We start from the raw sequence: 139,922 nt of genomic DNA, 5'->3' as shown, positions 1-139,922 counted from the left end.
TCGATTCCGTCGCGCTGGCACGTCTGAAATTGTCCGCACGAGTCTGAGGCGTTGATCCTGTTTTGTTCTTGAGGTTCTTCAGCTCGAGGTAGTGTCGCAAGATGACTTCTGCGCCGTTGATGACCTCCTCCAGACCCACTTGTGAGCCTTTAGTTTTCTGCGCAGTGGGGTCCTTGGGCTCCGAAGCCTTTTGAAGGACCTTCTGCAGAGCGATCTTCGCACCACTGTTGAGGATTTTTAGGAGGGGCTTCTTCATTTCCTGGAACTCCTGCTTGTAGTTCCGACGCTCTTGTGTGCGTAGCTCAATGTCGGGCAGACGTCCAGCGTTCGAGTTCAATTGCGGAAACGGCAGAGGGAGCGGAGCCTGAACTCGAACGGGCGCCGCAGACTGGCCCACGTACACGGGCCGCTGAACGTTACTCATGACCGGCCGAGCGACCATGGGTCGACCCACTACGGGTCTCATGCCGAAAGGTCGAATCGGACGGAATGGTCGAAACGGTCGTCGGACGTAAAGTGGTCGAATCGGTCGTACAGGCATTTGTTGGGCGTTTGTTGCAAAATTTGGAGCGACAGCTACGACTGGCCGTCGAATGATGATTGGTCGGCGGAATCCGAACGGTCGGATGAACTTGGCATCTTTGGGTTTTTCCTGAGCGCAAAGAGATAGAAACGATCGATTATTCGGATGTCGAAGTGGGGCTTCCGGGGTGGGTTCTCGATCTCGAGCACCACTTAGTGCCGGAGTAGGGCACTCTCGAAATGAACCTTGGGATTCTCGAAGAACCCGCGGAATCGCGTTTGGATTGGGACCGAATCGATCCAAATACTGATGGGAGAACTCACCACATTATCTGAGCGGCGTTGAAAAGAGGTGGGGACTTGTGAAAATCCTGGCCGTGAGTAGTCTTCGATCTGGGAAATGTGAAACGGATTGGAGGTTCAGATCTCAAGCTCGAAATAATAATTATGGTTCAGATTGAAGAGTAGCGTCTTCAGAACTCCAGACCGAAAGCAGAAGAGACGGGGTATCAGAATTTGAATTCCGGCTCAAGAACCAAGTTAAGATGTCGAATAAAAAACAGAGAATTACCTGTTGTTGTGCTGAAGAAAGCGTCGATAGAGAAAACAGCGCGAGGAGGTGGTTGAGGAGCATTTTGGAAACTAAAAGAGAATCGCTGTGGAATTAGCCAGGGAAGGAGACGAACCGGGATCCGTGAAGCTATAGGTCGTGCGCAATCTCCCGGCTCGACTCTCTCTACAATTTCTTCGATAGCTCGTTCGAGTTCTCGAATTCCGATCAGTCGAAATATTGTAAATTGAGATTCCACAATGTTAGACCATTCCGCTACGCCGACGGTCGGGCGACAGCTGTTTCGACGAGCTGATCGACTTCAGTACTATCGTAATCTTCTCAAGTTAGGTGATATTTCTAGGTGAGGGAAACGGCTGCCAGCGAGGAATGAAGGCAGTCTACTCAGAATAGCATTTTCAGGAAAGAATTATGGGAATTCTGGATTGAACTTCCGCGAATCGAAATTGAAGGTGCCGTTCTGTGACTGGGACAGGGGTAATCCAAACCGTGATGGTCCTCTCAACCACGAGTCGAGCTCCGGGGCCCTAGAAATCGCGCCACGAATTCGTGGAGCACAGAGCGAGAATTTCTCGGATCCCAATTTTAACTCGAGTAGAAGTGCTCCAGCCCAGTCGCGCAACGGATAGGGAGAATCGATGCAACCGCGGAGATTGATTATCCCCACGGGAGCTTCTCGCCGCAGATGGAATTGTTTTTCACCTCCCCCCCCCCAAATCTATCATAGATCCCAGCAAGGATTTCCGAAGCCGGAGGATGACCATCCGAATCGATTGAGCCCGCCGCGATTAACGTAATCGACAAGCTGCGGCGATTCACTCTGTCACCGGCATCCATGGTGGTCTGTCCGAGCAAAGCAGCGGAAGGGCAGCTCTAGTGTGAACAGAGATGCGAAGAGGGTCCCTTCGGATGCGAAGAGAGTCTCCATGGTTGCGAAGGGAGTCTACTCTCATGCGAGCGAATGATCTACAGAGTAACGAAGAGAGTCAGTGCCCAGAAACGAAGAGAAGTCCCCGGGATGCAAAGAGAGTCCAGAGGGGATGCGAAGAGAGTCAAAAAAGATGCGAAGAGAGTTGATGGCCTCCGCGGTAAACCCTTCGTCTCCATCAAGAAGCAGCTCACTGACCGCCTTTCGCCTAAAGCTGCTCTTGCTTTTGCTTCGCAGGGTAGTGCCACTCGGCCAGAGCTACATCGAGCTAGTCGATTCTGGATCGGTCTGATATGTTTAATTAAAATTCAACATAGGCATGTCTGGGATGCTCACCCTGCCGCGGAGGGGTCAACGAGGAGGCTATTTCTCGACTCGCTTGTTCAAACCCGGCGGCAGCGTGGGGAATCAAAGGCCTAGTAATTCTCTACTCAGGGAAACCCGAATGACACCATACAATTATTCGGCGGGCGAAAAGGCAATCGGTGGGCTCGGAATGATGATACTGATCACTGTAGGTAGGTGTTCGTGATCGACCTGATTTTCTACGCTAGTTCCACGGTGTTCCATCGATGCGGCGGATAGAGGACGAAAGCGTGGAACAACTTTCCCCGCCATAAGAATGTGAATGGAAGGACGAATGTCTGTTTGATTGTCTGCCCCGCTTTCGTCTGAGTCGGCTATTCAGGATCCGAGTCGCTCAACTCGCTCCCTTTCGCAGCCTTGCTCTTTTTCTCGCTCGATTGACGGGTCGTTCCACGAAGATTTTAAAGAAATCGTCGACCCGCAAAAGTAAACTTCAGAAGAGCGAAGTCAGTGGCATCCCGAACTGGCGAACCGTATCGTCATTTATCATCACCGTTTGCATAAGTATTGACCAACTTGGCAGCTTTGTCCCCTGTTTAGGTATTCCCCGCGAGAGGGGAAGCAGCCCCGCGGACTTCTCTGCGAATTCTCCGCATCGAAATTCCCATGGCTCGAGAAACGATCCGACGCGAGAAGAAGACATTCTTCCAATGGAAAAGAAACTCTGGATGCCACCGGGAAGTCCGTTCACCGCGTATAAACGCAGAATCTCACCGGAGCATTGCGGTTCCGTGTTTGTCTTTGCCGTCGATATTCCCAGATTCGCGGTTAATCTTTGACGCTTGGTCAACTCTCGCACGGACACGCACAGCTATGCAGAAGAACGGCCGGACGACAGAGCCGGCTATCGGCAAGCTGGCGACAAGCAGGCACACAATGCGAAGGAAAGGGCTCCAGAAACGAAGTGGCGACATCGAAAGACACCGACGAGGAAATTCGGCTCGAATTCTACGCTTTACACAACAAGTGTCCAAAGGCAGTCTGGATCACTCGCTGTAGACCGAATTCCCCGTCAGAGCGAAGTCCGTAGGAGTCGGCGAAATGAGCGCCGAATCATTACCTTGGAGAGCTTCTGATCCGCCGGCGAGCATCACTCGAGTACTCCGAGTCAATGGAAAGCCGACAAGCAGTGAATTCTTTTTGCAACAGAACGCAGTTACAGCGGGAGATTTTCGGTTGGCTGCGGCAGTGGCAGTTATTGAGCAGAGGTCGAGAGAAAATAAGAATCAAATTACCTCATCCCAGCAGCTGAGCGTGAAATTTCGGACTGTAGCATCTGCACCCAGTGGAACATCTTGAGCCGGTCCGCCGTCGAAAATAATACCAATTTATTGAATTCGGTCAACTACGTGGTCTCGGCTGCTACTCACTCCGATTGCGACGTGCTTTCCCCTCCACTGCTCCTCATTTACCTCTGCTTGGTGTCACGAAGAAACTCTAAGCCAGCTCGATTGAGCTCAATCCGCTACTTCTTGAGCGTTTTTCTCGAACAGCCGCCATATGACAGCATCGCTCCAGAGCAGTCCATTCCGCTCGAAACTCGATGAATTGACCATTTCTCGTGATCGTACGGGGCCCAAATACACGAGCAGCCTCCGTTACAGAGAAAGAATTCTCCTCGAGATGTCTTGTTCTGCTGTGGAATATTTCTGAGCCGCAAGGCCTATCTACAACATGCTAATGCTGCCAGCATGGTCTAGACGTCCATTTCAGACAGAAAATTCAGCAGAACGAAATTCAACCCTCATCTCTAATCTACTTAGATCGGAGACGAGCACGCGAAGCGGAAAAACAGTTTCGCCACTCCAATTCCTCCGGCGCTCCACAGGGACTTATCCGAACGAACGAAGTAACAAAGCGAACTTATCGGACGCAGACCATCAGAAAGCAAATCCACGGCTCAAACTCGACAAGCATCGCAATGTGCTCGCTTCGAACTCAACCGCGGTCGCTTTAGATCGTGGACGCCGGAAACTACGGGCCAGAACTCGAAACTTCGGTCGCTCTGCCGAAAGAGACACGAAAGCGGATCGGAGGTACGCAGCGGAGGGAAGACCGCTGTCTGAAGCGGCATCCAATGTGGACTTTTGAGTGCGGCAGATATTTGTCGAAGTTCGGTCCCGTGTCTTCTGGGGCAGGGGACGACGATATCTCCGTCAAGCGATAGAAAACGATCATGTCAACATGGACGCCGACAGAAGCGAGACGGGAGTGAAAGCGATACGGCAAGACGAAGACTACGCGGGCGTAATGCTTCCAGGGCGAACTCTTCCTTTCCATCCCAAGGAATGAATTTCCCTCGAACTTTCTCTTTCAGTCAGTTAGGTTTATCTGCTCCCGGAATCTCGCTGCTCGCTCCCGCCGAAGCGTGCGGACGGTCCCTTCGGGACGGCCTCATTAACCCCTAACGGCTGATCCGAATGATCCGATTCCATTCTCATGTGTGAAGAGCACACGGGACCATGGAGAAGGCTCCGTTGTCGTTAACCTGGCAGCACCTCTTCTGAGTGAGTTTTCTCGTTGATCTTCTGGTGCGCGCACAACGGAAGAAGTTGACATTATTTGCTGGCTGGCTTTGTGATTGACTGGATGATGGGGACGCCGACGCGGACGAAAAATGAGCAGAAACTGCGCCGGCGAGCGAACCTTCCCATGATGCGCCCAATCGAAAACCATATGGCGTTCGGTTTTGATCTTTTTTATTTTTCCTCTTTTTCTGACATGTTACGATCTAACTTCCAGAACGGATGACTTCTCCGTGAGTGAAAGTGGAAGGTGGTGCATCCATGGAAAAACTCGTAGAAAAATTGAAAGCAGATTCAAAAAGAAGAGAGAGCCCCTCTGAACAGGCCCGGAAAACCACGGCCAAATATCGGAAGCCATTATCGCTTGCTTTGAATCCGTAAGCTTTTTATTTCCTCTTGACGTCGCGCCGACGCCGTGGTCGTCATGGCGAGACTCATTGAGTCGATCGATACACATTCCAATTTATTCTCTGTTTGCTTTCCGGAGCCTTCGACGAAGGAAGACAGCTGAGCTTCACAAAGACGACGATAACGAAAGCCGAAACCGAACGACTGGAGAGAGCAGTGAATGGAGGGGAAAAAATGAAACGAATGCAGAAAATGATTGCCCGGAGAGAACACTGGGAACCAGTACCACGGATCCACGACCCGTGTGCTTTACCGTGACGCGCATATGCAAAGATGGCAGACCGTGAAATCTCATCGAACTTCAATAATTACTTGAGGCTCCGAGGTAGAAAAACAATTACTGCTCTTGTGCCACTGACTCGGGCACACGTTCAGCTCGCGGAAAATGGAAGCACTGCATGCTTTCGCTCCCGTGAAGTCTGCAGTCTTCGAATGAGCGCGAAACCTCAATCGCGACTCAGAGATTGTCGAATACTGTTCGTTCCGTTGCAAGCACTAATTAATTGCAGTGACCGCATCGATCAAGTCTTCCCGCGATTGGCATCGTGAAATCCGCCACAGCATCCTTCCTTCGTCGAGGTCGATAGCGCCGAGTACGCTCTTTCACTATTGCAGTCTCTGGGGACATCAGGGACAAGGGGGAGCTTCTTCTCTTGAGGAGAAACCGTCACACAAAAAGGGTGAAAGACTGCTGCGATGTTTTTACAGCTTTCTGATTGTGTCTCGTCGCACTTGATGTTCTGCTGATATTTCAATGTTGCTCCAAGGATTGTCTTGGAGCTGTTTGAGAACGTTCTTCAACACGTCGCTGCTCTTGCCTATGGCGACTCCGCGACTGAAAAGCCGCGCTACTATTTTTCTGGCGCAGTGTAACATTGTCGAAGCCTCCAGCAACGATCTGCTCTGCTTCACAGCCTAAAGCTTCTGAACTGTTGTGTATTTGAGAGGTAGGTGTTTGATTTTGACAGCGGAGAGCGGCCGAGTGAGAACCAGGCGAGCCAGGATTCATGAAAGAAAAAAACGGCATCGCGGAACAGCCAAAGTCCGACGGAACAGATTAAACAGCGACTTGAAAACTTGATGAAAATTTATAGCTGCCGCGTTGGACTGCTATGCACTGGCTGCTTTATTTATTATTATACATGTTTACCCAATGCCGATTTATGTCTGGGCTTCATTCCCGGCCATCTATTCCGGTGGGTGTCGGATCGATGCGACTCCTAATTGTAGATGCATGAAATGCGCGATTCGGGCATCGAACGTTCTGTTCCGAGACGCATCTTTACTTTGTGCGATGCCTTTTCATTTTCGCTTCTGTGTCATGCAAAGCGTGCTCCAGCCATTTATAATTTTGGGCACGAAACACTCGGCAGTGATTTGTGCGGTCCGCGTGAGATTTTCCGAAAAAAACACCGGGGAGAATGCAGCTACCTCAGAGTCAGAATCGAAAAAGCGAATCTTTCTGGGAAAAGCCCAGATACGTGGTGGCAGAGAAAATTATTTTGGGAAGGGAAAAATGAAACATGAAAAATGCGAAACAATTCTGAGAAGAGCCTCTCTGACCGATGTCCCACATCGTTTGTCTATGAATGCTCATGCACGATACAAATCGTTTTTCATTGACGGGAAGACTGCGGATGAACTCGAATGCTCACTTGCTTATAAACTCAGTTTGCATCGCTCTCATATATATCATCGAAGTTTTCCCTCGATCAATGCCAGCAGCTCCTGTCGGGGTGGACTCGCTGAAACCTTCCGACGGAAGGAATGCGCGGTGTCGGACAAATCGGACCGCGTTCCGGAACCGGCGGCCACTTGGTCCCGAAGTTTCCGCGGGGAATCAAGATTGAACTCGATCAGCAGTTATGATGAACTAGATTTGGCTCAGATGAATGTGTTCTGAGTGAGCATCGAGCTCTATGTTCGGTTCCGTGTTGCATCCTTTCATTGTATGGAGGCGTGTCGCTCTGAAATGCCCCTCCGCTTTAAATAACACGGCGAGCCATTGTGCGAACTGGCATTACGGTAGCGCGGTGGTAGCCGTCAGATTTTGTCAAAAAGATTTTAGTGACCCAGTCTTCGCGTAACGAAGACTCTCCAGCGCGCATGAATCTCATGCCGCCTGCCGTTGTCGAACAGACGGCGACTTTCCAGCGGTCCGTTTTCTGACCGGCTAGAGCTCATTTACTACTGTGCGACGGCAGCTTAACCCGAAGTTCGTTTTCGACTCGACTTGAGGGAGAGAACTTCCGAACGAGTCATCGACTGTTAGCCACGGTTCTCTTCTGTGATTCAGCTGAGGACTATGGGAAAAAACGACAATTCTACGCACACAAATAAACTCTCCCGCACACGATCTACAAAAAAAAACGCGGACAGAGCGTCAGAAGAAGAGACGCTCTGTCAGGGCAGCGAAATTCACGCAGAATCAAAACGTTACCCAAACTCAATCTCGCGTTTCATCTCAGTTTAGTGAGCGACAGGGACAATCGCTCTATCCGAACACTGCACCGCAAGTATGTAGTAGTGAAGACCATGGCTACTGGGTTTCCTCCGCTTCTTGAGCCCCGCCATGAGATGAGATGGCATTTTGTCCAGATTCAGAGAATTATCGATACAAGGAACACCGTTGAAAAGAATTTCCCGTAGAACGAACACTTTCTTCCCCTTTGCTTGTCTGACTTGCCATAGAGATAATGGTGGAAAACATTCGTTACAGCGAACTTTCATCTTGACGAACATACTCTTTCGGTGCCGCGAGGTTCGTTGTAACGAGATTCCAGAGTAGCATGAAAATGATAATTGACTCCGGCATCCAGAAACCAGAGCAGGCAGCTCCGGGCTGGAAGACAAATGGCTCCAGCTGTGGAACCTCAACAGCCGGGAGAATCGCGGGCTCGTGAGCTCCGACCCCCGAGAACACCTCTCAGGAAAGTATGACAATATCTTCCTGTCATGTCGATGGATTAGTCAAGGGGATTCCTAGAATGGGCCCGTGTTCGAGTGTTCCATGGCAGACGAGGAAGGAGAAGAACAGCCGCCCAACCAGTAAGTTGGTCTCCTATTCCGGTTGTGTATCTGCTTGCTCATCAACCACACCCACTCGCTCTGATGGTGTGTTGAGTTTGTGGTGGTCTATAACTTTCACCAGCAGCAGTTCCCATGACTAGGTGCCTGTTGCCGAGCTGACTGTCTGACTGCGTGCTGCGCTATCCGCCAGCCCGGTGATGATGAGCTCACGTCATGTTCAGATTTATTTGTAGCGAATTTTTGCCGCGCTCTCCGAATATCTGGATTCGGATGTTTGCTGTCAAGGATAACTTCAATGATCTTTCCATTGTTTCCCGAGACCATCCCGATTTCGGGACAGGGCAGATCAGACGGCATCGCTAGTCGGAAGCGTGGACCCCCCTTCCGTGGAGGGAATCGGAAAGTATTCGATCTATGAGCTCACTCCTGCATCGTCGAATAACGGGATCGTTGGATCTTCGGAGAACTTTGCGCAAGTCCTTCGCTTTCGAATACGCGAGCTATCGCATCCTCGAGTTATACAGGATCCGACTGCTCATCTAGTGACTCCCCAGAAAGTTCGTCGGTGATCGAGAGAGGAATCGAGCTGCTCCCATCTTCAACTTCTCATCTGCTTTTTCCCAAGCAGAGAAATGCCGCGGGCTGTTTCTTCTGGAAGCAGCGATGGAACTCCTGAAGCGTGTTTTAATTGATGGCGAAATCTGATCCAGATTCTGGATGCACTCAGTTCCGTTCTCTTAGCCTTTGATATGCTGTGATTCTGGTAGCTGAAATTCTCTTCCACAATTTTCAACGCATACACATAAGGACCGACCGAAGAATTAGACCGGTGGAATTTTTGGGTCTGAAGCTCCACAATATTCCTCCACCCCACCCGTCCTGAACGAAGCTGGAAGACCCCGCTCGCAATCGAGCTCAGATCCCTAGCCTCAGGGACCGTCGCGTCGAGACTGGTCCAGCTGTTCAGCATAAATCAGAACAGAAATCGAAAGTGCCGAGCTTAGGGCTCGTCTGAGGCGTCAAGAGCGAAGGTGAGCAGCGAAAGCTGAACCTATATGAAGCGCGAGAGAGGAAGACGGAAAGGAACAACACGGAATGATTATGAGGAGATCAGTTTTCACTCAAATGAAGAGGAAAAACAAAACAAAAACGAAACGAGAAGAGCTCCTTCGGAACAAGCACCGACCGACACGCGAGTTGGCAACGCTCCCTAAGTATGTCTTCTGCACCGGTCGGTCGGTCCACCTTTTCCATCATCCTGGTGCTCTTCTGGAATTTTTTGCTCGAAGCGGGGGCGGGTCCACGGACTTTACCTGGCTTTTGTCTCAGTCCGCCCGGAACGATTTATATCCGTCGACGAAATTCGAACTTTTCGTCTTCACGCTCCTCTTCTAGTCGAGCACCCGAAATTCCGGCACCACTCTGGGAGCCGTCGAGTTTCAGAGTTCGACTCCATCAATAACGTCGATCGATATCTTTTGATGATCAATATATTGAAGATCGAGTAGATTTATTGGAAAAAAACGAAGTATCGGTACTTTGGCAGACCGCTCGCCAACACGATACCAACTACCAACCATAGCGTGCGAGACGCAGTAAGATCCGAGAAGCGTCTCGTGAAAGGAGCATATTCGTTTGGATCGTTTACCTGAATTCTCCATCCGGTCTCCATAGTTTTTGAACAAAACGGAGAAACACCGGGCGGTGCGGCCGCGCGAGCTAGCAAGCGGACGATCGAGCAAAAAGCAAAAAATTGCATCTTCACACGACCAAATAATGCGGTCGGTCGCTCTAGACATCCGAATGCTTCGCTGAAGCTTGTCGAGGATACAGATAATTTCCGCATGCTAAACCGAACGCTACGTGTCTTGCCGCGACTGTTTAAGGCGTAATCATTTTCACCAAAGCTCTACTAAACATCGAGGTTTCGCGCTCTAGGTAAACGTCGTCCCGTTTACTATAACCACGATAATCCTCGAAACAGCTCCGAACGTTGTTCTTGCCGATGCTGTAGAGCCGGGGACCGAATGCCTGTCACCTAGAATTGTCACAGGGACGGATGATTCAGCTCGATAGTCGTCCGAATGTTTTTTCCCCGAAGGGGCATGATTGGGAGTTTCCCCTTGCTCGTCACAAGCCAGGAGGGAGAAGCTTGCTGCTGGATGCCAGCCCTGAATTTTGTAATTGGGCGGCATCCGCTTCCCGACTCGAACAAGCTCGAATAGCCGCGCTACGCTCCCAGGATGATGGCCTGGCATCTATGAGCTCAAAGTAAGGAGCCATGACGAGCCTGATGATGAAAGTGATGACGGAGATGATAGGGGAAACCAGCACTTCGTTTCAGAAAAAAACGAAATCTCCCTTCAACACGAACGCCTCCATCCAACGCTCATTGCCTCTGAATCGTCTTTCGTCGTGAACTACCCACCGCCATAGCGTCTTCGAGTATCTTTTTCCTGATTGCTTGATTTGGAATCATGAAATAGAAAGTACAGGGGGCGGGAGGAGCCGCCTCTGCCGTTTTGAGGGTTCCACTGTCTTCAATCAGGTTCTTCTTCTTCTTCAATCTCGCGATCTATAAATCCGTCTGACGCTGTCAGATCACTCAGTTCGCGTTATTGTTCCACCTTCCCAATCATCATATGAATGCCATCCGGGTACTTCGGAGCTTATCAAATTATTCCAGAAGAAAATGTGGAGCGATCACCATATCCGGAACGAGTCTATTCATTCTAGTAACTCCGGAGAGTAAGTCAGATGAATGCTTCGATAGATTCTCTACCTCTGGAGCTCTTTCCGTGCTTTGAATCCTAATCCATAGGATATTCGCGGATCCAATGAACAATCCGAACGATGACAATGTTTATATCGCGGTTCGCATAGGGAGCGACCGAGCCCGAAAAAATTCATCCAGCTATGAAGACCCTCATTTCCTGGTATTCGAGACACTCACATTGGATTCCTCAGAGTCCTTTCTTATGATGCCTGAGGCGAACCTGGTCCGATCTATCACAATAGCGCGCAGAAAATGCATGAGGGGAATAAAAATATATGTTGATTCTTCTCACTCAATTTTAGCCGCTGAGAGTTTTTAGCTTGATGGAAAGCCGGACTAATGGACACACGCTCGCGAGTCGGGAAGCTTCCGATTGATCGATTGGAAGGAAGCGGGGATAAAAACCCCAGAGAAAATGAGTACAAATATAGAAAATGAAGATTTGGGGGGTAGATTTCCTAGGAAGGAGTTCGGCGAACACCGGGCGGATTCATCTTCCTTGTGATCCGACAGAAGCGAGATCTGAGAATCGAGTTCCGAAAGCGAAACTTCGTGATGTATCGTCGGCAGCTGATGAGGAGTCGACTTTTGCTCCAGAACTTCGCATTTACGGCGATTTCCAACGTTTTTGAGTATCGCTTTATCTTTCCTGCTCGGTGTCGGCGGTTTCTCTCAGCACACTCGCAAAACCCTGAGGATATTCGCTATCGACTCCCGTGTTCGGTGTCTCGGATCTCCCTAGCGCAATAAACACCGAGGTGCAGTCCGGGATCGTCTCCGCCGCGGCCCATGCTTCGAAGACTTCATTCTCGGGGTTTCCGTTTTCAGCGTCGGGGTTTTCCCCCTGGCTGGGTCTGATTTCTGATCAAGGATGGAGAAGTTCGTTGGCTGATCATGCAGGAGTTCGAGCCCGATTAACTTCGCGCTTCGGGCTCGCGAGAATTGAGTATTGTGAGCTCGGAGCGCGCCTTGGTACGATCGGTGCGCTCGTCATCGAATTTCTCCAGCGAGCACTGATCATTTTGAGAATCGAGCGCGGGAACTCAGCCAGAGAATATTCCTCAGCAGACCATTACTTGGAAACATTCTTTTCAAACACCAGGGAAAAGTTTTTTCCTCTCTGATCTTCTTTGTCTTCCCACCCATGTGGCAATCCAGTGCTCACTCAGCTCGAGTGTTCTCATCGCCGCCGACGCGGGAGGAACGACTACGAGGCGGACCAGGAGTTATCATTTGTTTGCAGCAGCAGTCAGTCATTCATTTACTCAAACATTATTGTTGAGACAAGGAAAAAAACAGGCGAAAGTCTATCCGGACAGAAAGAAACGGATTTTCTCATCCAGATACCTATTCCCCAGTGATCGGCTCTCTGACGTTCGTGGGCGAGCAGCTCGCAGGTAGGGAGAGGAAAAGAGTTGCGACAGTTCTGGACGAAGAGCCACGTAGTCGAGGGGCGGTCACCGAGTAAGATCTCGGCTCGATCTGAATGGAGATAGCAATCGCAGCTGCTCGGACTTGTTTGCTTTACTCAGGGCGAGTTTTTGTTGTTGTCGAGGAATGTGGGATGTTTTGAAGACGTTCGGAGTCGTGACTCGTGACCATCAAAATGGAATAGGCTTTCCGAATGAACGCTTCCGACTCGAGCTTGATTTGAGTCATGGAGCTTTAGTATTGGAAAGCGATTTGCCCCTTTCACTTGGTTTTTCCGATCATTCGACAAGTTCTAAAGCGAGCCTTTCGACTCAGGATCGGAGTCGTCCAGTGCTTCCGACTTCTGCCTCTGGCACGAATTCTCTGACTGGAGACAGTCTGTGATTGCCCGATTGGTCAGTGTCGTTTGCAGAAATCGTTTAGTTCCCTGCACCCCTAGCCCGCGTTGCCAAGCCTGCTCTAGTGCGTCGCCGACTTTAGAAAGTCGGTACAAAGAAGAGCATGCTATCATGGAATTTTCCAAGAACTCGAACAAAAAAAGCAGAGGAAAGATCGACTTGAGGCCTCTGAAAACAAATTCATTCGAGGAATGAATCCACAGGAAAGCATTCATGTCACGACGACCACAGAAGCAAGAACAGCAGCAACGGCGACAACAACAAGTTATTCTCTTGAATCACGACACCGACGTGTCAACGTTGTCGGTGCACAAGCACGGCTCTCGTGGCTTTACAGGCCCTAATCCAAACTGATTCCTCTTCCCAGCTTCGGCGCCGCTTTCCTGAGTCAAAATCTGATTTGTGGCAGAGTTTCTTCTAAGCAAATCTCAGCCACCGGCACCTTCGAGAAACGGGAACACGCAGATCGAGGCATCGGTATTTTCTCACGGATTGGAAGCGAATTAGATCCAATTAGATAAATACTGCATTGGAGAGGCGCCTGAACCCTCCTCGTTCGCTCGTTTATGACCTGTTCAGAGAACCTAGCCTTACGAGCAGAGCCGAAAACTAGCCTCGAGGGCTCGGTCCATTCCCACCCATCGTCAGTCGTGAAGACCGAAGTACGCACGTAGGCTCGCCCCCGCGACCGTCTTCGGCTCTTCCTGTCTGACTTCCAAGATTCTCGGATACCAGGTGAACCTGGAGTCGTCCCATCGACACCCTAACCTCGATATTTCGATGCAGGAAACCAAATTCGTTCCCAGCCCCACCCGCCCCAGTGATTCGGTCGAACGCTGCGGGCGACTTGGATGGAATATAAATATTCGAACAAATCGGGAATAACCAAAGTTGCAATAAAGCTCCGAAATTGTCCTGACCATTGGTATTGAAATGGATGCTCCATCGCGGGCTCTTGTACATGCTACAGATATTCCGCGGAGACCTCGTTCAGTATCGTTTTATCAGCACGGGAAACGAATGAAGAGCGTTCCGCAAGTCACCGCTTGTGTTTGGCAAATGTCCGAATTCGAAAGTTGAAGTCAAATACGAGTCGCGGCCAGAGCCGAAGTTGGCCTAAGCGAAGTTGACTGAAGTGAGGAGGCTGTGGTGTCATTTTAACGCATCGTTGATCGTCACTTCTGTGGGCCGCCATTTGAAATCTCCCGCTTCGTCTTCTGTGCTGTGTCCGAACACGCTGCTGCTTCTCCTCTTGCCTGTTCACTTGGTCACCGTCGTCATCGTCGCTGCCGCTGTTCCTGTGTCGGCGGAGGCAAGGAAAACGCGGATCGAACAAAAACTAAGACCCCACAGCGAAAACAGCAAGCGTTCCTTTTTCTCCGTCTGACTTTCCCATGAGCGCTCACCTTACACTTCGGAACAGCGATTCGAGAACAGACTCATCCCAATGACTCCTTCATCTTATTGTCAGTGAGCCATGGAATGAGATCCGTCTCGTCTTTCGACGATCGTGAGATCTCTGAATACTCCACGGAGCACTACTCCGCATCAAATCATGAGGAAGCTTCTTCTAGTGGTGATTTGTTCCTCCGGATAACCATGGAGTCTACCCCAAAGCTCCAGCGAGCGATAATTTTCTCGAAAAAAGCCAAGACATGACCCTCCACTCCTAGCCAAAAGGAAGAGGGTCCAAAGCTCGACGAAAGAGGAAAGATTTCGACGAGAGCTCGAAATCGTTGCTATACTTCGAGCGCATTGGATTCGAAAAAACTTTGAGCATCGCACTCCATGGGCCTCTCGCTTATTTACAGCTTTTTTTAAACTTTCGCTGATCATATGCCGAGCGAAAGCGGCGGCCCTCGGATACATCGCATGAACGACGTGGAGTCGATGTGGCGTAAAATGTCCCAACGCTGGGAAAATTCCCTGAGCCGCGGGAAAGCGTGTAATACGTGTTTAGATGGAGTTCCACGACTTTTTTTGGGGCAAGTGCTGTCACCCCAAATACGGTCATCTCGAGGAAATCGCCCTTTCCACAGTCCGACTAGATACGTGGAGGGAGGGGCCGACGAATAGATGAACTCGAGCTTCGAGACTGCGGCAGAGACCAAGTGAAGCATCCTCGTGATGATTGAAGATCTCGGGATACTCCAGCGTTTGTGTCCGAGATCAGAATCACAACGAAACCGACGCCCTTCCATGAGCACTACGTTCGTATCAATGAGTTTGGCGAGCGCATGGGCACGGAAGCAAAATCATATTTTCGTCGCAGGATCTTCACGGATCATTGTCACCGCTCAGTCGGAGTTTCTGCCATCGATGCTCTTGAATGACGGGCTCGATGTACCGAAGTGCATACCTCTGAAATTTCTCGCTTGATCGACCCGTCGACGTTTGTCTCGTACGGGGCGGCGCCGGAAAAGACACTTTCCGGAATTTCTATCGGAACGTCCCCTGGAAGAGCAGTCTTGAGATGCCCAGCACAGTCACTTACAGCTGTCGTACCTTTTCCATTTTTACTCTTTTCATCCCGTTCTTTTCACTCCGTGGAAAAAAGCGACATGGAAAAGAGCAGCAAGGTTTCAAACCCGTTATTCGACTTTCATTTGTCCACACTGCCGACTAAGAGGCCGCACGCCGCCGGTCTTGCCCGCGATGGAAACTCATTCCGGATGGAAGTAGGTACAAAATCACCATTTTAGTTATTCTCCATCCAGGCGGCGTCCGTTTCCCCCGCGCACGCTTCGGTACATCAGCGGAAATTTCGGAGCGTGCATATCCAATAGACACAGCAGATTAGATGAATTCAACGGATGAGGATATCGATTTGCATTTCAAATTCGGAAGGCTGCGCCGCGTGAGGATGCGCCAGCAGGTCGACAGAGCTTTCCCCTTCCGAGCCGAAGTGGTCCGCGGGGATTCCATGACGTCGATGGTCCTAACGACAATACACTGAATTCCAACAGTATTTCCAGCCATGATTAAGCGGGCTTCACGTGACTCTCTCGACTCGGCGATTTCCGTCTCTTTCGGCGGCCACTAAATGTTCGGCTTCCGGTTCGACTCCCAACTTCCGACACGGATATTTCACTGAAAAGTTCGCGGAAATGATCAAAGTGACCCACGGGAAACGAAAAGTCTTTCAGAGAAACTCGTGACTCTGACCGATGGTCGCAAGACAGACAGGCGGGCTCGTCGAAAATAACGGGCGGATGAGGGCGGCGATCAAATAAACACTGCGAACGTGAGCATATCGCGCGAATATCTGACTCTCTACCCCTGACAAGCAGCTGCGCAATTTCCTCCAAGCAACGTGAGTGCAATGGTTTTAAAAGCAGTCATGCTCTTTCGATGAGTCCGTCCGATCGATGTGAGTCGGTTCTGTCTTCTCCATGACGCAGAGCGGATCTGCTTTCCGCTATCCAAGACAGGCAGAAGTCGTCCGTCACGACGAAGCCTTATCGTGGGATCTCATCTACGACCACTTTGAATTCGGTTAAGTTGATTGATTTGGGTTACAGAAGAGTCTCCTTCCGCTCGGTTCGATATCGGCCTAGATACGAGATGCATAGGTGGGAATATGCGGCGCCAGGAGGATTTTGAGCTTCGAATTCTCTATGTACCAGCCGGGGGAGAGATCAAGAATTCCTTCCGGAGCCTATCCTTCAAAAGTGACGGAGCCCAGGAGGCCTAGCCACGTGGCGGGCGAGCATCTTTCCAAGCAGAGTCGAGTGCGCGGAAACAAGGTCATTAACGCAAAGTGAAAAATAGCTCGCTCCCGCTAAGTGGTCGCATCAAATAACCTGAGAACCTGGTCTGCTTTTCCTGTGAATTTTCCGTTTGTTTTAGTCCACCGATTGTTTGACCATGCTTTCTCCCAGCCACGGAACTCAGTACACTCCCGTTCGCTTTTCCCTACAGTATCCAGGTCCGAATGAAACGAGGCGGCGGCAACGACAACGAAGACGATAGCGACCCATCTCAACGTGGGATGATTTCACACCAAATGCCTGAGCTCCCAGTTAAGAAGCCTGGGAGAACGATGATAAGGCCAGATAAATGCGGGAATGCTCCAGAAACTTGAACAGTGAAATAAATTCTGATTTTCTCTTACCAACCGTCGGTCGCCGCTCCGCAAAGCTGGGTGCGGGTCAGAATGAGCTTCGATCCCAACAAGTGAAGGGTTCGCAGCGGCAGACACCCGATGTCGGCTTAGTTCGCTGCTCAATTTACAGAAGCAGTCGAGTAATGAGCGTCAAGATTGCGGGTCACTTCGTGCGCGAACCGAGGTGATGATTAGGTCCTTGTGGATCGGAGTCCATTACGAGGCAATTCGAATTCTCCCTCCGCCTCTCGTTCGGTTTCGCGAGCGTTCGATGACCACAACAAACAACACGGGTCCAACCATCTGACGGAAATGTATTTTATGAATCGGGAAAGCACTCGAGGTTTTCGATTAACAAGAAAATTCACCCATCCAGGCCGATTGTGAGTTTTATCGCTCTGCCACCATTTATTACGATCACCGGGTCTTCGATTATCTCGACATGAAAACGCTTTTCTGAAGAGTGGTCAAGTACGGAAATACGTGAATGCATCCGCTGCGATAGATTCGCTCCCATCTGGAATTTCGCGGAGCTTCTTATTATCAGTTTCGTTCAGCCCGATTCGCGATCGCACTTGACGTAAAAGTGTTTAACGGATGGCTTTTGTCTGGACATCCTTTTTTTAGATGAGAAAAATATATCTCTTATCATCCCTCCGAGTGTTTGTCTTCGGTCCATATCTCAGTCGGACAGTGGCGTTCTCACCGGCAGAAGGCTGCGCCGTCCGCGGGATTTCATCTACGCTCAATCTCGACTCACCCCATTCCTCAAAGCACGCGAGAATCCTTGAAAAACTACGGAACGGATCGTGTGTTTCGCGGTGCCTCTTATCGAGGGGGAGGGATTTGAAACGAAAGTAAACGGGAGGAAATCCGAGTCGTCGATTCCGACGCAGACTTGCTTTGTCCCGCCGCGCTATCATGCTGATGTCATCACTTGGAAGACAAACCAGTGGTTCCGGATGGAAACGGCGCGCAATCCGAGAGATTGGAATGCTCGCTCCCTGCATAGCGGCGCGCCATGTGTGGTCCTGCCGAGCGGGAGATCCGGTAGCGGTGAGATCAGTCGTTGCCAGCAGCGAGCCCGAAATCGAATCTCGAGGAATGAAAATTAATGAAATCGCGCACGGGAACCTTGATATCTACCGGAAAAAAATCTCCTCCTCACGACGACGCTGACAATCGATACCTCATTTAGTTGGAGACGCGGCATCGATTAGAAACTCGCTGACACGGAATCGGATGCGGTTGAATTGATGAGCCGCGAAGTACTCGACAGTACTCTGGGCAGCATTCAGAAAAAAATTCTCGTCGGTGATCGGGGGGAATACTCCCCGGGAGAGAAGAGCTTAGCAATTGGAGCTGACAGGAACACGTCGACCGATCAAAGGGCAGAGACTTTTCCGGGTACGGATGCTCTGCACGACTTTCTATTCAAGTCGTGGGGCGTTCGCGATGGCCATACTTTCCTCAGGGGGAATGATGGAGCTCCGACTTGAACGGTGCGGCGTCGACGGAGATCGATGCCTTGATTGATAATCCGGGGAGTATTCGTCATCGGCGCGTATCTCGAATCGCCACGAATGACTCACCTCCCCTCGGTGGTGATCACGACGCGGCGTCGACTCTCGATTGTCGGGAACAGCATCGGATACCTCATTCGACTGGGCCGGGAACGGAGGGCTGCCCACGTCTTCCGGTCTCCGGGGAAAGTGAACGGCGACCCGGAGCGCATCATCGAGATTGAACGCTCAGAAAAATGTGTCACGTGCTTTTGCAAGTTCTCTGGAAAGCGGAACCCCGGTCGACCATTTGACGTTGTCGACGAGCCCCGTTGACGAGTAGCATCACCGCTAGCAGCACAACGATAAAGGCGATCGTGAGCCGCAGAGACGGTGCAATGAAATCGAGTCGGATCATGAACAGTTGACAAGCGCTTTTGTCATGGAGGAGTTCTTTGAAAAAAAAGCGTTTCTGGTATTCCTTCCCCATCCCCCCTTGGCACAACGAGAGGCTCTTATTGCCGATCGGGTGATTCAGTAGCGGACGCCGTATAGTAACCGACGGCCGGCGGCAGCAGCGGTGGCGGACACTCGAACAGTGGCATCAGTCACTTTGGAAACGACTGACTATGACAGTAGAAGAACAGCGTCAAGAACACACCGCGACACGATTCTTCGAAGTTCGCCTACATGATGGGTGCCGCCGTCTCAACTACTGAAGCCGCCGCTGCCATGACCGTTTTTCTGCGGAGTCCGAATCAGTCTTCTGGAAACGCAATTTGATAGAAAGAACGCGATTTGCATCACCTCGTTGAAAAACGCTCGTTCATTTGACACCGGATAATATCCACCACAACGATGAGCACGACATCACCTGTCAGGCGATTCTTGTCGGCTGTCAATTCGGTGCCATTTACAGCTTTCCGGATGCTTTGTGCTCCTGCTTCCCCATCTGGTTTTTATCTGGATGCGTTTTGTTTTCCGAAACTAAATGGATTGATGCGATGGAACAAATCATTCCCCGAACAAGTTTCACGCTTTTTTTTTCTAGATTTGTCGATTTCCGCTTATTCCACTCTGCTTCCGAGATCCGTCGCTTGACTCTTCCAGGGATCGGGATCCTCGAGCGCTTTCGTGGTCTCCCCCTGTTGTCTCTTTGGCTACATACGGAACCCTCACCTGGAAGGTTGATCTTAGAGATCGATGGACTCTCTTCTCGCTTTTTTTAAGGAACCAAGGATCCCCTCATGATATCGTCTGTCAAATTCTGAGGGCCCGAATCGATTCGAACTCTCCCGAGGAATCCACACTGTACACAGCGAACCGTACTTCGCATGAGACTAAAATTCATTCTGGTTAGCTCAATGTCGAGCAATTTCGCGCTCGCTGTTGTGCAGTGGGCGTTCCTTCTGTACTTAGCCAGTCCTGGAATTCGAGTCATATCTCATCTCGTCAGGAGGGACCTTCGACCGCGGGAAGTTCGAGGTAGCGGGGAATGGTATGCCGTAGCACATTCGAGCAGAGAATCGAGTGAGCCCACGAGTTAACTCCCCCCCCCTACCCTGCCTCGGAAGGAAGACACCTTGCAGCTGGCCAAAACTCTGACGAGCGGCCCCGCAACGCGCCATAATCCCTTGAGAAAGTATTCATGAGTTTTTGTTGGTCAGCTGAGAGATTTACTCAAATGGAATTCCTTCACTCTTCGAATCAGAGTGGCCAACCTTAATCTGAAGGGTCGGCTTAGAGCCGATGGCAAAACTAAGCAGGCGAGAAATGGGCTTTCTCGACCAAATGTTGCCATTTCTGTGCTTTTCTTCAGCCGCAAGAAAAATTTACCGAGAATGGAGGCCGCCGTTGAAAGGTTTGTCTGTCCGTCCGCTCTCGTCTTTCCATTTTCTGGATATGTGTTTCTTCCTTTCTAAAACGCGTTCGATGGACGAAGATTTTCGCGACAAAGGTGCCATTGTCTTCGGTAAACAGCCGAAGTTCCTGAAGATGATCATTTCACCGCCATATGCGCCTACGGCGGCGACTTCATCCATCGGATTTTTCTGCTCATCGTACCCCAGCTTCGCGAGGAGCACAACGGCCCCCACCAAGAAATAGGAAGAGAAAACGAGAATAGAAAGTTAGGTCCCGAAGAAAGTTTTCGGAAACCGAACGTTGGGTGACAGATCCTCCTGTCCCGAAACTCGATGTCGGTCATTCCTTCACAATTGAAGACGAGTCTTGTCCCAGCGGAGGTTCATGGACGATACAGGTAGTCGATGAATATGGAGCGTATCACCGAGAAGGAGCACGCAAATCGACCGGGGAGCGGCAATATTGGCAACGCGCGCAGTCTTCTGCTGGTGGCTCTCCGGCTCCGCTCACCCTGATTTCGGATCGAGGAACGGAGGAGTCCTGCTCCGGAGGTGATCGATCAATGGCTGGACTCACAATCGGTTTCGCGGCAGTTTCGGGCATCGGGAGAATGAGAAGCCACTTCAGACTGATGAGTGATCCATCTCCATGCGGTATCGAGTCGATCCCGAAACGCCATCAATTAATCGATACCTACCGTAGAGCAGCTCGGATCGTCCCGGATCGCGGAATTTGACCGTGCGGAAAGAATGATAAGGGATCACGGCTCGAGGGGCATCTCGCCATTCTTCTCGATCCTGACTTTGGAGAAGATCTCCCTCCATTCTCGAGGGTAAGTTTTGCTCTCGGGGAGGTTCAGCTTGTTGGAGGGAGAAAATATCTCGATTTCATATGATTCGGCCTCTCCGAAACCCAAAGAAGTGGGAATTCGGTCTGATGATATCGCATGACCTGGTATTCATACCCACACTACGACGAGAATGATTCCGAATCCCATTCGAACGATCAAGTTGATTCTAGCTCTTTGCTCTCTGCCCGGTGCAGCCCCCTAAAATTATACAGACATCTGTTTCAGTCCCGTTATGGCTCGAGTCACAGAAATTCATCCTTCGGAGAAATTCGCATCTGGGAGGAACGCATCACATCGACTCATCAGCAGCAACAGCTACTGTCCCAAGCGGAACATTCGAGCCCGGAATGAATGCTCAAGACATGCTAAGTGAAGGAAATCGAGACCATCAGGATTTCAATCCGACAAGATCTGCGCAATCTCCCGAATCGAGACCCGAAGGAAACCACATATGTATGATTTACGACGGCAGAGTGAGAAGCCCGGCTCGCCGGAGTGAAGCGAGTACTTTTGGACAAGTTTGTGCTCCAGTCTCCGAGGGGGAGTCGAGGACGGGACCTATTTTCCCCCCGAGAAAATCACGGGTCGAAACCTTTCGCCCCAAAAGTCGACTGATCACTCGATATGAATATCCAGATATCGATCGCGAGTATCCTCCGACCCCCGCGGTATTTTCAGGGGCCCTAAGTGAATCTTTCTATCCGATGTTCCATAGTTTGTCTGAAGTCTCCACGATCATCGCGGATCACGCCACCTTGCTCCAGAGAGATTTTCGTCCAGAAACTCACCTCTGGATGAAAGGCCAGTAAGAGAGATGAGCTGCCCTCAGCTGCGAGGATCCATGAGGATGAAGCGATGCTCCTTGGCGACTCTATCCGATAGACAATCACTGCGACGAAATTCACGGCGGAACTTCACTTAAGAATCCAGCTGAGCGAAACTACAGGAACGGATCTTCGGAGCCTGCCGGGCAGAGCTTCTCGGAACCTTATATAGCGGGAAAGAGGTTGTAGTCCGGAGCGGTCGGAAGGACACGAGATTTCTCTCTACGGAACGGCAGTATGCAAACTGCTTCGGAACCACTTGTTGTCTGACTCCTTCCTCGCTCACTCACTCACAGAAAGTGCGCGATGGGTTCATTGAGTGAGGATAGGCGCTTCTCAACTTGAACACCACCACCGTTGGAGGAAAATAGCCGGTGAGGGCGGTCTTCTTCCCCACGGACCGCTGCTGCTGCCACCAGCATCCGCAATGCTGTTGCCGCCGACGCTGCCGCCGCCGCCATCTGACGGCGGGCTCCTGCGATTCGGCCTCTGATGGGAATCTACTCGTAACGGCTCTATCGATCACAACGTTGATTGATCACGATTGATGCCGAGGCATCAAATCACGTGCGATTCCAGAAAAAGACGATATCTCGTACTTAGATTGAGCGTGAATCGTTTGGAACACTCGTGGCGCAGATGGGGAAACCGCGCAATACGCGAAAAAGAGATCGACGAAGTCGGGGAGATGAATGAGACTCTCTGGGCGGATGTTCTGCAAGCCGATTGAGTCCCTCGCCAAGGTCCTGAACTCGATTGAGTGATCACAAGCATGGATATGAGGAGCGTTCCGAATTGCTCAGGCGAGAACGATGGGATGAGCCATCGTCGACCAACTTCAGGAGTAGAGAGGTCTTCCTGTCTTGGCACGCGTTACTTCCTGGCAGAAATATTCACGGTCGCATCCATGAATTTCCCGCATGGATAATTCAGCAGGCGAACGCCTGCGCGATAGGCTCTCAGTTCTCAGGCCGTCCCGGTTCGAAGCCTAAAATAGCGCATGTCCGGGCGATCCTCTCGCTAATTCATGAATTTAAGCTATCATTCCGCTTTGATGGGTAGAGATCGCCATGGGATGACCTTGCGAAATTCAATCCTCCAAGCTATATTCCCGGAAGCTGATTTGCGGCCGCGAATGATTCTGGAAATCTCGCACCGAAGGAGGAGGCAGAATGGTTGGGGATGGTAGTGCTCCCTGTCCCGCTCGAATCGCGAGAGATTCCTCGGGATAATTGAGGACCGACTGCAATCAGCAGAGCCGCTCTCATGAAATTTCAATACTCAGGTACTGGTTACGCGGAATTCTGCGACCAGAGCGATTATTGCCAGAGAAACTCGATGAGCCGAACAAGAAGAATGCCATATCGCGAGATATGCTCAATTCTGATCGAAGAGCTCCAGACTCGCAAGCGGACGCGGGATTCGGGCCACGGGGGCGCGCCGCCGTGAAAGTACTACAATTTTCGTCAGCCCCTCCTAGGAGGTGTTGTGCACTGTATACTACATGAATGGTAGCCACCACGTATGGTGCAGCGCGGAAAAGTGCGATTTTCTCGGGCTCATAATTCGCCGGGCGTGGTGATGTCGCTTGAAAGCGCATGGTCATTTACCTGTATCGAATTTTCGATCCTGCTTTCGGTTTTTCCGTGCCGGAATCTCTAACATGTAGACTATGGAGTTTTTGGAAGCCTTGCTCGTTACTTTTGTTATCACATCATAATTTATACCCTCGCGGCATGTCCCCCGAAAGCACACGAAGTTCATTGAATGCTTTCACCCAATCTGCTGGCGAGCCGGTCGAGATATCTATGGGTTTTCATCGAGAATCGGGACGGGTATTAATCCTTCCGAAGACAAACTGACGCGGAAAATCGATCGATTCCAATAACTGGCGTCGCTCGGTCTGTGCATGGATTGAGTGAAATATCGAAATCATGTATTCGTACGCGCTAGATAGCTCGCATCCTGTGATTATCTGAGGAACATTGGAGGAGATTACAGTTTCTCGCAAACAGCGGCTACAGCAGGGACGAAATTGTCTTCATCGTTTTGATTAATCGGGGAGGAAAGGGACTGACCCCACCGAAAAACGCACGGCGCCGGCCCTACTTTACCGGACGACCGCATCTAGAATTGAATTCTTTCTTTCCCTGGAACCATATATCTGCGGAATGCAGTATCGGGTAATTATTGTTTCTGGTCGTACTGCCAGCGAACGAACATCCAGGAGGAGGGAAAGACACCGGCAGGGAAGACGAGGAGAGCATTGAATCGAGAAAGTTTCACGATGTCGGCGGAGCAGGTTGCCACTGCAAACGGTCTACGATCCGCGGCCGGTATCGTGAATCAATCAAGAGTGAGAACAGTTGTGGGCTAACGGCGAGCCCGCGCATCTCTAGAGAACGATCGGAAAAAGAAACAATAGACTATTAAAACAAAGACGCTTCTAATGATCAGGTGTCAGTCAGAGCAGGGAAGCGCGCAAGAGGTCGAGAAGACACAACATGTAGGTGAGAGAGCGAACGAGTCCGGGAATCCACGCCAGGGTCGTCTATCGCACATCGCGGTGAAAGCATGAGCCTAATGCCGGTATAGACCTGGATCGACGAGTGATTCCACAGCGATATATCTCCGGTACAATAACGGGAGCATGTATTCTCTCACAGAACTTCCCTCAGATAATCGGCAATGTATAGTGCTACCTAGGAATTCCCAGGAGATAAGTGTCCGTCTTTGAGATAATATAATCTGTCAAAGCATCTGTGAACGTATGTCGATCCTGTGAGGGGAGACCTGTAAACCCGCTCCTGCAAGCCGCCGAGAGGATTGTGTGGCTCGATCGAGAAAAAAGTACAATTCACATGGCTAATGCCGGAAATTCGGGGACGAAACACTACGAGCTCTTCTGAGTGTCGATGGAACGGAAATCCACTCGGGGAATTCAATCGATTTGAATTCGTGTCGAACGTAAACAGAACCGAAGAGCGTGAAGCAAATTATCATAGCTATTTCCTTCATCATCAGCGCCAACTGTGTCTCTTTATTCAGCTTTCGCCGGCTCGGTCGCCCTGATGGCTGGCTGGCTGGCTGGGTTGGTGGTGCCTGGTAACATTATGAGCGTCGTTTGCGGCGACACAGAGACGGGAGTGCAGAAGCGCTCGCTCGACAGATGCCTCGAGCGATCTAACCATGGATCTGTCTATCTGTCGGTCGGTCGGTCCGCTGAGCTTTCGATGCAACTAGAAAAACGCCGGTTGCTCCGCAAAAGAGAATGGATTCGGGCTGCACGCTCCACGCTCGTGAACAAACGGCAACCCAATAATTATACAGCGGCGGAGGTTCGCTAAAGAAGCATAGAAAGGAAGGAACAACATCCGACAAGCGAATCCGCTTTCACTGCAGACGACCGATACGGCACGTGTGGCACGACTGCTGAGAAACGTCACTGTTTCTATGTTCATTACATTCATTACGCTTCGGATTCGACAACAGGATGACAAGGAAGCATTGATGGGAGCCGTGGGTTTCCGTTGATGGCTCATGATGTCATAATTCTGGTTAGAGATATTGAATGATGGAAGATATCGATGATGATAACTTGCACACGGACGATGCCGAGAACCGGAAGGCTGGTCCCCGGCCACGTGTGTCATGGCATTGTTCCACTCTGTGCTCTCCCGATACCGGGTCTGGGAGTCCCTGATGGGTGCCGCTGTGAAGGATCGCGAGCGCCCACGGCTCCTATGCCTTTTTTGTCCTGCGGAACCCCAGTGGGTCGGAACTTCCGTATTTCTCCATATTTCTCTCCCTTCGACAGCTGAAGCATGTACTACACTGGATGCGATAGGACCAAGGAATCCGAGAGAGTTTGATGAGAAGAATAGAATTTCAAGGGACGAAAGGGGCTCGCCCAAATCTAGAGTTCCGCAGAACTTTCATAAAGAACCACTAGCTAGTGGCACGCATTTTTCTTGTGAGTAAGATGCATATTGGTCCCCATACGGATGCCACGCGCCTCGTAGGAAGGAATGATGCGTGACTTTGGGTGGTACCTCATCTCGCTCGACCAGCTCCACGATTCGTAAACTCGGAGTGGAGGCTCATGCAGAAACCTCCAATATCCTCGGGGATGGCTTCCCGATGAAATGAGTTCGTCTGAATCGGAGCCTCCGGCCCGACATCTGTCAGTTGGATCATGTGCCAGGAATCCTCGGACTCGATGTCCCCATTAAAATTCGAGAGACTCTTTGAGTCTCTGGAGCCGCTCAGCGCGGACCTCTGTAGCGGCTCTAACCAACCAAGTCATGGAGATGGGTATCGAATCCGCTGATATCGGGCATTAGTGGGATTGCGTGGAGAGCGAGGCGCGCCAACATGGAATTTTCATAGGGCACATGATCGCTGCATGGTCTTTAGCAAATATAGGAGGGCTCGGTCAGTCACCTATTTGGTTTCATACGTGACAGCCAAGCTTCAATGTATTGAATGGCATACCACAAATACTGTGGTCACAAGCCTGATTATCAGGAGTGATGGAAGGAAGAAAATCAACAAATAGATTCACTGACGAGAGAGGATAGTCTATATCGACATTCAATCCATGGCCCCCTCCGAAATTTATCCGTCATAACACTCAAGGATAGGCTTCAGGGAGGCGCGTCATCATTCAGATCCCAAATCAACGTCGGTCCCCCCCTCTAAGAACGACTCCTGGATCCGCTCCCGATCGAATCGTCATGAGCTGTAGATTTGCGAGTTCGATCTTGGTTCCGCTGTGACGCAATGTTCTTGGGGGAACGTCCGAAAACATCTCCTTCTACTTCTCATCGGGTCGTGACTGATGCGGAATTTCGGCGGTTGCTTCTCAGATACCTGATGCATGCAATAGCTCGAAAACAAAGCACAGTAAAGGCTCGGTCAACGAGCTCAATCCGTTTCGAAGAGCCTTTCGCAAAGCGGGAAGTTCATCATACGAATCCATCCCTTGACAATCGCTCCACGATCATCCCACGGTCTTGTCCAGAGTCAGGACTCTAGAGGCAACCGGCGCAGTGCGCATTCTCGGAATCATCTCGAACTCGAACGACACCGTCGGGTACCTTCTTTCACGGACGGTATTTTTCTCCGCGAACATAGCTCGAGATTTACGAAGATCTCGAGAATGAGACCGGATATTTTTCCGTAGGATACATTTAGTTCGAAAGATTCTCGCCGGCATTCGGCAGGACTTCTCCCGATCCGAGCCGAAGAAGCCGGCATGGGGGAATCCTTGTTCTCGAAAATTGGATACTCTCCGATTCTCGGGTAAATAGGGGGCATGTCCCGGCAGCGAAATTCATTCTCCTAATGTTCAAGAGAAGAGACTCCGCGGCCTCGTCTCCGAGATTCTCGCAATCTTGGAGTCTATTGCGAAATTCGATTCCCGAGGAGAATGCCCTCCCTTAAGAAAGTTCCCCGCGTGATTTTCGAAAAGCGCGCCCGAAGAAAGTTCGACAAGATTATTATGGGATTTCAATCAGGATAACGGTCGATTTCTGACATGGCGGTGTAACGGAAATCTTTGGAGTTTGGAGTGTGAGCAACGGCCGAGTGTATCTTTGAACGTTACCGGATCATAGGTAAATTAGAGGCACATCGCGAATCCTGTTCCGATAGCGACGTACCGTTCTGTCCGGACTTCTCCGATTCGCGAACGCCTCCACTGAAAAGTGGAGGACTTGACTTCATGTTTATCGACCGAAATGTTTCCCGTCGATTATTTTGCTTGCTACGGGACTCACCGGAGCGGTCTCCCTTCCAGCATTCCACCACGCCCCGGAATGAAACGTGACATGAGCTTGGAGGAGATGTCCGCGCGAGGTCCTCTGTCGGAATCACCCTCGCAGTGAGCGCTTCTTATTCGAGGATCGGCGTGCAATTTTCGTTTCCCTCCGTGCTCGTCGGATGACCCCTCATGTCGAGCTCGCATCGGCTTGTGTTCGGAGTCCGATAGTCGCGGAAGATAGGAATAAGAGCGATCCATTCGGAAGAGTGAACAACTGAGCCTAGCCTTATTCCTCCGGATACGATCACCGCTTAATCCAGGGAGAAGACATCATTCCAGGAACCACGATGAACGAGTTACCAACCGAGGTTTGTGCGATTCCTCCAATCAGGATCTTGGGAATTCATTGAAACTCATATCCGTCTGGGTGACATATAGGGCATGAGTCCCCTGATGACCGGCATCTGGGCGAGGGAGGTGTTCACGGTGCGGTGGTCTCGCGCCGTTGGCCTCAGCAACTAGTATTCTGACGGGAGTCATATTACTCAGGAGGCATCTCTTCAGACGCGAGAAACGAGTAGCATCAAGCTGTAATGATAAGCATACTAAACATACATATACGCTCCCGCTCAAAACGAGAGAGCCTCTTTTTGGCGGGCTGCCGCATCAGGAACGGCTCTGTAATTATGACCACAATTGTCTGCATGTACGCTTGGCCGATCCCTAAGCCGCTGCCCACTGCTGATCCTCCTGTGCTGGATATATTCGGAAAGGAACCTCGATGTGGGCACGGACGCCGGACCACCCCTTTCAGTAGTCCCCTTGAAATCCTTTGCCGACCTTGCCTTCATTGTGCCTGGAGCTCACTTTCAATTCTTCAACTGCTCGACCGCATCTTCCGGAAATTGCATTACCATGACCGTCTCGAGAGCGCTCTGGTGTGTCGTCGATGGGCTGGAATTTTGAGCGCGCCGAGGTTCCTAAGTGATGTACATTTCTTCATGCAAGATACCACCGTTGGAGAGGCTGCGCCCGCTCTGATGCGTACTCGACGCAAGTACAGGAATCTACAAATTCTTTCGGGTAAGTCTGAGGATTCACACATGTGTTTCACATCTGAGAGGTCTCGACAGACTTCCCGAGTACGTTGGCGATCCATTTTCGTCTCAGTCGACCTGCACACTTTGAAACCGGAGCTCTGGAATAAAGTCTGCCCACACCTCCGTGACCTGAGACTAAGCGGATGCGATTGGACTCCCGAACTCCTCTACTCCATCCTTCGGCACTGCACAGAGTTAGAATCTCTCGAACTCTAAAGTAAGCTCGTCAATCTAGCTTCCGGCGGACGAGAGCTCAGGCCACGATCATATTCTACGACAGCGGCGGGGGAGCATCCATGACGCCAAATGTATACGCGATTGCTCGATCTGCTTTACGTGGAAGCATTAAACCGGAGACTCCTCTTCCGGTTATGCATAAGGGGTCGCATCTTGCGGTACCTCCGAGGAGCGTCGCTCTTGGAGAGCTCCGGGAAGCCCTGATAAATGTGCGACACCTCGACATCTTGGATATGCAGGAGCTGCCGTTTATGGAGGAAACGTACGACCGATTATTCGACTTGATGGCCAATTTGGAATCAGTGACTCTCCATTGTTACACGTGTATCGGAATCACGTCCAGGGACGTCATCGAAAGCTTACTGGAATCGGGGCTCAAGATCGCGGAAATCGAGTTGAAGTTCGACGGGTGCGACGATTGAATCATTTCGAGACTCGTGAGAAAGTATTACACAAGTCTCACAAATATGCGATTGTTCTCTTGTCGCAGCCTTACGGGTAGATCCTACGCCGCGAAAAGCAAATGCACCGAGCTGAGACATCTACGTCTCGATCTGGCCAGGAACCTGAGGGACGGCCATGTGATGAAGATAATTCGTGGCGCATCCAATCTAGAGTATCTGAAGATAGAGGGCGCCGAACAACTGACGAACAACGCTTACTCCCGATTCACAAGCTAAGGAACCTTCAATACCTCAGTTGGCCGCATCCATCTCGGATTTCCAAAGAAACGCTCAATTTACTACCTCGGATCTCAAATCTTCAGAACTTGGACTTGTTGAAGTTGTGCGTCCGCTTGACGATAGGGAGCATCAGAACACTTCAGTATCAGTGTCCCCGACTTTTGTCTAAAGATTGGAGATCGCCGATTGCGCTCGAAAGCCTACAGAGTTCTCGCCGATCGGGGTAAATCGTTTTTATTCCGTTGAAGTTCTTCTGACGTCATCCACCCGGTGGTCGAAGTGACCGGAGTACTTCAGCTCGCACTTATTGAGGAACGAGCGAATTTTGTCGAATTCTCATCAACGAGTCCGATATTTTAGACCTTCCGCTATTCGCCGGGAAAGCTTTCCATTTGTGCGCGTCTCATGAATTTATGAATACGTTTGAAATACTCGTTTTTCCTCGGGTAGATCCTACGGTAATCTCACTCGACTCACCGCAAGAGTCGGTTAATCGGCTGCAGTTTAGGGAAAGTGCTTGTTAAATAGACACTATCATCCGAGATGCTCGCGTCTGCCGTTTCTCTGAGGACAGCTTAGTACCTCGATTCGGCCTTCTGGAAATTTTCATCAGGGCTGGCTCGAGGCCGCATCCGCTTGCGTAGGGAAATCTCGTAATCTCGAAATTCAATAATTGTGGAGAGCCTACGCTATCGATCGGGCGTTCCCGTTTCACCTTAGAACTCTATTTCTGGCTCCTGTTACGTGAAACGTCACGGAAATATGCTCCCATCTGTGATGGGCATGAAGCTCGGCAGCGATTACTCCAGAGCCGTATCTGACTCATAGACGGACGATGATTATGTCCCAATTCGAGGGTCAGGGGATCAGCTCGAAAGGCTCTCGACGTGTTCAACGGTCGATATCTCCGGGATAGCGTTTCAGTCGCATGGAACAAGGACCGCAGGCTAGGTTTCCGAGGCATTGGGAGCCGTGAGGATCCGATGCGACCTGAGTAAGCGTGATGAGGATTGTCAAGAATTTCGTACAATAACGAGCGAACGGGAAGATATCTGCGTTCCGATTCTTAAGAGATGTCGACTGCACGTCGCTACAGCCGGCGTCTCTCTCCCTCAATAAACATGCATTCAGTTCCTAGCAATCGTGTAGGGTGCATCGTCGTCGAACCGACCGTGTTTTCCATCGCCTGTTTCGTAGGACCGAAGGTTCGGAGCCCGTCCCATAGCTACCCCAACGACCTGAAGATATATACGGAGAATCACCGAACCGGTATCCCCACAAGGATCATCTAACAGCATAGGTACCATTGAGAGGGATTAGTCTCGATCGATCTTACTCGCCCCGGAAGATCCAAAGACCTCCGTCGGGGGCAGCTGGTCTCCGGAAATGTGCCCGACGATCAGAGTTTCGTGATTTTGCAGCGCGAATCGTTGGAGACGGGACACGAGCGGGTCTGTAGGTTCGGTTTCTGGAAGCTGGCTTCATCAGTATGGGGAATCTCGTTGAAACCGAACTCTGAACGAGAGAAGCTCACGGGGGTTCTGAGTGTTGCAGGACAGTGACATAAAGCAGAGAGCTCTCCTCCATGAATTGAGCATCTATCGATTCCATCGAGGGAATGTGAGATGGACTCTCCACGCCGGAGAAGGTTTTGTCGCGATGAGATCTCCCGACGAATGGTCATCGTGACCCTGCCCGTTCTTCGCATGAGCTGAGCAGCATGTCCTCGCTGATTTCCAACATTCTCCGTGGAAGTCGTAAACTGGAAACGATAAATTCAGTGTGCGCGAAGATGAGCTAGAATGCTCGAAATCTGGTCGGCGCGGTTTTCGAGTATATGAGAATAATCGGAGACTTTTTCGTATTCATTGATAATGATATATGGAGAGGGTGGTCCGTAGGAGATTTTGGACCATCATCAGAGTCTCAAACAGGCGACGGGCGCCGGACGAGTTTCGGAGTTTCGAGAGTGCGAGAGATTTCTGGAGTCACTTCGATCAAACACCGCCCCGAAACACCGATCGCCGCGATAATTTCTTCGAAACGATGAACCTCGAGCGAGTGCGAGTCAGGGGTACTGCGTACGCCATGATTTCCGAAGCCTTGCCCGCAATGTAGTGTAATCAGTGAGTTTCTGCTTTTTACGGCATACAGCCGCATGAAGGATATCAGATGAAGAGAGCAAACCTCTAACCGAAGTCAATCTCGGAAGCGAAGGATTTGGACTCTGAGCTCGGAGCTTCATTGATGCTCGTTAGGGAGGGCTCTCTCCGGAATCCACGCACTATAAATGGCGGGGGACTGCGATGCTTTGTGCACAGTAGTGAATTTCACAGCACTTCATAGCATCCTTGCGACCCACGGATCGAGCCAGAGTTTTGCTTCGACTTGTGAGATGGCTCCACTTGCACCTGAAGTCGCTGTGCTGGAGCTGCGGGAGAGCTTGGCTCAAATCGAAGATAAGATCGTCTGCAGCACGGATGACCGATTTTTGTTGAGTTTCCTCCGCTACAGGAAGTTTGACGTCAAAGCAGCGTTCGCCTCTGTGCTGAAGTACTACGGACTTCGTAAAGAGTTCCCTGAGAAGATTTGGCCCCGTGGAAGAGGTATCCAGTGGATGGAAGCTTACGCAGCCCTAAATAACTGTTCCGTGCTTCCGAGGAAGAACCCGCGGGACAACACCTGGATCTTCGCGTGGCGGAAGGGTCTCTGGAAGCCCGAGGAGGGCGTGTACGATCTGGCGGATTATTTCGCGTGGAGCCTCTATATGACGGAGTATTTCCTCTACATGAAGGAAGACGTCGAAGACTCCGACGGTTGGACATGCATCATGGATTTAGCGGGGTTTGAAGCGCGCCATCTACCGTATTGCGACTTGCGTGCCGTCCGGACGTATGCGCGTATTCTAACAGGAGCTCTCCCAGTCAGGGTCAAAGCCATCCACTTCGTGAATGTGCCGACTGTGTTCCAGTTCGTGTTGAAATTGGTGAAGTACCTCCTGACCAATAAGCTGAGGAGTCGCTTCTTCGTGGACGAATCCTTCTCGAACCTCCATCAGAGAGTCGATCCAGATGTCCTGCCGGTGGAGTATGGTGGATGCGATGGGAACTTCAGCTCGAGATGGCTCTACGAGGAAATGCTCCACCACGATAAAGAAATCGAGGAACGTAGTTATTACGGCTTCAAATAGCTCATCGTTCCTGAAGAGCTGATCAGATGTGCAGATCGGATAATGGAATAAACACGTAAATAATTACAACGCGATGAATTCAGCCGCAGTCTCTGGGTCAGCATCCCCACCGGAGCCCTGACTGCATTGGTCGGTCGCCTACGAACTCAAGCGACCTCGTCTCGCGGGCGCAGAGTCCGCTAGTAATAGATTTTTGTTTCTCCGATGTCCTCTCTGTCCTCGCTCGCCTTGATCTTCTGAGGGAGGCTGAATCACTCTCATGCTGGACTCACTACCGTTCTAGATATAGGATGCAGGTCTGGCTTTCTTCAAGAACACAACCTCAAGGAGCAGAAGGCTGATCGTCGATGCACCAAACGCCGTCGTTCCAGGGAAAACCCTGTCATCGTAGGTCAAAGGAGCTTCGAGGAAGCGAAACTTATTTGAACTGAGACAAGCCTCGGTCGCCTTTGGAATCTTCCTCCTGAAGGACCTTCTTCGCCGATGTGGTCGACTCGAATTTCCGATTAACTGTCCCCATCGAAGATGTTATGCAGCCTCGGAATCTGAACGAGTCAGCGCGGGAGCGATCGACTTATCGATTCCCTGGAAGGAACGACAGGCGAAATGCCGTCCTCCTGGTAATCAGATGTAGTAATAGATAACCCTATTTCGATCATCTCCGACTCTCTCGGACAGGGTCAGGAGGAAACCAACCCGTAGACTTCATGCCTGAACTCACTTTTTGAGCATATGCATGAGACCTCGGGAGACCTCTTCCACCCCACGCGGTCGTCAAAAATGAGAGACGTGCGCTTGCCCTTCCTAGACCCGAGAGGAAGGGGCCTTGTCTCGAGAGCAGCGATCAGCCGCGCTGTCATAGCATAAACGATCGATTCCTGCCAAGCTTCCTCCGCCACAATAGATTCGACGTCGATGCCGCCAGGGCCGTCGTACTAAAGTTTTCCACCCTACGGAGAGCGTTCCCCGAGAAAATCTGGCCGTGTGGGGAGGGGATAATATTGATTAAAGCCTATATGGCTCTGGAAACCGGTACCATTCTCCCGAGGAGAAAGGCCTCTGACAATGCCTAGGGTCTTTGTTTGGCGGGGGGGGGGGGGTTCGAATCAGGAGCAAGGCCAGTACGTTCGGGCGGATTACTCGACATCCCGGTCCCGATGGCTGGACAAAAACATGTCAGGCTTTGGAGTTCGCCATCTCTACGAGGATGTTCTTAAGTACCATGCAAAGATCGTACAGCGCATCTCTAAAGGCGACATCAAATATCGAATATGATAGATCATACAGGAATAGCGAATGACTGGGCGTGATTAGGGGGACGATAGAACCAAGCGAGCTTATGTTAATGATTTTCCCTCGATCCGTCAGCTCATCCGGGATTGGATGGCTCATACGGGCGACTGTAGCGGTAATGCCTCGGCATCGTGGAAGAACGGCTGGCCTCTTGTGCGGGGATCAACCTTTGCAGCTTACGTACAGTAAGACCTCGCTTATCGCGGTCAATCGGTTCCGGAGGCTTCCGCGATAAGAGGGAACCCGCGAAGAAGGATTCGGTAATCCTGGGGTGTGGTATTCCGACTTGGAGCTTCCACGCTCTCAGCTAATAGAGGACAATTATTGTCCAAAGAGTTATCCTTCACTTCATGAATAACCAGTCTCTGTGGTGAGCTAATATGTCACAATGCACAATTCTTGAGACTGTGCGCTTCATAGACTACATATAAATTAGGGCTCCTTCTATCAGTCCAACTCGATGATTCCCGCCAACTGAAGACGTCTGCATGCACCGAGTTATGAGATGCCGTCTCTACTTCCAGAGCTCGCATCAATCTCTCGGGAACCTCTCCGTGCATCCTAACGACTACGCCAGGCATTGCTCGCAGTATGCGCGGCGATTCTTCGTTTTCCATAATTTTATGCTCGGGGGCAGAAAAAACGCGATGTAGCGATGAATGAGGTCGCGATGAGCGAGGTCTTACTGTATATCAAAATAACTGCGAGCGTCATTAATTCCAGACCATCCTCCTCCAATCACGGGCTCTCGAGAAAACCAGCAGTTCTTGAGTTAGTTTCTGAATTGTAGGGAAAACGAGAATGAAGCGATCGGGTCAAACCAGGCTACTCCCACAACAAAATCCTAAATATTTTCCCTTGATGGCTTCCACGGTGGATCGGAATCTCAGAATCTGTCTAGATTCCATGGGGCTCAGCAGAGCCCACGGAGGCTTCGACCCGGAGTTCGCTTCTTTCATTCCAAGATCGACAGAGTGTCGCCACCTGGCATCCCATCGAAGTATCGAATCTAAAAGTACGAGGAATTTATTCTTCCAACCGACTAGACCTCCCGCCGTGAATATTGGGAATTCCACCTGCTCCCCTTCAATGAGTATGCGTTCGGAAGACATCGAAGTCGGAGTGTAAATCAAAATGACCTGCGATCGTTCACACCACCATTCGGTGAACTCGATCTGTTTGGAAGGGGAATTTAAAGATGTGCGCTCTTTCGGGCTTGTTTTGCTCTTTGTCGATTCTCTTCTCTTGTATTCTCGGAGACCACTCTTCGCAAGGACATGAGATAAGCATCAATAGTCCTGTGTGCTGGCTCGGTTACACAGCCAAGGCATTCTTCTCCGAGTTCATCATCAGAGAAAAGTCGTCTGCGATTGGAATATCTTAGATTCGTCGTGCTCATCAATCCGGGAGACTATGTGATACACATAAGGGCAACTTCACCTTCTGCCGACTGACGCTGGAGTTCTTGAGTCTCCGGGGGATCCGTCATCGAAAACCTCGTCGGCAGATCCTGGAAACAATGGTTTCGAGTCATCTCATTGCGCGTATCTAGAAGTTTCTCTGGGGGAACTAGGGAATTTCAGCGGTGTAGAGAGTGTAGTACCAGGGCATCGGAAGAAAGAATCCCCTTCCGATGAATCTCCGCCGGAGTCCGGGATCTGTTCCAGCGCGTCAATCCCTGCCGTGTTTTCTCCTGGCAACGGAGCCAAACTCTCACAACGAGTGGAATCTGTAAAACCGCGGAACTAGAATATGCCCCCATTTCACTATCCGTGCCTTTCTCCTGGTTGTCTCGAAATCGCCAGCCGTATGACTCGGTTAAACATCGGACTCGGTTCAGTTGAGCCTCATTCCTCATTTGTGCGGTCAACTCGGAACGAGTACTATCCTGGAGCACCTTAGCCGAGGTTCGCCATCGTACACGCTGTCTGCACGGTTGCGGCGGATGCCTAATGAGAAATTATGGCAGCTCGCTCACTTTCGCTAGCTCGCCCGCGTCCTCTCCTCTTTGCTGCTCGCATCCCCGCGTCGACTCTTTTTCGTCTCCCTCTCAATGCCGAATTTTCAGTCCTCAAACGCTCGATCGCTTGCTCCAATCTACGGTATTCGATAGGGATTATGAAATCGGAGCGATTTTCCAATTCTATGAGTCCGAAGTGCTTGAGGCAGAATGTCGGCAGTCGGTCCCGGTTCGGCCTTTCGACAGGGGAATGGGTTCTGACCGGAGGTTTTATAATAAGAGGATCTCTCAGCTGCGAGTAGGGCTTACCCTTGTAGCGCTTGCCTCCAGCTACATCTCCAAGACGCCAGTTCTGATGCACATTCCTTGTGATCCTCGAGCTCTCCTATCCGCGACAGCCGAGCTCGGAACTTCGCCGAGATTTCAGCAAGAACTAAATCTTGCTTCACCTGGTCGAGAAAATGCCCGTGAATTTTGAGCCTCGGTCAGGGTAGACGCTTCCGACCTAGGAGTAAGCTTCATTAGGGACTGGCACCGAACATGCCTTGAGTTCATTTTGCCGTCGCTCGAAATCTTGCATGCACGCTTCTATCTGACACTCCAAGGTCCGCTTGTACTCTTCCAGCCGACTTTTGTCATCGACATGCTTTTTCTGTGAATACGATCAAATCTGTACTATGGACCGAAAATCACAGTGTGGCAGGATTCTTCTCTCAAGTGGGCGTCTCTACCAGTAGATTTTCATCCACAAATTCTGACACAGTAAAAAGCTCGTTTCATCCGAGAATCTTCCAAAACCCACCTTCATGACCTCTTCTTGGACCAAGCGTTCACGGTCGAGATCGGATATCTCCCTCTGGTATTTCTCAATGGCTTCCTCCAACAGGGATTTCTCCCTCAAAAACGTTTCGCGCTCCTCAACAGTCGAGAGCTCCGCGTTCTCCGCTCGTAAAAGGTGCAAGGTGCCGTCGAAAAGCTCCGCTAGAGACGAAGATCCTTCATGGACCGTAGGCAGAAACGGATTTTCCCCCAAAGCTTACCCATGGTAGCGACCTACTGTCTACAATCCCTCCAATCTCTACTCCATCTCACGATGGGAATCCGATTTTGTTCATTTAGCTCTTTCACTTCACCCCTGTGGTCCACTCCACTCTACTCTACTCATTCATTCGCATGATTCATCCATAAATTCTGGCGGGGGACGGACTGTTGAATCTGAACTGAATCGATTCCCCATCTGAGGGGTATGGCATGCTATCCCATGCCGGGGGGCATTCCTCAGGTGCTTCAATCAGAGTTGATGCGACCTTGCACCTGACATAGGAGTCTCTCTACCTCACTCAGATAGCAGTCTTTCTCCCTCAGAATAGTCCCTTGCGCCTCTTATAGAGCCAGCGCTGCGGGATCTCAAATTCGTCTACGGGGTGGGGATAAATCCCGTGGGCTTGAGCACACGGCAGAAAACGGACGTTTCGTCACCGCCAAATCGCAGATATCGGAGAGTCCAGTCGTTGCTGCGGCCCGAATGATTTCGTTATCCTCAAATGAGTAGAGCAGCAGTCGTTCATACTCCAATACTCTAATCTCATCTCTAATTGGACGACACGCTCCCACTCCCAACAAGTTCTCACTCCCGGGGTGATCACCGTTTTCTATGATGAGTTCAGAAGCGACCTCGTGATCCTTGAACTGCTCATACAGCTTCGAAAACACCCCTTCCTTGTTTCTTCGAATTTCCTGGATTCGGTCGGTCGAGTCAACGAAATCCCTGATCGCAGTCTCGAAGCTCTCCTGATTAGAATCACCTTCGCATGCCAAGCGTCGTAGATCTGCATAAAATTTCGAATTTTCAGTCTGCGCCTTCATGCTGGCATACAGGAGACGGAGCGATATTACGAGCTCACTCAAGACGAGTCGTCTGGAAACGGTCGCGGAAATGCGGCACGTAGATCTGTGTTGAAAGGCAATGTGATTCCTGAGCTTGGATAGAAGGGTATACTGGGTAGAGGCTCGCGCTCGGCGACTTCTAACTTCTAACCTTCGATGAGAGGTGACAAATCACGCTTATAATCGCCGTTTCCGTCCATGACGAGGGACTTCCTTCGAAACAGTTCCGGTTGACTACATGCATTGGTCCGCATTTTTCATGAGAAACAGAAAGTCCGGCAGCGAACAAGTCTGCTTTCACGGACGAAATGCGATCACATGGTTGGACAAGAGCATGTGACGTTGGCTTCAACACGCTGGTGTGCACCCCGCTCCGAAATAGAGATCGCGAGGTGCAGGCCCTGTTCCCAACTCATGATCTTGGCCTCCACACAGAATATGAAGAGTAGGAACTCGAACTCAATGATAAGTATATAGTATGAGCTAGTAACTCTGACGAACATAGTCGAGGGGGTACGAATGGGGATCCGACAAGTATGCTCGAGGAATTGTCCGGTGATCCTATCCGATCCGTTTTCCATTCTATCACATACCGGAGCTGAAGGAACGCCAGCGCAGATCTCAATGGATAGTGAATTGAGAACGGTCCTGGGGATGCCGAGAAGCAATTTCGCGGAAACTCCCGCAGTCTGGTGGAGTCCAGACTTAGACTTTCGGACAGGGCCGATCCGTCCTCGGTACTTGTGTCATCTCTCTCACTGGGCTATATGAGACATGAGACATGGCGAGAATTGTTTGTCAGTCGAGCCTTAGAAATCGACGTCTCCGACGGCGGAATTACCAGAGTCAGGGATCGTCGTGAGCATGATTTCGATCCCGAAAAGTCTTCAATCAGGATGCAGACAATGAAAATGTTTTTGTATTCGATACGGTACTTTCCCGGCTTGATGATAACGCTCCATAAGGATGCTCCATTTGAAGCACTACCCAATAACTCGCTCGACCCGGTCCAATGAAGCGTCTTATGCGTTGCTCCCGAAAAAATCAGATTCAATCTTAAGTGAGGTGAATGGTGAATACCTGAGATCGGCTTTCGTTCTTCGCAGCCGCTCGGCGAATTATCACGTGGTCCTGGAATGGCTATCGGGAGGGAACAATCTTCTCCCGGGGAGCTTCTCGTAGCTTTCGTTCTCGCGTCGGCCTGGCCCTAGATGCGCAGACCCCTTCAGCGAGGCAACGCAACACAACAATTTTTCGGTTCCCATGTTCCGCTGGTTCCCCACCAATCTGGGAAAATGCTTGCTTCGATGCTGTAATGAAGGCAAGGCCGACCGATTTCCGTGACCCAATCCTCGGACCGCAACCGCGAAACTCACATGCGGTGAAGTTGGAGAGGGGCAGGGAGCACACACATTCAAAGCATGATTGGGTCTTCTCCGACGAAGCGGAATTTTCAGAATGCAGACATGGAAAATACAATCTACGGGAAGCTAGGCCAGTGCGCAGTGATTTCCGGCCAGCCGCGGCTCTGTCGGCCCCCTCCCACGTCTCGAATCACAAGAGCCCAGGAACCGTATTCCGAGGACGAATCGCTGGATGAAGTTATGCTGTACGCAAGGCCGCGCCGTCTTCTCATCTAGAGGCATATCTATTCAGCCGTTTAGGATACTGCAGCCTAAATGGCTCATTTCTTACGGATCCGAAATCCTCCGATGCGAATGTCCTCCTGCGCTTCCGAATCCGGGAAGCTTAAGTCACTGATTGGACGAAGGATAAGATATCTGGGAATATTTAATTTTCTAACGATCCATTTCCCTCCTTGCCTATGAGTCTGTATCAATGCTCAGGGACCAGCAGCCAGGCGGATTGATGGATTGAGCGAACAGAGGATAAATTTTCTCGCGCGGCCATGGTCCTGCCAGAAAACGGGTGCGCTTCACGCTCAGGGGAGGGTATCCGGCGAGGCAAGGCCTAGGGACCGAACACCAGGAGCATGGGATCAAAAAACCGACCCGAAGAACGAAACTGATCAAATTTCTGGTGGATTATTACTCCTGTTAAGAAAGTCGCAGATTCCCCCATATCGACTGCGGAGGAGTCAATGCGAGCTTCAATATTCGTAGGCTATTGAGTTCAGAGGGATCGGAGGCGCATTGCATTTCGACTCCGATTCTTTATCTCAGTTCCCGTGGATGTCTGCTCGAAGTCTCCCGGAGCTTCCTCGGAAGCCACACGCTTCACTCTGAGGATGACATCAACACCGGGAGGTTCTTCCTCGTTCAGGGTAGGGAGCCGGACGGCAAACGATGAAAGAGATCCATGATGACAAGGAGGAATACAATAGTAGGAGCGCGTTTCTCCCATTATCATTATCACCAGCGACATCGCCAGGGCATCAACTCCATCACTGGAACCAATCATCTCCACCGCCATCATCGCATATAGTCATAATCATTGCCTGCACAACGACGAATGATGATGGTGATCCATGACAAGCCGGCCGCGAGTTTTCATTGGGCGTCCAAACCCCTCAACCACACGGGCGGCCAATCACCGGCCTCGACGACCAAGGGAGAGAACTGGTCTTTCAGACTCCTCTTTTCGCTCGCTCGGCGGCTTCGTCGTCGTCGCTCAACCGCCTGCATCCGTCCGTCCGTCTGGCCGCCTGTGACAGCGGCAGCAGAGCCACCCCAAAACGATCTCACGGCGCGAATGGTCGCCTGTTCGTTGATTCGCATACACGGAGATACCACAGAACCCGGGCCGGGTTCACCGCAACTTTCGCTACGCCAGCTCGTCTTTCGACGGTCGACGAGCCTCACGAGCAGCACTGACTCGGACTGACCATGAAATGAGCAGGGCATAGAGCTCCGAGAAGACACAACCGCGGTCGCGACCCATTGAGTTTGTTTCTTTCGCGCCTTATCGTTGAATTCGAGTGAATCCCGCGACTTGGCTCCCATCTATCGGGAATCGGGACGCGTTTCGAAGTCACTCCCAGTCGAGGGAAGACTTTGCCGAGTCGTCAATTCCCGTCCCGGTCTCCCCGGACTCGAAGGAAACTATTTCACCGAATGGCTTTATCTTTAATTATTTTTTCAAATATATTTGTCATTTGTCGGCCCATTCGTGCTCTTGGACTCCTCTCGAAACGGAGCCTAGTCCAGGGGAAATCGAAGGGAAACTTTCTTGGTTTCGCCATGGATATCTGAAAATGATTCGTCCCTCATCCGGGTACTGGGGAACCTGGAAAACTCACGATACTTAGAGAGATTCTCGAGCCGAATCATTCATCGTTTGTCAGGGCAGAGATTCAGAAGTCGCAGGCCGCTGAGTGATTTCTGGGAACGACGCTCATTCGGAAGCCATCGGTCACTCAATCAGTCAACGAGCTGATCAGTCCTTCTGCCGGGACAGCTCCCGAGATCGAATCGTCATGTACCCGTCAGGCTAGACGCTTGAGGACAGATATTTCCGCGCAGCGCTCTCCAGAGCGAGACTCGCGTCTTGAGATGCGTGAGAATACGAGCGCTCTCCTCTCCTTGGATGAGCACTGAAGACGCTCCTATTGACTGCTCATTCATATCATCTCTCATTGGATTTGCAGACTTTTGGCGTCTCGCTGCTCAATCAAGACTTTACGGCGTCTGAGCGGTTATCTCATCGAGTAATTATTGGGAAAAAGGTTGTAAAGTTTTATTAGTATCTGCATGCGAAGACCAAGCGCTATTTTGATGAGCCAGAAGAAGATGCCCTATTCACTGCGGCTGCTTATGAGAGAGGTTAAGATTCGTCTAGTCCAAGGATATTGGTCTCCGACTCAAACTGTCCTGGAGTGGGAGTTGTTCCTTATTCACCAGCATTCTCTCTCAATGTTTATCAGCTGATGCTTTCGAAGGCTCTCCGATGATTTTCGCCGCTTCGAACGGCCTCTCCACCCAAGGAGCTTTGTGGTCCAATGAAATCTAGATCAGATCCTACATACGATTGAGCTCCCTCTGAGGATCACCTGAACCCGAATTCGGAAATTCGAAACTCCTTTTAGTTAGGGAATGGGATCGAACGAGGAAAAGATGGAATAAAGCTTGAATTCGAGGGAAACGGGAGAAGAGGGAATGGGAATTCATTGCCAAGAATCTACAGCGAATAAAGCATCAGCGGCTCCGCAAGCGCAATAATAGGCCGACTCGGATTTCGGAATTGCGTAGAGTCCTAAAAAAGAACGAGGAATCAACGAATGTAAACACATTCTTCGAAACGTCGTTTTCCGCTATGAAGTAAAAGTCTTTGATCTTCGACGACGCTGAATACAAGCGTAAATAAACAAGATAAACGGATCGCCGGAGCGCGTGAAAACGGAATCGTCGAAGTCATGGGAAATCTATTAGAAATTTACGATCCGAAGCGAACAAGGAAAGGGTTTGTCATGGTAGCGGCATCGGTCCCGATGGCTCACATAAATTCGAACCAAATCTCCCCTTCCGGCATCGAGGGTGCGAAAATAAACTTTTTCAATTCTTCGAGATGAATAAGATTCATCTCGGAATCCTAGAAACAGTCTGGTGCTTGCAAGAGCGATATTCGCTCAAAACTCGGCAGGCCAGGTGCTGGAACATACTCCGGACGTATTCGGAACCAAGCGGCAGAAGAAGTGGAAGCATGAGCGGTCGCTACACGCACTGAGCAGAAAACAGCTCCATCCGTCTACAGTGGTCGAGAAGGAATGGGGAGAGCACAATCGATTGTTCATGCATAACAAGCTGGAACGCTGATAGTTCCGAGACCATCGGCTGGGGGGGATAAATCCTCATATGAGGTCATTTTGATTTTCCAAAGGCGGAACGGGCTCCGATCCATGATTGCATGTGCCTTTGCACCGGAAAAAAGAACCAGAATACTGTGGCGAAGACGCACACGCTCACTTCTCGTATTCGAGCACGAAGTACAACTTGTATGGGCAGCAACAGCGAAGACGGACGTTCCCGCGGCTGCCGTCGACTGAAGTCGCGACGTCAGTGCCGGTACTCGCGTCTCCAATGCCAACAACGACTTCGACGACAACCGACAACCACGTCAGGGAACAGCAATAAACTAGTTTGAATTTTTCACAGATTGTAAAGAGACACATTGAGGCACGTTTGTCACGCAAATGGAAATCGCACGATTCAGAGCTCCCTCCCGACACGTCAGTTCCGCCGCAGGTTGCCGCCGCAACTGATGATGATCGTTTAGCAGCACGGCGCTTGCAAATCGGGTACGGCGGCGATAGCGGCTTCGAAAACGACTCACTGATTCGTCGACTCACTGTCTGGACGACGCGAAGAGTCCCTTGCAAGCCTACGGGCCTACCGAGTGCCTTTGTCACCCACCCCGTCGGAACGCGCTGTTCCAGGAAGGGGATAATATGTCTTTGCCATGCATCCTGCAAATGTGCGGCAGACCGGTTGGCTGGCTGGCTGGTTGGCTGGCCTGGTTGACTGGGTATCTGTTCGTGTGAGTGTGTATGACTGTGTTTGTGTGGGAATGTGAGTGTGTAAAAGTGTGTGCCTGTATATGTATGTGTGAGTGTGTGTGTGTGAGGCCGTGTGCGCGCCGCTGTCCCTGTGAGCGTCGGCCAGGCTGCTTGCTGCTCACATAATGAGGAGCGCAGAACCAAAATGGCGGCGGCTTCGTTTGGATCGAGGAGCTTTGGTTAGCCGTCCGCTTCGATGTGCCCGCTTCGGGCTTCCAGTCAGTCTCAAATTTCACCAGCGGCTGCAGCAGAAACACTTTTCTTCTGAAAGCTAAGTCAAGGAGATGGGTGAGTTCGTCCGTCCGTCCGTCGCAGCCCCTGCGGGCCGTGTGCACAGGCGACGCAGTCACTGTTTGACAATGCGATCGGTGACTTCGAGGGAAATTCTCAAACGGCACCAATGGCGGTCCATGGACGTGGTTCCGGACGAAAAGTCCGAGAAACGCTTGTTCCGTATTTTGTCGTGAGGCGATGACATCCCCGCTCAATGTCATCGTCCCGCGGGTCACTCGTCGTGTTCTGATGAAACGAATCGGTGGCAGGCGGTTCGGCTTTTCCCAGTCTCGGAGTTCCCCTCTCAGTCGACCGGAGTCGGTCTCCCTCGGCGCGGTTTTTGGAGTATCGTAAATCAGTCAAGTTACACGCGCCTTTATGCAACCCATGGATATTGTCGGAAGCGCTCGTCAATGATGATAATGAGAATGTCTAAGCCGTTCATATTGTTGTGGCGCTCGATGATTAGATCATCTCGAATCACTCGAGCTCGTCACTAATCTCTTTCTTCGTCCGTCCTATCTGTCGATCTTCTTTTCGCTCGGCGTTTGTGGGATGACAACCCCGAGCGGTCGACGGAACGCTTGGTTTCTTCGTCGTTCCGAAATCCTCCGCGGATTGGGCTCGTTGCGCCGCGGTATGAAGTGTGCGGAATGCGACAACAAACGCTAAATGAACTTATCCAAATGGCATGTCAAAGCGGAAAGATCGATCTTACGTCTCTTGGGACCGTGAGCCCGTTGAGGTCGATCGAGTCTAGAGTAAGCTTTCGGTGAGTGAATCACTGAGCCCAAGTCGCTCGTCCCAATTAAAGCCTACCAGGAACCCACCTCTGTGCTTTTCGCAGCCGGCTCGCCGTGAAATCGTTGTGTTCGTTCGAAGCTGTCAGAATATCGGGGCTGGCTTCCCTCTTTTGGAGCTCGCTCGTTTGCTTGTTTGGTTGCTTGCTGGGTTCCTTGAGGATCCGACCAGCCGCTTTCTCGTGCTGCCGTCTCTCTTCCGTCATATCCGAGTCGAATACATCAAAATTGAACGTGAGGCTTGGAGATGAGAATGGAGCATGGAAAACGCGATTCCGAGGGTCCTAATTTTCCCAATCGAAACCAGGAACCACTTGGAATCGACGGTGAACACCGAAAAAAACTCCACGCAGAAGCCGAAAACGAGCGGTCTCTTCATGAGACAGCCAGCAGAACAGGCCCTGCTGGAGCACAGCTCTCGAAAGCGAAGGGAGTCGATGAATCTTGACTCAACATCGACCGCTCAAAAAAATTGTTTGAACAGTTTTGAAGCTGCCCAACGCCGGAGAATTGGGTCGCCGGAATATGTGAATTGACGACTCTCTCTTCTTTCTTTCCATGTTGAACGTGAACGAGCTGGCGTTCGTAATGCAATCGATGCGAGCTCCGCCGCCAAGTCCACAGAAACCTGAACGATACCCTGACTGACCTACCCTGTTGATCCGAATTTGTGTGCTTCTAGACTCAGTCATCGCAAATACGGTTCACGGGGGATCTCTGGCAGGGTCCAATCTTCGGACGCTCGACCTGAGCTTGAAGGCACGCATCATCATCAACTCGACGGCGAGGGCACGCATTCGATTATGCATTCGGCTCATCGCTTATCCCGCTCTCGGCAAATTTCTCGCTCGAGAATGCGCCATGCACTATCCTCGTGATCTCTGCTCGGAGCGGAACGGTACGCCTCAAAGCGAAATTATATTTTTCGCCTCCAGATCGAGCTCATCTCGGGTATATTATTGTTATGTTTGGGCGATAATTCGGGCATGATATTGTACTTTCGAGTCGGGACTCGGAACCCACTCAGGTAACGACCATTAAACGCATATGGCGACAAAAGCGATATAGGTTGGCCGAGAATCGATCGATCGATATCTTTCAGCTCCCTCGAATGAAACCCCGGACACTTACCTGAATCATTTCCAAAGTATCGAAAATCTGAAAGTTCGAGCGTAACTTTCAGCTTGTGGACTCGCCTGAAGGAAGTCGGACCCGAGCTTGGATAGGCGACTTTGAATGAGCGGCTCCTCCCCCGATCACTCAAAAGCTGTCAACGATTATGCGCCTGCCGAAGCAAGCAAGCGACCAATGAACGAACACGCACAAACGCAGTCATGATCGACATGGGCATGTTTACCGACGGTCATCGCGATCGACCATCGCGCGTGAGCTTATTACTCGCGCGAGAGTCGTCGGTCTCTACGAAACAGAAACCGCAGGTACGAGCATCCACAACGATGAGGTGTTTGAATGAAACTCAAATTACCTGACTTCGACGATACGCACGGAAGATCCGACCGTACTTTACGACACTGACTTTATGAGCCGTCGAAAAGTGGACGCGCACGAAAAGTCCGAGCTGTTTCGGTGTTATTTTTTCTTCCTCGACGCGCAGCTCGTAAACTGACATTGGGCTACTGTATCGGATATGGACCAACCTGCATACAATATCCTCAGGGTTGGCTTGCTTGTGATATTGGGAGGATCTCATCTCAAAAAGTACGGTGTCTCGCATAAAATTCCCGAAGAAACCCTGAAACTCCTAACAAAAAAATAGTTCCGATGCCTATCGAGCGGAAACATTTTCGGGACTGCGCCCTGACGGCTATACATCACGGCAACCTCTGCGAACATTCTCGGAGCCTTACCAGTTATGGACGCTGAGCTCCTCCAATCGAAACGAACCAAACGGTTGTTGGCCTCTGTCGATTGCTTCCCCCGCCGCAATGAAAGATCGCAGTCGAGTGAGCCCTAGTCCGATTCGTCGATCGATAGATCGATTCCTCTATTGATCGCCACGTCAGCGACTCCGGCAATGGACGTCGCGTCGGTCGGGGAGGACTGAGTAAGTCCATTCGCTGAAATGATTCCCCTCGAGGAAATCTCTGCTCGAACCACAAAAGCTTCCCCCACAGCTTTGAAGTGTGATATGCGCGAATAAACGCGTTGAAGTTCGCCTTAATTCACGCCACCCGAGAAAACTCCGACTTATCATCGGATCTCTTTTATGATTCCTTACCCTAGACCCCAATTTGACTCATTGATCGCAGCTCGCATCGCGCGTCGATTTCCATATGTCGATTGAATCGAGCGCGATCGGTAGAATGGGAGGCGCTTAGAGAATTCTCGTCATGTATGATTGAAGCCTGACACAGGAATCCGCCCGTCAATCAAGGCTCGGAGCTCTCTAACTGGCTGCTCAGCGGTCGAGTGTTCGCCCTTCGAGAAAGCGGTTCGCAAAACGACTGAAGAGCTCTTCAAGCAGCGGCTGATCCACGTCATCGCCAATGACGACTCAGAGGCGAGGATAATTGTGGATATTGATAGATAACCGCAAGGTGTTCTCGACGTCGAGCGCTCGGCGGACCACTAAGATCGCCTTTTTTCGTTCCATTTCTTCTTATGCTGAATTCCTCGGAAGTCCTGGCGATCTCCGCAGAAACTCCCGTCGAAAGAAAGCCCAGAACATGACAGAATTTCGAGACGCCTCTGGACTCTGGACGCCCGGATATACAGTTCTGCTCCTCGAGCTTCTATCGGGGATATTCCCCAAGGAGCACAGTCCCCGAATTCTCTGAGCCCTGCTGAGCAGGGAGCGCATCAAGAAGCCTCAACCCCAAGTCGATGTGGAATCCCTGAAATTATTCGAATGATCGCTCAGTTCTCCAAGCGGAATCAGGGATGTCGTCGATATGGATGCTCACCCAGGAGAGAATAAGAAATCCAGACGTTTTCGGTAGATGAACGCTTGACTGAGCCCTAGGTGAGCGCTCGAGGATGAATATTACTTATCCTATCGATCGCTGCATCCTCTGCTCAAACTAGATCTGAAAATGAGAGTTCTCAAGGGAGAATGTCCCTGATTCCACACCATTCGGCAAGAACGAGCCGATTTTCCGATTAACCTCCGTGAAAGAGCATGGTGCGTTCCGCGTCTCGTTGAGGAAACGACGCAGGCGATTTGATTTCCTCCTTCGATACATAGTTGATCGACGGCGGGGAACACTTGGGTTCGAGTGCGAAAAGGTTTTAGTCGTCTATTAAGAGCGCCGATAGCCCGGCATTGTGAGGTCAACATGAAAGGCCGCGTGTTTACGACAGGCCGCTTGCCCCTTCCTCCAAACTAGTTCTGGAATGGTTTGAGTACAGCATCGCGAACTCGGAGCGGCATGCAATGCCTGTGGAACAGTTTGAATCTCCCTGTGATAGGACGGCGAAGACATAATTGTCCATCGAATCATGGCCTGCCGACACTTATTTTTCAAAACATGTGATCATCTACTTCTTGTGACAGTTGTCGCTCCTCTTGTGTCCATGTACTGGTGCGGGATGTTCTTCCTCGTCGACGAATACGTCTTCCCTACGGACTACGTCTTCAGTATTTGGTTCACGTGCGTTGTAGGTGAGACTGACCCCGGGTCCATTTCGGTAGGCTATCTGTGCCCGCTTGGGTGCGTTGTATGTGATTCTCGGACGAATCCGGAACGCGGATGGAGTCTGACCGAGCTCCACAACCATATAGCTAGTGAACGATAGGTCTCGGAATAAAATGATCTCGTCTGAGCCTTGATACACTTAAACTTCGGTTTAGTTTCTCCTTATCGAGCCTCAGTAACGAGGAATGAATCAGACTGAAGAAGTTTTCGTCTGGATATTCTTTCTCATCTCTCCGGTACCGACTAGGATTCGGCGCGGTTTTGATCTGTCACATAGAGCACGAAAAGTTGACCGAACTCGCTCACACGAACGATGTCGTCTACAACCCGCTGGCTCGGCTTTACTCGATCTTGCTCATAATCATCATCGTCTTCCAATGGAGAGGTCAGTTAATAAGAGAATATACACAGACTTGGCCTATAGAAACAGTTTGTAAATCATAAATTCATTCATATCGGAGAGCTGATCATAAACTTTATGAGGCACATAAACCGTAGAGGAGTGTTGCGAAGGCAATCCCAAGATGAAGGACTCACCTGACCGATCTACCTAATCCCACAACCCGTTTATCTTCATTGGAATACATTCCCGGATCTTCCCCGTCATTCTGCGGTATCGCCTTCAGATCGAACCTCTCATTCGAAACGAGTAATTTCCAGGTTTCTGGTACATCTTGGAATACTATCTGCCGTCTGGAGTCCTTTCCGCAGCTATCAGCATTGCGGTCGGTTAGTTTCAATGACTATCTCTGATCATGCCGATGGGACTCGCTCACAGTGATAATTAGTAACTCGCGTCGGTTTCTCGCATTCGTCGATGCAAAAGCGATTTCGCTGCCCCGCGAGACGGTGTTGCGTCGGAGAAAACTACAGGTTCCCTCACTACAGGTTTCCTACTGCTTTCCGCGAGCGGGTGCTGTAAAAGCATCACTGGAGTGGTGCCCTTCGTCCTGACGGCGGACGACAAAACGAATTATTTCGTGGCCTTATCGAAATTTTCTCATGTGGTCAGGTCCTATCGAAGTATAAGTTTACATCCTGTGCCACTCGCGTATTTGACACAGGAGTTTGATCGCTCTTGACTGATTGTGAGCAATCATTTTCAGTCGCAGCGGAACAAGGCCTTCAGACTGATAGATCATCTTTACTCAGTATTTTTCATTCACCCCGCTGTTATCCTATTGTGGCGAGGTTTGTGGCATATACAGGATCATGGAATCCTTGTCGATGACCATGTCATGTCGGGAATCGTCTCAGTGAGTTGCGGATCGGCGGCAGTTCTGAGTTTCTACATCGCTCAGTTCCCGATCAATCGTTGCGTCAAGTGAGTTTCACACGGTTTGGCCCTGCTTGCGTGCTTCCTTGAGGTTCAACGGAACTACGAAGATGGACAGGTTTCGACAGGAGTTCGAGCCTCCACGAGGACCCTGAACCCTTGAGTACGCCAGGATATCGGAGGCCTCGAGTGCACCTTTCCTTTCAGGACTCTCAGCAAAATCCCGCGGTTCCTGGTCGAGCAAACGTGGAAGCTCCTGGTGGTCTCAGCTGCCGTTTTCTATTGGCGGGGAACATGGGTTTTCTTCGAGATGATCTTCCAGAAGCATGTCTTCACCATGTGGTTTGTTACAATCGTCTCGGCCTTCATGCTCTGTGTGCTCAACGTGTGGAGCATCGCGACACTACGAGGTGAGGATCGTTGACCCGATTCTGGAGCTGGGCGGAAGGTCGCTTCTTGATAACTCCGACGCGGACCGGGAGGCCCGGCTTCCCCTCTAGATGGGAAATTCGATATCGTCCCTCATCCTCAGACTCCGCTTACAGGAGTTTGGGTCGACGATCCGCTGGACTCGAGCGAAGACTCTATCCTCTTTGACATACACTACTTTCAAGACATTGCGAGCGTTGTCAAAGACACGAAAATTATACCTGTCTACAACGAAAAATACGTCGAAAACATCGAAGCTCATAAGGCTAAGTCAGAACGAAAACCGATCCTTGACAATGGTAATGTCACGCCAATAGAGAGATCCGATCTGACTATAATATCCATTGCCGAATGGGAGAAAATGCACGAGAGCGACTTGTAGATAGCGAAAAAAGAGTCCCGATGTGAAATGTACATTGAAATAAACGTCAGCTGAATGTTCAGCTCCAATCGGAGTGGGAAGGAACTGCATCCAGGGCACGGCGAGAATTCCGAAGAATTATTGTCCATGAGAAGAAACCTCATTGGAGTCGGTACTGTGCTCCTAGACGGGGAGCCCGATGATAGTTCTTAATCGATCCGTCCGCAAGTTATTCGTCGTAGGAAGAATCTTCGTACTAGACCTATCAGTTGGGTAAAATATGACTCGAAACGAAGAACAGCCAGGAGTCCAGCAGAGACCAGGGACTGATCGAGAACGTAGACATTGCGAGCTTTGCTTTCCGGGCCGGGAACGAGCGTTTTCCTAGGCATTACCCATTCCGACTTGACTCCGTTCAGAAAGTGGGAAATCAGCCGAGCCAGAAAGATTCCTCCGCGGGCGTGTGGGGAAATTATCGGGCAAAATATTCGCTGTGCTTGAAGAGATCCACCAGTGGCGCCACGATGAGATTCGCTCCTCGGTGAGGAGCGAGTCGCATCACACGGCGAGTGTCGGCAGCGAGTATGAGAGAGGGATCTCTCTCTCCCAGTGTTGTGTTTGTGTACATTTTCTTCCTCCGTGTCGAACGAAAACAGAGTGGTCCACCAGCCGCCATCTTAAGAACACTACCTTGAGGCCGATATCCAATTTCCCGGCTTGCCGGACACTGGAACTATTACGGGATATCTCCCTGTTTTCTCAACTCTCGGAGCGAGCTTCTCTCACGATTCAAGGTTTGTTAGAATTGAGTATAAGTGAAGACCCCAGACGTGGAAGCGGTCAGGTGAATCCGTAATACCATGCGACACCGCAAATCAGATGACCCGGGATAAGCGGATCCGAGAATATTCACGTGTCTTCGCTTGTCCACAGATGGGCGAACGGACAGCTTCGAGCTCGTTGCCGCTACCTCCACAATTCGTGAACCTGTATACAGATGAAAACATTCTCCAAGGGAAGGCACCTTCCCCGCCGAGACCGATTACGGACGCTTATAAAATGTTCGGCGCTCCCTTCCATCCCGACGATCCGATCATCCGGCCCCTGGAATCCCAGGGGATCAAGCGGCTCCATCCCCAGAGCTATGACCCTAAGCGAGAGCTCAAGAAGCTCAATCATTCAATTTTGGTCAATTTTCTCGATATGCTCGACATTCTCGTCCGATGTCCTGACACGATCAAACTGACAGAGAAGAAAGACGATCTCAACTTGCTATTTGTGCACATGCATCACCTGATAAATGAGTTCCGACCCCACCAGGCTCGCGAAACTTTACGGTTTGTACATTCTTCGAGTGATATATCGAATTCTCCTCGGAAATCCGCCGTCAGAGCCAAACGTATCCCGTACGATCTTTGTTGATCCGGCAACAATCAATATTCCTTTTTGCAGGGTGATGTTAGATGTGCAGAAAAAGCAGCGTCTGGAGACGGCAGAGCGATTCCAGAAACAGTTGGAGAGAGTCAGCGAGGTCCTCAAGGCTACGACGGCCTCGTTGCCGGACGAAAATCAACTCGATATCGACGAACTGCTCCAAAGGACTTCGCGCTTGATCAAGACCGTCCGGGAGGCGAAAGATAAGCTATCGAAGAAAGACGACCAAAGCGCATCGGCGTGTACGCTGGGTGACCGAGTTATCTGCGAATATGTCGACTCGAATTCCACATGATCACTCGTTTCTTGAGGCCGGTTTTGTGGAATGCGCTCACAATTGTAAATACTTTGTTTATTAAATACGAACGCACGTTGCCTGTTCTACCGGAGAGCTCATTCTGATTACCCGTTCGTTGTGGCTTCGATCCCCCGTCGATTTCAAGCCACAATGCGAAGAAGGTATCATCGATCTTTATCCTGATATCCGGAATTACCCCGCATTTCCGCCAATATATCGGCGAAAGATGACGGGAGTGCTTAGACTCTAGAGGCTTCACAGAACATTTATTCTCATACGCCATGCTCACGACCGAGTTCCAAATTGAATTCCTCACGCAATTACACAACAGAAACTCGGAAGCGAAGACTTGGAAGCACTTTTGGCGCTCTTCGCGTTTTTCCCCGCGGATTTCTTCCCCTCAGCGCTTTTCTTAGCCTCTTTCGGAAGAGCCTTTTTGTCAGCCTGAGAGTCTTTCGGGGGCTTCCTCAGCTCGTCTTTCTTCGGCTCATCCTTCTTGTCCTCATCAGCGACTTCCGAAGACGCTTCGGGCTCCTCCTTGGTGCCATCCTCGGCAGCGGGTTCGTCATCGTCGAGTCTTCCTAACGCCGGCATGCTGCTTCGAGAGAATCGGGCGCTTCGTTTTCGACACGGGAGCGCGGAGCACAATGGCGATTTTGAATGACAGGATAGCAGACCAGCCTTTTCAGAGGAGACCCTTTATGATTTATAACATTTCCCCAATCTTTTTTCATTGAAAAATCCGCCGGCATCTTATTGTATGGTCCTCACGGTTCAGTCACGCAGAATATTCACAAATGAAGCAACTCCACAAGCTCATTTGTAATCCCTTAAAATTATATCCCCCGCTCGGGCCCCGATCGCGATAGCTGGCGCGTTCGTGTGTCCGGTGTTCAATGTTGGCATGATCGAGCAGTCAGCAATCCTCAGGTTCTTAACATTCTTCACCCTGGAGAGAGGGGATGCTCCGAAGATTAGTTCAAGATAGAGGGAAAATCGATATGGAAGATAAACATCGTGCAAGAATCTTGTCCGAGCTCAGAATTAAGATATTATTCATCTGCTCCATAATTCATCGACAATGAAGCTGGAAGGAGGTGGGGGGGGGGGCGTAATGTCTTACCTCAGGTCGGGGTCTACGACGGTGTCTTGGCGACTTGCGGAGCCCATCCGACACGTTCCCACCGGGTGTCCCATAGACACCGTGTTAATCGCGACAGCACACTTCCAGTACTCCAATGAGTTGAATTCCTTATCTGCGCAATCTTCGAGCACTGGCTGCTTCGGTGTCACTCCGATGGACCGGAACGCCTCCGAAAGGAGGAGGTCGTATGAAAACTTCGCTCCTGCTCAAGTGAAGGGTCCTGTGAGTTCGATACCCACAACGTATAAGGGATGAGCTCCCACCAATCGAGGCATCCGAGCCGGAAAGTCTCACCCTGTGCCAGAATTTCTAGATCGTCCTCGTGATCGAAATAGTTCAGTCTGAGACGGGGAGGACTGAGAGCGTCCCTACTCCGCAGCTCGACGGATCCTCTCGATTTCGGATGCATCAAAATAGCGAGAGAGCTGAAAGTTGCGTTGAATCGCGTCGTTTGCTGGAATTCACGGATTTTCAGAACTCTTCGTCCGAAGAAGTATCTCCCGCCAGTCTTAAGACCAGCACACGGCCTTGCTTTCTTTCGGAAGCATAAGTACCTGTGAGTCACACGGTGTATCGTCGCTGACACCTTGCAACATAATTTCAATGTCCGGAGTCGTATCACTTTTGTTCATTTTGAAAAATCCCACTCCGAGATGTGTTCCGAACGGAGAGGTGAAGGGGCCCTGACCGAATTTGTACCATTCTCTGAGAGAACGTAGATCGTTAAGGCTTGGGATCTCGTAACTCGACGTCGAGTTGATAATGGCTTCAATACCTCCCACAGCTACGTGATTTTGGAGATTCCGTCCAACTGGAAGGTCGGCGAGAACTTTGATCTAGAAGAATACTACTGAAATTATCATCGCTCCCGGGAAGGAAATATTTGGCCATTGATCCCAGCCTTCGGAACTCGGGGGCGATTTGATCTACAAAGCCCAACATCTAATTTTACCTCCATTTGTTCGAGGTGCTCCTTCGGTCCGATGCCGCTGACCATGAGGAGGTGAGGGGTTTCAATAGCACCGGCCGACAGGATGATCTCCTTCCGCGCGCAAACCCTCCTCGATCGATTGTCGTGAAGAAGCTCCAAACCTTTCGCTACGGTTTCATTCCTGGAAAACTCTGCCTCTGTCCGAGCAGCTCCCTGCACTCTTCTAATCGGTTCCTCCCCCCCCCTCCCGAATGATAATGACTAGGGCCCGGATTTCTATGCGTAAAAATATGCGTGAAAACATGCGAAACATGCCCATAAGTATGCGCGTAAATATGCGCATGAATATGCGGATATATGCGCAATCCATGCGAATATATGCGATATCCATGCGGATATATGCGAATACATGCGAATATATGCGAATATATGCGAATATATGCGAATATATGCGAATATATGCGAATATATGCGAATATATGCGAATATATGCGAATATATGCGAATATATGCGGATATATGCAGTATGCGTTTGTATGAAAATGCATAGAAATCCGGGCCCTAATAATGACAATACCTAATGAATCATAATTTGAATAGGACGACCGCGTACGTTTCTCCGCGGACAAAGAGGACTCGAGTTGCGATCGCTTGCGTGAGTATGTGAAGATTCTTTCGTCGACCCCAGTGCTTCTCGATGAATGCAGTGTACGACGAGGATCGGCGTCCGTTTTCGTCTATGGTCGCCTGCATACGGTACACGCCTGCAGAATGTTCAATACATTTTCTTGGCTTCTCTCTCGAGGAATATCCAACATGGTTCGTCCTGATAGCTGGATTGAGCAGGTTATCTGCATCTAGGATCTCGAATCTTGATACTTATTCCTCCGCACCTTCGGTTGAGCCATTGCCTGTGTCCCGAACCTCGTAACCCTGCTGTTGAGCAGCACTGAAGAAAGCTTTCAGGATGTTTGTGTCATAGGATGATGAGACTTTCAGGTCCCCTTTCCTGCCGTGGTCTTTACCTGCGGAAATAACGGGAGCAACTCGAGGCCATCTCCAGGCAAGGGATGCGTTCGGAGCTGAATATCGCTCGTCCTTACCAGATATACTGTAGTCCAAATTGTTTTCATCTCGTATGAAGGAGTCGAACATTGACCGACCATTCCAACCAGTTGCACCAAATTCGCTCTCCCATCGATCGTAGTCTGTGAGATCCCCTCGTTCGTAGTTCATCAGATTGATGGTGCTCCCGCCACCGAGAACTCTTCCGCCGATGAACGATTGAGGCTGTGGATTACGAGTGTTGAAATAAGCCCCCCATACGGCCGGTTTGAATAGCCACTCGGATTGTGAGCGAAATGATTTTCGTCGAAGGGCTCTCCATTATCCTAGAATCCGAGTCTCACCTGGCCCGCCTTGTTTTTAAAAGCATTTTCCATTGGTTCCACCCGGTATCTCCAAACAACGTCTGTCTCGAAAGACAGTCTCGTCATCAAAGGTATAGCCGTGAAATCCGGAGGGCTCTTCCCGGCTTCCAACAGCAAGACTTCCAGATCAGCGTGCGACGAAAGCTTTTCCGCCAACCGGCATCCTGCCGATCCCGCTCCGACTTTGGGAAGAAAAAATAAATGATCTTCAAAAATTGTGCGCGATCCGCTCTTGGCTCCAGTGACGGCCGCGAGGAAATCCAATTCTAGCGAACACTCGAATTTCCTGAGGACTTCCTGTATGACTACAGAAATCGCTTGAATGCTGCATACGAGAGGAGCCTTGTCTAACGACGTGACTATTCGAAGGTTTCCTGTCGCGACCGGTGAAGGACGCAACTTCATGTTAGCCGCGCCAGTCAGCTAAGTTCTGCGAACTTCCGCTGACTCCCTTCCAAGACGTGTTCGCAGCTTTGAATTCAATGCATTCGTGACGGGAGACAGGGGGAGTTAGTGAATCGAATTCCGATCAAACTCACCTATGATGAAATCGTAGCAACCCTGTAACTGGTCTGCCTTCATTGTCCACGGATGTGCGCCTGACGACTTAAGCAAAAAGGTCGCACAAAATAGCGCTCTCATAACCGGTAGCAGCATCGTTTCGGCAACGGGAACTGCTCCTTGAGTCACTTGGTCGAGAAACGCGATTACGAAGGAGACACGTACCGCAAGAGGTTCTCGGCTCTGAAGCACAAGGACTTGTACTCGGCCCTGCCTAGACTCGCTTTTATCTGGCGTACAACAGACAAACACTCGACAGACCGAATGATTCCGGAGAACGTTGCCAGAGCGGCGAATCACTGCCGTCCAGATGTATTCTGAGTTTTTTTCTGGAAGAACATTTTCTCGCCGATCGCGCCTTTACGCTCGCCACAAACTTCAAAAGCACTCCATATCGGGTTCGCTGACCGCAGTAAAAGTTGAGCGATATTTTACATTGATCGAATACGAGTGACTCCCTTGAAATCGATCTCATGGGCAGGGTCGCAATTCTTCATTCCGGTTCCATGGAGGCGGTCCCCAAGAAAACGCTCCCTCGCGAAAATGAGAGCTGAGCACTTTGATTAGCCAGCGCTCCTCATCGATCATATTTATTTTCAATTCATGAATATCTCTCGCGTCTTCCACGGGCGTCCCCGGGGAACTCAGCGCAGGACGACTAAACCTCAAATCAGACTCGGAGGTTTCCACGATAGCATGGATCCCTGCGCGCGTACTTCTTCCGTTCTCGGGGACGGGGGAGGGCTACTCACCCACCGATTTCGGAAGAGGAAAACAGGTCGAGACTCAAGACGGTATCTATGTTCATCATGAGCATCGTCGAATTCCCTCGGTTTCCGATGGCCAAGTGATGAAACTTCGAGACTTGTGAAGCAGAACCTCTACCCATCAGCGGCAAGCAGGTCATGGTGCTCCGATGTGAGGAGTGACAGGAGGAATTGATAGTTGGAGCGGTCCACATATCTGGGCAGATCCAAGTGAACGCCTTGACATCGTGCCGTATTGGAAGTCGACGGTTCAAAAGTTGCAGCCATCTATAATATTGTATAATCTCTCCCGGAAGCTGAGGATCGTCTGCAGACTTCGATCGTCATTAGGAACTGCCCACCGTACTTCCGCGGAGCTTAAGTCGGAACGAAGACTGGAAAAAACTGAGCCTCTGGGATGGGGCGATAGGGTGTAGCTAGGGATGCGAAGTCGCAGTCGGAATCGCATTGTACCGCTGTGAGAAAGTCGAAGCTCGCGGGAAACCCCGAGACTCCCTCGAAATATCCGGTAGATCGCGGAAGAGTTTCCTCCGATTCCGCGGCTCGCTAATGAAACTGGGCCCGATAACGAAGGTGCTTCGCGATTGGAAGCCTGGCGGCGCATCCTGATCCGGACGTGCCCCCGAACTTGTGGTTGAGCTCAAGCAATGTTGGGGTGTCAGAGAGCTCTCTTCGGCTCGGAAAACTTCGCGGGATCGCCTTCAATTTTCAGGAAACGCCTCTGATTGTCGGAAGTTGCGGTACAATCTCAGACTTGCGCCCCTGAGGTTTCCTGAAGTGGGTCTGGAGGAGACGAGGGGAAACGGCTCGGGAAAATCAGAGCCGTTGTTTCGAGCGCAAGTTCATGCGGCGAATCGGAACCGTAGGCCTCTTCGACCTGAGCTCGGAAATAAAATTTGATGCCCTCAAGTAGTAAATCCGATATATGTAGCAGCGGCGAAGGGCTTAAGAAGACATGAAGACCCTCGGGTTCAAAATAACCTGGCGTGGTACGAGTCGTATGAGCCCTCACTGAATGCTTGGTAGCTTGTACTCGTGGACTCAGTTCGAATGACGGACGGCTCAAGAAAGACTTTCCATCCTCTGATCCAAATCTAGCTCGACCTCATGGTTCATGGTCTTTGATCCATACGATCCTACGAAACTGTATCACAGGACCAGATCCCTTCCATCTCAAGGGCGATTCCCAGCAGATCGGTCCAGTCTCCCTCTCTTCTCCCGCGAACAACTTTGGGTTTGAATACTCAGCCGCTCCCGCGATTCGGAGGAGCCGAATTTCAATTCAGCTCGATACCTCCAAGGAGCGAGGGATTCACGGTCTCGAGGTAACATTTATTATTATGCATATATGGATTGGCGGAGACTTCGCCGGAGCTCATCCCCATTCATGCCATGCGCTTCTTCTAAATTTACACGACGGACGTTAATCACCGGAGTCACCACGCGGACAGGGGTATTTTCGGGGCGTCTGTCCAATACTTCGGTGGTGGGGTTTGGCCTCGCAGGATCATCTTCACTTGAGACGGTCGACCGTCTGGGTAGAACCACGGGGCGTCGACGACGGGTCTTGCGTTCCAATCTTTATCACTCCATTGATCACGATTCCACTCCATATTCCAATTTTTGCTCTGTCGTCGATCTTCCGGATAGCCCTGTCTCCTATTATCTCCCTGGTAATCTAGAGGGAGAGGAGCAGCTTGCAAAACCCTCGGATCCCGTGTATCCTGCAGATACAAGAAGCCATAGCCACCCTCTTTCTTCTCGCCCTCGCGGTCGTCCTTCTTCTTCGGCGCGTACGGATCGTTCCCATGCGACGGATACTGTGTCTCGTTGAATTGTCGAGCCATTTGCTCGGCGTACTTTTTGGCAGCCATCTTCCTCCGCTCGGCTTCCATGTACTTGAGAGTGTACTCTCTCAAATCACTGCGATAGCCCGACCAGTAACATCTTTGGTAGACGCAGTGTAGACCGGCGCAACATCGATGATGGTTTGGTTGACACTGCGATTCAAAATACTGACGATACTACCGGAACACAGCTCCTTCGACGGGGATGGATTATATCCGTTCGGCATGTAACCGGAGTCCTCTTTATGGTCTGGGAGTTCTCCCGCATACGAACCTTTTCCATGTAGCCACGGCAGCCGCCGCCGTCACGATTTGCTTCATCGTGATAGCCAAGAACGAATTCTTTCGAGAGACAAAACGCTATAACTACTAGTATGCAGTTCACTGAGGTCATGTCGAACCGCGATCGATGTCGACCGACACAGGAATGACACAACAGTAAATGCGAATGCTTGTTCGATGGATTTTGAGCGACGGGCATGCTGAGCCTCAGCGTTTCGCTTGATCGCAAATAAACTATCTACGGAAAAGCGCCAGAAACACCGACATCATCCTGTTACGACTATCCCGCGAGCGAGCGCCAGGGTTCCGTGATATTGAGTTTGAGTCTTCCTAATGACAATATCGAGAGTCGAGCGACCGCGTCGGAATCATTCGTGCCTCAGTGACCCCTTAACTGTCGATTCCATCAGCTCGAAGTCGAAATGTCATGAGGCACGAGTGCCTATAGAAATTCCCAGACAAAGAAGTCGGAGTCACGAAAACTGGAGCAGCATTTATTTTTACAGATGAACTGGAGAATTCAACAAGACGAATAATGAATCACAGAGAGTCGTCCGTATCGAAGGAATGGGTCGGGCTGGATTCACGAGCGAATTCCCGGCTCGTCATCTCAAACAAACTGAATGTTTGCGCATTTGAGACGAACTTTCTCGGAGTTTCTTGTCATTTCGTGGATTTTCAAGCATAGCTGTAGAAGAAAGAGAACGACAAGCGGAGGAAGACCCCAGTAGATTTGCGCAACTAGCGGCGGAACATGCCGGATACGGAGCGTGATGGCCGCGGAGACACCGAACGCGATCGCTGCGAGCACGAAACAAACCCTTTGTGCTGAACGCGCAGCGCTCAGTCGATCGAAGCTGAAGAGCAGAAGATATTCAAGTGTTTTCACCAATAAGAAACAGATGATCGTGAGCGCGAATACCGTCAAGATGATATCACCGTGCTGCTGAATATTCGATCTCGGTCCGCTGATGCAAGCGTAGATTAGCACAGACACAGCCAAGTCAATCGTCAGGAGAACGAGCCATACGGAGTTTCTTGAGGTGAAATACTCGATGAAGGTGGAAGCTTCCGGTACGGTTCTTGTGGTCGATACCCGTTTCGCAGGGATCGATGTTCTGATAGGTGCGCAAGGCAGAGTCGCGGGAGTCGTCGATAGCTTTGCGGGAAGCATTTGACTGAGAGATCACCCTAAACGAGGAAGGCACCGAGATCCACCGAGAAATGCGACGGCCGGCGTTAGCGATTCGGTTTTCGTAGCAACCCCCTCTCGCTGGGTTTATCATTGAGAACCCGCGTCTCTCCAACCTCGAACCGTAGAGAGAATCCGTAGCGGGTCATTGGGACCTACTGGAACACTATGAGACACATTTCGTTGTCTGTATCTCTTTGGAGCGGGCTGTGAGCCGCGGAGACCGACGGTTCCGCAGCCTGTTCTACGAAGCGCAGCTGGCGATTGGGTATATTGAGATCTATCGGCTCCATTGGTAATCTTCCGCCGTATCGCGGCCCCCTATTGATTCGTCTGTCCGCTCGCTGAGTCGGAGTCAACGGGTTCCACCGCTGACTCCGTTCCTGGAAGAACCGCGTTTCACCCGTGCTCCAAGAGACGGGGGAGTACCGAGCTGGTGGCTGGTGGGTCCCTCACGAAGTGTATCAATGGGCCGGAAAGCATTCTAGTCCCTAATTGAATGCGGGGAGCTCACTCAGCTTCGCGCTCCCTGAAATCGAGACTGCAGCCGAGCACTGATATTGGGGGCCCCTGTGATTCTCCGAGACACTCAACAATTCTCGAACTCCGGATCCGGGAGCGTCCCACCCTGGTCGTTCGCGACCGTGGCTCTCTAAAAGCTTGTGCGCAGCGTGGGATGGGTTCCGTGAAGCTCCGGACGCGAGAAGGAGTCAGATGCCGTAGGGGGATTTCTCGACGGCCAAGATCAGCCTCGTCGTCTGCCTTCCGAAGATCCGACTCGTAGTCCGCCTTCCGAAAATCCGACACGGCTCGAGTCGACTCTTCGCTCGAGTTGCAACACGGCAGCTTGTCTCGAGTAATGATAACCTGTGTTCATGTCCTTTGGTGGGATTCGCCTGATGGGAATCTTGCATTTCGAATATCCTTCATACGGAAAAATTCCGGAAGACGTGATAATATTCCCCATAAACTCCAGCTCGGATGAAAATAGAGACGAATTTTACTACTCGACTTTGAGCCCATCGGAGCGACCAATTAGGAATTCCCGAATTGGATTCACAACACTCTATTCGGAACCCGCATGCGTCCCTCGTGATCTCCTCGAGATTTCCGACGAGACCGACTCCACACAAGGCTTCTCTGATTTGACAGACGATGATGCGCGAGAGCTCACGGAGCTGGATCTAGCTTTGGCTTTGTAATCGATCCTGCGTAGATATTCATTGACGATAACTTCGACGAATTGTTCCGATCAGAGCTACAGCCGAGTCGTCTCGATCCTGGAAACGCACGTATCACGCTAGAGCTAGATATCATGCATAAAATTATGTCTCCGATTTCCATCGGTATTATCACGAATGCATAAGTATACTCCGGCTCGATCCCATCGTCACGGGCTCGGTTCTGCACTTTCCAGACTCGCGGGAATTCTGTGGGAACAACCGTGAAGCGACGGGGAAGCGGCGCAGGCGTATCTTCCTCGAGATGGGGAACTCGAATGCGAAAGCGAGGAGAGCCAATCCGCATATCATGCCGTGAAGAACGAAGACGGATAAGAGTTTTCTGAGGTCGAGAACTTGAGTGTTCGCACGAGACCTCGATATCGAAGTCCGGCAAGCTTCGTATCTCAGAGAAGGACCACGATCTTTGAGTGGGCGTTGAAACAGCTGAGCCTCGAACGATCTCTGCAATCTAGGATGGCAAGAGCTCATCACTCATGAGTTCATGGGAGGCGCGAGAGCGACTGTGACTGTTGAAATCGATCGCAAAATGAGTACTTGCTTAGCATTGATCGTCTTCTGTAGACTCCGTGAGATATGGGGTGCGTAGTACATGCTCATGATGGAGTCATAGAACGTGAAGGCATCATAAATTTCCGCAAAGCTCATGAATTCCATACAGAAGGGCGCCAGCTGTGGAGAATTATTCCGTTGAAATGCTCGGGGCTTCAAGAATTCGCTTGCTTCCATCGAACTGAGTCGACAATGAGACTCTTACCCCCGGTCGGTCTGATGAGCTTTCAGACAAGAACACAACTTTCCCTCGGGCTAGGTCCTCGGCGAGAGATCTCGAGTAGAAATTGAAAGGGCTCACCATGGACTTGTCTCTCTGTGTTCTTTTGAAAACCTTCCGTATGTCCTTGTTAGCCGATGTCTGCGAAGTCAGCTTTCGCTCACCAAGCGGGAAATGTAGTCGACGGATGGGGCTCCGGAGTCATTCGATTGGTGCGTCGTAGGAATATGTATGATTCATAACAAATGACTCTTGTTCGATACTTACCCGCATAATGTACTCTATGACGGTGTCTCTCCAAGCCCACACTTTTGTGGTCTCGAATTTGTTCGCCAGGTCCGCCCAAGATCTGATTTTCGCAGTGCCCTCGGGAAGTGTCAGTGCTGCGCTCATTTCCGATGAAAAAACATTTAGAATGAAAATGCTGAAAAACAGAAAGGACGAGACCAAGATCGCAGACGCGAACTTATTTTTGTAGTTTTCGGCTCTCCCAGCGGAAATGCCTGGAAAATGATCCATTCAGCGAGAAGACTCAAATCATGTGATTATGTTCGGACACAGATTATGTTCGTTCCTTTTTTCGATCAACAGATGTTGGATAAATAAAATCACCTTTCGCCGTAATCCACGATGTCAGATGCATGAGAGAAAATGACGAGGAGCCCAAAATTTTCCGTAGAATCAGGGCGACCGTGAGGATGGTGATTGCGATGAGTACATATGCCTGGAAACTCTGACCGTGAGAGCCGAAGGACCTGGTCTAGCTTTGAGGACCATCGAAAATGAAACAGCGCTCGCCTCGAATGGTAGGATCGAAAGAATCCCAGAAATGTTCTGCTGTGCGATCCTCCTCCTGGCGGCCACGCATTTCAGCTGGGGGGAATAAACTTAAATGTCGCTCGATTCTTGAGCTTCTTCGATCATACTTGAATGATCCGGGGTGGACCTCCTCACCTGTACGGGTATAACCCCCCGCGAGAATTTGATGCCTGCGACGAGTCGGGTTTCATGGGGACCAAGAGGGCCCCAGAGTACGTCTACTCGCTGCAAGAAAATCCTCAGGAGTCCCACGAGAAGTTCGCGGCCAAACCGCATATTCCTACAAGCTGTTCCGACCTACCCCGCTCGCTGTATCTTTGAGAAGACCGTCTCCGGTACCGTTAGGGAAGATATATCCAATCCCGCGTTTGTTGTACTGGTATTCGGCACTGGAAAATCGACTTCGATGAAGTTCTGTTCCGCAATGATAGGGGGGGGCTGCGAAGAACTCTCCCAGCCTCCTTACGTGATGTTCAGTGAAGCCAAAATCTCTATCAAGGTTTCCCCATAGAATCCTCCAGCGAACCGAAGAATACCTTGAGAGTCGTAATCGAAACTCGTGAATGGGACCATCTGTAAAAAGCGAGTCTCTCCTGAGGTTGTGAGCCTCTTCATACCGCAGGTTATGGAGTAGGAGCCGGTACATGCGACACTATCACAGACCGTGAACACGCCGGCACGAAGGAGCATGATTATACGCGGGACGCGGAGACGTCTCGGATCCCCTGACGCTGAACTCTGAATGCGGTCCAGTGATCTCGGATCTGATCAACAGAAGCTCCATTAGCCTTTGATTCCGAGACGAAATCATGGAAACTCCCTCTGCGATCTGAACGGTCTGTCAAAATCTCGATCAATTTGATCGATTTTGCCACATCCCGTATGATTATGAATAGGACGTAGTTATCGTATGACTGAGCAGGCTCTCGAGGTATAAATCTCAGTGCCCATTCTCTCCACTCCAAAGTAATGCCAAGATGTCGCTGAGATAATACGAAAACTCTGGTGCATTCTCGGAGATTCTGATATTCGGTTCGTGTTCTAGGTGAAGGAAATCATGCTTGAAGCCCGGAGAAACCATGCCGGATATTGAGCCAGTGAAGGAATCCAAATCTTAGTGCGAGCGACAGACTCTTGGGTTGGAAATATCTTGCTCAAATCGAACTCTTCTCCCTCAAAATCTCCTTCACTCCGACCTAATGGAGCCGTAGCCCACCAGATCCAGCGCCGATGGCTAGACCTACCATAAGGTTCGCGGGCGGTTTCTCCTCTTGAGCGGGCTTGAAGAGTTCTCCTCGGGGGTAGATCCGCACGAACCTTCATCGAAGGGTTCCAAATGATTCAGTGAGTGCGAGTTAGGAGTGACCGTACCCGATGACTCGGAGAATTTTTTCGATCGATGGGCATCATTTTGGACTGAGGGTGCAGCCCTGGACGCGACCGGCTCGTCTCCTGCAAGATCTCCCGGAGATACATCGAATAGACGGTACAACGACGACGACGAAACTCCTGGTCGAGGGAGAAACTCAGAGACGAATGCAACGAAAGCCGGTCCGCATATGATACCGTGTAAGACGAACTCAGATGAGAGCTGCCTGACGCTCTAAACTTTGAGATTCGCGCGTGACTCCAATACCGAAGTTCTTCATGTCTTGTATCTCAGTCAGAGCAGGACCCCGATCTTCGGGTCATATTTCATATTGCTCATCATTGATCGCCTCCTGCAGATTTCGGGCTGCGTAGTATGAACATGCTGACAATTGAGTCGTATGAAGAGAACGCGTCATAAATCTCCACGAAAATGAAATCTCCACTCATGAATCTCATAAATTCCACACAGTTGAACGCGAGCTGTGAGAAGGGGTGGATCCAGGAGTTCTCCGAGGGGGGGGTCAATGCATCGAGAGAGGGGCGGATTGATACCTGGGTCCTGCTACGAAATGGGGGTTTCGGGAGTCGGAAGTTTCGAGGGATGGCGATTCCGGTCACCGGGGGCCAGAGTCGTCTGGGAATGATTGAGCCCTGAAATCGTTGAGTGGGGAAATCATGTTCATTTGAGTTCAATGAGCAGGCCAAGACCCGCAAAATATGTTGGATCAAGGTGTCGTTCCAGGAGCAGAACCTTCGTCATCTCGAAACTTCTCGCAAAACCCGGCGGCCGTTTGATCTTCTTGGAGCCCTCGCAGCGTCGGAGCGTCCCCCATAGTTGAGTTGGGGAAAATCATAATCAAACCTATGACTATGATTAAAATCATAGTCTAAATCACAGATATCTGAAAATCACAAGTATGATTATGATTAGAGTCATAATCATAATCATAATCACAGCAATCCTGTGATTTTCCCGTAATCATACCCGTAATCATAGGATTTCCGTCAAGACACGGGTTTTGAGGATGATAGGTATGTATCTGGGGGGTTTCGGCATACTGGATCTCGATTCTTGCATGGGTTCGCCCTGATCCCCCCTCCTTCTCCTCCTGCGGCTCAGGCGAAGGCTCTCCGCGTCGATGTCGCCGTGTCGCGATCACTCGCCTGGATGTTGACCTTCCGCTCGCTCAGCGCGAAGCCCGGGAAATTTTTTCGTCTGCGCGGAATCTTGCGATGCTGGAAGCTGTGACTACGGGTATGGTCACGCCTGTGATTATGATTATGAATTATGATTTCAATCTCAATCATCATTATGTTTAATTATTGAATAATCCTGTACCCTGTGGTGCTAGAAACTGTGATTACGGGTATGATTACGCCTGTGATTATGATTATGGTTATGATTATAATCACAAAAATCCGATCTGTGATTATAATCATAGTCATAGGTTATGATTATAGTCACAAAAATCCGATCTGTGATTATAATCATAGTCATAGGTTTGATTATGATTTTCCCCAGCCCGGGGAAGAGGCCGACAGAAAGGCGGACCGACGACACCGGCAACCCCAACGGGCGAACGGATTTGTCGATTCCACACCAGGTTCGGGGAAAAGTCGAGGAATTGCCTGATGCCGTGTGCATGGAACGGCAAGGTTGCCCCGGCTCAGGGAAACGAACCAGCCGGCCGTCAATAATCGCGCACGCGGCTGGCTCTCAACCAAAAGGCGATCTCTTTTTCATGCAATGCTCTCTCTCTAGCCGCCGTTTCCTCGTTGGGCCCCAGGGGCCCCCATTCCCGATGAGAACTTATTTGGATTCAGAAATCTGAGTACGAACGACCACGCCGCGATCGGCGGATCGGAATCGTTTTTGTAGCGAGTGTCCTCACCGGAACAGGTACTCGAAGACCGACGCGGAAAGTCGTTTCATTTTCTCCTCTGAGTGGTCTGACGCCGCAGGGCTCAAGACTCTGTAATCAAGATATTCGGATATTGGAGGCCCAATGAGGAACGGGCAGATTGGCACTTCAGATTTCATCCGAGGAAAGCTCGTACGTTGGATACTGAGCCTGAGTTGAGGGAGCCCGTAACTGGAACCTTTCAGAGTTCATCCCGAGTGCCACATTCATACGGTCGCATATCCCAATAGCGATGGACAGTCGCTTCGAGACTGAGAGAAGGAGGAAGCCAACCAGATCCTTCCTCATGAGCTTTTATTCTCCGCCCCGAAAAGTTCAGTTTTCGTTAGCAAGTTTCATCTTAAAATGGGAGCCATCGATCCTTATAAATCGTATGGTCGGCAAGAGGATTCCTCATTCGTCTTCCGCCGCTCTTCGACGGGTTCCGTCGTGCCAGGATCGCGGATCAGCCTTCCTCAGGCGCGCAGCGAGGGTTACGATTTACGACTCGCATCAATCAATTTATTATCTCTCTCCAGAGAACTATTCTCTTCCTCGGTGTGTGGCAAACGCTCATCGCTCATACTTTTTACATTCATGCCTAGGGTTATTCAACAAAATTCACCAAACGTTCCCTTCGAACTGTTTGACTATCCTGCACCACCATTCCCCTAGCCCGATTCCCGAACAAGGGCTTCCGGTCGGCCCGTTTCATCGGGCTCACAAGCGAAATATCCGAACGCTGAGGTGACGCAGTCACCGGAATCGCGGATGAGAACTCTAGTTTTACCGTCCAACAGTTTTCTAAGTCGGCTACACGGCGCCTAGACAGCTTGTAGTTCTTCCTCCGATGTGATAATGTACATCATGATTTCGTCGTGGTCGTGTCATCGTTCTCTTTTTCAGTTGAGCGGAATACGGCTACCGTCGCGGGCCGCCCGAGCTGGTCAGTAACTTCAACAATGTCTCGTGGTTGTCCTCAAATAAATTGGCCAGTCGATATCGATGATGGACAGACAAGGAAGAATCAAAGCATCAACGTTTTCCCGGATTGATGACAAACGAGCGCCCTGGCGCTTTGAACGTATTACCCGAGTTGCCCTGAATTTGATAAGCTAGCGGATGAATTTTGAAGCCGTAGAGCCGGGGCACGAATTGCTTCACAGGCTGCTTAGGCCGACATTCGGGGTGGACCATGAACAGCATGTGGGGGAAGCCAGTTCCAAAATAAGCGCCGTCGCAATGGTGATGTCGCGTGCTCTTCGGACTGTAGACATCCATGCATTTCGGACAGTACAGCTTCACCATAGATTCTCCTGGTACATCACTAAGACCTGTGAAGACGAGACAACTCGGTCAGCTCCATAATTACCGATATTCCGCTTTCTGTGGGGTATCCGACGGTTGGGTTCCCTCCACGCCACGAGAATCCCCTGTCTGCTACAATACTGTGAGCTGTTGTATATCAAGAAAATCATGACTGCATAGAACAATGAGCAGATATAATGGAGGGTTGCGACTTGACATTATCGAGTTCGAACGGGCACACAGTCGAATCTTGATCGAATCGAATGGGATAAGATTTTCATGGAGTCGCTAGTCGCTATCCATGAAATGAGGTATTCCGCTTAACTCCGATTGGAATCAACGCGGAACTCCTGGTCAAGAGATCCTTGGATGACTTCAACGCGGAATTTCCATGAACCCCTAGGATCTATAGCTCATTAAAACAGAGGCTTGGTTCCCTTACCGATTGGAAGCAGCGATTGGTTCTCACAATATACACGTGGACAGTAGCCGAAGTCTCCGTTTTGGTACTTTTCAAGCATCTGAGCGATACCCCTGGAACAACAGAGATTCCCATGAAATCACGTTCACGCTCAAGATCTATGCTCAGTAAGCTATGAGCAGAGCCCAAGTTTTGAAGCATTCATCACCAAAACCATGGGCTCTAGCTATGAGATACAACGCTCAGCACTCGAGCCGAGGAGTCGCCATGCCGAGGCGTGAGAGGACTATTGAGATCAATGTCAGATTATCAGAAACAATGGAAGCAGGCGTATGCCGACACGGCACCTCGGATGGAATGATCAAGGAGCGATACCTGTTGGTGAGGATGTAACGAGCGTGTATGAGGCCGTAGAGCATCTCCGCCGCTTGTTCAATTAGGTCATTCTGATTGGGATTGTCATCGATATCATCGTCTGCCTCGAGATCCAGGATCATATCTAACGCCTGTCGGTAGTGAGGTACCTGCGATGGAAATGGGAGCAGTGAGAGAAACGAACAACGCGCGAATATCTACCGATAGCTCTGATCGCGAAGCCCAAGTATACGATCCACACCTGCTCATTGAGACCAGTGAGGTTGAATTTGTCCTGGATGTAATCCTCATCACACTCGCAGAAGAACTCGTTGCCTCGGAGACCACAGAACCATGATATCCAAGATACTTCTTCTGAAGAGCTCATGACGAAGGTTTCTACGAGATCTCTAAGTAATCAGGATCCGCTTCCTTGAAGCCTGTAAGGAATCGGACCCAATTATTACCATTGCATGCCGAGGATTTGGGGGCAGCTGACGTCCCACGGGAAACTTATCCCCTCGAGCACGATGAGAGTATCATCAATGGGTGGGGAGCCCCAGCGAGCCCCCATGATGACCGCTCTCCGACGCTCGAGTACCCAGCGTTTCCTTAAAAGAGAGACCTCCAGCTGGATGGCTCGTGAGTCTCGGCCGACTCCCATCCCCGAGTCGCAATAAAGGTCTCGCAGAATGCGGGTCGATACAGCAAATCCGTTCGCGAATTCACTTATCGGACGTTCGTCGCAGAGAAACGTGATGCCCGACCAATGTGAGAAAGCTCTCCATAGAATCAAGGAGCCATGCTGATGGCGATTTCTGGATGTTGAGGAGTGCGCACAGAGTATTCAAGGAAATATTTAAATGCGCAAGAGGATTTTTCGCAATTCTGAGGAGTCGAATCCAAATGTTTTCGAGACCCGGACAGCCCGCCTCAGAAGACCACAGCCTCGTGAGAGCTAGAGCGACCCGGACGAGAGTCCCCGGAGCTTTTACGGAGCTCGGCCAACCTACTTAGCTCTGCAAACCAGAAATCACCATTACATAGAGGACGGAACTTTTGAGGCGAAGCAACAGAATAAATTCTGGTGCAGCCACAGGAGACCACAGATCGACTCTCCGGGCCTTTCTGCGGGAATCTGGCACGACAGCGGTGTGTGCTGAGCCTAAGTCTTCCCGTCATCGTTACGAGCCGACAGCAGATTTCTGTAAGCAATACATGCAACGTCACCTCAGTCGGAGCATAGAAGAGAAAAGACTCACAGCGGATGAGTGTTTCACTGGCTCGGTGAGTTCGTCGTCTCGTCCGAGGAAACACAAAGCCAGAAGCAAAACACACTCTCAAATGAATTCGTGAAACGATGATCTGCCAAGAGTCGGAGCGCCCCAACTCGCCGCGAGCAGCGCGCCGCGACCAGCTCGCCGCGACCTAAGTCGCCGCGACCCAACTCGCCCCGGGCGACTCGCCGTGGCCCGACTCGCCGCCGAGGGCGACCACTTCAGAGCGACTGGTCCTCGGCTGATTCGTCTAAATATCTTATGGTTTTAGGAGCATAGAAATTCTCGAATTAGCCAGGAAAGCCATAGAGACAGGACACAGGACGGCAACATTGATGATGATCTTTGATGATTTCATCCGAGTCGAGGCATCGGAAGTAGCGGAAACAAAAGCATTCGGTAGCAGCATTCAATCGTCGATGGATCTTTATACGAGCGACGTAACGACACCTTTCTGACCCTCTGACTGGAGTTGATCACCGATTAGGTGGGGCTCCCCATGACGAATCATGGACTAGTATGAGTGCTCAAGGATCATGACTGGTCGGCGAGCCTTGTAGCATTCTGGGCTTCCGGGTTGATTGCGGCCGGAGATCTGCTCCCGGGCCGTCAGAAGGAATCGAAACCGCGCGGCGTTGCGCGTCATTGCTGCGACGCACATTCGCACGAGAAGTTGCAGAGGCGCTGACCTCTGAACCACTCATCGGCTTGCATATTGCTTTCGATATGTTAGGTAGGAACGGCGTGCACGTTTTCTCGCTTGGACTTTTTCGCGCCCCAAGTGACCTGCAGCACGATGTCCGACTCTCCGAAAATTGTGAAATCCCAACGTGGGTGTGACAATTTTTCTCACGATGGACAGCTTCATGTGTTTGACAGTATGAGCGCGGATTACAGTTACGACTTCGGGCGCTGCCAGTTCAGTGGAACGTCCAAGACTCGTTCGCATCGTCTTGTCCTCTCCACTGAATTCCTCAGCATCTCGCGTACCCACAGTCAAGAGACTCCCGCTCAACTAATCAACAGCATTCAACAAGTTGCATCGACAGCCGTTCAAATGCAGTTTCCGACAAACCGAGTCTGGGCGAAGAGTCTGAATCGAGCGCAATGAGTACGTAGCCGCTGACAATCGCACCCGGCAGTTCCACTCGAGGACGTCGATCGTTTATCTGCGCGGAATCGCCAAGAACTTCGGGATTGAAGCGACGTCCTGCTCTCACACGGCAAACGCAGCGGCAGACAGCTATGATGATTGAGCTTCATCATTGTGCTTATCTTTTATTCGAAATCAGTCGGAATATTCGGGCGATTTTAAATTAAAAGACCATACAGTATTTCACTGAATGCCGAGCCAATACGACAAGTCGAGTCTCATGTCCTGTCATCTTCGCTTCGCTATCTGTAGGAAATGGATCGTCATGGCTGTTCTCCTGCTCGAGAAAGGAGATCGGTAAGGCTCAAGTCTCTCGTGTTTTGCTCCCAAACAGAGAGCAAGAAAACGGCCCTTGTCGGGGCCACCAGCTTTCGTGAGATCACTATCCCGCAAAACTTCCCGAAAGCTCCTTCCCTTTGTTCCGGCTAATTTGATAATTTCTCTTCCGGGTGCAGAGAAAACTATGCTCCAATTAGGTTGAGGTACTCAGACGAATGAACCGAGGACCAGTCGCTCTAAGGTGGTCGATTACGGCGGCGAGTTTGATCCTGCGGCGAGTTGGATCGCGGCGAGTTGGGGCGTACCGGGCTAGAGTCCCGCCAGAGGGCGCTGATCGCAGAGCCTCTCTGGGAGTTCGCGAATGAGCAGAAGCAATTCGTTGAAACGGATGATCGCTCTCTCAAATCCCTCTCGGGTCTATCTGCTGGACGCGGAGACGTCTCCGATCCTCTGACGCCAAACTTCGAATGCGGTCCTGTGATCTCTGATGTGATAAAGCTCCATTAGCCCTTGTATCCGAGACGAAATCGTGGGAACTCTCTACTCGATCGAGACGTCACTCAGATAATTCGGCTACTCTAATGCATGATTCCTGAGGATTTTGATATCGAATCCTGCTTCGGGAACTGCCTGGTCCCCGTTCCTGTTCAAGGTGGAGGGAATGATGTTTGCAGCCCGGAGAAACCATGTCGAATATTGGGCCAGTGTAGAAATCCGAATCTTTGTGCGAGCGGCAGACTCTTGGGTCGAAAATATCTTGCTCGAATCGAACTTTTCCCCTTTAAAATCTCTTTCACTTCGATCTGACGGAGTCGTAGCCCGCCGGACCAAGCGCCAATGGCGAGATCTGATCATAAGGTTCGCGGGCGGTCTCTCCTCTTGAGCGGGCTTGAAGAGTTCTCCTCGGGGGTAGATCCGCACGAACCTTTATCGAAGGGTTCCGGATGATTGAATGAGTGCGAGTTAGTAAGGAGTGATCTATCGACCCTACCCGATGACTCGGAGGATTTTTTCGATCGATGGGCATCATTTTGGACCGAGGGTGTAGCCTTGGACGCGACCGGCTCATCTTCCACAAGATCATCCGGAGATACATTGAACAGACGGGACAACGTCGACAGCGCAGCTCCTGGTCGAGTGGGAAACTCAAAGACGAATGCAACGAAAGCCGGTCCGCATATGATGCCGTGTAAAACGGATGAGAACTGCCTGATGCTCTAAACTCTGAGATTCGCACGTGACTTCAATACCGGAGTTCTTCATGCCTCGTATCTCAGTCAGAGCGGGAACCATGTCCATTTGACTTCCATGAGGAGGCAGATAGCCGCGGAATGTGTTCGATCAAGGTTTCGTTCCAACCCCAGGACTGGTGGTCTCGAACCTACTCGCAAGGCCTTCCCGGAGCCCTCGCAGCATCAGAGCGTCCCTTATTCCGGATGAGAACTTAGTTGGATTCGAGAATCTGAACCCGAGCGACCACGCCGGGATCGGTGGAGCCGAATCATATCGGTAGCATTCGACACTCCCTGGACTCTGCGAGTGTCCTAACCGAAACAGGTACTCGAAGACCGACGCGGAAAATCGTTTCTGTTTCGCCTCAGACGCTAGAGGGGAAAGGTATCCCGAATATCGCAGACTTCCTGCTGCGAAGCTCTCTTCCTCTCAGCGACGCAAGCATTCAATATCGCAATAGTTCCCGAGACCGGACCTGCGATCAGATTTCGATTCATAGCCGTGGACTATGCCGCGGCTATGATCCTGGAATCCGACGCTACACAAAATTACAGGTCTCTGTGAGATCCTGTGCCACACCCTTTGGAAATAATTCGCTTTGAGAGGATTCGAAGCCTCGAGAATGCGATGTCCAATAAGTGTCCACGGATGCGGGAATTCCGGAGGGGACTCCCCCTAGAATTCCGCCCGGGGATCAAGAGAGGTGATTGGTCTCACAAGTAAACATTCTTTTTTGAAAATGACAATCACCAGGTTCGACATGCTTTTCTGAAAGTTTCCGAGCCCCGGAGCAACCCCGAGTCGTTTTTCCCTGCTGTCCCGCATTTCATACCCCTTCCCTGCAGGCTCCGAAACCCGGAAAAAACACCATTTACATCGAAATCCGGGATGTTTTGCTCGGATATCAATGGGAATGGGTCTTTCCGGGCCTCGGAACCTGGGGAAATGACATTTCCATCACAATCCGAGAAAAATATCCCGGATTTCAATGTAAATGGTGTTTTTTCCGGGTTTCGGAGCCTGCAGGAAAGGGGTATGAAGTGCAGGACAGCAGGGAAAAACGACTCGGGGTTGCTCCGGGGCTCGGAAACTTTCAGAAAAGCATGTCAAACCAGGCGATTGTCATTTTCAAAAAAGAATGTTTACTCGTCAGCAGCAAGAGGAGAGCTCCTTGACATGAACATCCTATATGCCTCCAATCGTTGACCGTGAAACAACCGCCACGCACATGAACTCCTATCCGCTGCGAGTGGAGTGGTCTCGATTCTGACGCCGCTGGGATCAGAATTCTGTAATCAAAATATTCGGTGAGATCGGAATCCCTCAGCAGAATTTTTCGAATTTGCTGTGCTTCGAGTCGAGGGGACCATGATATGCCAAGATGATCCGCGACCCGCACCGTCGATTTTGGAGGGTATCAAGGGGGATTTTCAAACGACGGGAATCTGGTGCGTAATTTTGAATGCGTGGATTGGAGTTCATCTCGGATTGGGCGGATTGGAGGCCCAATGAGGAAGGCGCGGATTGGCATTTCAGATTTCATTCGAGGAAAATCCGTTCGTCGGACACTGAGCCTGAGTAGGGGGAGCCTGAGACTTTAACTATCCGTAGGCAGATTTCTAGTCCCGGATAAATACGGTTGCATATCCCAATACTGACGGACGGTCGCTTCGAGACTAAGGGAACAAGGAAGTCAAAAGGATCCTCTCTCTTGAGCTCTCATTCTCCGCCCCGGGAAGTTCACAGTTCTCGTTGGCAAGTTTCATCTTACAATTGGAGTTATTGATTCTAATCGATCGTATGGTCGGCAAGGGAATCCCCATTCGCCCTCCCCTGCCCTTCGGTGGGGTCCGTCTTCTCAGGATCGCGAATCAGTCGACGGCGACGAATCCACCATCCTGAGCTCTGAGAAAACCTCCACTGTATCTACAGTAGCCCCATCATCACGGGCGTCGACGCGTTTACGAGAAGCTAAGGGCTCCAGCTCGAGTTTCGTCTCCTTAACCTGCGCACCTAACCGGCCAGGATGAGGACCAGTCGTCCATGGATTCTTTCCCCGCCTTCTTTACGCGAGCAGCGAGGGTGACAATTTACGATTCGCATCAATCAGTTTATTATCTCTCTCCGGAGAGCTCTGCTCTCCCTCGGTGTGTGGCAAACGCTTATCGCTCATACTTTTTACATTTATGCCTATGATTATTCAACAAAATTCACGAAACGGTCTTTATTCCTCTTCCCCTCGAATTGTTCAACTAGACTGCACCACCATTCCCCTAGACCGATTCCCGAACGTGGGCTTCCGGTCGGCGGGTTTCATAGGGCTCGCAGGCGAAGTATTCGAAGGTGTCGAACGCAATCACCGGAATCTATTCCTCCCGTCGGCTACACGGCGCCTAGACAGCTTCTTGTTCTCCCTCCACTGTGATAATAGTACATCATGATTTCGTCGTGGTCGTGATATCGTTCTCCCTTCCAGCTGAGCGGAATACGGCCACCGTCGCGACTTCTCAACATTTGATTCCATTCGTTTGCCTAATTCTCGAATTTACATGCAATCTAAAATGAGAGTCCATAGTAAACGCACCTCCCGTCCGAGTGCCACGAGGCGTTTTCTCCCGCCCGAACTCGTCAGTAACTTCAACAATCTCCCGTACTTGTTCCCAGATAAATTGGCCAGTCGATATACATAGATCAAGGACAGACAACGGAGAATCAACGCATCAACGTTTTCCCGGATTGATGACAAGCGAGCGTCCTGGCGCTTTGAACGTATTCCCCGAGTTGCCCTGAATTTGATAAGCTAGCGGATGGATTTTGAAGCCGTAGAGCCGGGGCACGAACTGCTTTACAGGCTGCTTAGGCCGACATTCAGGGTGGACCATGAACAGCATGTGGGGAAAGCCAGTTCCGAAATAAGCGCCGTCGCAATGGTGATGTCGCGTGCTCTTCGGATTGTAGACATCCATGCATTTCGGACAGTACAGCTGTACCATAGCTTCTCCGGGTACATCACTAAGACCTGTGGAAACGAGAGAATCCGGTCAGCATCAAAATCACCGATATTCCGCCATCTGGAGGGTATTCGATGGCTGGGTTCCCTCCGCGCCACGAGAGTTCCCTTTTCATCACAATACTGGGGGCTCTTGTATATCGAGAAAATGATGACCGCCAAAAACAATGAGCAGATATAATGGAGGGTTGTGTCTGATATAGAATATTAGAGTTCAGTCAAGGTATTAATTGTGATAGGAGACAACACGCGCGCCAGTAATTCAAATCCGGAGAATGTAAACAATCGAGCAGTCAGTCGAAAAAAGGGAACCGATAAGTGACGAGTCGCGCGAGCGAGGCGAAAAGGTAGAAAGTGATCATTCTCAAGAATAAAGTTGTGAACCAACAGTTTTCGCATCCTCAAACAACTCAGAGATCACCAACAGACTTTCAAAGCAGCAAGGAAGTTTACAGGTTGCGCGTCGACAAAATCGAGTTCAAATGGGCACGCAGTCGAATCTTGATCAAATCGAACGGGATAAGATTTTCATGGAGTCGCTATCCATGAAGTTAGGTATTCCGCTTAACTACGATTGGAATCAATGCGGAACTCCCGGTCAGGAGAACTTTTAATGACTTCAACGAGGGATTTCCATGAACCTCTAGGATATATGGCTCATGGAAAGAGAGGCTTTGTTTCCTCACCGATTGGAAGCAGCGATTGGTTCTCGCAATATACACGTGGACAGTAGCCAAAGTCTCCGTTTTGGTACTTCTCAAGCATTTGAGCGATACCCCTGGAACAACAGATATCCTCATGAGATCACGTTCACGCTCAAGATCTATCCTCAGAAAGCTATGAGTAGGGCCCAACCTGTTGGTGAGGATGTAACGAGCGTGTATGAGGCCGTAGAGCATCTCCGCCGCTTGTTCAATTAGGTCATTTTGATTGGGATTGTCATCGATATCATCGTCTGCCTCCAGATCCAGGATCATATCTAACGCCTGTCGGTAGTGAGGTACCTGCGATGGAACAGGGAGCAGTGAGAGGGACGAACATCGCGCAAATATCCATCGATAGCTCTGATCGCGAAGCCCAAGTATACGATCCACACCTGCTCATTGAGACCAGTGAGGTTGAATTTGTCCTGGATGTAATCCTCATCACACTCGCAGAAGAACTCGTTGCCTCGGAGACCACAGAACCATGATATCCAAGATACTTCTTCTGAAGAGCTCATGACGAAGGTTTCTACGAGATCTCTAACTAATCAGGATCCGCTTTCTTGAAGCCTGTAAGGAATTGGACCCAATTACTCAGATTTTAAGCCAAGGATTTTGGGGCAGCTGACGTCCCACGGGGAACTTATCCCCTCGAGCACGATGAGAGTATAATCAATAGGTGGGGAGCCCCAGCGGGACCTCATGATGACCGCACTCCAACGCTCGAGTACCCAGCGTTTCCATCGGAGCCAGAATCTTCAAACAGAGATTTCCAGCCGAATAACTCGTGAGTCTCGGCCGACTTTCATCCCCTAGTCGCATTGGAGGTCTCTCAGAATGCGGGTCGATACAGCAAATCCATTCGCAAACTCACTTATCGGACGTACGTCGCAGAGAAACGTGAGAAATGTGAGAAAGCTCCCCATAGAACCAAGAAGGAATGCTGATGGCGATTTCTGTGTGTTGAGGAGTGCGGAGGAAATATTTATATGCGCAAGAAGATATTTCGCAATTCAGAGGAGCCGAATCCGAATGTTTCCAGACCCGGACGGCCCGCCACAGAAGACTAGAGCATCGTGAGAGCTAAAGCGACCGGGACGAGAGTCCCCGGAGCTTTTACGGAGCTTGGCCAACCTTGTCTCTTACTTAGCTCTGCCAACCAGAAATCACCATTCCATAGGGTATGGGACTTTTGAGGCGAAGGAACCGAATAATTTCTAGCGCAGCTACGGGAGAGCGGAGATCGACTCGCAGGGTCTTCCTGCCAGACTCTGGCACGACACCGGTGTGTCGAAAGCCTAAGCCTTCCCGTCATCGTGAAGAGCTGATAGCAGATTTCTGTGAGCAATACATGCAACGTCACCTCAGTCGGAGCATAGCAGGGAAGAGACTTACGGTGGAGGAGTGTTTTACTGGCTCGGTGAGTGCGTCGTCTCGTCCGAGAGGAAACACCAAGCCTGGAGCAAAACACACTCTCTAATGAATTCGTGAAACGATGATCTGCCAAGAGTTCCGCCAGAGAGCGCTGATCGCAGAGCCCCTCTGGAAGTTCACGGATGAGCAGAAACAATTTGTGGAAACTCATGATAGCTCTCAAATCCCTCTCGAAGCGCCAGAGGATCAAGTTCCCATCTCTCTGCGAGGCTGCGAGCCTATTCCCCTCGGCTGAATTCCGTGGAATCCTTCGAAAATCGATAAAAGCCCGAGTCATCAAAGATGGCGGGCAGTATTTGAGGAAATCCTCTTTTTGGTAGGCAAGATCATTCGATGTTTTGGAAGGTTGAGTCGTCGTCGTCAAGAGAGAAAACACAGCAGCAGAAGGCAACAATATTGGCCGCCGACTGTGTTGTGCCGCGAAAATAGGCGGGCTCAGGAACTCTTCCTGATGCGAATGATCATCTTTATATTTTGTTAGACGATGTTTATCTTCCTGGGTTCCCGCCCGTGAGGTTCGTTCCGATTTCCCTCATGTACGCAATCGTGAGCTCATAGATTGTTCCGCTTTCGGAATCCATTCCCGTGAGTTTGTTTTGTTGAGGGCGCTATCCGGAGCCGCGGAACTTGTCTATGCAAGACCTACACCACAGTTTCGCCTCCGGAAGAAACCTCTCGCTTTGCCATTACCGGTGTCAGGGTCAGCTGAGCGTCATCCGATCCGCCAACCATTAGATTGCGATGGTGCCATCGGGACCTTCCGTTGCTCCTCGATGTCTTCGAGGGAGACCTGCAGTTTACGTTCGAGTACAAGATGTCGGACTTCGAGCACCGTAGCTCGAGGGGTGGCTTTTTGGCGGAGTTGTCGACTCTCGATCGCTTCGGGAATCCTGCCTCAGATATATTTCGGAGCGTTCTGAGCCTCGCGATGCCATTCTCCTCGAGTAGTTCCGCATTAATATCGAAACGGATTTGCATTCCTGGAATTTCGGGCCATGGAAACCATTCATCCGTGTGCATGCTCCCTGAGGTTACTGTCTTCGACGATTTTAGAGAATAAGTTTAAAAAAACGAATACATCCGCAGACTTGTGAAATGGAGTTCGTAGAGGGCTGGGATATCGTCCAAGTTTTGGGGGAGGGAGCTTTCGGTGAGGTGAGTATCGAAATTCGATTCGGATGCCTTCGACTCTCGCTGGCGATTTGAAGAGCCGACATGTACCGACATCCCGAACAAGTACCTCAATAAATCGCCTTATGGTCCCTCAGGTGAAATTGCTCGTCAATCGAAAAACTTCGGAAGCTGTCGCCGTCAAACTCGTCGACCTCAGGATTCACCTCACAGCAATTAGCGAAATTCGTAAAGAAATCGGAATCCACAAACTGTTGAACCATGAAAACATATTGAAGTGTTTCGGCCATCGGAAAGATGACAAGTTCCAATACATATTCCTCGAATACGCCGCTGGCGGGGAGCTATTCGACAGGATAGAGCCGGACATCGGCATGGATCCGGCTCAAGCTCAGAGATACTTCCAACAGCTCATCGCTGGAATGGTAGGTGTACTCAGAAGGCGTGGCCTGTGTTCTTCATGACGGTAGATTCGGCGCACATGTGCAGACATCAGGAATAGCATGAGCACGGGACCGTCTTCGAAATCGAAATCAAGCGAATGAATTAATTTCCAGGAGTATCTGCACACCCGAGGAATCGCTCACAGAGATCTCAAACCCGAGAATCTTCTGCTAGATGCGAACGACAACCTCAAAATATCGGATTTCGGTTTTGCGACAATCTTCCGGCACAAGGGACAAGAAAGATTGTTGGATAAGAGATGCGGCACTCTCCCATATATAGCTCCAGAGGTTCGTTGGGTAGAGATTCTATCGGGGGCGATAACGTGTTGACCGAGATATCCGCCAGCTGACTAATTTCCTTTCCGGAAATTCTTACGGGGAGACCAAATAAGACTATGGCAAAGATCTCGCTGTGGTACGAGCGTACCATCTAGCTCAAAGGACTAAGAGGAAGATCCCGGTTCCGATTCAGGTACTCGTCAAGAAGTATAGCGCACAACCGGCAGATATCTGGAGCTGCGGAGTGATCTTAGTCACTTTGCTCGCGGGGGAGCTGCCCTGGGACAAACCGGCTGCTAAATGTGCCGAATATGTGGACTGGAAAGAAGGAAAGGTAGGCAATTCTGAGCATCTCGGAAACATCGGAGCAAGACACCTTCAGGAGAGAATTTCGGTGTGTCCCTATGATTCCGAGCTCATCCCTTATCGCTCTCCCCTCAGGACTACGTTTCCCCATGGCGGAAAATCGACACTGTGGCTCTGTCTCTTCTGCGGAGGATGCTGAGTCCGCGGGTGGATCGACGGTACACTGTATCACAGATCAAACTGCATCCGTGGTTCCTGAAGAATTTCAAGGGTGCGGGAGCGTCGAGAGTTGTACACAACTTCGAGGATGGCGCGAGCTCTCGGAAACGAAGCTGCATCGAGATCGGAGCCGCGCCGAACAGGAACTACATGGAGCAGTTCTGTTTATCGCAGCCAGAGTTCATACGCCAAGTCACGGTCGAACCTGATCTGCCGGCCGAGAATCAACCGAAGCCGTACATTTCGTGTCTTTCACAACCAGCCTGCTTGGACGATATCCTGCTGAACTCGCAGTTGAGCGGTGGAACGACGCAGACCACGCAGAATCCGATACAGCGGTTGGTCAAGCGCATGACGAGGTTCTTCGTGGAGACGTCCGCGGAAGAAACTTGCAACAAGCTCAAGGAGATCTTGAACAAATTATCTTTCAACTACAAAGTCAACGGCTTGGAATTCACCGTGACGTTGCATGACAAGCGTCGGCAAAGGCTCGTATTCAAGGCGAACGTCCTCGACATGAATGGTTCGGTTCTTGTCGACTTCAGACTGAGCACCGGATGCGGTCTCGAGTTCAAAAAATATTTCCTCGACTTGAAACAGCGCCTTAAAGACATTATCGTGCTCGGACCGGTTTCGTGGCCGCTCGCGATGGCGTCATTGAACAAAACGTTCTGTCCGACCTGAGAAGCGGCCATTCTAACATAGGTATATATCTGACCTGTTGACACGTGAGATCGAATATCAAATCACTAGGGATCGTCCCGTACAACTCCGTTCGGTGAATCGGGGACGATCGCGGAAGTGTTCGCAAGTGAGACTAACTGATTGATTGACGGAACGATAGAGTGAGAGATACAAGAGACAAGTGCGAATAATTGTAAAATGGAAAAGAGCCGCGCGAAGGAGAAGACAACTCGATGAGCCATATACGATGAGGTACGACCCTGTAAAATAATTGTAAGCTCCATCCCTCGTGCAAATCCATCGGAATAAAGCGCTTTTGTTAGAACTGTCCAACCAAATAAAACGCCCGTGATGAAGACTAGATTGTTTCAGAGGGTTGTCGTCATTACCCGCCTCTCGAAATTGATAAGCCGTGAGTGAAGCTGAAGATTGAGATATGAAGGCCTTTTATACGAAAGAAAGTGTTCATGCTTCAGGAGCTGACGATTTCTCAGCCGATTCCACCTGCGGGAGAGGATCTAACAAGCATGCCCGCTTCGAGTGTCCGATCGTAAGCGTGTCCGGACACTCGAACCCGTGCAGGTGTCGTGGTCTGAGTACCGGGACGAGCTTTCAGATGCACTTCTTGTTGTGACACACATGTCCCGTGCAACACTTGATCTTGACGCCATCACATGCCTGAAACAAGGTTCTGGTCACGGAACACGTCGGGCTTCCCACTGAAGAGTGAAATCTAAGGCATATTCCGTTGATGACACCCTGGAGAAGAGGCGAATCTGTTGGCTTACCTGATTCAGGTGACCGCACTGCTTCGCAAGGGCGACCTGCAGAAAACAGATCAGTAGAAGAAGGCGTAGGATATGAGCGAGGAATCTCATGTTCATCGGCAGTCGCTTGGCTCGCGAATGTCGCGGTCCTCCTGAAGAACGGATGCCAGAAAAGGAATGGGGAGTTTCAAAAGGGGAAGGATGGAGACCAAGTAGAAGCGAGCGAAGGAGAGCTGATTAAACCTGAGCTGATAGCAGAGCCGAAGGCTGTCTGCCCGCCTTTCCAGTTTCTTGGATATGGTTGTGACCGTAAACTACATTACTCGTATGCCCATGCTGGACGGCTCAGCACTCCGAGAACGGAAGGGGTTCCTGCTTTGGAATCCCTCCAGGAGGTGGCGCAGATGAATACTCGATGCGATCGTGGCGAGAATAGATTGACGATTCGCCTTGGGCTCGGTCTTCCCCACAGAGCCGGACCCTTTGATTTATCAGATTCACCAAAATTTCTCAGTAAGATACGACCTGGAAATTATCAGAGAATCTTTTGTCTTGGCATCAGTGGGAGCAGCTTGAGAGTTTTGACAAAAATCACCCAACGAAGACCGCCCGCTCCCGATGGAATGCCATCGGCATGCATCCATCCGTGCTCGAGGTGAGAGCGCCAGAGAAAAAGAATTCTGTGTCTAAATCACTGGACCAGAGTCGACTCACAGCTCGAACGATTCAGGGCGGCGAGATCCTGGCTTACTCGGGAAGCTCTGGATGTCCTGATGCGGCAATGAAGTGAAGTACTTCCTGAGTTAGAAGGAATTCGCACTAGCGATGGAGGAGCCTATCGCAGAGCCCGAAGCAGCGACGTCGAACGCCGATAATGTGAAAACTGAATCCACTCTGGAAACCACGACCGAGGATATCGCATGCGAATCCGACTCAGTACAGATCTGCTCGAGGCGTTCTAGTGACGAAAAACCTGACGAGATCGCCGGGGAGAACGAGATAGTGAAACCCGCAGCTCCATTGATAGTCATTGAAGGAAAAGACTTTCTGCCTGGCGCAGAGAGTCGGGACTCTCCCGGAGAATGCCTCGGAGACCATGATCCTCCAACGAAAACTGAGGAGCAGGAGGAACTTGAGGCTCAAGGGTGCCAGGCTGAGAATTTCGCGGAGCAAGTGTCGGTAAGTAAAGCGCGTGCCTTAGGTTGAATTATGAGTATTTCCATGACAGCTGAACTGTGATCTATTAGGGAGCCCATAGCGATCTGCGCTAGTTCCTCCGCCTCCCTGGCGGGAAGCTCGACCCAGCAAGTTTCTAATATGAAACCTATCGTCCTGGCCTTAGATTCGTGAATCCATATCGATCACCCTCTACGTTTGACGGGGGAGTTTGAGGATTCCATAAAATGAGACATGTGTTTTTGATAGCAACATGCGTGTTCCTAGGTGAAATGCATCAAGAGAACGATCGAATGCAGCAAATGTCACGTTCTGGAGTCCTTGTTCTGGAGAACGACGACCAGTGGAGATCTGATATGCGTGGAATGTCAAGCTGCAAGTGAACTAGAAACGAAAGAAGATGGCGATGAAGAGCTGTCGCAGGTCTGTTCCAAAATCGCTATCAGAATCATATGTACATCATGTCGATGATGAAGCTAGAACTCTCCGAGAGAAAAAGCTGCTCAGTCGACTTGAATGAAATATCTAATGAAAAAGTTCCTCGCGTCCACCTCACAGGCCGGCAGTGATCCGCCGACAACACCCAGCGGGAGCGATCACAACGAAGAAGCAGAAGACCTCGCGGATCAAGATGACGCCGCTCCGAAAGCCCCGAGTCCTCGGAAAAGAGAGGTAGGATTTCTGAGTCTTAGTCAGTTTCAATTAGGTACCTGAGTCCTAATCCCAAGTTTGACCTATGTTGTAGGCAGTGGCGGATTTACCCAGTAGGCTTAGTAGGCTATAGACTGGGGCGGCAGTTTTCGGGAGGCGGCGAAATCCTGGTTGGATCTTGTGTAATCCTCGGCAACTCACTCAGTGAAATCATTCGAGACCGAGACGAGGACGTCGACTCTTATTCGCGATTAAGGGCGAGGAGCTATCTCAATACCGAACAGCGAGACATAATTTCTGGGATGCCCGATCAACTTATTTTGAGAAGGATTTTCTTTTGGTTTTCTGGGATGAACTGAATAAGTGAAGACGATTTCTAAGTCTACGGATCCTTGGGCTTTTTGTGGAGTAGAGAAGAAATCTTAAAAACTTGAAGCAAGCGCCGGGAAGAACCGGGATTCATTCCCAGATGGGTTGCTTCAGGGCGGCACTCCTGATTAGGCCTGGGAGCGGCAAAGTCGTGAATCCGCCGCTGGTTGTTGGTACCATCCGTGCTCGTGTGTTGCGTGGCAGGGAGCTGACTCCCGCGACGCATAATGAGATTTCCTTTCCTGAGAGCTCGGGGGAACTTCTTTCGTACCACGATCCTTTCCGTTGCAGCTGCGCAAAGCAACTCGCCTAAAGACAGCGAAGTATGTGAAGAGCGCCACCAAGAATCGCCGATCTCTAACCTTCAAGAAGAGCGCACCCATGAAAACGACCCCTGCTGTATCGCATTTCATCACGTCAAATTATATCAGACACAAAGGCAGCTATCTCCAGGTGAGGATCTTCCGGTATTTCCATTGAGGTCGCAAATCCGCGCATACCGTCTTACACTCGAGCCTGGCCGGAAGGCATAGCAACGATCGGGACGAAGTCCCCCCCAACCTCCCCGAAACAGTATCATCCCGCTTTCCCGAGGAGCTCCTGCTGAACTTGTGGCTCAGACCGGATGAAATAACGACAAACGGCGGGGATATTCACGCAAAATACTTTTGTCGTTGCAGAGAGGAGACGTGGTCTCCATGCTTGGCGATGATTCGGAAATATATTATGCTCAACTACGGACATTCCTCGTTGATCAATTTGGTCAAACGAGTGCCACAATATCGTGGCTCATCCCGACAGAACGGAGTCCGAGCGACGGCTCCTTCGATCCTGCCACTTTTGTGCTCGGTATGGTTGAGTAGTACTAGGTGCCCATGTTTCATCTGCATCGGAAATGATCTTGATCGGTACTGTGAATCTCGTTTTTCTTCCTCGAATCGCAGGTCCGGAAGAAGATTTCCCTCGAGACCTGAGATCTATGAGTTTTGAGTGCCATGCGCCGTCGGATTACTATCTCGCTCGGGACAAGCCTATTCTCTTCGACGAGAGGAAAGGTTGCAAAGCCTTCGTGTGGACTGCGCTCGGGAAGCCGAAACCCATTCGTGACAGTCCTGATGCTCAATGAATCTGCCATCCTTGAACCGTTGCGATTCCTGCGGCTCGCACATCGGAACCTCACCTCGTTTTCTGATTTAAAGTGATCGAAACATTTATCCCCTCTCGAGCACGCAGCGAAGTTTCTCAAGGAATCCATCGCTGTAGACGAGGAGCTTCTCGACGGATCAGCTCATGCCAAGATGGTGGACCACAACCAGTGATAGATTAGTCTGACCTCGACCGATGAGATTGTGTATACTCCTGTACATTTCATGAAATAGATGGACAAGAACAGAAATAACACGGGTTTCCCCATCGTTAGATCCCCGTGGTGAGTCCGAGAAAGTATAGAAGGCAGCTCGGTCCAGTACGGACTCGTGTACAGTATTTGAGGACATCTGATGGGATACTAGATGCACAATAAATTCTGAATCAGTCTACGCAGACACTTGGGAAAGCGCTCCGAACGCGCTGAAAATCCCAAGTTTCTCTGTCTCCTGTCGCTCATCGAGAGCTGACAGCTAACGGGTCACGTTGACGATTCTAGGGAGAAAAATGAAACAGCTTTCCATCGGATCAACTTATAGGTTACAGGATCTTTCTGATGCGATTCGAATAAAAGTCTGAATCGACATTCTTCGCATTCATTCCGAAATTACGCCCTCGAACCGATCTTCAAAGAAAGATCAGATAAAGTCATGCTTACGTCAATGGGCCCAGGACTTACAGACGAAGCTGACCCCAGTCGAATATTCTCTAGAACCCTAGCCCAAATCCCAAGAACATGTTTCTCATGAGACTTTTTGATTGTCGACGAGGTGTCGAGTGGTGTGTGGGTATCCGCTGATGGATGATATTCCGATATTGATTCATACAATGTCTTCTAGAACCTCTCTCAAGGGAAAGACTCTCTAAGCAATGCGCTCGATTTCCCCTGCGCCTTCGAAGACTAGCAGCTCTCGTAGATCACTTGCTTGACAGGGTCGGTGAAGGATCCGTTATGGCGTCACGGTCGCCCAGGGAGGATCGATCGCCTGATCGAATTCCCACTCTGAAAACCCTCCCGATATACAGAGAGAGAGTACGGGAATCAGGCCACATTTTCCAGACGATAGCCCGATCCGAGACGCGTTGAGCGATGCCGACATTGACGGTCTTCCATTCCAGGCGATGAGCATTAATTTATGCCGGGGGTAGGATGCTACCACAAGCTCGATGCTGATCGACAAAAAGTCCCCGTAGCGATGGTCCTCCACGGAATTTTTGTTGACGATTAGCTTGCGAAAGGGGGACCCGTCCGCACGCATCGGATGATCTCGAACACCGCGCCGATGGAGACGACGAGAGAGAGCTCTCGGCGGCGCCTCTGATTCGAGGTTCTATCATCGAAGCTTCTGTGTATAGCGAAGCCGACGCATGGAAGGTTGGGAGATTGTCAAACACGACGACTGGTTCTCGCGGTCAGCTGAGCGTAGCGGGTCCCGATCAGTCAGATGTGAGCGGCTCTGTGATTCGGATGTGTTCGATGCGGAATTCAGGGGATAGATCTCGGTACCTGCATGCCAAGTTCTCAATAATCCATGGTGAGTCTGAGGCTGAGCTCGCGCGGAAACCGTGCCGACCGGTAAACGAACCTGACTTCGCTCCGTGGAAAACATGCCGTTATGGCACTTACACGAGCAGTCGACGATGATTACAATATTATTGCAGTCGCTTCCGTGACAGTTTTCTTCGCACGCTGTAGCTCTTGGAACTCTCGATTTCTGCGTAGGCTACTCGAATAAATCTCATGAGTCCGCTGAGCTCTAGAATGGGGTGCCATAATGAAGTAGGTATCGAAGAGATAAATGAAGGATTGAGATCCCCATGATCCCATGATAGTAGGCCACGAGATACCTTCATCGTAGCAGGGGACGCCGGCTGTGCGGTATCAAACTCGCGGTCGCGCGGTCGCTGTCTTCAAGCGTGAAGATTTGCTACTGAGATTCTCACGGAGGACAATTGAAGAGCGCGGTTCTCCCCCTTCAGGATTGAGGTCGTGCTCATAAAGCCCAGGCTCGGTGATGGCGGTCTCGACGGGAACTCTAGTCGGATCTTTCGCTGTGATCTGCAGCCTTATCTTCTTTCGACATGTTCTCGATCTTCCGTACAATCGGTGTCACATGACGTATATGCCATCGGTTCCACAGTATTACGTGAGTCCCCCTTCTCCGCATTTCCCGCTCAATAAATGCTTAATGATAGGAGATTCCAATCCGTCCCGATCGCTTCCTGAATTCAAAAGATATTCGAAAGGATATTCATTCTCTTCTTCAGCCTGTGCATATGCCGGCGAATGTGTCGAAGAAGTTCCCACGCTACAATCTCTACCTCTATGGCGAAGGGTGAGTGGCTCGACGGATGTAGATTTCCCATATAGGCCTCCATCCCGCTTCGTTTCGGAGCATGGAAGTTCCCCGGTCACGATGCATGATTCAATCCAAGCATGTGGTTCAATTATCTTCAGAGCTGAAATAAATAGATCGATTGATCCGCGGTCTCTGTGAGTATGGGAGCATGACTCGAACCACTCATTCAGCACGGACAATTCGACGATCACTTCCGGTCCGTCACCCTGCGTGCTCCGAATCAATCGCATAGACTCTCTGATCGTCGAAATTCCTTTCACAAGCATCGCCTTGATCAATTCAAAGAAGTCTCGAACAGCTTGAGAAATTTTTTGACAACTTTTCCAGCGGCGCGCCATACGATCCTGTTGAAGATCCCCCGGCTGGAATCCCGCTGATATTCGTGCACGGCAGCGCTGGGAACCGAGGTCAAGTCCGATCTCTGGCCTCGATTCTGAAATTGAAATCCGAAATGATGCACAACTACGAGACGATCTACTCCGTCTACACAGTTGACTTCGCCGGGGTAAGAATTTGGAAGATTCCTCTATCGATTTGCTCATTTGGAAGTTCGAACTCCCCGGCCCGCCTCCCTCTATTCCCTGGTCAGGAGTCTGGGACTCCTCTTCTCTAGGAAGTACACATCGCTAATACTAATGATTTCGGGATCTATGCTGAGGAGCATTACTTTTATCCAGGAACTGTCGGCTTTGTACGGAGGTCTTCTCACGCGACAGGCTGACTATCTCAATGAATGTCTGAAAATGATTTCGAAGCTTTGGGAAAGGTCGAATCCCGACCGACCCTTACGCGTCATCCTCATCGGACACTCGATGGGAGGTATCGTGGCACGGAGTCTCTATCTGCAACCGGACTTTGATGTGTCCACCGTGGCTCTACATATCGAGTTAGCCTCTCCGACGAGGAGACCTGTGATTTATTTAGATCGGGGATTGTGGGAATTCTACGAGCGGGTTACAGGGCTATGGGATCAAGTCGGACACGTCCTCCCACCGGTCCTCAGCGTCATGGGTGGTGAGAGAGACTTGCAGGTGAGCGAGTCATCCGTTTTTTTCCTCCTCGTTTTTTTCCCCTCCTCCATTCCGTCCTCAGTCATAGAGGGGAGCAATATAAGAGATGAGGCTATACGGTGTGAGGCCGAGAGCTGCGAAAGCGCGGAATGATTATCGAGTGTTCTTTCGTTTGTAGGTCCGATCGAACCTCGGGGATTCCCCACAGAATCTGAAGGTCCTATCGGAGTCAGTCCCACACTGTTGGGCTTCCGCAGATCATGCCTGCATCGTTTGGTGCAAACAGCTCCAACTTGTCCTCTCTCGGGCTCTGACGGATGTTTCGGAGGTCATTCAGACAAGGGATCGCATCCTGAAAATTCTCCATTATCACTTCATCAGGAAATTCGCCGAACACACGTCGCTTCAGCACCTGCCGAGACTCGCCCGATTCACCGAATTCCAAAAAGGTCGAAAGTGGCTGGAAATGTTCGAAGCTACGTGGCGTTTCGCCAAACAAAAAACCGTGTCTGCCGTGTCGCTCTACGTTCCGATGTACAAAAATACCCAGATAACCTTCCTTGCCTACGGCTTGAAAAACGATGATTGGCTCTTCGGTTGTACGGAGAGCGATAGCGGGGCGAAAATCGCCAGCTGTCGAATCGGTGTCGACATATCGAGGAGGAATCATCTCTTCCCGCCCTCGAGAGAAGTGAGCGACGCGATGTTTGGAAGCGTAGCCTCTGCGTCGGGTCGCGTGTACCACGTATCTTCGAACGAACTCACCGAGAAGAATTATCAGTCGCTCGTCGTAAACGTACCTGCTCTCCTGACGAACGTGGTCATCCTCGGCGAGCGCTACGACCCACAGAAGAGAAGTCATTCCTTTGACACGTATTCCTTCTTGAGGGGATTTTTCTCCGAAGTCAATGTTCTCTCGATCCATCTCGCTGATCGCGCTATCTACCAGCGGCTGGATTTCAAGAACTTCCAACACATGTGGCAGGCAAGTGAACGCTGATTCGTTATTCAACATGACGATCATGATTGATCTGAACTGGTTTCCTGATGTGAGAGGAATTGCGGAATTTCACAAATTCAGGAATTTCCCGTAATCTTTCAGGCCTACTCCATCCGTATCCACACAAATTTGTGTCTGGACGGTACAACCGAGCAAACCCACGCACGGTTCCGCACGGACTGGTCGAACGAGGAGCGTTTCTTCCCGGTTGCCGGCGTTGGCCAATCGTGGACGGAGTTCACATTGAAACTGTTCAGTACGCCGGCTTTCAAGGACGATCATAACAGCACGCTTGAGTTCTACTTCGATCCCGATTGCTCATATGAGGTCTTCCTCCGCTATGATTTGAAGACCTCGCTCAGTCAAATACTGCGCTACCACGGCGAAGGAGTTCTGGCATACTGTTTCGCCTTTGTGCTCGTTGTCATCACGCGTCAACTGGCCGATCTGGGCAAGCTGGGTCTTTGTTTTGGTTTCGGGGACTCGTTTCAGAGGAGCGCGACTTTTGCCCAGCTGACGCTGATCCCTGCTCTTCTCGAAGCGCTCTCGTTCCTGCCGTCGGTGCCGCCCCCGCTGGCGCCGTATTTGGGTCGCGTGAGGCTACAAGCGGAGATTTCGCACACGGAGTCCTTAATCATAAGAGCACTCACTTACTCGCTCGCGATCGGGTTGATCTCGCTCCTGGCCAAAATCATCGAACTCTTGCTCAGATCTTTCGCCGAAATATACATCAGGGTCAAGAAGAGAATGCGCTCCGCGTGGGAAGACCCGAATACAGCACCGCAATACAATGAGAATCATACTTCCCGTTACCTGACTGCGTCGCTGGTGGGCATGCTCGCCCTCTCGTTCGGAACCGGCGGCGGTATCGCCCTGGTTGGGGTCGTTATTGTACATTTCATACAGGTCCGTTGGTTCCCTATCGTTTCGGACTCAGGTTGGATTTTCCTCCGAAAAAGCGAATCATCTCACCGCGGAGGCTCTTTCAGGTGTCGGTGCTCGCCTGCCAGAACCGATTCCTCGAGGACAGGAAAGGCCCATCCGCGTACAGCTCTCGATGGAAGCTGCAGAGCAGTTTGTTGTTGATGCAGATCCTCTGCTTGCCCATGTACATTCCCTCGCTCCTGGTGTGGTGGAATAGCTTCCAGCCGCTACCCAACGATCCCTTCCTATACTCGGCACCGATGACGATATTGTGTGCGACCGTCGTCTTGCAATCGAACGTGCCGCATCCGAACAGGTTCGTGCGGGGACGTGCGCGATGAGACGAGCTCAATTCTCCATGCTCGAGATCGAGGGATTTATCCGATCTGCTCCCAATGATGTCTTCGCTTCAGGTACTACTACCGCACCACTGGATATTTCATCTTCCTGTTGGCGATAACGAGCGTTCTGGTCTGCCAGGAGGCGATGTTCCGTCTCGTCTACCTCCAGCTCCTGGTTTTCGGAGCCCTACTCTTCCAGCAGAATTTCAAACCGTGAACTCTACTATGCCAAGAGAGCCGGAGCCAATGCCATCGGAAGCGCTGTCCCGGATTGACTTTCAATTCCTTCAGAAAAGGTTCCCAGGGGCAGAACTCCCAATGAAACTCAGGGGAGCAGAGAAACCCCGGAAACTTCGTGGCTGGGAGCATCTGACGCTTTTCGGTCGCGATAATCCCGACGCATCCGTTCCGGAAAAACGAGCCTGTCAATGATCTCTTCACCGAAGTCTACCGGACCCAAATTCTTCGAGCGGCTGTGAAGACTCCCGCCTTCAGATAGATGCGCATGCCCGTGAAGGAAAAAGCTCAAATATTCCTTGGGTCCTGAAGTATCGAGCAATAGACTTCAGCTCACTTTGAATCTTCCCTTAGGCAAGCACAGTTTTGTTATCGTTATGCTAATTTCCCCCGAAGCCACGTTGTCTGAAGAGCAGCGTGAGTATGGTCACATATCGCATGCCGTTGAAAGGAGCCCATGAAGTATGTAGTTCGCACAAATCTGAAGTCGGCTCAGAGACGATACGAGTAGAAAGAAAATAATCTGCTTGATGAATGGACTTTCTCGGTCGTCTCGGCGACGATCCCAGATGACTGAGAAGCACAAGTCGCGAAATAGGCTAAAAAGAGGACCCACGACCGCTGAAATCGTTTTGATTGGCAAGTTAGTGCGTCATAAATTCAATAAAAGTTGCCCGTGTGAAATATCAGGAATGTGGATCACACTAGTCCCAAAGAATGAAGTTGATTCCGGTACTGGCCGAAAATCAGAATTCTTTATCCCAATACATGCAAGGAACAACCACCTGACGTTGTTCGATCGACCAACCAACCCATAATCGTTTATTTCCGTGAAAATATAAAGGAATCGAGAATGATCACATAACTTCGGTAACCAGAGATCAGGGGACGTCATGGTTTTGGATGGGAAAGAATTATTTCACTCCCTCATCTCGCCGTCTTCCTCTTCCTCTTCGGCTCCCCGGACGTAGAGCACGTTGTTGCATCTGGAAGACAGGAAACTCTCAGACTCGAACCTTCGAAATCACAACGATGCCAGTGAGGCGAGATTGGTGTCGAATATATTGCCATGATGGATACTGATACCAATTCTTGCGAGCTCACTCCCCGCAACGAACGCGCGCAGCAAAATTGGTAAGCGGCGGATGATAACGTGAGACGACCTAGCTCCTTACCTCACAAGAACTTCACCGAGATTTCCGGTGCAGCTTCCGTCGATGAATTCTTCAGTGTTGGCTAATTGCAAGTTCATGTAACCATCCACAGACACCAGATATCCCTTGTATTCCATACCCCATTTGAGCTTGACAATCACCGGTTTACCTGAAGAGCTCAATAATTAGGCGAGAAGTCACGAATCACCGAGGACAAGTCATCAAGGAGGGAAGTTTATCCTAAACATTTCGTTCAAGTAAAGGCGCGTCTTTTCTGTCTGACGAGAATCAGCCGTCGGACCACCGCGGCTCAAGCGAAAATTCTAATATCACCCACCCGTAAAGCTGTTCAGGAAGGGTTTCGGATTCAACGGTAGACTGGCCATGTTCTGAAGAATTTGATCACTTTTCCCTTCAGCGAATATCGATTTCGACGACCAACACAAACACCGGCGTGCTGTTGTAATTCGTTTGGTGGTTGTGTCTTGGCGGCAGCAGCGGCAGCGAACGACATTATTTACAAACATGCGGAGAGAGTGGAAGGGCTCCCGTCGGAAAGCATCGCCACCGAGCCACCTTTAAGCGAGCATCCAGCTCGCCACCCCCGGCTCTTCACACGAGTGAGATTCCTCGCAAAGTACCATGGGTTTTGAAGGAGAAACACTCCACATGACTTCATGCAAGTCTCGTGTCTCGTCCGAATTTCGATTCCACGTCTCTCAGCTCATGCTTCTTTTGCCCCGATTCGGAAGTACCGTACTTCCCCGAGCCGAAATACGGCAGCGCGGCGGAGCAGGACCATCATGCGAACACGCCGAGTCCACTTCTCTGCTCTTACTGTGACAAAAATCGGTTGAGAGTTATTCGTCTCTGACATGTCTGCTAGTGGAGTTCTCCACGCGTCACCGTCTCCGATAACTTCAATCAGTCGGAGTCGGAGCTCTAAATGTTTTGAGAGCTCCCTCCGGAGCCATAGTTTCGGGAAGTTTCAAACTTGTCTGAACTTCAGATTCTCCATTTGTCTCAGGGATTGGCAGACGGTTTTATGGCCCTGCCCCGGGTACGACCGCAAGGGACTGAACTTTGAGGGATGCACGGCATATGCTTACCCGGCGCGCCTTCCCGAATGAGTTCCAGTTTTTAGGCGAGCGATCTTCGCGGTGATAATTCGATGATAATTACTCGAGGCGACCGAGGCGAGACTTCCTGGAGTTCGCGGTTTGAATCTCCGTCAGGACTTCCCAAGAGCTCGGATGTCGCAGAAATCTGGAAGGACTTTCCATTTTTTTCTTTCTCGGACTGATTCTCTGCGTGCTTCACGCGGGCTCGGTTGAACTCTTAATGGTGAGTGCGGCCGATGCACAGCGGTGTCGGCTCGTCGACTTTCCAAATTCCCGGTCGGTCGGTCGCTCGTTTCAGGGAGAAAGAGCAGCGAGCAATCTATCTCAATTGTGTTCGGCTTTCCATCTGCGAGGCCTCCAGACAGCTGCTTCTCGTCCCCAAGCGACTGGCTGCCGCTGGTAGCTGCTGGCGGCGCTAACAGGTGGAGATCAGGTGAAGGAGGCTGTGCTGTCCCCGCCGCCGGTGTCCCTAGCTGACTTGCTGCTGGCAGACCGACTCATTGGTCGCTCGGCCGGCGGGCCGGCCGACTGTCCCGTTCCTTCTTCTCGATGGCTTGCGTTGGAAGGAATGGGATATCCTGCTTAGGCGTCTATAATTAACCAGTATCATTATTTCAACAAAGATTTATTCTTCACGTGAGGGAGTTCGCTGCTCGAAGTGAACGAAAAAGCGAAGCGATTTTCCAACTGTTCTCAACTCAAGTGCCATGTTTTCAACCCGCTCCCGCTTATCCTCGACCGAATCTCCTCTGTCGGATCTGCTAGTTCCTCTTTACTTGAACGTCCGCCTCACCTCCCTACCGGTGTCTGCCGCTGTTCCCGATGTACGAGAGCGACGTCGCACCGTCTGTCCCAGAGGAAATTCAACGATCTACCTTTTAGCAGAGGTTAGCGAGCGGCTTATCGATCTTAGCAATCCTCCCGAAGAGCTCTCGAATCACACGATATTCGCTTCCGCGTGAATTTGTTCCTCGCCCGAACTGAAAGTAGGTTCACCAAAAGAATCGCTTTCGGGATAATCCTTTTTCTTCAAATGCATCATACTGCTCTGAAAGAGTGGCAAGCGGAACCCGAGCTTGAGGTCGCGGCGTCCCCGTAATTCCGTGTCCACGCGGATTCTTGTGTCGATGACGTTCTTTCGATGTTTTAATGCGAGCCACGCCTGCGAGGTACTGAACGACTGAAACGACGGCAGCCGACGGGGGAAAATCTCGGCTCGTTGGTATTTCGTCTCTTGCTATTCCTCCCTCTCAATCGTGGTGCCGACCCGACCATAGTCACGCTTCCGTCTGATAGCGTAGCTTTTCGAGTCAGTCCAACGTACGTACGTACTTCGAAAGAATTTCTGGTTACGAGCGAAGCTAGTTTCCGGAGTATCCGAGCAAATGACAGAGAGAAGTGAAAACCATGGGAAAGCATCAAAAATCTTCCGTCCGCGACAGGACTCGAACCTGCAATCTTCTGATTCGAAGTCAGACGCCTTATCCATTAGGCCACGCGGACATGCCCAGGTAGTGAAGCTCACTCACCATGGATCGCAAGCTATCTGGACACTGATTTAGGTGAGTTCCTACTTCCACTCAAGAGCCGGACATGGAACCGTTTTTTCCTGTTTCTCCGCTATCGAGGCGACTTCCATTTCCTGGTCCGAGTCTCACGAGGATCTCAAAGTCGGGGAGGATTGCTATCGTCAACTTTCAAGCGACTACGTTCTTCGCTGAAGCTCGATACGCGCACCACCCTGGCCCAATTGTTCATTGCCCCGGGGGAGAAGCTGCGGAAAGATCCTGCCGAAAAACGAAGAGCGCGAGCGCATGAGAGTACTCACGAGCATCCTCTGGCGAGTCAACTGGCCAGCCTTTTACAGTGTGAGAATAAGTATTTGTTCTATGCAAACGAGCGACTGGTGGTGTTGCTGACAGTTCCGGCATCAAGATTGCAATTTCTCGCAGGGGGTTGAGAAGGGAAACAAACGAGTGAGCAAAGTGCTTTTTGCCGGTCCGAGGCGTGCGTCTGTGTGTGGGGTGGTCGACAGGCTCGTTTATTCTCTGGTCAAGTTGCTCGTTGTGCGTGGATTTGAAAGAAATCGTAAGAGGAAATCAGAACGACATCGCACGCTGAGAATAACGACATGCAAAAGGAATTTTCGACGACTTGCATGCAAGCCGAAGCGAGGAAGCGATTGGCCATTTTCTTAGGAGAGGGTGTTGCGAATTCGACCGGCTCTTGATCCGGCTATCACAGTGGGAAGTCCGTGCTTCGAGGAGACATCGAGCCGATGGGACGAATGGGGAACGAGGGATTTCCATCTCTCGAGAGTTTTCCGGCTGCGAAACATTCGGCACCGCATGCCGCAGAGCCTCTCATCACGGAAGGAGAGAAGAGAGAGAGAGTTTGCCTCCAATCCTCGCAGATCGATAAACAAGGACACGAGCGAGGTTCCGAGTCGACGTCTAGTACTCTCAGATGTCATGGCATCGCAACTCCCAGCAAATCGGAGGGATGGACGCTAATCGGGGAGGGGCTGCTCCCCCCGAGCTCGAAAAAATCACATCTCCGATGCGGCTGATCGCTTCGAACGCAACGGGGAATCAAGACCCGCCGCACCTTCTGACTTTTTTTTCCCGAAACTTGCGGCCCATTGCCTCCGGGAAGGCAAACTTGATCTGAGCGAATTTTCTCTCGGTGCTTTTCTCTCCCTAGCGCTATATCTCTCAGTTCGAGAGCTCGAAAACACGAACAGGCTTTAATCTCGGAGTGGCAACAGTTGAGTAGAGAGAAGCGGGAAAACGTCTGTGAAGGAGCTCGAGGAGAGAAGAGGCTTTTGCGACAGGCAGATCAGGGGTCAGAACTGTTAGGGCTGGACGGAGAGACGGTGAGAAAATCGGATTGGGACGTCGCGAGGGGAACAGATGGGGCATTTCGTAGGGGATCGCGGCGCAGAACCGAACGAGGGCAGCGGGTCGCGGAATCGCAGCCAATCCGCCTGTGCGACCGAGCGATTTGGCTTCAATTTGGATTTTTCTTCTCGCATAGCACGCACTGGCACCGAAGCCGCCGCGACTACATAGTGTTCCGTCGACCAGAAAAGAAACACAGTGGAACACAGGAGAGAGCAAAATGCAACGAATTTGTCGGCGGGTCGTTCGTGGCAGGAACCGGCTGGACACGTCGAGTCGCTCCGGAGAGACCCTGTGGTCCGCATGTGCCTGACAACGTATTTCTCTCATCTGAAATTCAGGGAATTGCCGTGCACCTTTCTCTCAGCTTGTCCGGAGCCAATCGGTCGGCGGTGCAGCGAAAATCCACTCACTTGACCGCTGTTTCTTGGACGTATCGAGGGATATCCTGATAACGAGGATATTTCAGGAGACGCTGATTCCACCTTGGGTTGACAGGGCTTGCTTCCTGATATATCCTCGGTATATGTTTGTCGCGCCCTCGGGAGATGGAGGAATGGAGTCTCTGGATTTTCTCAGAGATGAATCGGAGCTGATCGGGGGGAAGGGAGGGAAACGAGGGGAAGTCTCGAACTGGGGGGATATGCCAACTTTGAAAATAGTAATTTGCAGCTGCCCGGAGGTGGAGAGGCGGCGTCAGATATCGAAGCCTCGAAAGAGTGTCCGAGGCGAATATTTGTCGCTAATGGAATGAAATATTCTGGCTGTGGCTGCCCGTCTGCCTCCGCTGTGACGAAGGGTTGAGCGTTTTTTGATTATTGCCATTTGAATATCTCCTTCTTTGCATAATTTTCCGAGGTTTCTTTTTTTGAATCCTCCATCCTTGGAGTGAACTGGCGAAATGGGGCGACTCCGTGAGGCGCGGCATTATTACGAGCTCCTCGCTTCCTGAAGCAGAGAGCAGCTGATTTGGGTTCACGACTCGGCGACAGAGAGCTAGAGCGATAAGTGAAAAGAAACTCCAGATCATATGCCTAAACTCCCTACATCCCCACTTCTCGGCTGATTCACTCCTTGCAGCTTCACGACCGTCTCGCTCAACTCTTTGGCCCGTCACCGAAACACCATCGACGCCCAATTGAGTTCATTAAGGGTGACGCCCATCTCCGCCTCGCTGGATGCTACACATACCGAAGCGTCATCTGCTTCGGAAACCGCGAGGGAACGAGGGGCATACGAGTCCTTAAAAAAATAGACCAAGACCCGTGCATGTGTATATGGGAGAATCTTTCTCAGGAGTTTCTCCAATCTCATTCTTAGAAGTTTCTTCCGAGAGGAAATTCCGAAGTTCCGCTGAGCGTCTGAGGAACTCAGCGTCGCGACACAGCGGAATTAGTTTTCAGCTGGAGCGCTCGAGCTTAGGCAGCGTCGGCAGCGCCGCAACCAATTGGAAGGAATCTGTAGACGGCATCCGGATTAGGCCCGAGACAGTTTCTTCGGTGAGCGATTTTTCGATTACAACGGCAGTGGGTCGGCAACGAACACCACTCGAAAGGGGAAGAGCAAGTCGAATTAGTCGTTTGCTCAGATTCTTAGTACTCTGCCCAGGCAGGAGCGGGCTGAGCGTTCCTCCGGATAGTGGGCAGGAGGGAGCGGCTTCCAGGGAGCGAACATTTCGTAGATCGAGTACAAAGCCGTTGCAACTCCTACTTGCACAGCCACCCTGGGGATCGAAGTTAACAAGCTACCGTACTAATTGCGCGCAGATAAATTTTAAGCAGAAACACTTGTTAACAAAAATGCCTTCCACACTCTCATAGGCAGCGGAACAGTCGGCTCCGGCTCGGTCGTCGGTCCGTTTCGTCTACTAGATGGCTTACTATGTCGGGTCTCGTGAGAGTTCGCCCGAGAAGAGCCAATAAGGCAAGTTGTAAGAGCATCGGTAGCTGCGGCGGTCCTCTATTTTCTGATTTTTCTTCTCCCTCCCTCTGGCAAGGCTTTCCACGTGGCTTCATCTCGACTTTGTCGAGGCATCTCTGAATCCGGCCTCTGGAGGAAGGAATCCCGATGACGGAGAGCCGGCGGAGGATAAGATATCTCGTCGGGGTCAGAATTATTATTGATCAGCTATTTGAAATTATTATTCGTCTGCTTCTTCAGTCAGAAACGATCGAGAGCACCAAGCCTCCCATCGGCCATCCGGCGAGCAAGTATTATGCCCAGGCGACAGAATTTCCCAGCGGCTAAGTTCCGGAAGAAATTGGAAGGCCTTCCCCCCTCGACCGGTATAGTGCGACGCGCGAGGAGACGCTTTCCCATCGCTCCTGAGCTCAGGTTCCATATCGAGTACTCTCGGACCGCGTACGGATTTTCGCTGGTCTTCGCGGAGCTCGTTACTTTTTCTCCTCTTTCTAATTAGTGAGACGAATAATTCAATCGATGTTGTCTCTAGTTCCCTCCTCATGCTCGCATCCCATTTTGGACGACCATTCTCCCGTTGGCCGTTCCGCTACTGCTTAGCTAGTTCTTCTTGTTCTTTCCTCTCCCAGAGGATGCTGTCCTCAGGAGATCGCATTCCTTTCTAATGTCCTAATCTGTAAAAGTCCCCCTCGGCAAGAGTCCAATGGAGGCACCGGTGGCGGTGGCGGCGGCAGCAGAAGTAGTCCGAGAACACGCCTCGGCTTCAAGTCGGCTTGCCTTTAATGAGTCGGAGCGCGGCCTCTTGCTTCGTCTCTCAAAGGGACGCCTTGCCTCGATGGTCCTCGTAGTTTTGCTTCCTTGAGCATTTCCGCCTTCGAGCATTTCAACTCCTTTGTATGTTTGCCGGGGACTGGAAACTCCCGAATATCTCGATATAAATATGTGTACCTACATTATGTGTCATGTATGTACCTCTATAGAGCGGGGGAGCCCCTCGATACCATCATGAATCGTAGATAGGAAATTATTCGGAATCCCCTGGTAGAACACGCGAGATGGTGCTCATGGATCACTCATTGCAATAGACGGAAAGCCCACCGTGTATTCCCTCGCTCGACCTGAGGAATGCATGGACGACGACAACTTCAGCAGGGCCGGCTCAACCGATTTTCCACTTTCTGTTGGATTCGAGAAAAGAACTTTCACCTCTCCCCGGAATGAGATAGCGAACGGACGAAGTGTTTTTGTCGAACGTTCGTTCTTCGAAAGTTCGGGAAACATTTTTCCACATCGGAGAATAGGCACGAGTCAGGCAACGACAGAAGGATATTAGGAACAAAACAAAGTTCAGCCACGGGCGACAGGGGGAAAGTCATGAATTACACTCTGCGCTAATTCTCGGAAACGTGCAGAGAGCGGCTCTGCCGAGGAATTCGCTTCTCCGAACCCAATTCCTCGTCTCCCTCACTCGTCTAACGAAGATTATTCCATCTCGTTCCCCTTCTTATTCAGGATATATTCAGGATTCCCAGATCGTCGGGAGCAGAGACGATCATGCTGGAAGGGTGGGATTGATTTGGCCTTGCACTTGATTCGAAACACCTCGAATCTTATTAAACAGAGGAAACTGGGAATAATGAGGCAGATTTTGCGACTTGGTACCGATACCGGAACCGACTGGAGATGGGATCTCTACATCAACCGAAGCAAGCGGGGAATCCACTGTCAACGAACATTGTGAAGGCGGCATACATACCAACTCAGCGACATTTATCAGCACCTACGAACCGGACCGAGCGACGATCGAAAGAAGCCGGAGATAGAGAGACAGTCTTGCACCGAACCTACATTAGGACAAAGTATGCCTCGTCGATCGCTCTCTGAATCGCGTCTCAGTATAATCAGCTCTGCTTGGCTTTGTTTGTTCTGACCATTAAGTGAGGATTGTCCGCCCAAGAGACATTTGTCGCCTGTCATACGTGTGGTAGGAGTGCCCGAGAGCGGAGCTCTCTCACAGATCCCCGTTCCCTCTCACGTTCCCGTCCGATGTTGCCCCAGCTCCTCGCCGCCGCTTTCTCTTTGTCGTCACCGGCGTTCGCTACCTATTCGACCGGAGTCCCAGCCGAGGACGTGTCAATCACGGATTCCCCGGGATCATTAATTGAATCCAACCAATTATCGCTTTGAACGGGAAATGTTCAACACTCCTGGGTCTCCCATCGAGAAACCGATGGGGACTCGTCGAAACCCACAAACTCGTCAAAATCTACTCAGTCTCTATTCCATCAGGTAAAAATGGGTGAGTAAAGAAACGGCGACGTCGTCGTATACGCTCACTGCGAAAATACGAAATTCTGAATGTAGTCCCGGCTCACTCGTTGCAGCGGTCGTCTTCCGCCTCCCCGCCGGCCTGCTTCGTATCGCTCAGACCGAGGGACGTGTCGGCGAGGGGTAGGTGGGTGAGTGACTGAGTGAGTGGGTGCGATGGGGTAGACAGGAGGCCGCTCTGGAAGGGGAACTCAGGAAACGGGAAGACAAAGGGGAGTTCGGGGAAAGACGCGCGGGGGCATGCTGTGTTAATGTACTGCGCTTGCGCCCTTGCGCCTTCCAGGCGAAAGAGAGGCAGCTGTCAATCATTGGAACATCAATCGCCGCCTCTCGCTTCTTGGCACCCGTTCTTCTTTGCCGGGCGGGCGAGCAAAGGAGCCAGCCGCTAGCCCATTTGCCCTTGCCAGTTCTCCCCATTTGCCGTCTGGCCGCCCCTTCCCCGTCGTCTCGTCAGCTGCTCGTGATGGCCATGTGTCAGCCCTCCTCCTTCTTCTCCTCTTGCCGTCGCCGCCGCCGCTACCGGGACGACCACCACTGCCGCCGTTTTCCTCCTTGACGGGCAGAGGGGTCGGAGGAGCACGGTGAAAAGGGGAGCAAATGGCGGGGGGAGCAACTCTCTCCCGATATTTTTATTTCTAAGGGGAGCGGGGAAACGATAAATTATCGGGCGGGGGACGCTGCCGTTTCTTCTTCGGAAGAGAGTGCGGCGACCTGCTGCGTTCAAGTGGCCCGTGGCGCATCGGCGGATGAGATTCGCCAGACGTGGCATTTCATCTCGCGCTTCGGGAGATTATAGACGTCTGCGAGATCGGCCGCGGTCGCTTCGTGGTGAAAGTCCGCCGCTGAGTTCGTTCGTTCGATGTCCGCCTCTGAACCGATTCAGGAACCGAGAGTCAGTGCACCCTCTCCAGAGGGAGGAAATGGCACGGGGGCCGTTTGAAGGATATAAATAAGGATGGATTGACGAGTACGAGATTTTTGATGAGCTTGCCCGGGTAGAATATCAGAACCCGCCGAGGAGAAGCCGTTTGATCCCAACCCAACGAGGAGTCGACGCCAACGACGACGACTGAGCGAGCCAGCCTTCGACCAGCTCCATCTAGTCCCACGACTGTACTCAACGAAAACAACTGGAAGCATGAGCTGGTAAGGCCAAAATCTCAATCAGGGATATCGATATTCTCCTATGCTATTCTTCCACTAAAGGAACATCATTCAAAAGGAATCGTCGAGAGATATCCCGCTCATCTGGAGTTCGATTTATAATACTCCCATGACTCAGCATCTTCGGAAGAGACTCGCGTAACGAGACGACCCGAGCCCACGAGGAGGCTCAAGCAGCTGGATGGAAACCCGACCAAGTCTTCTGTACATGCTCATCGATAACATATTCATGACTCATGACCTTGGAGTTCTCTTGAATCTCCCGGATCTGCACCGTCTGCGACTCGATTGGCGTCACACATCTGGGCGAGGAGTGCGCGACACGCTTACTCCAGTGGACGTTCGATCCTTGAATTCTTGATTTCGCTTTTCGCACGCGGCTCTTGACAATCATTCTGGCAGCAGACAAGATCTTGTACTACCGACCTCAAATAAGTGAAAGACGGGTGAGAGCGCTCTGCAATAACAACGCATCTAGGCTCGACGCTGACCCTCACGGATCGGCTGACTACTCCTCGGTGGGGAATCAGGGGAGGAACGGGCCATGACCGGCGGAGAGAACGAGGGAGGTGTGGGCGCGGAAAAAGAAGCAGAACAGAGGGACCCAAGGACTGACCGAGAAGTGTCCGGGCGAAAGGGGAAAACGAGACTAGACGAGAAGGGCAATAGTAGAACGGGAACGAAAAGGGGAGAGACCGACCAAGAAGCAGCTACCGTTCGCATGCTTGGCTGGTTCGTCTGTCAGTCCGCCAGCCGGCCGGTTTGTCGTCCTGTCGTCCTATTGGTCGTCCTGTTGTCAGGAGTGTCAGTCAGATTCACTCGTCGTCCAGCTTGCTCCTGAGATCGGCAGACGAACGGAGAAAGAAAGGAAAAGCAGGAGGAGAGGAGGAGAACAACGAATATCTCTGTCAATGTCTGTCGGCTCCGTGAAGTCAACAGAGACAGTGGAGCACGAGACGGCGTGGCACAGCGGAACGCTGCCGGTAGTAGAAGCAACAGTGACGTCGACTCAGGAGTTTCAGGATAAGGGCAACGACGGCGGCGACGACGACATACACGGGACAAGCCTCCAAACAAACTCCCACTGAGGACGAACGAAACGTCCTAGTGACAGATAGCTCTACTGACAGGCTGATTGACTGAGTCCCTCGGCATCTGACTGACGAACTGACTCGGGGAAGTGGACGGGTGATCTGAGGGAAAGGGGAGGGGTCGGTGGATGGGCTCCTCGAGTTTCCATCGCGCATCCTGGATCAGATGAAAATCTTTCAACTAAATCTCACAAATCTCCGATATGAGTTGCCTCTACCCGATGATTCGAGTTCCGGAAGGTAAGCACACCATTTGCCCGAATCCGCGCACGTCGAACACTGAGGACAGCTCTCACTCACAGAGTTGCTATCGACAGTGCGAGTGCTTAATTCGATGAGGAGGGAGCCGGGAGGACGAGCGGGAAGAGAATAGCGACAGAGAGGTGAGCAGACAGACACTGCAACGGACTGCAAGCAATGAGGAGCGCTACACCGAGACAGACAGCAAATAAATACGTCAATCATGTACCAATAACAGTGACAGCTGAGTTTCAACAGTGTTTCGGTAGGTCTGTCCCCGTGAGTGAGTCTGTCACCGACTGTGTGACAGAGGGGAGGACGACGCTCTATCTCACATTGTTGACGTTCGACGTGATACCGATGACGCTTCTACACGGGGCTTGAGGGACAGATTAAACGATTCGACAAATGTGGAAGCCCTGAGCTTCCGCAACGATAGAAATCTCACAACAGTCCCACAACAATCTCCATCAGTCCAGAGAATCGCGGTATCTAGGAGTCGGATATCAAAGAAATCGAATTCAGCGAAGAGAGCTGGATACGACGGAGAGAAGGCGTGAGAGAGAACGGAAAACCCCGAAAGATCTCTCTCAGATTGGGAATGGTAAGGAACGGCGAGCCGGCGGCCCCTGTGAAAAAAGGATCTCGGACACAGAACGAGGCGTTTGCCGAGGGTAGAGCCGGAGATCGAGAGCAATTATTGCGTAGGGTTCCTCGCTTTCTCCGGGAGCTTGAGCTCGAGTGTTTTTCCGTAGCTTTCGAAGCGGAGAGCTGGACTCCATCGAACCCGTGGCGAGTCTTTTGCACTTCTCGCGCTCATCCCCCAGTGGAGTCAACGTTTCCTCGCTCCCTCACTTCCGTCACCTACACATGCCAGTGGTAAGGTGGTCCCACATCCCCTCACTCCTGCCATGTGTGAGTGGCGTGTATGTGTATGGACGAGTGTTAAGGTCTGTCCGTCCGCGGGTTTGAGTGTGTATGTGTGTGTCTTCCCCGAGTCGACGTCTGTCAGGCTTCTGTCACCAGCTCTCATTCGGTGGGTGATGGAGTTGGGTGTTCAGGGAGAGAGAGAGTGAGTGAGTGAGCGGGTGAGTGAGTGAAGGAACGAACCGTCGGGCAGGCAAGCAGACGAGTAAGCAAGAGAGGACGCTGCAAGAGCGTGGCTCAGCGACAAACAGACAGACAGGACGAGCGAGGAGGTGTCGGAGGGCATCTTGTGAATGTCAGCCCCGATGACGGCTTGTCACCCCTGACGTCCCGCGGCAGCAGCAGCAGAGGCGGCAGGCAGGCAAGCAAGCAGACAGCAGGCTGGCTATCAATGTGACAGACAGATCTGCCTTTTCAACAGGTTGTCTGCTTTGCCTCTGTCTCTTCCTCGTCTTCTTTTTTTTCCTCGCAGCTGCAACCAGCAGCAACTAGCTACCTTCTTCTTCTTTTTCGTCACTTCGTTCACGCCTTCTCGTCCTGTCTCGTCACTTTGAGGGAGAACTAACTGCAGCGCTCGTGTCCGACAGCGGCATCAACGACACCGAAGTGTACGCGAAAACGTTGCACATCGACCGACGCTCCCGCTCGATTCGAATGTGTTGAAGGACACGTAGGACGGAACCGCGTAATTCTGAGCTCTGATGGGGAGGATCGAACACCGGTCGACTGGAATGCCGGCCGGAAATCGAACGGGGGTAGGAGACCTCCAGGATCTTGAGCGCATCGATTGGATGGAATTCCTCGTATTGGGAACAAGCCAAACTCAAACGTCAGGGATTCTGGATTGAGACGGAACCATCACCACTTCTGGAGCATGGAGTTTCTGGAGCCTGAGTGGAGCTAAGACTGACAGGATCGATCCTTTGAACACGCCGGAACGTAAGCTCGATGTTCCAAGGGAGTTGAGCATAGAATACGAACCCTCTGCACACGCCTGAAAAGCCGTGCAAGGTTTGCTAACAGATGGGCTGCCGTCACCCCAAAAATATCGCTCACAATCAGTTGAGATCGGAGGTTCTTGGTCGGCCCGGTCTTCAGAGGTCACCGGCAGGAATAGAGACCAGATTTGACGGCAATGCGACTTTTTCAGTGGTGCACCACGACGGTTGTCGCTTTGACGCTGAGTTTTACGCTCATTAAGCTTGTGACAGTCATGCCGCACGTACGGAATTGAGGCGCAGACTTATCAGGGACGGGTCTCTCGCATGGCGGCCGTCGAATCGATAGGGGACCACAACTCGACGCTTATGATTCTAAAGTTGAAAAATGTATCTGAAAGCCGGAACGAGTGTCTACCACGAGGGAACGTCGGGAAAAAAAACGTTGAAAGAAACTATAATCACATCCATGATCCACGTGACGCCTTAGCAGTGTCAACGCTCGAGCCAGCAATTAGTTCTGATCTTCCGGGATTTCGGAGATGCTTGTACCTTTTTCATTGGCTCTGCTAATCATTTCCCTCGCCGTGTTCTGATTCTGGAGGATTCTCTTTTCTATTGGCAACGTTTGGAAGGAAACTGTTCGCTGCTCAGGGCGATGGAACGAAGAAGAGTTTTCTGAGTTGAACAACGATTCCGTGCCGAAGTAGTTGCTGGCGCCGCTGCTGATGATTCCCGCTGACGGGTTGACTGACAGCTTGCGGGGAAGCGTTGTCGTTGATGGCCTCCAGCGCAGGAGGAGGCGGTTTGTGTTTGGAGAGGGTCTTTGATGGATACCGAGGAGGAGGGAATCCGTCAACGTCTATCATTCTTTGCGCATTGCGGCAAGCCAGCGTCTGAGCCATCCAAAGAACGAAGCAACCGAGGATGGAACAACAGCGAGCAGTTGCGTTTGCCGGCCGCGCTCATGGCGATAGGACGGCCGAACGGGGCAGCGGAGCAATCAGAGTTCACGCTCGACAAGAGATCTTAAGAAGCTCACTCGCGAGACCAGGGACGCCCGAGTCGCCCATCTCGTCCCTCCGAGGGGCATTGGAAGAATTCATTCGTCTCGATTGCGGAGTGCTCGGAGGAAAAATCTCCAACGTTGGCCGAGTGTACATCCACCTCGAAACTTGAGGTCCATCCAGAGAATAGATCTGTCGGAGCGGATGGGCGCAGTATCTGCTTCCGAATGAGTTTCCAAACCAAAATGATCCCGCAGTGAGTAATCGACGCTCGGGACGAACGTGACCGAGTCCAGGACCTCGTGCGCAATACGAATTTCGACGAGCTCCTTCGGGAAGCCTCATATTCTCTCACTCGATCTTCCGAGAGATGAGAGGGTAGTTAATCGTGAGCCACCGGAGCTCAGTTCGCCCCGTACCCAGAGAACTCACCCCGTGCCCCCGCCACCCTGTCGTTGTCTTTTCATTCGTATGCGCATCGGGTTAGTTCTTCGTCAGAGCCGTGCCGCACAGGCTCAAGTAACAGCAGCGACGACTGAAGGAAAAGCGAACGCTACCCAGGGGCACAACGAGGGCAGCCGACTTTGAAAGGGTTTGAGGGACTCTCTTTGATGCGACAAAAACAGATACATCCCTAGCTGATGTGCATTTTTGATCAGCTGTCATTTGTACTCCCGCGCTCTCGGCGCCAGTTGTGAGCTCGCTTCCGAATGTTTGCCTCGCCCGTGGGGTTGAACGACTACCTGCCCGACTCTCTCCTGGCAAGAGGTACGTTCGTGGTTGGAGATCACGAGGGAAGCCCGATCCGCTACCTCGAATGGACCGATTGTCTGAATTGGAGCGTCGACACATAGCGCCGGAGAGGGAAGCCGGAAAGTCGTGGAAATAATTCTCTAGGGCTCCTCTTTGCCCAGCCTACGTCACGGGAGGAAGATCGCGGAGTACTGAATTGGAGGAAAATCGTAGGGATTCTCTCCCGTTGTCTCACGCACTCTGCTCCGGTTCTGAGGAAAAAGAATTGGACGTTACTCCGCAAGCGATAATCTTCGCAGTGCTCTGAAGATACGGCAGCTCATCTCCTTAAGCTCTCCAGCTAAGGTGGCTGGCGGGTTAGCTGGTTGACTGGTCCGTCGGTCGGTCCGCCTGTCGGCCGCTCGGTAGCTCGATTGTCGCACGATGAATCATATGCTCTTCCTATGCAGCGACGACGGTGGCTGGCGAGCGGGGGCCGGCGACCAGTCCTCTGGATATAATCCTCGGCTATTTATTGTCCGTAAGCTCCCATTTTGTGTCTCTATCAGAGCGGCCATCGTCGTCTCAGCACCATCGTCGTTGTCGTTGCTCGCGCTGACCGCCTCCTCGAGTCCAGGTTGGGCTCTATCCCGTCCTGACGACGACGACGACTCTCCTTCTAATACTGCTTTCTGGACTTCATGAGGATCCTGCGAAATAACCGGTCGAGCGTGACTCTGAGGCCATCACGATCATTGGCCTCAAATTGAAAAACTTCAAGAAGATAAATACTTACGGGGCAGCTGTGGCGTCTCAGGAGCGCGTGTCAAATAAATTCATATCGTCCGCATATGAATGCGCGAGGGTTGTGCGGAGGAATCTCTCGGTTGACTGTCTTGAAGATGACAAGAGAGTTGAAAGTTTATATGAACTTGACTCTTCGCGGGATACGTGACGGCCATGGCCACCATCCTTACCCTTTGAGTCAATAAGGATGGATATGATTTTTCTGAGGATGTAGGTCCCCCCCCCTCGGAACAGGTATTCCGAATTCCGACCCATCGTCGAAATACTTCGGAAAGCGTGAGAGATGGCAGAGACAATCAATGATTGACGAAAACTCTGAAGCTCGCTCCTCTGTATCAGGATTTTCAATCCGACGCGCCTGCAGGACTGAGATAGCGGACACTCGATGAATTGTCCGCTCACTCGCTTCTTTTTTCTTCTTTGAAGCTCTTCTAATTCCTGCTATCTTCTCTTTTCGCTCTGATCTCCTTTCGCTAGCCTCAGCGCCGGCAGACGGGAGTGAAGCCGGTGCCATGTGGGAAGTAGCTCAATCGTGAGTCCCAATTAAAATCGTTTTTCTCTTGTTCGAGGCGTTTCTCCCCAGTCCGTCGACCGCTCTGCGCCCTGTCCGCGATGGATGATTCGATGGGCTCTGGATAGTAGACGATCTATATCGCCTTAACTGCGACGATCCTCGCGACTCCCGAGAATTTCGCTCCGAAGACTACCTATCCCCACCTATTTGGGAGAGCGGCAATAATGGAGAATTAGGGAAATACATTCGATTATTATCGAACGGACGTCGCGTCGTGCCGCTCGATGGAGGGCCGGACGCGGAGGGGACTCCGGAAGTCGGAGCCCACAGCAGGTTCAGACAAGGATCAGCCTCGCCGCTCGATCGTGTCGTCCGTCAGATTATTCATCAGTCGGTCTTTCAGCATTCCCTTCGACGGTTGCGGCGTTCAATCCCTTGTTTACCTGACCCGATGATTCTTTTCAGGGAGAGCTTTTTTGCTCTGCCCGTCGTTCACTCACTCATTCAACCATCAAAGAGCCGAGATGAGTAAATCCTCTCGTCCGTCTGTCCTCTCACCTCCCACTGCGCTAGTGAGACTAAAAGGCTGTCGAGTCAGCTTAACGCTATTTTTTGTCAAATCAGAAAATACTCGTCTGATTGACGGAGGACGGAGCCAGCGGTCTCCCAGGAAGAATAGGGGAACGCATAGGGAAACGTGGGCCTGACATCGATACTTTTCGATATCTCGTCCAAATAAATAAAAAAACATTCCTCTCAGGCAGCGGACTTTCCTCTTGAAGTTCAGATCTCTCGAATAACGTTTCGGAGGGGATTGAGGCACAATTGATTTGTCCACGGAAGAAACTACGATAAATGAAATGAATGGCATAAGGAACGCCGAGAAGATGCATGAGAGGACGGGGAAGAACCGGCATCCGTTTTCGGCACTTGGTTGGCGTCCTGACGCCCCACTTCGCCAGGCTCGCCGCTGAATCGGGGAATAACTTGCGGACGGATGTCGAGCGCGTCGCCACGGAGTTTTCCATCAATTCAAATCAAAGACTGAAGCGATGGTGGCGGCGCTGAAGATGGAACGAGCCGACGAGCTCTCGATTGGACGCAAACTGTTCGGACGAGTGACGGGGAGAGAGGAGAACAACGACGGCGAGATCCAAAGTGTTTTGTTTGGCTGGCTTCAGTCAAAATTGAAAAAAAGTAGAAAATCCGATTCGAGAAACGAACGGAGGGATCTGCCCCGCTTTCGGTTTTCTCCGCGGCCTTCCCCCTCTCTCCGACTTCTCGTCTTCTCTCGGCCTTATCATTCGTCGTGGCCGTAGTTTTCCTCTCTCATTGTTGCTCGTTGTCCTCTACCCTGCGATATTTCCCCAGTTCTCTTCCGCAGATGAACCTGCGGCCCTGCTTCCTACCAACCCACCCCCCCTACCACCGCGGAATTCCCCTCCTTCCACAATCCACAACATGCCTTTCCAGATACACGGCTTCCTTCCCCCCCAGACCCAACACGTCGTCCAACTCACTTTCCTCGAATTCCGCTCAATCCTTCCGTTCCCTCCTCCCGTCCCGCGCGCGTGTGACGGAGCGAGTAGGGAAGGGAGTTGCTCTTCAATAAATAATGCAAGCCGCAAATCTGACGTTGAGCAAACAGTCGAACGGGAAATGGATAGGAAAGACGCGAGAGTAGGGAAAACAAAAAAAGAAGAGGGAAAATTCGAGCGTTGAGGGATAGAGACTTGAAGAGAAATCGAGATCTCGGGAGTGCTGCGAAAAGCTGAGTTTCGGAACTTAGGCAAGAGGAAGAAATGACAACGATGACGCCATTTTGAATCGAAGTCTCGACCGCCTAATCGAGGGAATAGGACCTTGGGAGAATTCAGGGCGATAGAACGAATGCGAGGGTGGACGACACGACGCCGTCTCGCCAGCGTGAGGGGATCGACGACAGCCACCGGCGCAAGTTCTGAATGCAGCCGCGTCTCCACCTAGTTCCGAGGCTCTGGGGACCGCCGGATAGCCGAAACGAAGCTGTTCCGAAGAACACGAAGGATCCTCGGTACCACCCCTTTCCGACGAGCGCTGTGTGCGTTGGGACTGATGAGGTGGGAGCCCACTGGACGGTCGCACGCCTCCATTGTCTCTACAGCCACAGGTGTCTCCACAGATGACGGGGAGGAAGACGAATCGATAAGCTGATCGAGGAAACTTGCTCAAGTCGCTTCGCTCGGTCGCAGAAGCGAGAACGGTCTGTGGCGAGAACCGTGGAAAGCTGGACCAGCGGCGAATCCAGGATAGCGCCGCGATCGCGCTGGGCAGCTCAGATGCTTCAAAAAAATCGAGCCATGGGCAACACAACCAGGTGGATTTTTCCAGTCAACCGGGGACCAGATCATCGGGGGCTGAGAGGGAAAAGAGGAAAAAAACGAATCCCGACTTGGTCCTCAATCGACGCGGATCTTCGTTGGTTCTCGAAGCAGGGACGGACGCAATCCTGTTGACCCGGGAGGAAAGGTATTGGAATCCCTGTCGGTCTGCGATTCCTCTGGAAGCTCTTCCGGGTGGGATATCCCAGATGCCCGAGTAGAGTAGAGGATCTCATAGAGTTCCCATCATCGGAGAACGGTATAGGCTGTCGTGAGTTCATGTCCTGTTGGCTGTCATGACAAGTTCCTGTACCAATATTGAGGCCCTTCTGATTTCGCCGCTGAAGCTTCCGCTCTGCTCGCTCTGATATACAGCCGGGCTTCAAAACTGACCTTCAGGCGGGCGAGCGTCAAAGCTGTTTGGAATCCGAAGTTTAATCTCGTCCATCTCTCCCTGTATTTCCTCCCGCGCAGCGCTCACTGTCCGCGGGAGCAGCCAACACTCGGTTTTGCTCGTCTTTCTTCCTGACGTCGGCGACGTCAGCCAAGGAGGCAGCTGCTCAGAGTCTTAGCGACGTCTCCCCGGGCGAGACCGACCTGGGAGAAGGACAGCGCGATGGTCGTGGCAGAGTGGCGAGAAGAGAAAATGCCGATTTGGAAGGAGTGGACGGGGATGACAAGGAGTCCTTTTGACATGGAAGTAAGGTCATCGAGAAAATCAAGACTTGATTTGGAGAAAAATCTTTCTGGAATTCGTTCAACTGCCGACTTCAACCCGAATGCCCAGGAAGCTCTCCTCGCCAGCGACCTCTGAGTTTTCTTCATTGGATCCACTGCTCAGATTCTCAGACCTGGTCGACTTCCGGTTGGTAATTCCGCTTAATGTCTGATTCTCTTTGAGAGAAAGCGAAGAGTTCCGCTGCGAAAGAGCGCGTAAAAGACGCGGCAACATGGCTGCTGTCATACACAGTTTCCTGGCGAATGCTGGTCGACTCAGGTCCGCTGAGAGGTTCTTCTTTTCCTGCTCTCGGGGTCTTCCATTTGGCTCTCAGTTCTTCCATCGAACTTCGTGAAATCTCACATCTGCGTGAATCGGCGTCACGAAACCCACGGTCGAATTGAAGAGCGGGATACTCGTGGACTGATGACTCAATGAATTTCCCTTCGGCAGAAAGCTTTGAGTGAAGTTCAACCTGAACACAATTACTTTCTGGCGATGGATAAGGTCCACGCAGTGAGTCGATAAATCTCTGGATCTGAGATGAAGCTCCGAATCCTCCGTGCTGTGATGATTGGATCGACAAGGCGTCTGCGGATGTCTGAGACTAAGCGTAGAAGTCCACCCGAAACAAAATTTTCTTTCTGCTCCTCTACGCGCTACCCCGCTCCGACAATACTCGGTTTTGAGGGGGTGGGTCACTTGGCGTGAAGCCGAATCAACTTTATCGGTCCTGGCGGCGCGGCGTCGGACTCATCGTCTTTATTTTTCGGAGCGTCGCCGTTTGTCGACTTCATCGTTGTTATGATCATCAAGAAATCAATTAAAACTCGAGCCCCATGAATGCGCTTCTTGCTGGAGAGTCATAAATATTGTGGACGCCCATGAGCGCGCAGACCGCTCACGAATTAATAAATACTCCCCCTCGGACTCTTCCCTCTTCTTCCCCTCTGCTCCAACCTCGGGATCGCATTTTTGCGGTCGCCCGTGTCCCGTCTCGGTGAACAAGTGAACGACGTACCGCGACTCGGTTCAAGCGCTGGAATTTTCTCGACGCACGATCGAACGTGTCGTCACGCTTCACCTGTCGATGGAGATATCGACCAGAAACGAATACTGAGGGAAGTCGGGTCAACTTGGAATATATTCTTCTCAGACCGATCAAGAGCTCGATATTGAGCGAGAATTATGATTCCTCGCATGGATAAAGGGTTGAGTGAAACTAGCTAATCACCAGGTTCCCGGTGGCGGGATCCGGAATCGCAATAATTGAGCTGTCTGCGAACAGGGTTTCTGAAAGACGCTTCTCTTGCGGGGCAGGCGTCACGTTTCCGGTGGAACCGCCTCGGTTTCCGGAGAATTTTCCTTGAGGGTCACTGCAGTGGAAGCCTGAATATCAACGTAAATCTGGGCGCTCCTGACGGTGGAAATACCGGAACGATGCCGAGAGGCTCACGGCCGTGAACCACACCGCAGGAATCATCATAGATTTCCTCATGTAGAGAATCTCGGAGCTCGTCCGGGAAGCAAATCAGCATCACCAAACAAGATTTTGATGGTGATCCGGGAGTTGGAGGTGAATTCATGGAATCGATAGTGCCGGTTCAACGTGACCAGGGTTTCTCGATTATTTTTGTGTCACTTCGATCCGGATCGGAGCGGATGAAGTTCTCCGTCATCTCCGGGCTCGCCATAATCGTCAAATTTGGTTTTCTTATGTTGAAAAACGAGGGAACAAAACGACGTTTGTATTTGTCGGATTCCGTGTCGGAAATTCCTCGAATAGTCGTCACACGACCAGCGCCAGAGCGAAGACGACTGATCGGAACCCACGACGCCCAAGACTACCGAGCGTGATAATTTCTGAACAAGTCGATTCCGGAGCACTGGGAAGCATCAACGCAATCCTGGGTGCATCGGAGGAGATCAAGCAGCTGTCTGACTCTGACGATGTCACGAATTTCATCCTTCGTCGAATTGCGCGAATTCTCGTGCTCAGCCCGATTCGTAAAGGCGATGGGTGACGATTAATTTTCTCCTTTTCCGCCATGGGGCGATCTGGGTTATCTTTCTGGAATATCTAGCGGGAATGGGGTATATCGGATGAATGATCAATTAATTGCTGGTCTGTCGTCAATCAGAATAGGAAATGGATTTTGTGAGACATATATTCAGACTCCTGGTTGGTCGTTCTGACGAAGACCGGAGACGAACCTGGTCGACGAGATTTTTCAATCTGTTTCCACCGCAATGGTGGTGGTGGCGATCGTTGCGGGGAGTGACGTTTCGTCATAAATTCAGCTCCAGATTACAAAATGATAAAATCGTGTGACGATAAAGGATTACGCCGAACAGTAGTCGCCCGTTGTTGTTGTGCTGCGGCAGCCGCCGCCGGCACGGTCGCTTCATGGAAAGATCTGAATACTTGTTTCTTGTGAAACCGTTCTTCAACTTTTTGTGGAAGAGCCATCTCCGCAGACCACTCACAGACGTAGCACAGAAGATTCGGCCGTTATTTATCGACGACAATTATTTATACTAAAATATGGCGAAATACAAACGCCGATATTAAGCTCGGATCTCTCGTCAAAAGTCACGCACCTACCTCAATCTCTCCGGGCCGGGAACCGGCCATACGGCTGCTCACGAGCCGGCGTCTAACCGCGCGTGTCCGCTCCACGGGGAAAGAAGTCTTACTTCATAGAAAAAATCGAACGCTCACTCAGATACGGACAGCACACGCAGGAAATAATAAACTCATGGAACACGCTTAGGAACCCGAAAATACGTCACACGGTATGCCGCCCCTCGTCATGTTTCGCTCTTCTCCTTTCCACCAAGTTCAGATAGAGTTCACGCCGAATCGATTTCTGGAAAAGCTCATATTTATGGAGTCGATATCATAAATTCCGGGATACGCTATTCCCTGTCTACCGACCGCCCTCCCGTCCCCTAGTTTCACTGCCAGCTAGTCTGCTTGCCTGAATGACTGACTGGCAGCCGGCTTAAGAGCAAAAAACAGAATCTGGACCGCCCAACGCCACCCAACGGACGTATGGGTCGCACAAATAAAACAGGGGAGAGGGAAGCTGAAACAAAACTTGACACCTTGGCCGAATTCGGCCACGGGCATCGACGAGCAGAGCGTAGATTCTGGATTCTGTCCTGCTGGAAATCACTCTGGAAGTTAGAGAGGAATAATTTATTCCGCTTCATTTGAGGTCAACCCCGCATCCAGATCACTTGTCCAGCATCGATTCCTACCGTTTCACGTCTCAAGAGCCGCTCACTATTTTATTATTCATCCATATTCATATCAAATCACGATTTTCCCCGAGCCAGGTCGAGAATTTCCAGCTCGATCATCATCGCTAAGAACCTTCGTGGAATGCGGATCATAATGGGATCTTCGCCTCGATCTCGCGTATTTTACTTCCGAGCGTACTCCGGCTGAGCCTTAACACCCTCTTGAACGATACGGTGAGACGTTCCCAACGGTCTCTTATCCAAAATCCGAGCACCTCCCCACCATGACCATAGTGAGCACTCAGCACGAGCTCCCGTCGGAAGGAGTCGTTCGTAACTGATTGAGTAAGCGCGTCGTGAGTCGTGAGGACCCGCCGTCCATAATCAACGAGCATGATTTTTCCTTTGCGGGCTTAGTCTCCAATATGCGCTATGGCTCAGTTTTATTTGTTGTTAGCATACTGCGACACTGGTCCATCTAGCTCACTTTTGGAAACATTCGAGGGCTACCGACGCTGCCCTCCGGACCCGGGCCCCGCCCGAAACGCGATGATGGACACTTTACGGAGCAGGGCACCGAACCATCCCGCAGTTTTTCCAGCAGAGGTGTTCTGGGCGAACACTCATTCGAGACGGAATCTTTTCGAGGATAATATCCGAGTGCAACCGCGCTTAGAACAATGATAAGATGAAAACCTGAGGAGAGAGAGTCGAACAGTTAGATCTCTGGTTCTGATACAACAAACAGCTGCAGCATCAAGGGCATCAGCAAGGAGCGAATCGGAGCGAGGAGGAGATCAACGAGAACGAGGAGTAACAGCAGCCGCAGCCGTGGAGCAATCGTTGCAGGAGGAAAGAGCTTCCTCGTAAATATGGCCAAGCGAAGGAAGGAGTCTGCTGTTCTCCTCGTGAAGGTGTATGATCCATCTTTTGAGAAGAGGAAGATTCGCCGTACTTGGAAAGAGCATAGGAAGAAGAGGAACATGGACGATATAGAGGAGAATTGGCAAGAGGGGCCGAAACTGAGATAGCGAGAGTGGTCACCGTTGAGCGCTTTTGATTCAGCGGTTGCCGGCGCTCGTAGACTATTTCAGAGCTCTCGTCTCTCTCCTCTTCTTTCTCAGAGCACCTCATACCTACAAACAGGAGAACAACTACCTACAACTACTACGCCGACGACCACCGGCGACCAGAGCAGACATCTCGGACGGAGAGGAATTGAGGAAAACGGGGAAACAAACGATAGATAAAATAAGTGAGGGAGAAGAATTGCGCGTAAATTCAAAAGTGTCAGCTTAAATTGAATTTCGCAGCTGGAGTGGGAAGGGGAGAGTCGAAGTGAAGCCGACCAGCGGGCTATTCAATAAGAGAAAAAGGTGGCTTATGGTTTTCCTCTAAAGTTTAGTCGCTGTTTCATACCATTTGGCATGTTGGTCAGAGTCTCATGGTCTGATTTGGAGAGGGGGAGCTCCAGTTTTCTAGGCACATCGAATTCGGAGAGACTTCAGCCCACTGTAGGTAGGCTAAATATCCGGTGCAATCCACTGCGAGACCGACGTGGCAAGACACTGCGAGTGACGGAATGACTCGCGCGGCGGAATCGAATAATAGAGGACCTCAAGTGCTTGGAATTTTAAATTTTTCGCTGATGAGGGGAGAAGCTCGGAGTTCCACCTCTAGCTCGGCGTCGTATATTGGTGTTGCGTGATGACGTTCTGGACAATAAACTCGACGATTTTTACCTACAGATATTCTCTCTCGGACGCTTACCCCAAGAATTGGCGCGGTCTCTTGAACGGCTTCTTACCCGTCGGCTCATGCATACGAACAAACATCGCTCTCGTTGTCCAGTCAAGCGGTCGGAGGATACGAGAATTTCGTCGCTCTAATTCGTTGGCAGGAGGAATGCAAAGCTTTCCCGAATCCTTTTGTATTCTGTTATTTCAAAAATACTCGCGAAACCAAACATACCCGTGACAGCTGAGACCCAGATAGCAAATTTAAGACGACGTTACGCTAATAAATCGTTGTAGGAGGCGGATCGCTCCGGTGTTTCTTGGAAGTTTTGGATTTTCCAGTCTTGTGATTCTGCGACTGAAATTCAAACATGGAACTTGGAAACTCGGCTGCCGCCACAGGACTGCGATACGATCTATCTGTCTTTCTGGTCACTGGGCACGGTGAGTGACATTCTGTAAAGATTCCACAGATAGACGATCTTGAACATCTTACCCACAGCTGCTAGAAGACTTTAAGAAAGCGCTTCGTGTTTCGAGAAGCCGAGAAAATGCGGTCCAGATCGAAGCAGCTCACGCGATGTCGACATATGACTCCCCGGAATCGGTTATTGTGGAGATCCACAGTCGGAGGTCTCCATGTTTTTTTATATCTAGAAATCATCTGATGTACCATACATCATTCCGTATGCCTCGGCCGAAGCTTCGTCGAGAGGCCGCTCGGTCTCAGTGATTCAAACTCCTTGCCGAAAAGCAGGTAGTCGCCCTGAACTACAATAGGCCTCGACGAGTTCTTTCCTGTCAAACTTCTTGAAATCACGAGGGCCGTGGTATGTCGCCAGAAATATCTCGGCCTCCGCCTAGGGGAGATATAGAGAAAATATAAATAGTTGATTGACCTCGGGTCGAATTTCTGACGGACTAGGGGACCCTCATGGAAGCGAGGGAGAACTTCCGAGCGACGCCGACGCTTCGACACTATGGAGATCCAGTGACCGGACCCCATTGGAGAGCCGAGCAGAGGGAGAGACGGTGGGACTGAAGAGCTAGAAAAAAATGACCTGACGATCAACGAGCGTCACTTGCGTCCTCTGGCCGCTATAAATCGCAGAGGATTACGACGCGACGATTTCGTTCAGGTGTAGCGGCATGGCCACCGCTCAAGCGGCAAACAGAAGCCGGAGCAAGGGAACTATCCGCACAGAGACAAAAGACAACGAAAGAAAAAACCCGAACAGAAGACGATGACGAGATCGCAGCTTCGTGATAAGACTGAGTCCCACATGAGACTTCGTGAGTGTTTGATGATGTTATCGTTGGCTTCGACAACTCAAGTTGGGTGCCGCTTCAGTTCGTAGCCTTGCAGCCGCGAGACACAACGGCGGAAAGAGCGAAATGAAGCGTTCCGGTTGGAAAAATGTCTTCCATGGGACTCTCGGCGGTCGGCGGCCGACGACGCTTGACATGCTCCAGTGGTGATCCCGACCGAAATCGGACAGGATTGATATCGGGAGTCCGGGCCACAACGGAATTTCGGGGTTTCCGAGCAGACGGGCTCTCAGCACCTATTTCCGCGCACCGAAGTTTCAGCCTTCGGACCGATCATTGGTAATCGGGCAGACTACGCGAAATCCGGCTTCGATCAAGAGATTCTCCACAAGCTCAAGTAGTAATTTGCTTTACTCCTCTGCTTCGAACCTCTTCGCTCCGCCATTCCCTCATTTTTTCCTGCGTTCCTCATTCTCCTCCCCGCCATCCTCCTGTTGTTCTCCTCTACCTCGACTCTGAACGCATCTTCGCGGCAGACCGGGTATCATTTGGCGTTTCTTGGCTCGCTCTGAATGTGTGCATTCGCTGTTAGACTGCCGAGTTCGCTTGCTTGCTCAGTTGCCGTGTTTTTAAGCAACTTTGAAAGATTGCTGTAAAAATGTCTCGCGACACAAAATGCCTGAATCGACCAAATCGCTGCCGCTGAACATCGCAGCGGTAGCGGCCGCAGCGGCATCGGTGGCATGCCTTCGCGAGGCGCGGCTCCGGATGCGAGCTGGCAGAGGAAGAGTGAAAGCGAGTTCGCGCGGGGGAATGCTAGGCATAGAGGACAACTCCTACAAGCCACCCGCTTAAGATGGAAGTTTTTGTAATTGCGCGAAACGTTCTGCGAGCGCCCTTCGATCTGCTCGTCTCCGTTGGGCAGCGAAGGATTTCTTCCCGCTGCTCCAGGATAGAGACGCTCGGCTAAATTGTGAAGAACATTGCGGCTCCGACAAACGTGTATCGTGGAATGAGAAATCAATTTCGGTCGAAGTCGAACGCGATGGTGATCTTGCGAATCTCCGAGTGTCGGACCGAACAGCGAGCAATTCTAATCCGGGAATCTCAACGAAATAGAACAGCCTGTCATGGTGGTGAGCGCAGGCGCAAAGTTGTCCCGGAGGAGCAGGAGCGACTATTTGAATAGAGGGAATCTGCACGTAGCGCATTTTTGTGCACGAGACTGACTTCGGGGCGTTTGCTGTCGTCTTTGTCGTCGACTCGGTTGGCAACGTCGTGGACATCGCGAACGGCGACTCTGGAAGACTCCCCGCACTTGGGACTCTCCGCGGAGAAGAAAATCAAGAACTTGCCGGGGAAAAGCTCCATCCGAAGACCGGCGAGACGGGTTCCGAATGAGTTTCCGGTCTCGGAATGCATCGAGTCGATTGTCGTAGGGAAAAATAAACTTGACAATCAGCCCTCGATGTCCTGGAACATCCTCGACTCGCAGATCTGTTCCGATGCCCCCGCGGTACTCGTCAGTTTTTCGAGGTGGCTGCCTCGATGTTCACGGAGCTCTTCGCGGAGCTGCTGTGAGAAGGACTAGACAGACAGACGGACTGGATAAGTTCGTGTCTGAATCGGACTGACTCGAGCGAGTCGGGTAGATTCAGAGGAAGAGAGAGACTCACCCTGGTTGAGCCGGGAGAGATTCTCGACCGCCGGGACTAGCAGCAGCAGACGCAGGGGCGGCAAGAGAGGCACCACTGAGTGAGGAATAAATGACAGCCATTTATATAATGAATATCCCATCCACCGCTGGCCATGAGCTCCTGACTGCGCTGAATATGCCCCCGTGTCGGGCGGCTGACTTCCTCCATTCCTTGCTCTCTCGTCGGCTTGTTGGATGCCTCTTCGCTCGAGACGGCTTGAAGAGTGAGTCTGTTTGGGGAAAAAAATTACAGGACCTCAAGCTGAACTTGACGGACTCGGACAAGGCCAGGCGACGGCGAGGACGACGAGGCTCCGCTAGACAAATTTTCAGCGACTAGACAGGACTTCCACTGGAGTCAGACTTGAGCAGTTAGCTTTATAATGGGTGTCCATTCGTCAAATCTTTTGTAGTCGACTAGAAACATGACTCCGTGGGCGACGTCGGCGTCGTCTTTGCCGAGGGGCTTGTCCTTGACGTTCTCGGCGTTTTTCTCGAGAAGCCGCATGATCCGAAAGAAGTCAGGATACTCCCATCCCGATGATGAGTTTACTTTTGTCAACGAGAGGAAGCTGCCCAGACATGGCCCGATCGGTGATTTTTTCAAAAGTTCACTGGGGTTAGGATTCGAAAAAAGGGGAGAGGAGTCTCGAACAGGCTCGGTCGATGATTTCCGATGGAATGCTACAGAAAGAGATCGGATAATATACTTGATCTCTCCTTCCGTGAAGTAGCGTGACTTTGCGAATGAGGCGCTGCTCGTTGATCAGTGACTGATAGGGTGCTTGACTGGTGGGGAACGGGGTCCCGGAGGATGGAAACGTGAGGAGGGGATTTGAGTCAAAGTCGACGGGATTGACCGGACCTTAGTCTTGGGGGGAGAAACTCTAAATGACGAATACTGGCATGGAAACGAGACGGAGCAAAAGCAAAAGTGTAAAGTCGGGGAAGAAGAAGAAAATGTTGGAGGAAGAGAGCGGAGGGATAGAGCTCGAGCCACTGGCTTGCGGGACGACTGACCGGCCAGCCAGCCGGGCCGACGTCGAGAACGAGGAGCAAGGAGGGGAACGACGGGCAGCGGGAGAACGACGAAGAAGAGTGAAATATTATCTCTCATCAATTTGATGGCCTTCCATTCTCCTACCGCAGTGTCTCTCCCCCCTGGCCGGCTGGCTGGCTGAGTGAGTGACCGAGTGAGTGAGTGGATGCCTGGCTAGCAGGCTGTCCGGATGGCTGGCCAGCTAGATGACTGGCTAGGCTTAGCTCGGAGAGAAACGGGTGAACGAGAAAAAACGAGAGCGCAATGTAACGCCACATAGATGTAACGGCACAGGATAGATGCCGTTCGTTCCCGGAAGGAACGCTTAGCTTGATCCTGCGTTCGGCACACTCGCCCGCTCGATCAGCGCAAATACGACGATGGAGACGAGTTCGTCTGCGAACACGACGTCGAGGATGCTGCCGATGACGACTCTGCCGAAGGGGAATCGTCCGAATACTCACAGACACGTCGTTTCTCCCGAGCGCCAAGCCGCTCCTCTACGTCGACCAACATTCGCACAAATCAGGTGCCGTTATCTTTCTCCCTGAGAGCGGAGAGTAGACGCGAATTCCACGACTTCGTCCGGTTTCCGGTTCGGAGTATTTTCGTGGAAATTCATTCGGTGGGCACGCCAGGGAAATAGATGACGTGACAGAGGAAGACGGGAAAATGGGGGTATCATATGACGTGAGACTGCGCGCTGACACCGACGGAAGACGCAGCCGAGGCAGCAGGAGAATGTAGTTGCTGCACGTCGAAGCATCGATTGCGCTGGTTAACAGAGAGTTCACAGGAAGAACGGGTCATAAATATTCGGATTAGAACGGGGCGGAGGGATCGCGAGGGCTTCGGGGGCAGGGTGTCCAAACGACGACAGCGACGACAACGGCGGTGGCGGGAGCGGCAGCGTCCGGGACCGGGAGAAATGTTGGACGAGAACGGAGGAGTAGGGGGCGCGCGGGAGAAGCAGCGAGAGCGGAGATTGGGGCCAGCGCGGGGAAACGGGAAGGGCGGGAGGGGCGGCATCGGCGGCGGTCGGGGAGGGAAGCAGAGAGAGGGCGAGGGGGACGGAAATGGGAGACGGGCGCTGGCTGACTGGATGGGTGACACGATATTGATGGCCATCACTCAGGACTCCAGGAGATGGAGCAGGATGAGAAGGAGAGAAAGAAGCCCTGCTGCTGTCCGGACTCTCTGCGGCAGTCACTTGCTCTTCTCTAGCTGACTGCTTGCCTGCTTTCCTTGCTGGATGGCGGGCGGACGGGCAGCAGCAGCGCTGAGGAGCTCCAGTCGAATGTCCCATAAATCTCAAGCACTTTATTTGCCGCTGCCTTTATTTCCTTTGCGGTGAAATATCGGGCCATCCATCGCGCAACGAAAGAGCTGCCGCCGCCGTTGCTTCTCGCTCTTTCTTTCCTGGAGTCGACCATATCACGACGTCTCTCGACAGACAGAGGCCAGGCAACTCGACAAACATTGCGCAGCTACATATGAGAGGGATGCCCTCTGACTGACTGACTGAGCTCTACCCACCCACCCATCCGCCGGCCCGTCGGTCCGTCCAACGAACCGACAGTCCGTCAGTCATTCCGTCCTCACGGCCGTCCCTCAGAGAGTCAGCCGGTCAGTCTGGGAGGCAGACGGACCGACAGACGAACGGACGGACCATCAGTCAGACCGACCAAACGACCCAGCGACCGACCGACTGTTCGTTCATCCGTTCGTCTGACCGACCGTCCATCCGTCCGTCTGTCCATCAATCCGACTTGGCGATCATTTGTTCGTCGACGTCGTCCTCGTCGTCGTTCCATACGCCGTCTGCTGCCACTCAGCACAGGCAGCTACGGAATCACACTCACTGACGTACAGAGAGCACAACATGTCATCTGTCAGTCGCGTTTCATAATTCAGTTAGTTAACAGCTTCGTCGCAGCCGAATCCACGTAAAACGAAATGATGATTGGCAGTTTGCCGCCGCACCCACAGCCGCTGCCGCCACTGCCCTTCTGCTGCTGATGTTTCCTCTTGCTCTCGTCACTGCGACTTGCATTTCAGATTCCATGACCAATATTCGACAGTGAGAGAAATATTCCTGTGATGCAACAGGGAAGGACTCAAGCTCCCAAATTCTGCACTCGGTGATCATAATCATGTTGATGATGTCCTTTTGGCGTGAGAGTGGCGCGGGATCTCAACGAATCGTCGCCTCGAGAATATGGTGACGATACGCGGACTTTGTCAAATGTCGATTCTGTGAGAAAGGAGTCGAGAGTGTTGTCATGGACTCCAAATCGAGCGGGGAAGCATGGCTTCGCAGCCATGAAAATGGGGTAGCTCGAGGCACGATCGAGGGCAGAACGGGAGGAGAGAGGATGGGCATACCAATCTAACTGTCGTTCGGCATGTTATCTTCTGTTCTCGGATAACGACGCCACTCCGACGGCTCGACTGACAGTTGACATATGCAATCGGGCGTCGCCGATCGGGCCTTGCGAGTCAGCCTGCCACCCAGATGATCTTAATGACCATTTCTCATTGACAAGCTGTCCTCGAGCCGTCTTCCTCGGAGGGCTTGCAAGCTGAGGATCTGGACACTTGAAAAATCACTCGAAATCTAAACGACACCGAAGGAGCCGGCGCTCGTCAACATGGGTCCGGATCGATTGTAGAATCCGTGGAGGAGGACGGGCTCCGATCGGAAAATACGTGATTTCTCGGCAGCTGCAATCCGCCGCAAGGGATAGGTTGACGCTCCTGAGTGTTATCCGAGGCTCGAACAGTAAAGGTCGCACCACAGTCATTGCTCTGCTGTGATCTACGACGGAGTAGAACAAGTCGCTCATCTCTCTCTTCCGGTACGAGACTCGCAACGATCACGGCGAGGACTGAGCTGGAGCAGATCTAATTACAGATGAACGAAGGAACTAACAGATGGAGCAGCTTTCCCCTTGATCTCCCCGAGGACTGCCCTACTGTTAGCTCGGGATCCCTCTACGTCGTCGTCGTCGTCCTCACCAACGGACCGAGGACAGTCGTGGGAAGGGGAGAGACTCTGTTCCGACAGAGAGAGAGTAAATCAAAATATCTTATCATGGACGCCACAAAGCATCGTGTTGTTGTCGTCGTCGTCTTTTCCTCTCGTCGGGAGAGCAACCCCTTCAGTTCTCCACAGCAAGTCTGGATTCCGAACCTCGCCTTGTCGGGAAGTCTCAGATGTGTCGAGCGAAACTCGTCGTTGAACTTGAGCGGCCTATTCGCGGATTGTTCGGGTCTGCAGATTATCCGCGGGAACTCCCCTCTCTCTCTCGCAGCGATGCAGCTCCTTCCTCGGAAGGGATGCCACCTTTTTGATAATGAGGATGATGTTGGCATGGCGGAGGAAACACAGACTGGCGAAAGTTCGGGTTGAGGTGCAGGCCGAAGCTCGGTGCCGGTGGCTATTCCGTCGCGGAATGTCTTTTTCCCTTCACGGCTCCTCATTTTTCCCCGCCTCCGTCAAATTCGACGTCGTCGCCGGCGCCGTCTTCTGCGCTAGCCTTCATGTCTGAGGACTGAAACGGCGAACACGGACCCGGCTTTAATAAATGACGCCATTTATATTAAGATAGTTGCTTGGTTGGTTAAATGAAGTAAATTTTTATTGATGGCAACTCATACATCGCGCCTTATCAGTCCTTGTTCTCCGTCCGTTGCGTCGTCCCTTTTCTTCCCATGACAGGGTTTTCCTCCTTCATCGGTACGTCCCTTCCGTCGACCCCTCCTGTTCCCCGACCGTCTCTCCGACCGTCGTCGTTGCCTTGAAGGCTACTCGAACACGTGAGGCTCGTATCTCTCTTCCGTCGGTCGAGCGAGCGGCCGATCGTCGACTCTCGGCTCCTCTGTTCGGTGTCTGGGACGGTCGGTCCGCGGACCGGCAGGCGAGTGGCCGGATAGCTGTCGTCTCGTTCATCTCATCGACGACGACAAGAAGAACAAACTCCTCAATGATGACGCGCTCCCACTCAGCTTGTCGGCAAGCACGAAGGCAGGCAAGCGGAGGGCTGGGCAAGAAGGCAGCGACAGCATTAACCGTGCGACCGGGGGTTGAAGCGGTGTGGGGCACATATCGGACGGGAAAGGGTGTTGGAAGAGAAGGCAGCCGTTGACACGTACAAAAATCACTAACACGCCCCATTTGCCACAAACCGATGACACCGACGATCCGCTTTCTCCCTATGTTTTCCCTCGGTCTCCTCTCCATGTATCTTTTGCGCCCTCTTTTGCCCGTCAGGATTCCGACGACTATCCTCCTTCGCTGCGCGGTGGGATCATCGTTGGTCCGTGGCATCTCATTCACAGAGAGGCCACGCGATTTCGGATGCACATGGGTAGCGAGAGAAATTCGGGAGATTTTTGGAGAAGCGGACGGGACTCGTCGGTTAGCCGGAAATTCCATCTCGTGAGGCTACTCTGTTCGGCATACAAAATCTCTAACGTGCTCTAGAGACCGGAAACTGCCTGATTAGGAGTTTGAGGTCGGTGACTTCGTGTGAGAGCGAATTCGAGGGAGAATCGAGCATCCGAAATCCAGAAAGAATTCCATTTGTCGCGTCCTCGCGGTACGATCCGAGGTGCCCGGGACCAGCGGCCGAGCATCAGCTCCACAATCGGTTCCAGTGTGTCGGGTCGCCTTCACACCAAAATCGGTTCAGTGAGCCAGAAATTTATTCACTGATAATCAGACGTACAGAAGCAGCAGATTAAGCTTCTCGTGTTTTTCTCTTCTGCTTCTCCTTCTTGTTCCAGTCGGATGTCCATCGTTTCTCTCTCTTCTCCCATTTTACATCATCCTCAAACACTCACGAAATCCCCTGTTCGGATTGATTCTTATTTAATGCTTGCCACCCCGACATTCGGGCATACGCGGAGCGGGAAAAGGGGTCGAGCGAACTGTTCGGTCAGTCTGTATCCACAGAAACACTGACACCCATTCTTCGTTGAATGGAATCTTCGAACCACAAATATGACGCTCGCGTCTCGTTCCGCCTGTTCGTGGCCGTCGTGCCCAAATCACTCTCAAAGTAGGAATCCGAATATATCCTCGATAAAACCCCAGAGGAAATAGAAGATCTTTCCCCGATTCCGATGAAGTTCACGCTCCGGGCGATATAGACGGCTAACCTCTCGTTAGCATCATCTGTGTTACGTTCGATTATTATTTTCCACCGTTTTCCCTCCCTTCACGCGGGGTCGTCTCTCCTTCTGTGCGTCCATGCATCCGTCTCTCTTTTCTCAATCGGGAATGTAATGGAGTTGTTGTTGCTTTGGACAGCCAGCCTGGACAGAGATTAATGTGAAGGCATCGGTCACCCGCCTCGTAGGAGCGAAGAAAAAAACGACGTCGTGCGTCGGTCGGCGTTTTGCGGTGGCCGAAGACACATTTAAATTCAATCACCTACCGACTCACGGTAGGCTCGTCCGTCTGCCAGTCCGATGCGCTGCCGTCTCAGCTGACGAACGGTGCAGCCTACCGAGCGATGAACAGAATCGCGGACGGACCGAAAGCCGATCGTGCAAGTGACGGAACGGCTTTCAGCGACGTTGGAAGTGTGAAGAGTAATAGCGGGAAAAATAAAGGAAGAAAAACGAATCCAGCACTGGCAATCGATACATTGACTGGCGGACCGAGTCGCCGTCTTGTTGCGCGAAACGATGCTCCCGAGCACGATGATGATGTTTTTGATTTCTCTCCCCGCAGAGAGCGGAAACAAATCGCGTCGATGCAGAACCAGAGAAAACAAAGGGAACCAAAGAATGAAAATCGTTATTTTTCCGGATAATTAGAGAGTGACCTCACTCCTCTTGTCCCTCGTCCAGGCCTCCTCGGTCGTCGCTGTCACCGGTTCGATCGTCATCGTCGTCGATGATATTCTTTGGGTTATCCGTTATTCGTTCCCCAGCTAATGACTCGAAAAACGTTGAGTTCCCTCAACCTTTCCCTCAACGGGGGGACGCTATCGAGCTCGAAATCGGAGCCGGATAGTATAAACCTGGAACTCAGTTTATCTTATCGGGCGAACATCTGAGCTCGGGGGAGGATCGATGGGGAAAATTGATTATGATTTCGGTGAAAATGATCATCGGACCTCGAGCCGGAAAAACGCCTCCGGGAATCACTCGTTTTTCTTCCAGAGAGCCTGAACCATTTGACTGTAGGTATGTATAGCTTTCGATTGGACCGAGCCTCACGGTCACACATATGCCGTCGGAGGATTGACTCAATCATCAGTCTTCCTGGAACTCAGGAACGGAGCCGAATTCCCCTCCATAAGTCACATGTTGTACGGCGGAATATGTCGCGATTGTTCCTCCCCCCTGTCCCGTTTCCCCACAGTGGACGGGTTTGGTCCCTTGCGTTGAGAATATAGGAGAGTCAGGAGGAGGGGTTTGTACACACACAATTCACACACACCCAACTCACATTCAGGAGCTCAGCCCGAAGCGAGCGGGAGCACAGTCTCCGAAACTGCAGTCGTGGCGGTGGCGGCGGCCCTCAGTGATTCGATCCTTCCGCAACAACAAAGACTGCTGTCACTGCAAATCGGGGCAATATGTCAAAATTTTATCAGGGCCATTAAACAAAAGGGAGAGTCAGCCGCTGGTGGGCGGATGACGACGACGACGCCGAGGAGGAGGATGACGATCAAGGAGAACGAAAATAAGAGAAAGCAGCCGAAGAAAACGAGAAGAGGGTATCAGACGGTGGGCGACTCGACGCGACTCACGGCGAGGAGACTCGACTACAAGCGAGATCAGTCGACCAGGCGCTCGCTCGGTTACAAACAATCAGGCATTGAGATCGTCCGAAGCTCTACTCTACGGTATGACGGTTTTACGCTCTCTGGGTGAGTCAAAGGATCGGCTCTCACAGCCCGGGAAAATGATTTTATCGGTAGCCATCCTCGCAGGAACGGAGCTCCAAGTTGTCCAGATCGATGGCGGTCGGAATCACGGTTTCGATTCCACCCAATCAAAGTTCATCCTTGTGAATTTTCCCAGAGGCTCGCCGATGGGTCTGGGTTGAGCGTAATGTCGTCTATCCTCAGACGTTGATCATGACGACCAGCTATCGAGTTCCCATTACGGCGACAGTTTCCAAAGAGCGGCGCGAAACGCTTTCATTCTGGTCCGCTCATTTGTTTTTCTATTTCAGATCGGTGCCCGTGTTTGTTCAGTCCGATTGGGTGTACTGCGTATGCATGAGGCAAACGAAGAAAAAGTATCTTTCGCGTCTGATCGGTTTCTCAAGCAGAAACCGGAGCTTTCGAAACGTTCAGATAAATATCTTAATGAGCCACGGGGAATATTGCAGTGAATGATGAAGAGAGTGTACACCGCGACCGAAATAAATGAACGAATGAATAAAGAAACGCTGAACAACGGTCATGGGAGATTGGCTTTGCTTCTCTGCTGACTTTCGACGGCATCGCAAACGACACTCTTCAGCGAACACACGAATGAGCACCGACTGAAATGTCCACAGCGTAAACATCTGGGCCGGGTCGGATAAGTGACGAGCGAGTTTTCTGGAAAGAAAAAGACAAATCCGAGCTCGAGGACTCCGGAGCGAAAGGAGATAGCCTCAATGATTTTAGGTAGTTCATCTTCCCGATCGACAGATCTGCTCTCGCGGAACGTTAATGAATTTTTTTCACGATTTTTTCTCATTTTTTTTTCGAGTTCGGATGACGCGAGCGCTTGTTTGAGGCCAGTTCAGAGGATCGTCGATGAGAACAATTAGATCCGGAGGATAGATACTGTTTGTGGAGCCGACGGAGGTATACGACAAGAGACTCCACCCTTCACCCCAGCATAAGTCGATGTAATAGGCCCGAATCGCAATGGGGAATCGCCCGTACACCTTATCAGATCGCTCCAGGGTCGCGTCTCGCTGCGGAGCGCCCGCTCCCGAGCCTTACACACAACCTACATACATACATATAGTATCGCGGCAGACAGACATAGATCATAGCATAGCTGCCCGAAAACGCTCCCACATCGGGCAGGCACCTACCTACATCATGCATGTCATCTACGGATAGATAGCTCCAGATCGCTGCCGCTGCTACCGCCGCTGCCTGGTTGACTGGTTGGCCGACTCACAGAGTGAGTGTCGGTGTGAGCGAGTGAGTGAGTCAGTCAGTCAGTCAGTTGTGCTCGGACCGGTAATGCATAAGCGGGCGGAACATCGACCTCGGATGGCTCAGGCAGATGCGTCCGAACTCTTCATTCTTCTCTCGAAGGGCCGGGGCGTAGTTTGTCATATTTAGCCGTCGCTGTGGCCAATAATGCTGTAGCAGGAAGACTGTCGGCCTGGGCGCTTGGCCGGCCCGACTTGTTCTCTCCAGCCAACTGGCTGGCTAGATGCTAGATGTCACCAAAGAGAGATTGGGAGGAGTAGGTTCGAGAACAAGATGGGAGAGAAACACTAAAATATGTGCAACAGCGCACCGAAATAAATGAGACCGATTTATTTCAAGGAGGAGTCATCCAAGCAGCTATCCAGCGAGCGAGCGAGCGAGCGAGAGGATAGATAGGTGGGTAGCTAGGTAGGCAGGCAGGCAAGTTTCTGACAAAGGTGCCATCTTCGCTCACAATACACAATCTATGGAGAGCAACTTACGCTCACCTCGAGTCAACGAAAAGCCACGAGGGGGGAAAGCTTCATTTCGCGATCTCAACTCCTTCTGCTCACCGGAAATCCCGTTTGGTACTCTCAAAAACAGTTCTTCGTCAAAGGATAGACATCTGGAAAATGCTCACAATGCTTTTCTGCTCTTGAGTGAGCGAGATGGAATCGAATCGGACACCGATCGGCAACGGCGGTCCGACCGGGACCTTCGGGTGGTCCAGCGCTACAGGAGAGTTGTGGAATCACGAGAATTAATCGATTCTTTCTGACTCAAGAAGTCAGTCGTTGTTGAGATCGAAGCCGTAGTTCGATTAATCCTGATGATAAGCAAGCTTTACTTCTAGTGTTCAAAGGGAGACGTGAGGTCGTTCTGCTCGACGGCGTAGGAACAAGTAGGGATCCAATAGATTCACAAGTTCCGAAGTGAGCCGTGAAGTGTTTTGAAAGTTCTCGTGTCTCTGTATTCGAGCACCGGTTCACTTCGGAGCCGAAATCCGATAGCTATCGGTTGGATTCATGAATCGACCCGCATTTCGTTCAGTCGACGGATTCGACTCGTCGACTTCCCGCCAAAGACTCGATCCTGCCGGATTCCCATTCTGAGGTAGGAATTCGGCACATAATATAGTGCCGAATAGTGCGAATTTAAGATGTACTCGGACGATTGTGGACCAATTCAATCTGTGCGCTGGATCCAGCCATCCCAGAAACGGAAAACACGATCGAGTAACCAGGAGCGGTCTAGCTGTTCGGTGCTGGGAAGAGTTCCTCGGGAAATCTCCCCCGCTCCGGGTTGGGATAAAAAGTGTCCCATTGAGGGGTTTCCAGAGCAGAAGCCTTCCCGTAGAATTTCGCTCTCTCTCATCTCCGCGGAGCCAGGGGTCGGGTTATTGCGACCTTCCGGGGAAAAAATCCCGAGTCGACATCTGCGATTCTCATGCACAGCACAATTCGGTTTGGAGCTGTTCAGAAGCTCGCGCTGGGAAGCTCGGCGGATTTCGGACTCCTATCAAAGCGTCGGTGATTCATCCAGATCCTCCGCCAACGACGCCGACGGATGACTTCGGTCAGACGAAAATGAGTCGAACTTGTCCCAGCATGTGTACTGTCAAAAAATGCCAAGAATGAAATATGGACCGTCTTGTTCTAGAGGCGATTAAAAGGACACAAGATGAGCGTGTGTTAGCGCGCGACAGACGCACACATACACGTACGAAAAGATGGACAGACGGTGCTGCTTCACGGACTTCGATGGAGCCGGTGGTGAGCGAGTGTCCATGTCTTCGTCGTCGCGTCGAGGCGATCAAGCCAGTCAACCAGTGAGGCAGGCGAGCGAGCGCGCATCCAGTCCCTCATCCAGTAGTACCATTAATTTTCATCAGAATTCACCGCCCTACGGCACGTCTATGGAGTGATGATGCCATCCCTCTGCCGCCGCTGCTCAGGACGACATCAACGAACAGCGCCATTAATAACGTGATTTGGACGAATGCCGGCCCAAGCACTCGACAGCGTGCTCTGTCCATCGCTCGTCGGGCAGACAGATCTTTCAGAACGAACAGACGGACAGATATGCGCTTGGACAGACGAACAATCTGACAAACAGACCATCAACCAAAACCGAGAATCGCTCATCAATACAAGCCGAGGTCAGCATCGTTGTGCTACGTCTACAGGTGCACGGCGGCGAGCTGGAGTAAATCCTCAATAATAGAGGTCGAGCTCCGAGGATGAGTTTTTCGATTTTCTCGGGAGAGCCTAAAATTCCCCTATCGCCCCGGGGAACGAAAATTCGTGAGATCATGTGATGCTCGAGCGGGGCACTGACGCCGTGAGCTCCGCTAGTTTGGAAAACCTGTCGTTCGTAGAGCTTCCTTTATTTTTTCGGGGACATCGAGAACCGTCGAGGTTCTCAGTGTGAGTCCGCGGAACTCGGTGACAGTAAGAACGGACCGAGTTCTGGCTCGCGCGACTCAGAAAAAAAAAAGGGTTGAAGCGTCTTAGAAGGTATTCGTCTCCGTTCTCAGTCCGAATTGAAGTCTGAACTGTGCCTTAAAAAAATTGCCGGAGGCCTCACTCGCAGCTGTAAGCGAAACTACCACTGATTTATGGGCCGGTGTTCATTGTGGTACTTGGTCGACAGACCGACCGAAAGGCTCCGGATTCTAACCTCAACCCTTGCTCTGGTCTCTCGCTCGGAGTCCTACGAACCTAGAGAAACACTCACATACATCCAGCACATTATGCCCCGGTTTCCGTGAAGCTCAAAAAACCGCAAGCCATTTACCGCAGACCCGAGCATATTTCTCTCTGTCGCTGGACCGACTTACGCACCAGGAATTCGAAGGGTTTTCAGATCGCTAGTTAGAACGTTTGACTGCTGGCTGACAAGGTCTAAATCATTTTCAGTTTTTTATTCGCTGCTGTTTACGGGAAGCGTGGATGCATGTAAACCGCGCTTGGTGCCCTGTTCGAACGGCCACCCAACGCGTTTGGTCGAATTCTCATTTTTTTCATTTTTACGAGCGAAACATCAAAACCGATCCAGCCACAAGTTCGGCTCTCGGGTGAGCCGGTGCGGCTCGACGTCTTGCACTTCGATCTATCGGATTTATGCGTTTCTTGTTTGTTTCGACGCCGACTTGTTACAAGAGATCGAGTCGGGCATTATCACATTCCCCAGCGCAAAGTTGTACCACGGCCAGGAGCGGCCTCGTGTAGAAAACTTTCGTGAGTTCCCTACCGAAATCGATGCCGCATCAATCTGACTGCAACAAACAATCATTCGGGAACCGTCTGTATGCCGAGTTCATTCCCTCGATTTCTTTTTGATTCTTGTGGCTGTGAATAGGCTTAAGCTCAGAACCTGCGATTCTCCATGCCCGTGGATCACGTCTTCCCTCAGAAATCCGAGGCGACAGATCTCGGAGATCATCCTGGTCGGGATCATCTTCCCCTCGCTGAGATCAGATCGTGGTAGCCCGCCCGGACGAGCCGTTGCCAACCACTGCGACTTTTTTGTCGTTTCCAGCTATTTAGTCGGAATTCGGGATGATCCCCAAACAACCGATACCGCTCCGAGACAGTGATCCGCATATATTCCGTACGTTGCGGTCGGCGTCCGCGATTGAAACATTCATTGAAGAAAGTTCCGCCGGGGAATTTTTGGGTCTACAGTGTTGGCAGTTGATTTCCGACGGATTTTGCACGATCCGATATCTTTAAACCATCTTCGGATCGAGCGACACAAATCAGAGACGAATTGCTCGACAGGATCTGGTGAGCCTCAGCAACGATGGGAAACTCGAGTGATCTCGACTCGAGGAATCCAAATAATCGATAGGATGATCTGGATTCCTCACTCATTTTTCCAGTCTGGCGGTGCAAGGTTGTGCATGTTTGTGGAGCATTGAGCGTTCCAAATCGTCCAGATCAGATCTGAAATTCATGAGAAGATGAATTAGAGGTACGACAAGGGTACCTGGACGTATTTAGAGTTTACATGACAGTGCGCCTCCGCCTAAGCCAAGAGTGGGACGAGTTCTCAGACTCTTGCCCGAGGGCCAATGGTCACGGTTGAGGTTATTCACAGATCCTCCGAGGAGAGGCCGACGCCCTGATCGACTCTGCTGACGAGACGACGTCAGGAGACAGAAGGCGGTGCGAACTTGCATATATGATATTGAAATCGCTCAGGACCTTTGGCTACTTGAAGGTTCAACGAGAGGAATCACGACGTCTAAGCATCGGAAAGTTCCACTGTGCGCCGAATGAATCGTGCCTATTGATCTATATCGTGTGTACGCGTATCTGCCGCGAAAATGGAATCTCAAGGATTTCCAGGGGCAAGTTCATGCAGACGATCAGATTGGCATTCTGCTTCACTGCAAGGATGGAGCTGCCGCATGGACTGTGAGTACTACCGATTCGAGTGGAGATGTCGGCGTGAATGCCCCTTGACGCTGTGGGAAACGGCGCGGCGGTCTGAGAATGTTTACAGACGAAAAAAGTTTGACGAACTGCGCTGAGAAACGAAGCCAGATATGGACGACGACGTCGCAAGACCCATCGAGCACCCGGTCGCCGTGGATATCGAAGCGATCCGTGTCGAATGCGTCGATCTTTCAGCAAACAAAGCGGAGAACAGACAGACTTCCGTGTATCTGCCTTTCATGTCGCATTGCTCGTCACCGTGAAATGCCTCGAAATCGCGTGGGTCGCGGAATCGATCCCCATGGCTCGGTCTCGACGGATAGTAGGATTCACCTTCCGTTGAGATCGGACATCCATGAGGGACCTACAGACCTCGGATTCTTCCTTCGGATGCTAAGGATTCGGGAGTCTCAGCGAAGAAGCGGATCGGGTCGGTCCTCCCGCCAGATCCAGTCCTCTGCTAGACCCGATTCGAAATCGAGCGCTAACCCAACCCTGATGGTAAACAGAATCGCCGTTAACAGCCGCATCGTAATCGATACTCCCAAGTTAAGTGAATCACATAGGTACCTGGCCACTCACCCAATAGTCCGCGGTTTCGCGAATGGGAAATCCAGTCGCGAAAAGGCCGGCATGCTGACGAGCAGGCAAGTAGTCTGACTATCATACGAACCATGATACGAACTGACCGGAGCTGGCTGTTGAGCGCATAAATAAACCATCATTATCGCAATCTCGCGTATGTTCCTACATTCGCTCTTCGCAGAGAGTTCAATCCACGGCTAGATTGAATGGACCTGCCCCTCATCCGGATCATACCCCTGCTTGGATCGACTTTCATTCTCCCTACCAACTCTTTGCCTACAGTTTTTTCTCGAAAATCGGGTCTAAATACGCCGTGATACTTGCGAAGAAGAAACAGATGCCGCTCGGAATGAGTCGAACTTCCTCAAGCGAAAACCTCGAAAAGATCCAGCTTCAGGTTGAACATCATTTTCTTCAGCAAGTTTTCGGTACCTATAGCGCCCACCATCTCTCGCGTCAATTCCTTAATCCCACCCAATCCTGTCGGTGCTGCCGATGCGCGCTGTGGTGCGCGACGTGGACCTCGCGACAACTTGCTCTCGGGTCCAATCCATCGCTTCCCTCGACAACGGTGATGTGATGTGGAAGCTCGCTCCTGAATGATTCGTTCCGCTAGAATTCTACCTGTCTCAGTTTTCTGTAAAATCGAAAATCGATACTTCCGTGCGAATAAACTGACTATCCGGGAATTTCTTTCTCGATCCTTTTCGGAGTCGAACTGATCTGACGCACTAGTTAGCAGAATACCGGAGATAAGAACGAGCCAGAAAACGCTCCGATTATTATCTATGTGATGGTAGAAAAGCCGAAGGTCGAACCGAGTGACATCAACGTGGTTCCAGTTTGAGAGATGGGAAGCCCGTCCAGCTGCTGCTTCCTTGACTACTGGTGGTTCGATCCCTGCTGCCGGAAAGATATGCAGGTACTCGGCCTTGATCCTCCTGAGTACATTTGCTCTATGGATCCGTCCTCGGAAGCAATGTGAATAACAGTACCCGGGACGTTAAACCTTGGCTGTGTGGATCAGCCTGAAAAAGTTTTTGATTACTGGTGGTGTCGATGTTGACGCGAACAGAATTATGCCGGGCAACGGAAGTATAACTTCGGATTCATTTTGCTCGGGTTGCTGTACAGCGTGAGCAAGAGCAAAGCATTTGAGGGACGGGATTCGAGATCAAAGGCTTCGCGAGAGAAAGCTCTGGGGACGACACCACATTACCCCATCGATGAAGTTCCGCACCAGACTGTCGGAGGCGGTCGCCTCGAGCTTGGGAACTCCATTCTCCCTCCCTGGGAAAATATCTCTCAGGATTTAGCCACTCGGGGAGGTGTTCTGGGGAATCGATTTCTGACCAGATCCTCATCCTGGTCCTGAGTCGGCAGGTCCAGGTCCTCATCGGTCTATCTTCTCGTGACTGCTCCACTCGACTTTCGAAATCAGAAATATTCGAGTATCGAGACCTTGGAAGGAGCGCTGGAGACCATGGCCGAAATCCTTGCGTGCTCCACGTTCGATAATTTTCAAAGTTTATCGCGAATTACATCATGGAGCTCGCATGCGGGACCCCATCACACCTTCATGCCAGCTTGGAGGTATATTCGAGCCCGTCCACGGAATGGAATGAACATCAGATCAGAGACTGAGCTCCCTCAATCCAGATCGTTGCCTCATTTCGAGAATGTCTGAGTGCGAAATATTTCGGACTCGAGATCTCAAAGTCAGCATCGAGAGGATGAGGTCTCAGACAGCTTTCGTCGAGTCTCGAATCAGTGAGAATATGACAACAATGCCGCATTTCCCTCACTCGCCCTCCCATTTACCGACTGGTTCAGCCTCTTGGCGGTAGCGGCGGTAGCAGCGGCATCAAGTTGATGGGAGAAGCGCCAACACCATAGCCACCACGACGAGCAGCACCGCTCACTCACTCTTTCTTTCGTTCACTGCTCACCATTCGCCGATCTCTTGCCTGTGAGAAGAACCGCCCATCAGGGCGGTGCACTACCAGACCGATGACTAGATGCACCAGCAGCACCAGCGTGAGTCGACCGCAGGAGAGCCGTGAGGCATTCAGCGAAGCGAGTAAATGAATGCGGCAGAGGCTACCGTGAAGTCCAGATGGAGCTGACTCGAACGCTCTCGCTTCCGACAGGCATTGCAGAATGGAGAGCTCCGATCTCAGCGAGCTCCTCGATGCACCGAATTTATGGTGTCATCTCGAGGCACACATCAAACTGACCATGGAGTCCCAGCGCATGTGCCGAGTGGCCAGCTCACGTCCAGCGGGAAAATGTTGTCGATCAGGAAAAGAGAAGAGATACCTACATTGATAGATGGTCATCGAATAATCGATGAGGAGATAAATTATTTGAAAGTGTACGAATACAGCGGAATGTCGTTACAACTATCGCCATTTCCAAGAACTTTCAGCAGAAAGAACACTTTTGCCTCCTCCAGTTGGCTGGCTCGCCATAGAGATAACGACGGAAAGCATTCTTCACAGCGAACGTTCATTACAACGAGCATTTTTTCCCAGTCCCGCAAGTATCCTTGTATCGACATTTCACTGTAGACATTTGATCGATACGGCACTCGAACACAATACAGAATCGTGGATCTGGAGCAGAACTTTCGGCTGATTCGATGTATGGAGCTCCGAAATCGTCCAGCGACTTCTGGGCGAATGCGGCAATCCGCGAACCATTCCATAAATGAGTCATCGGCATCGCTTTATGCACCGAGAGTTGTCACACACAAATGACATTTATAAAGATGCGTGTTGTTATAAAGTTGGCTGCTGCATTTGAACTGGAAGGTGTCAGTTTCACTCGTCCACTCATTCACTGACAGCGCAGAGTTCAGGCATTTGGTTCGTCGCGAGCACATTAAGACGCGTCCAGGTTTGTCATGGGGCTGCTGATGACTTCGCCATAAATAATTCGCCGTGGCCCGCTGCCGGCTCACCCGTTGCTTGCTTGCTCGCTCGCCCGGCCGCTTGATTGGCTCGCTGGGCCAGCTCACTCGAAGCTGGTTCGAATACAAAACCCGAAATAACAACCTCCAGCCAAGTTCTGCCCAACCGGGCTAAGTGTACATCGAGCGGGCAGCATGGCACACAAGTGTGAATCCCCCGCGTTCGAGTTCATTCCGTGGGATTCCGGGTGGCTCCGATGAAAAACCGCAGAACACCGGAGAAAACGACGATAAACCCCAACTTCTCCTCACCCAGTATCTCACATCTCAACCCTTTCGCAGTTCGAGCCTTAGAGCAGAAGACGATGAATCGAGAAGGAGTCTTCGCAGGACTTCGCCCCGGTGACCAGCTTAACGAAAGCATGGGAGAAAGAGAACGAATTTCTTTGCCGAATTCATGGAGAGAGACTCTATTGATTGATAGGAACGACGGAGTCGATCCTGATCCGTCACCATGGCGAGAGGAAGTGTATAGTAGACTTTGAGTATCGGTATAAAGTTCTCCTCTCTACCCGCTTGTCGAGAAAAAGCGTGACACCGTTTCTACCGACAAAGGTGTCCGACGCGGGGAGCAACTTTGTTTCAGAAGGACTCCGAAGGATCAACAGTTGCAGAGCGTATCAACAATACTGATACACTCTCTCGTCAGCCGGGAGCAAGCTGTTCTCCTTGTGAGGTGAGCTTGCGGTGGTCGTGGAGCAGCGGCTGCCGCTACCGTTTCTCCCATCACCGCGGCGGGTTCCCCGAGAGTAGGAGGTTGCTCCGCTGAGGGATTCCTGTTCTCTTATTGTCAATACCTGTGGTATTGCTCCAGGGTCTTTTTGCGCCTTTCGGAGTAGCGCCCCTTGTTCACCCCGTCTGCGACTCTTCCCGTCCCCGTTCTCCTGCTGCCAGCCGGAATCCAGGAGTCTCGTCAGCCCTTTCTCCTGCCCACCCCCTTCCCCCTCTTCCCGGTGTCCTCTGGTTGCGGCACGCCATCGGGAGGGGGACTGGGCAAGCGGGTCTTTCTCAGTCACACAAAAGCACACAGGCGCGCAGTCGCACACACACTCACTCAGTGAGGATAGAGCAAAGCCCTTCCCTTTCCCACTGTCTGCTGTCCCTTAGACGGATGTGCGTCCCGCGCTGTCACATTTGAGTGATAAGTTACGACCGGGCTGGTTGGTCGCTCGGTCGGTCGGTTGACTGGCGGCCTGGCTCCCTTCGTTCGTCCTTCCTTTCGCCTCTGCGATTGCTGGGCCCTTCCGACAGCGAGCCCCTCTGCGTCATGCAACTCCTGACGCGAACCGGAGCTTTGACTGAATACCATGATCCTGTTCGCTTCGGTGTCCTGAACGGAACTCACGCGAAAATCACGGGGCGTCACACTTGTTCCAGGATGTTCGGGCGGAGAGGGGGCGGAGGACCCGTCAGGGACTCATCGAGGGGAGGTCACGGACACGGATTTCAGAAAATCAGCCCGGGGAAACAAAGCGTACAGAGAAGTCTCCGCAAAGAATTGAGCTCTGACGCCCGGAGGAAGTATTATACAGGGGAGCTGCGGGATTTTCCCCCTTTGTTGAGTCGAGCAGACGGTTCAGAGAGCACATGATGCGGGGCTGGGAGGGCGAAGGCTCAGGGAGCAGATTGTACAGCGCGCCTAAGAGATGTGGATGCTCGGGCTGGGGGAAGGGGAGCATAGTGGGCAGGCGGAAGGGGGGCTGGCCGCTTTGCTCAAGGGAACTGCGAGCCACCTTGTCGGCTTTGGCTTTTCCGTCAAGTGTCAAAGTGGCTCGGACGACGGACTCAAACAGACAGACAAGTGACGTTGAAGAGCCACCCAAAAACTCATGGAGCGGCCTCTTCAAATCAATAATTAGTCTCTGAGGAGTCCACTTCAGACTTTGTTGCGGGGCGAGCAGAGCGCTCAAGTGCGGTTCAATGACGTCGAGGAGCCGATTGATTTTTCATGACTGGGAAATGATCGGATTTGAGCATCCCTGTACACCATACTGAGTCTGTCAGTTCCCGGGACCGTTATCTCTCGGTTTTTCACATAGATCGGAGGAGGGGGAGAGGATGCGGTCGCCGCAAGGGACTCGATTTGGAAGAGTTTCATGTAGCAAGCCGTCGCGCCAGGACCCTGGAAAGCCTTCAACGAGTCGAGAACCGCCATGCTAATCGCGAGAGTTCTGACTTGTTGATCGAATGAACACTCGAAATCAAAAGTTCAAGGCCTAGTCTCTCTTCAGAGCGGCGAGCCGACCGCTTTTTCGTTTGGGAACCAGAAGTAGTTTCGACTGATCAACGAACGCGGAGCGCGAGTCGAGGAGCTCTGATCCCGGGACCTTTCTCCCCCCTAGCCCGCGTCTTTTTTATGCTGCGCAGACTGACTGAGCCACGGACTGACTGACGCGCAAACTGACTGACTGACGGACCTTGGATGGATGGACGAGCGAACGGCCAAACGAGGCCAGCGAGAGGAGTCTTTCGCTCCGGGGATTTCTCGGAGTCGAGTGAGGGTTCTCTTTGCTGCTGCTTCCGTTGCCTGCTGGCTGGCAGCCTGCTTGCCCCGTTTGATGGAAGCCTGTCAGAGACGAGTGACGTCTTTCTCCGCCTTTTCGCCCCATCGTCCTGGATCGCCTCCGCCACCACCGCCAACACTAACGCTACAAGCAGGGAACGAACTCTGTTCAGAGCTCGATATTCTCTTTGGCTTCCTCGAGTGAGTTCTTCCGGTTCTGATTTAAAATGATGCGGGACCTCGAACTCCTTGGAGAATCCGCTCGACCGAATTCATAAGGAACCGGTGACCCCGGCAGCGTTCACCTCGAATTCTTATCCGCTTGGACTTTTCACGGGGTACACGCTGCAGTCCCATAACGGCAGCCCCGCACCAAAGTAATTTTCTCCTGTCCGGAGCTGCCGGGAGCGTGAGAATTCACGTAAATCGCCCTGGATTGTAGTCTTCATCGGGCTTATCGGAGTTTACCGGAGTTTTGATCGGGAGAGACATGGAACAAGCCCCTGACGGAAGGGTCGAGAAGAATTTTGAATTTATGCAATCCTATCCTATCTTCCTTGCCCAGGTAAATATAATTCCGGAGTGATCAGGATTCTGTTCCAAGGGAAAAGGCGAAACATCCGATAGAACACTTTTTTCCATGCCATTATCCGGCCCAGGTAGGAGCGGTATCCTCTCGGCGCGGACCGACTAGCCTGCCGGAGAGACAGACAGACGACGTGAAGGCATCTGTCGACGCGCCAACGTCAGATTCGTTGACGCGATATTAACATAGCTCGAGGAATCGATCCATCGACCGAGCGATACAACTGTAAGTTTGACGTGGACAAGTTAGCTCGGATCGAAATCGGTCGACTCGCGTTTCACGGCACTCCTCCGAAAGCCCATGCATTCGACGACTGCGACGATGACTTTCGACTGCGGTCTCTCGCGAGACCTTGCGGGTTAGATGTTGTGACTTCCAGCGGAGGGATGGCTTGCGATTCGTCTACAGAGACAGGATCAACGCAGAAAGCATCAAATATTTCGACGGCTTACCACGGTACGGCATATACTGATATGTCTTCATATAAGTCACGTCATTAATTTGAAGTCGGACATCGAATCCCTACAGCACATTTTTCGCTCTACTTCAGAGGCCAGGTGGATTGAGTTTGAAGACTAGTAGGTCTGAATTTTTCTGAATACCTATCCATTCACAATCGGCGAGCTTCGCAGGAAATCGGAGTTTCAGAGCACAGAGGGAAAGCAACTTTATCTCCAGGACAACTGTCCAAGCCGGATTTCTATCATCATTAATTTGATTCGGGACAATTTTGGGTTCATTCGATTTGAATTCGGTATCCTCATTCCCGGCTTCCTTCTTCGAGAACACAGTCAGATTTATAATTTTTATGGACTCTCGTCTGTGCTGGGACTGAAAGAAGCGTAAACTGAAACGAGAGCAATCCCGAGAACCACGCAGTATTCGAAGCCGAAGGGCTTTGCCAGCGCGCCTTTCGGAGAGCGGTGGCAGGAAGTTTTACTGGAGGCGAACTCCGTAGTCTCGGGTCTTGACGAGAGCTGCCAGGCTTGAGTGACAGCTTTGTAGGAGGGGTGGATGTGTACGCGCGTGCTGGT

The 139,922-nt window shown here is 51.3% G+C and overlaps 11 protein-coding genes, 1 long non-coding RNA gene and 1 other non-coding gene across 13 annotated transcripts in view; 6 read left to right on the top strand and 7 right to left on the bottom strand.

Annotated features, from left to right (window-relative positions):
- LOC108864506 (endochitinase A-like) overlaps positions 1-466 on the bottom strand; it is a 2,025-nt gene extending 1,559 nt beyond the window's left edge. The window contains exon 1 of the mRNA XM_018640289.1: positions 1-466. This exon is cut by the window's left edge and continues 1,559 nt beyond it. Within this exon, the coding sequence (XP_018495805.1) occupies positions 1-466 (466 nt within the window).
- Positions 467-32,278: 31,812 nt separating this feature from the next.
- On the top strand, positions 32,279-33,139 carry LOC100908659 (alpha-tocopherol transfer protein-like). The gene has a single exon (XM_003745227.2). The coding sequence runs from the start codon at positions 32,279-32,281 to the stop codon at positions 33,071-33,073; it is 795 nt and encodes a 264-aa protein (XP_003745275.2). The 3' UTR covers positions 33,074-33,139.
- Positions 33,140-48,168: 15,029 nt separating this feature from the next.
- On the top strand, positions 48,169-50,541 carry LOC100903568 (uncharacterized). Its single transcript, XM_003745273.1, has 7 exons — positions 48,169-48,420; positions 48,702-48,839; positions 49,115-49,183; positions 49,343-49,461; positions 49,561-49,778; positions 49,938-50,140; positions 50,276-50,541. The coding sequence occupies exons 1-7, from the start codon at positions 48,258-48,260 to the stop codon at positions 50,539-50,541; spliced, it is 1,176 nt and encodes a 391-aa protein (XP_003745321.1). The 5' UTR covers positions 48,169-48,257.
- A 738-nt stretch (positions 50,542-51,279) lies between these two features.
- On the top strand, positions 51,280-52,332 carry MED7 (mediator complex subunit 7). Its single transcript, XM_003745226.1, has 3 exons — positions 51,280-51,314; positions 51,454-51,857; positions 51,973-52,332. Exons 2-3 carry the CDS (start codon positions 51,454-51,456, stop codon positions 52,247-52,249), a joined length of 681 nt encoding a protein of 226 aa, XP_003745274.1. The 5' UTR covers positions 51,280-51,314; the 3' UTR covers positions 52,250-52,332.
- A 736-nt stretch (positions 52,333-53,068) lies between these two features.
- LOC100903426 (glucose dehydrogenase [FAD, quinone]-like) lies at positions 53,069-56,339 on the bottom strand. Its single transcript, XM_029112013.1, has 10 exons — positions 56,297-56,339; positions 55,737-55,939; positions 55,431-55,617; positions 55,221-55,352; positions 54,941-55,091; positions 54,349-54,508; positions 53,951-54,232; positions 53,691-53,850; positions 53,376-53,598; positions 53,069-53,201 (listed from the first exon to the last, which is right to left on the bottom strand). Exons 1-10 carry the CDS (start codon positions 56,337-56,339, stop codon positions 53,069-53,071), a joined length of 1,674 nt encoding a protein of 557 aa, XP_028967846.1.
- A 10,469-nt stretch (positions 56,340-66,808) lies between these two features.
- On the bottom strand, positions 66,809-70,005 carry LOC100908375 (casein kinase II subunit beta). Its single transcript, XM_003745225.2, has 5 exons — positions 69,856-70,005; positions 68,856-69,033; positions 68,615-68,763; positions 68,261-68,352; positions 66,809-67,844 (listed from the first exon to the last, which is right to left on the bottom strand). Exons 2-5 carry the CDS (start codon positions 68,979-68,981, stop codon positions 67,546-67,548), a joined length of 666 nt encoding a protein of 221 aa, XP_003745273.1. The 5' UTR covers positions 68,982-69,033; positions 69,856-70,005; the 3' UTR covers positions 66,809-67,545.
- Positions 70,006-74,624: 4,619 nt separating this feature from the next.
- LOC100908233 (casein kinase II subunit beta) lies at positions 74,625-77,754 on the bottom strand. The gene is made up of 5 exons (XM_003745224.2): positions 77,645-77,754; positions 76,642-76,819; positions 76,401-76,549; positions 76,232-76,323; positions 74,625-75,554 (listed from the first exon to the last, which is right to left on the bottom strand). Exons 2-5 carry the CDS (start codon positions 76,765-76,767, stop codon positions 75,256-75,258), a joined length of 666 nt encoding a protein of 221 aa, XP_003745272.1. The 5' UTR covers positions 76,768-76,819; positions 77,645-77,754; the 3' UTR covers positions 74,625-75,255.
- A 1,012-nt stretch (positions 77,755-78,766) lies between these two features.
- Positions 78,767-81,113, top strand: grp (serine/threonine-protein kinase grp). The gene is made up of 5 exons (XM_003745270.2): positions 78,767-78,838; positions 78,952-79,239; positions 79,372-79,548; positions 79,733-79,873; positions 79,981-81,113. The coding sequence occupies exons 1-5, from the start codon at positions 78,779-78,781 to the stop codon at positions 80,746-80,748; spliced, it is 1,434 nt and encodes a 477-aa protein (XP_003745318.1). The 5' UTR covers positions 78,767-78,778; the 3' UTR covers positions 80,749-81,113.
- On the bottom strand, positions 81,106-81,670 carry LOC100908094 (uncharacterized). Its single transcript, XR_145553.2, has 2 exons — positions 81,537-81,670; positions 81,106-81,426 (listed from the first exon to the last, which is right to left on the bottom strand). It is a non-coding gene; the product is annotated as an uncharacterized LOC100908094 (long non-coding RNA).
- A 552-nt stretch (positions 81,671-82,222) lies between these two features.
- LOC100902997 (GATA zinc finger domain-containing protein 1) lies at positions 82,223-84,892 on the top strand. The gene is made up of 6 exons (XM_003745269.2): positions 82,223-82,694; positions 82,959-83,114; positions 83,250-83,363; positions 84,003-84,164; positions 84,392-84,560; positions 84,656-84,892. Exons 1-6 carry the CDS (start codon positions 82,341-82,343, stop codon positions 84,835-84,837), a joined length of 1,137 nt encoding a protein of 378 aa, XP_003745317.1. The 5' UTR covers positions 82,223-82,340; the 3' UTR covers positions 84,838-84,892.
- A 1,980-nt stretch (positions 84,893-86,872) lies between these two features.
- Positions 86,873-90,709, top strand: PGAP1 (GPI inositol-deacylase). Its single transcript, XM_029112035.1, is given in 8 exon segments — positions 86,873-87,004; positions 87,126-87,211; positions 87,545-87,722; positions 87,895-88,248; positions 88,406-89,212; positions 89,330-90,133; positions 90,217-90,467; positions 90,565-90,709. Coding segments are annotated over 8 exon segments (2,757 nt in total).
- Positions 90,710-91,584: 875 nt separating this feature from the next.
- SmF (small ribonucleoprotein particle protein SmF) lies at positions 91,585-92,392 on the bottom strand. Its single transcript, XM_003745223.1, has 3 exons — positions 92,221-92,392; positions 91,905-92,052; positions 91,585-91,715 (listed from the first exon to the last, which is right to left on the bottom strand). Exons 1-3 carry the CDS (start codon positions 92,267-92,269, stop codon positions 91,649-91,651), a joined length of 264 nt encoding a protein of 87 aa, XP_003745271.1. The 5' UTR covers positions 92,270-92,392; the 3' UTR covers positions 91,585-91,648.
- A 2,042-nt stretch (positions 92,393-94,434) lies between these two features.
- TRNAR-UCG (transfer RNA arginine (anticodon UCG)) lies at positions 94,435-94,507 on the bottom strand. Its single transcript has one exon. It is a non-coding gene; the product is annotated as a tRNA-Arg (tRNA).
- Between the last annotated feature and the right edge of the window lie 45,415 nt (positions 94,508-139,922).

Source organism: Galendromus occidentalis, unplaced genomic scaffold (assembly GCF_000255335.2).
Source record: "Galendromus occidentalis unplaced genomic scaffold, Mocc_1.1 scf7180000077480, whole genome shotgun sequence".
Classification (NCBI taxonomy): Eukaryota; Metazoa; Arthropoda; class Arachnida; order Mesostigmata; family Phytoseiidae; genus Galendromus; species Galendromus occidentalis.
The sequence above is the reverse complement of the archived record's forward strand: the minus strand, read 5'-3'. Positions and strand labels throughout refer to the sequence as shown.

What these genes read in the sequence shown, in the direction of transcription:
- LOC100908659 (XM_003745227.2), top strand. Translation starts at nt 32,279, where the DNA reads ATGGCTCCACTTGCACCTGAAGTCGCTGTGCTGGAGCTGCGGGAGAGC.
- LOC100903568 (XM_003745273.1), top strand. Translation starts at nt 48,258, where the DNA reads ATGGCCTGCCGACACTTATTTTTCAAAACATGTGATCATCTACTTCTT. An exon ending in TTGGTTCACGTGCGTTGTAG is followed by an intron (nt 48,421 to 48,701) that starts GTGAGACTGACC and finishes GGTACCGACTAG; the next exon opens with GATTCGGCGCGGTTTTGATC. An exon ending in AGCTATCAGCATTGCGGTCG is followed by an intron (nt 49,184 to 49,342) that starts GTTAGTTTCAAT and finishes CCCTCACTACAG; the next exon opens with GTTTCCTACTGCTTTCCGCG.
- MED7 (XM_003745226.1), top strand. Translation starts at nt 51,454, where the DNA reads ATGGGCGAACGGACAGCTTCGAGCTCGTTGCCGCTACCTCCACAATTC. An exon ending in CAGGCTCGCGAAACTTTACG is followed by an intron (nt 51,858 to 51,972) that starts GTTTGTACATTC and finishes TCCTTTTTGCAG; the next exon opens with GGTGATGTTAGATGTGCAGA.
- LOC100903426 (XM_029112013.1), bottom strand. Translation starts at nt 56,339, where the DNA reads ATGAAGGCAGACCAGTTACAGGGTTGCTACGATTTCATCATAG. An exon ending in AGGCAATGGCTCAACCGAAG is followed by an intron (nt 55,092 to 55,220) that starts GTGCGGAGGAAT and finishes AACATTCTGCAG; the next exon opens with GCGTGTACCGTATGCAGGCG. An exon ending in TCTAGAAATTCTGGCACAGG is followed by an intron (nt 53,599 to 53,690) that starts GTGAGACTTTCC and finishes TCACTTGAGCAG; the next exon opens with GAGCGAAGTTTTCATACGAC.
- LOC100908375 (XM_003745225.2), bottom strand. Translation starts at nt 68,981, where the DNA reads ATGAGCTCTTCAGAAGAAGTATCTTGGATATCATGGTTCTGTGGTCTC. An exon ending in TCACTGGTCTCAATGAGCAG is followed by an intron (nt 68,764 to 68,855) that starts GTGTGGATCGTA and finishes TTTCCATCGCAG; the next exon opens with GTACCTCACTACCGACAGGC. An exon ending in CCAATCGCTGCTTCCAATCG is followed by an intron (nt 67,845 to 68,260) that starts GTAAGGGAACCA and finishes TCGTCTTCACAG; the next exon opens with GTCTTAGTGATGTACCAGGA.
- LOC100908233 (XM_003745224.2), bottom strand. Translation starts at nt 76,767, where the DNA reads ATGAGCTCTTCAGAAGAAGTATCTTGGATATCATGGTTCTGTGGTCTC. An exon ending in TCACTGGTCTCAATGAGCAG is followed by an intron (nt 76,550 to 76,641) that starts GTGTGGATCGTA and finishes GTTCCATCGCAG; the next exon opens with GTACCTCACTACCGACAGGC. An exon ending in CCAATCGCTGCTTCCAATCG is followed by an intron (nt 75,555 to 76,231) that starts GTGAGGAAACAA and finishes TCGTTTCCACAG; the next exon opens with GTCTTAGTGATGTACCCGGA.
- grp (XM_003745270.2), top strand. Translation starts at nt 78,779, where the DNA reads ATGGAGTTCGTAGAGGGCTGGGATATCGTCCAAGTTTTGGGGGAGGGA. An exon ending in AACAGCTCATCGCTGGAATG is followed by an intron (nt 79,240 to 79,371) that starts GTAGGTGTACTC and finishes ATTAATTTCCAG; the next exon opens with GAGTATCTGCACACCCGAGG. An exon ending in TGGACTGGAAAGAAGGAAAG is followed by an intron (nt 79,874 to 79,980) that starts GTAGGCAATTCT and finishes CTCTCCCCTCAG; the next exon opens with GACTACGTTTCCCCATGGCG.
- LOC100902997 (XM_003745269.2), top strand. Translation starts at nt 82,341, where the DNA reads ATGGAGGAGCCTATCGCAGAGCCCGAAGCAGCGACGTCGAACGCCGAT. An exon ending in ATTTCGCGGAGCAAGTGTCG is followed by an intron (nt 82,695 to 82,958) that starts GTAAGTAAAGCG and finishes GCGTGTTCCTAG; the next exon opens with GTGAAATGCATCAAGAGAAC. An exon ending in TCCTGCCACTTTTGTGCTCG is followed by an intron (nt 84,561 to 84,655) that starts GTATGGTTGAGT and finishes CTCGAATCGCAG; the next exon opens with GTCCGGAAGAAGATTTCCCT.
- SmF (XM_003745223.1), bottom strand. Translation starts at nt 92,269, where the DNA reads ATGGCCAGTCTACCGTTGAATCCGAAACCCTTCCTGAACAGCTTTACG. An exon ending in CTTCCTGAACAGCTTTACGG is followed by an intron (nt 92,053 to 92,220) that starts GTGGGTGATATT and finishes TGAGCTCTTCAG; the next exon opens with GTAAACCGGTGATTGTCAAG. An exon ending in CTCGGTGAAGTTCTTGTGAG is followed by an intron (nt 91,716 to 91,904) that starts GTAAGGAGCTAG and finishes CCTGTCTTCCAG; the next exon opens with ATGCAACAACGTGCTCTACG.